The sequence below is a fragment of the Mchenga conophoros genome, linkage group LG3, assembly GCF_057382185.1.
Source record: "Mchenga conophoros isolate Kocher_MC1m ecotype Shallow Benthic linkage group LG3, M_conophoros_male_GT1.1, whole genome shotgun sequence".
Lineage (NCBI taxonomy): Eukaryota > Metazoa > Chordata > Actinopteri > Cichliformes > Cichlidae > Mchenga > Mchenga conophoros.
In genome coordinates this window covers 83164505-83289427 of record NC_140528.1, presented here as the reverse complement: position 1 = coordinate 83289427, position 124923 = coordinate 83164505, and the positions used below count along the sequence as shown (strand labels likewise).

The 124923-nt window shown below is 44.0% G+C and overlaps 7 protein-coding genes across 14 annotated transcripts; 2 read left to right on the top strand and 5 right to left on the bottom strand.

Moving 5' to 3' along the window:
* Window positions 1-5642: 5642 nt before the first annotated feature.
* taf6l (TAF6-like RNA polymerase II, p300/CBP-associated factor (PCAF)-associated factor) lies at window positions 5643-14961 on the bottom strand. 3 transcript variants are annotated; one of them, XM_085267537.1, is made up of 12 exons: window positions 14659-14961; window positions 14013-14179; window positions 13836-13922; window positions 13602-13752; window positions 13437-13487; window positions 13176-13270; window positions 13033-13107; window positions 12539-12759; window positions 12128-12260; window positions 11756-11884; window positions 10524-11011; window positions 5643-10431 (listed from the first exon to the last, which is right to left on the bottom strand). In XM_085267537.1, exons 2-12 carry the CDS (start codon window positions 14157-14159, stop codon window positions 10098-10100), a joined length of 1911 nt encoding a protein of 636 aa, XP_085123663.1. In that variant the 5' UTR covers window positions 14160-14179; window positions 14659-14961; the 3' UTR covers window positions 5643-10097. The 3 variants fall into 3 exon arrangements, with proteins under 3 accessions (XP_085123663.1, XP_085123661.1, XP_085123664.1); XM_085267535.1 differs by having other exon boundaries at window positions 10515-11011; window positions 14659-14960; XM_085267538.1 differs by lacking the exon at window positions 13033-13107 and having other exon boundaries at window positions 10515-11011; window positions 14659-14960.
* A 416-nt stretch (window positions 14962-15377) lies between these two features.
* On the bottom strand, window positions 15378-17826 carry cth1 (cysteine three histidine 1). The gene is made up of 2 exons (XM_085269666.1): window positions 17649-17826; window positions 15378-16533 (listed from the first exon to the last, which is right to left on the bottom strand). The coding sequence occupies exons 1-2, from the start codon at window positions 17655-17657 to the stop codon at window positions 15655-15657; spliced, it is 888 nt and encodes a 295-aa protein (XP_085125792.1). The 5' UTR covers window positions 17658-17826; the 3' UTR covers window positions 15378-15654.
* A 3056-nt stretch (window positions 17827-20882) lies between these two features.
* Window positions 20883-53167, bottom strand: mta2 (metastasis associated 1 family, member 2). Its single transcript, XM_085267534.1, has 18 exons — window positions 52776-53167; window positions 42318-42385; window positions 39804-39897; window positions 33975-34092; window positions 33130-33193; window positions 32890-33007; window positions 32686-32788; window positions 31594-31693; window positions 29602-29790; window positions 29385-29459; window positions 29228-29286; window positions 28164-28264; window positions 27779-27918; window positions 26533-26761; window positions 26301-26390; window positions 24014-24132; window positions 23572-23714; window positions 20883-23325 (listed from the first exon to the last, which is right to left on the bottom strand). Exons 1-18 carry the CDS (start codon window positions 52801-52803, stop codon window positions 23172-23174), a joined length of 1992 nt encoding a protein of 663 aa, XP_085123660.1. The 5' UTR covers window positions 52804-53167; the 3' UTR covers window positions 20883-23171.
* A 296-nt stretch (window positions 53168-53463) lies between these two features.
* eml3 (EMAP like 3) lies at window positions 53464-86020 on the bottom strand. 2 transcript variants are annotated; one of them, XM_085267531.1, is made up of 24 exons: window positions 85817-86020; window positions 77298-77474; window positions 77055-77169; window positions 76377-76886; window positions 74555-74665; window positions 74338-74366; window positions 70877-70912; window positions 70346-70466; window positions 69985-70134; window positions 68623-68692; window positions 68327-68437; window positions 67883-67978; window positions 66526-66660; window positions 66137-66275; window positions 62874-63025; window positions 62615-62740; window positions 60993-61124; window positions 60810-60877; window positions 57192-57280; window positions 56893-56990; window positions 55295-55382; window positions 55106-55204; window positions 54873-55003; window positions 53464-54652 (listed from the first exon to the last, which is right to left on the bottom strand). In XM_085267531.1, the coding sequence occupies exons 1-24, from the start codon at window positions 85839-85841 to the stop codon at window positions 54446-54448; spliced, it is 3015 nt and encodes a 1004-aa protein (XP_085123657.1). In that variant the 5' UTR covers window positions 85842-86020; the 3' UTR covers window positions 53464-54445. The 2 variants fall into 2 exon arrangements, with proteins under 2 accessions (XP_085123657.1, XP_085123658.1); XM_085267532.1 differs by lacking the exon at window positions 76377-76886 and having other exon boundaries at window positions 53467-54652; window positions 85817-86014.
* On the top strand, window positions 84735-90327 carry ecsit (ECSIT signaling integrator). Its single transcript, XM_085267533.1, has 8 exons — window positions 84735-87164; window positions 87300-87536; window positions 87701-88100; window positions 88178-88401; window positions 88792-88849; window positions 88970-89118; window positions 89585-89690; window positions 89776-90327. Exons 2-8 carry the CDS (start codon window positions 87387-87389, stop codon window positions 90060-90062), a joined length of 1374 nt encoding a protein of 457 aa, XP_085123659.1. The 5' UTR covers window positions 84735-87164; window positions 87300-87386; the 3' UTR covers window positions 90063-90327.
* Window positions 90328-91009: 682 nt separating this feature from the next.
* Window positions 91010-102201, bottom strand: LOC146581142 (uncharacterized). Of its 4 annotated transcripts, XM_085267528.1 has the most exons (8): window positions 101248-101469; window positions 96652-99989; window positions 95697-95867; window positions 95220-95450; window positions 93715-93764; window positions 93578-93633; window positions 93197-93499; window positions 91010-92903 (listed from the first exon to the last, which is right to left on the bottom strand). In XM_085267528.1, the coding sequence occupies exons 2-8, from the start codon at window positions 99832-99834 to the stop codon at window positions 92887-92889; spliced, it is 4011 nt and encodes a 1336-aa protein (XP_085123654.1). In that variant the 5' UTR covers window positions 99835-99989; window positions 101248-101469; the 3' UTR covers window positions 91010-92886. The 4 variants fall into 4 exon arrangements, with proteins under 4 accessions (XP_085123654.1, XP_085123652.1, XP_085123651.1 ...); XM_085267526.1 differs by lacking the exon at window positions 101248-101469 and adding an exon at window positions 101501-102201 and having other exon boundaries at window positions 95220-95867; XM_085267525.1 differs by having other exon boundaries at window positions 95220-95867; window positions 100620-101468.
* Window positions 102202-102328: 127 nt separating this feature from the next.
* On the top strand, window positions 102329-118872 carry zfta (zinc finger translocation associated). 2 transcript variants are annotated; one of them, XM_085267530.1, is made up of 5 exons: window positions 102329-102805; window positions 105071-105580; window positions 106391-106747; window positions 110736-111194; window positions 112969-118872. In XM_085267530.1, the coding sequence occupies exons 1-5, from the start codon at window positions 102682-102684 to the stop codon at window positions 113454-113456; spliced, it is 1938 nt and encodes a 645-aa protein (XP_085123656.1). In that variant the 5' UTR covers window positions 102329-102681; the 3' UTR covers window positions 113457-118872. The 2 variants fall into 2 exon arrangements, with proteins under 2 accessions (XP_085123656.1, XP_085123655.1); XM_085267529.1 differs by having other exon boundaries at window positions 105068-105580.
* The last annotated feature ends 6051 nt before the right edge of the window (window positions 118873-124923 follow it).

Here is a 124923-nt window from a genome sequence, read left to right as displayed (position 1 = left end):
AGTTACTATGGACTTAATACATACATATTATTAAAATGTGGGATATAATGTTTGTATTTTTTTGCATAGCAAATTGAAATGCTCCCAAAATATGGCACTACAGCATGTAAAAATGTAAAGAGGGTTGTTTTTGTATTTCGTGTAAGGTACCGATCAATGTTAAAAAATAATAATAACGATAATAATAATTTTTTAAAAATGCAAAATTCTATAAGAAATAGATTGATTCATTTTTTAAAGAATGTTATATTTTTAGGGTTGGCAAGATTAGTAAAATTAAAGTAGAGGGCACTGCGGGCGGTCTTTCTCCTCAAGCTCGAGTCCCCTACCAGAGACGAGGAGCTTGAGGGTCCTGCGCAGTATCTTTGCTGTTCCTAGGACTGAGCTCTTCTGGACAGAGGTGTTGCTCCTGGGATCTCCTGGAGCCCTGTGCCCAGCTTGAAGGTCACTGCACCAACTGTTCTGATTGCCACTAGTACCACTGTTGCCTTCACCATCCAAAGAAAGAAAGAAAATTAATTTTTTCTCTTTTTTTTTTTAATGGAAATGTCCCTCACCTGATCTCAGAGCATGTTTTTCATTTTCTGAAAACATAACTGAACGCAGGGAGACCCAAGAGCAAGCACCAACTGATGAAGGCTGAAGCAAACATCTGGCAAAACATCAGAGGGGAGGAATTACAGCATTTGCTGATGTCCATGATATTTACAGTCTTTGACAGCGAGGAATTTTCATGCAAGTATTACATGAATAGTTTGCCCATTTACCTTTGATCCCCTGATGTGGCCTGCTTCAGAGGAACATTGCTGTAATTCCTGAACACTTAATGTAACAATGATGTAACAATTTAAATCTTTGTCATCAGAGCTAAACATTCTCTTCGAACACATCTTGATTGTTTAAAGTTAAAATAAAGGAAGTGTGTCATTGTGAACCTAACTGTAGCTGCTATTTTTCCAATGCTTTGGTGAACCTACAGAAACTGTCAGTGCTCTGGTACAACCACATACAGAATCATTCACCACAGCCTGGTGATTGTGATGGTTTCCATAAACCATTTCAGTATTATTTGTATTGTTTTGAAATTCTACTGTTCAATAAGAGCTCACTAAAAAACATCCAAGAATTCAAGCTCAAAATGATCATAACATATACTTGGAAACTTGTAGTAAGGTCAAAGCAATCAGATCCCTGCTGCACTCCTGCCTGTGACCTTTGTAACTGTAGCCTGGCTAAGCCAGACACCTGTGAGCTGTCTGTCAGAAGCACGCACTGAAATATTACCGTTACAAAACATCGAACTGTCCTCGCTGCCATGATGCAGCAGTTTACATTTCAGTCTCAGTTACATAGACTCTAGACAGCACAATATGTTACAGAAAGATAAAACTGAAAATCCTGCTCTTTAGCTCCTACATTCTCTACTGAGTACATCCTGGAAATGTGGGACAAGCAGAGGAAGGAATCCAAGCATTCAAGTTGGAAGCAGGAAACCAAAAAATATTAAAGATTTTAAAAACTATTAAGACTCTAAAGTGAATGGGAGCTGCAGGATTGTCTGTACTTGACATGCTGTCTCTGAGGATCCCAAATCGGGAACAACAGTTGGCTGTGGTATTTAATCCTGTGCTTGACCATCAGTCATCTGTGCGTCTCACAGCCGCAGCACAGCTCAACACTGATCTCATGACTGCAGGGAAATGACAAAGGAGGCTCTCAGCAGCGAGTCAGCTGAACTCAGTTTCACCTTCAAATGTTTCCATGAGTCTTTTTGTCTAGTAACAAAAACAACTCTAAGTGTATCATGTTAACATATTTATTCTACACTGTCTCATGCTGACAGATCCAGATTTTATATTAGTTTTCCAGTGACTGAGTGAGTGGCCTCTTCTTTATGTGGGCAGCAAAAAACACCTATTGTGTTTCAATGTTAGGGTAAAGAGATGTGTTGAGGTTCAGGATGTGTTAGGTATGGAAACGGTAAGCTGCAGTGCTGTTTAAGATGACAGTCTCCAGCAAATTAATGTAGAGTCATGGATGCACAGCTGGGTATGAGCGTGTGTTCCTGAGGGGAGGTGAGAGCAGACCAGCTTGGCACCAGCTCAATTTCAAGTCTACAAATACGTCCATAGCAGGAGGACACAACAGCCCTCTGTTCCAACTCCAAGAAAACCAGCCTGCACCTTTCAGCTGCTTCATTAAAGGCACACTCATCCAAAATGTAAACAAGTCTTCAAACTAAACAGTTATATGTTCTTTCACCAACAAAATGTATACACAACCAAACACTGGGGTTTGTGTCCTCTGTTTATGTTGAAGTTACCAATATGTTAACCTCCTCCTGAACAAACGGGGACAACGCCAGCATTCCCCTTACTGGTTATAGAAACTACCAGTGGGGTTATCAACATTCTGTTTCCCAAATGTTCCAAAGAAGAAAATCCACTGGATCACCATGTTGTTCCTCATTACAGTCATTTATGATAACATACTTGTCATAAAGATGTGGTAACACTACAAATTATCATGTATGAAAAGAATTTAGAAGGAAATGTCTATTTTAGAATAAAACACAAAACCCATGTGTCAGAGTGTGGTTTGTGGCACGAGTGCAGAGGAGGGATGGGGCAGCGGGTTGAGGGGGCAGGGCAAGGCTGGTAACCCTCATCCAATCATGTCTGTGAAGATTCTCAGTCATCCAGGTCATGGTAATCTAAGCAGCTTGGAAAGAAAAGTGTCTGGACTTTTCTTGAAGACGTTTCACCTGAGAACCTTCTTCAGTTCTCAGAGCAACTGGTGGACAGTCCCAGATTTTTAAGCCCTACTGGGAGTGTCCCTAAAGAGTTGACCCACTATTGATCATCTGCCTAATCACATGAGCCAAAGTGTGAAAACAGGTGTGGGTCACCATCAGCTGAGGTAAACCGTTGTAAGAACTTGCCCCAGCCTATCATGTGACTTACTGAGATCAAATGACCCAGGATGTGAGAGGGCGTTAACTGGGCGGTTGGTGGTTTTATCTCTGATGTGCGGTCTGCATGCCAAAATATCCTCGGGCAAGATGCAAAACCCCGAGTTTGTCACGGTGCCTCGGCCCTCTCAGGTTGATTTGCTGCTTTCTCTCTCTCCTCTTGTCGCTCCATCTCTCCTCTCTTTAGTGTGTGTGGGAGTAGTCTGCTTTTGGTACAGAAGTGGGACTTTTCTGAGTTTCCCACCTTCTGACAGTGCTCAAATACAGTAGAAAAATGTTATAGAAGAACTAGTCCACTTACATTAACACCTATTACAGTCGACAGTATCGAACACTGAGGTCTAGCAGGACAAGCACAGAGATGAGTCCACTGTCAGAGGCCATAAGAAGACCATTTGTAACCTTCACTAAAGCTGTTTCTGTGCTGTGATGAGCTCTGAAACCTGACTGAAACTCTTCAAATAAACCATTCCTCTGCAGATGATCTGTTAGCTGTTTAACTCTTTCAAGGATGGCTTTTTAAGTAATGGTTTGATTACTATGACCCTATTATCAACCTTGTCATATTTAAGATTGAAGCATTAATTAATTGTAGTACTACAAGGAAAGAAGAGAAATACACTTATTTGGGAAATTCCTTTCTAACAACATGATGAGTAACGATAAAGAAGCTACTTTTAGCTTCTCACTTAGTCATACATGTTTGATTTGACTGTTGTTTACATCAGAGGCTCTTCCCGACACAACCCCAAAGGGATTTGGCTCCTCTTCAGAGCAAGGCAGTGATCTTTCACTTCTTAGGCAAATGTGTAAACCACGTCTTGTACTACTACTAATGGCTATAGCGTCAATGGTTGTCTGTCTCTCTGTGATAGCCCCGTCATAGACTGGTGACAATGGACGGCTGTCAGAGGTCGACCCATAGCAGCTAGGATAGGCTCCCCCGTGATAGTGAAGGGGACAAGTGGAAGATGATGGACGGATAGATGGGTGGAAGGTGAAGCCTGTAATTTCCTGCACCCAGCAGTAATGAAATGCACCATACACACATTGTGGTGAGGTGACACACATTATATCACCTCACCACTTTGATTATGATGTAATTCATAATCAATTAATATTTGAAAGTTAGTGAGTATGGGCCATGAGATGGGAATTCGCAAAAGTCAACAGGCCATGAGGAATCAAGTAATAATCCTGGCTAATTTCTATCAACATGATTGGGGAGCACATTTGAAGCACTATGTGACAACCACCTCATAAGAGACAGCCTACAGAGTGTAGATGCTTAGGACTCTTCATTATTTGGTTTTGGAACTGAAAAAGCTTGGATGGTGAAATGTCTTCAAAAACTTAAAAATGCTTTCTTTTCAAGCTCTTAAGAAGAGGGAGGATCATTGAATCAGCATAACCTGTCTGCAGTGGGGGAAAATGCAAGCAGGTGGACTATATCTTATGGATATAAGATGCCATTTTAAGTAGAAGGGGGAGAATATAGCCTCTCCCTCTCAGGGGCCAGGCTGTCAGCAGCACCTCCCCAGGAAAGGGATGAAGCAGTGACCTGCTCCCCCGGGACAGAAGATCCCTCAAACAGGGGGTGCGGGATCACTGAGGGCATGAGGGGCCACCAGGACCAGCCTTGCCTCCTCGGTCTGGACCTGGTGGACGACCGAGGGGAGGAGGGAGAAAGGAGGGAAGGCAATACCTGGGGCATCCCACCCTAGGGGAGGGTCGTGTCCTTTAAGGAGAAAAACAGGAGGCAGTGTGTTGACTCCATGGAGGCAAAGAGGTTGACCTCTGCCCACCTGAAGCCGTGGCAGATTTGTTCGACCACATAGACCGCCGCAACCATGCTGTCCGTCCTGATAATCTGACCGAGGAGACGAATCACGTGGAACCCCTGCAGTCGAGGCAGAAAGTGCCAAAGCGCCAGGAAGACGGCGTGCAGTACATTGATATGGTGGGACGGTCTAGCAGCCGTTGACCCCACAGTCCTCGTGGACTGCACCCTTCCCCCCTTCACTCCAGAGTTTTGTCATATCCTATATGACCTGGCACGGGGTTCAAATGAGCCACCTGGATAATCATCTCAGCTTTTTTTTTTTTTTTGCAGCTTCTGGCATCAACAGCTGGGTGTGGTCTTCCCGTATGTGGGTGTCAAGCTGAGCGCAACACAAACATTGCATGTCCCTGCCAGTTGTGAACACACCCGCACACACAGCCCCATTAACCTACTGAACCCGGGCCAATCAGCTCCCAGACTCAGGGATGCGCCGGAGCTAACGCAGCCTTCAGTGTAAATGCTTTATCCACGTATTTCATTTCCACCGTCCCATAATCACACCTGTACCCCTTTGGCAGACTTTTAAACCCTGACCCTTTGCTGATAGTGTGTGTCACTATCAGCCCCCGGTTCTAATATGGTTGTAAGCCACAGAGGGGGTTTCCTACAATACCAACTGTCTGCCAGCTATAACCCAGTTTTGAGATCCATCCTCAGACGCCTTAACAGACAAGTTCAACAATTGTGCTGCAGTGATTTCAATGGACTCCAGTTTGTTCATGGAAATGGGAGTTTTCTAATTATGGAGTTACAAATCTGTAGTTTTATTAAATAATACTGCTTCAACAAAGTATTCAGCTAACTCTGTAAATACATATGCACGTTATATTTTTGTTTTTTATTTTTTATTTGTTCATCAAGAGATTATGCAAACTTACATACATTGTATTGTATGCATCTTACATGACATATTTTCTCAAACATTTCTTCCCCAATCATTTTAACTTTTTCTTGTTAAACAAAAGACAAATTAAAATACAAAAAAAACATCATACCAACACAAGAACAGAAAACTGAGAAAAGAAAGAAAAAAAGAAGAAAAAGTGAGTAAAAAAAATAAAGTAAAACTCAAATAATAATAGTAATAAATTAAAAATTAAACACTATATAAATAAAATAAATTAAAAAAAGAAAAAAAAGGGGGGGGGGGTGCTTAAATCCTATGCCTACCTTTAAAAAAAGTAAATTTCAAATTCTTTTCAGTCCAGTCGGTGGGTAAATTGCATTGTTCTAAGGAAAAGATTTGAGATATTCCACTTGCAGATAATTTTTACAGAACTACCTTTCACTTTGAGTGAGATCTTCTCCACCCTCAGAAATGCCCGGACAGTATTAAGCCATTGCGATGCAGATGGAGGCGTGGGAGATTTCCAAAGGAGTAAAATACAGCGTCTAGCAAGAAGGGAACAAAAAGCCAAGATCTGTTTGCAGCGGAGTCATATTTGGAACTCCAAATATGGCAATTAGAGGATCTTCAAGGATCTGAATTCCAAAAAACCCTGAAAGTACAGAAAATAATTCACTTCAAAATTTGTTCAGACTTGGACAGAAGAACAACACATGGCTTAGATTGCAAGGAGAGGTCACATTTATAACTAAAGGAAAAAGTTTAGATAAACGGACTCTGTCTATTACTTTAAAGTACAAGCTGTAGCACATGGTGTACTTGAGCGCATGATGACATTCACCTTATCCCAGCATGATTCAAACAGTTCAACACCTAATTCACGCTCCCAGGCGGTTCTGATTTTACCTGAAGTCAGATTCGGTCACCATAAGCGTTTGATGTATATTTGATATAGCTGATTTTTGATTGGGCCTAACAAGCAGAAGGTCAACCCATGGAGGATCAGCAGGGAGAACTGGGAAATTTGGAAACAGTGATGAGACACAGTGTCTAATTTGCAAATAGAGAAACCAGTGAGAAGGAGGTAGGTCACATTTTGAGCTCTGAGAAACTCAGAAGGACATCATCTTTGTAAAGGGCTCTCATGGTCTTTGTGCCTCTTTCGTGCCAAATCAAATAGGCAGCGTTAGTAGTGCCAGGGGAAAATAGAGGATTCCTTAACAATGGTAACCTGGTAGACGGCGATATGAATTTAAAATGCGACCTGAACTGAAACCAGATCTAAAGTGTAGAGAGCACCGCAGGATTTGAAGCAACAGAAGATGTTTTAATGATGAAGAGATAAGGGAGGCAGGAGAAAAGTATGGAGAAATTGATTGAATCTCAAGTTTACACCAAATCAGGTTGGGTGAATTTAGCCAGGAGGCCAGCTTATGAATATGTGAAGACCAGTAGTACATTAAAACATTTGGTAGGGAAAGACCCCCATCAGAGGTAAACTGTTGCAATAAAGAGAGCCTCAGTCTAGGGGCCCTTACAGTCCACAAAAAAGGTTTTTATTTTTAATCACTCTACAAGAGCTTTAAACTGTCTTCACTTTGTCACTGTGGGATATTGTTTGTGGAATTTTGAGGTGAAAAATTAATTTATTCCATTTTGGAACAAGGATGTAACATGTGGAACAAGTGACACGAGTTCACTGTAATAACTATTTGATCCCTGCTGAATTTGCAATTTTCCTCAAACAGGAGCTCTAAAAAAAGAAATAAATAGTATTTAGTTATTGTGGTAGTTTCATTTTAATGGTAAGAAAATTAATTTTAACCAAAAATCTGGAAAATAAAAAACACATTGTATAAAGGTTGATTTGTATGTGTGGCGGGGTGTAGGGGAGTGGAGCAGGGAGCTCGGGGGCAATGCTAAGGAAGGTCAGCTGACACAGCTGATACTGACTGCAGGGTGAAGATGATGATGGTGCTGGATCAGCCCAAAACTACACAGCAGGGGTTTGTTAGTGATTCTGTTAAAGGCAGTCAGAACCATAGTCACCACCACTGCTAACACACTATGTCCTGTACATGCAGGCGCTGCTTCAGTTTGCCAGGAAACATCTAAATAATCCAGAGAAGCGAGAAAGTGATGCGGTCAGATGAAAGCAAAGTTTAGCGCTTTGGCATCGACTCAACAGAAATGCTGCACGTGACCCAAAGAACAGCATCCCAACAGTCAAGCATTCAGGGTGCTGTTTTCAAGGATACAAGATAAGTTCACCGAGAGACCAGTGGGTGGCGCTATTTATCGTGAAACCTTGGATGAGGATCAGAAACTTTATTATTCCCTAAGGAAATGATGTGGTTGCAGTTGCTCCAAGACAACAAGAACAGCAACAGACTGAAATAAAAGAAATAGTCAAATATATTACAAAGTTAAAATATAACAGAAACTCAAATATATGCTAATAGCTCAATTATAAATATCCAGAATATTACAGAGATTAAATGTGTATGATTGACATTTCCCTCTGAATGTGTAAAGCGTGTAACTCTTGCACTGCGTACCGTTGATTAGATGGAGGATTGATGTGAACTCCAACCTCCTTGCCTCAGCCACAACACTGAAGATGCGTCTCTCTTTTTTTTGCACAGTGGAGCGTATCAGGTCACATTTCACTGCATGTTATATCTGTATAACCATGCACGTGACAAATAAAGAATCCTGAGTCCAGCATGACCACCAAGCACATGAAGGTCAGTCAAGTGGCAGCCAGGAACCTACAGGACAGAGTCTCTGTGAAGAGGAGTGGGCCAGAAGCTCTCCTGAGACGTGTGCAGGCCTGCTGACCAACTAAGGAGAAGTTTGTATTCATTTATGTTTATTTGAAGATCAAAACCACATTTAACACTAGGACATGAAACTCAATACTTTCTTGTAATGTGTTTTTCTGGATGTGTGGTTCATATTCTGTCACTCAGAGGCTGTTCATTCATGAGTGAGCAGACTCACAAATTCAGCAGGGGGTCATTTATATACTTTCTATATAAACAGTAGAGTTACATCAGTTCTGGTGCATCACAGCTATAAAAACGGTGCTTGGTTATCCTTGGTTGGAATAATGACTCAATGGTCAGCACTGTTGCTTCGTAGCTTAAGCCTTGCATGTTCTTCCTGCGTCTGCACGGCTTCTCTCCGGGTACTTCGGCTTCTCCAAAAGTACAAAGCAAAATAAAATATAACCTAAATAATAATAAACAAACATTTAAAGTTAAATTCAAACAGATTGCACTTAATGAATGATTAAATAACAAAATGCCTTCTATATCGTTCTGATGTTGTGCCAAAGTCGGCCAAACGAGTCTGTTTGAAAATGTGAGTACAAAGTACAGATATTACAGATTTTTAACTCCTCCTACCCCGAGCGGGCGCCCACGGGGAAAACAACATATCAGACACACCTGCTCTCCTTCATTCTACTTGATGCTGTTTCTTCATAGAAAAGCAAAAAGAAAAAGTAGTATCTGTTCAGAGGGTAGCATGTAGCATCATAGCTAATACACCAGTAGTGATCTACTGTGGGAGGCAGCACAGATGTGACCTCTGACCTGTCTCCTAACATCAGCAACAAGTAAATATTTATTCAGTCTATGAAAAACAGTCATTAACAACATATCCCATCTTGCTCCAACATTGTCCTCAGCAGGTATTCACTGATATTATGAGTTTAATCGACACTAGCACAAGCTAAACAAGAGTTTCAGGAAAACATCAAACAGTGGAAAAAACTAAATGATGGAAAAACGTGTCAACTTGAAAGATTTATTTAGGGAAGATCACAGCTCCCTCTCTGCTCCACACACATCGCAGGATTTTGTCCATTCTCCGATGAAAGTGCAGCAGACACGTCGGCGCTGTGATCCAAACGTGCTGGTCCTGACATGCATGCAGCACATCCAGCTGTTGCTTTTTACAGGGACCAAAACTGACTTTGAGTAAACAAATAGATTTGTTACAAGAATAACAGATTAATTAAAAAATGAAGCAGTAATGAAATATTGGCAGAATGATCATTTGGCGACTGCAGTAAAGATTTCCCACCAGCATGAGTGAGCTGAGGCTAAACAGGCCCGGCAGTAACTGTGGAGACGTGCAAGGCAGCAGAGGCCCAACAAGCTGTCACGTGTTACATTTCATGCTCTTATTCCCAGATGCTGACAGTCAGATATTGACTAGCTGTTTAATTAGCATGTTTAGAATCTCTTTGGGCCTCATCTGTATGTTCATACATGTGAGTGGCAGCTTAGCCCTGTGTTGCCTCTTTACTGGCAACATCCCCTAAAAACTCCAGCAGCTTAATCAGAGCAACGTGTGCCTGGAAGAGTCTGCAGCAGTCAGACTAATGTTAGCTCATACAGTCTGTGACACACACACACACACACACACTATAGAGGCAGGTGAAGGGAGTAATGTGAACATGTCCAGCGACGTACAGGTTTGCCCACCCTGCCGATGACGGGCAGTTTGTGTGCATAGGTACGTGGTGGAACAGCAGAAACAGGCGGAGTTGTTGCAAACATTGTCTGGAAAGGGCGGCGGCCTTGACAACGCTGGCCCATTTGCCGCCCACCAATAAGAAAGGAAAATGCAGGAGGTGTGGTCTGAGGTGAGGTGAAGCGAGCTTTGGGGAACACTTCACGAGACAGACCAGCTGAACGTTGGCGTGAACATGATGAGGAGGATTTGGAGCGCTGCATAGACGAGGCACGAGGCACAGCCCTGGGTAGACACACAAAAATAAATCAGCACAAACACACACACAGACACACAAAGATAGATAGGTGCTCCTCTGGTTGCTTTACCTAACTGACCCTGTGCCTGAAAGACTCGGCGGAGGTGGATCGGTGCGCGGACTCCCGTCCTGCCTGGGGCTGATGTTGAGGTTGGCGGTGAGCTGTGGCATCTTCCGGGTGGTGTCGAGGTTGGAGGCGGGGCCGGGAGGTTCCTTCCTGGAGTTACTAAGCTGGGATGGAGTGCAGGGCGAGTGGGTGCCAAATCCTGGTCCTGTGCTAAAGCGGACAGCCAGGCTGTCGCCGAAGAAGGAGTAAAGCTCACAGTACATGGCGGGGAGAGGGACGGGGGTCCACTCCTCCCAGTGACAGCCGGCCCCACCCACCTGGAGGTGGCTGGCAATTCCAAGGGCAGCTTCTGACAGAGGCTCTGGAGGTGGGCTGAGTCCCGGAGAGTTCACCCTGTAGCTCGCAGCTCCCACCACAGAACCCGGATGAGCACCGGAGTGTCCCTCTGCTGACTGCGACAGAGACAGCGCCTTCATCTTTAGCAGGCGCTCCACTGCCACCTGCAGGACAAAGAGAGGAAGTGGCGACGTAGGTGGGACAAGATGAACTCAAATTATGATTTAATTCGTTTTTAATCACAAGCATCATTAGGCACAAGATTGAGCTCATCTGTTAGTTATCCTCAGCACAAATTTGGGGCTCAACATCTTCATTAAATCAGCATTAACCACACACTGCTTTGAAGTTCTTGAAGCATATAGAACAATCCCTGATCCAGGGCCAGTTAACCTGACCTGCATGTGTGTGGACTGTGGGAGGAAGCTGCAGAGAAGACTCAGCTACAGAGGAAACTGCACGCACAACGAGCCAAGCTGAGGTTTAAACCAGGAAGCTTCCTGCTGTGAGGCAACATTGCTAACCACTCAATTTATATTTGACAATAATTCGTTATTTTATGGCTCCCAGAACTAAGTTTGTATATTGTCACAAGCCGTTTTATTAGGTACACCTTGCTAGCACCAGGTTGGCCCCACTTTTGCCTTAATTCTCCATAACAGAGATTCAAAAGGGTGCTGGAGATGTGGCACATGTGGCAACTGCAGCTCACAGCAACATCAGAACGAGCACAAAGAGGAACAGCTGGAGCAGATGTGGAAGTTGACTCCAGTGGACCTTCAGACCAACCAATCAAGCTTAACCTCATTCTGTTTTTAAAGTAATTTTCTACACTTAAATACTTCATTAAGTTGACTAATGACAGTCTATCAGTGTCTGAAATCACCCAAAGCAGCAGCAGTACTGACCAGGATGGCTCCGTAGACCTTGTGTCCGTCAGCTTTCACCTGGGCGTTGGACACAGAGTAATCATCTAACACAGCCTGGAGGTTGGCCCAGTACGCAGGAAGGTGTGGAAAGAGGACGCGCTCGACAGCCTGCCAGCAGAAACCGGTGAACACAGAGAGAGGAGCATTCAGGACACAGGAGGGTAGCAGTGGAGCACTCAACAGCAATAAAAACAGTAATGACATGCAGGTTTGCAAATATTTCACAGCTAAATAATCAAGATGTGAGACTTTTCATTTAGGGAATGATTTGTTTGAAAATATCGACTGAATATGGGCCCAATCTAATCTATAACTGTCAAATATTTACTAATGTAGAAGCTGTGGCCATACCTTCCATCCCAAAGCATGAAGGCCCACAACAGCTCCATAGTGGGAGCACAGTGGTCTCACTGGGTCAGACAGAACCTTCTGGAGCGACAGCACGATCTGGTGGTAGAGACCACTTACCAGATCACCATGAGTCCTGCAGAAGAAACACCAGAAAGAAGAGCGACTGTTGGATTTCCATTTTTAACGCAAACGCCGAGTGAATGTTAATGTTGCCCTTAGCAACAGCCTGCTAACATTAGTCAGACTGGTAACATTGTAGCAACACAGGTTCTTTGTGAAATGATGCTGCATATTTACTGTAAAACAGGCTAACACTACAGTAGTTTTGTATTCTCAACACTGATGTTAAATCCTGACTGGCTAACAATTTTAGTCCAAGCTTGCCTAAGCATCCACGGAAAATCTGCTCACCAAAAGATGTGGCTGAGGAGCAGGGCAGCGTAGTCCCTGAGAGTCCAGTGGTCGTTGAGTGGGTTGATGGAGGCTGCCAGTGGCTCTAGGATGCAGTACATGACACTGGAGACCAGGCTGCGTACATACGAGCCCAGGTACAGGTAGGGATTCTGGACCAGGCTCTTCACCATGTGCATTAGTCTGTTAAGCTGCTCCAGGTCGTGGCTTACCGACTTTACCTGGACGACAAACCGAATCCATGATCAGCTGAAACACCGGTCAACAGGTTCAGGAAATCTACATCCTAACTGACGACATAATCAGAACCTTCGACGCCGTTCAAGCCGAGGACACGTAGGTTACCGTGTAGAGTTAAAAGCGCTTCCAGTTATGAGATAGGTCTGATTCATGTGTCATGCTACGATATTTTCTCTTACTAAACACACCAAGCATTCCTAACAAAACTGGTGATGAGAATCATAAATGCTGATTTGTGTAACCCTAAAACTTACTCCACTGATGACATAAACAAAGTACGGAAGCAGGGCTGCAATCTTGGAGTTAGACTGGAGGTCCAGCAGAGCCACCTGAAACACACACGAGCGTCGTTTAGCCTGTTCACAACAAAAAGTCTGCTCTGTCTGTAGCAGCTCACCTTCATGAGATGCGGGTCCTCTCCTAAGATGGCCCTTGTGATCTGCTGGTAGTACTTCAGTAAGTCATCTGACAGAGACTGTACTGCTGTAGGAACTGGGACAGTTTAACACAGACAAACACTGAGATTTTCTAACAGGATAACAATGATGCTCTCAGTGAAAGGTGGAGCTCAGTTTTTAGAGTATTAGCTACTTTATTCTATCTACAGGTCCAAGTACAACAACTGTGGGTTAGGTTATGCCTGCTGTGTGCGTCTCACCTGTACCCTGAGGCTCCAGGTTACCTTTACCATCCAGGTATGACACATTGACTGCAGGCAAACATGAAACATCATTAGTAAACTCATCACGTGAATATGGATATGACAGAGCATAGAGAACACTACAGGATGAGCCTGCGTGTGGAACGTAGCAGCGTAGCGTACCTCGCACCATGGTCTCAGCACAGCCTTTGGGGATGTTGGTAGCCAGCGCCAGCTCGACCAGATTGACGTCCCGATCCTCAACAAAGAAGAGCTCGCCTTCTTTCACTGAACGGAAAGGCAGCGCATCCTGGGCTCCATAGCCGCAGATGGCCTGGTAAAGAACAGAGACAGAAACATGAAGGAGTTACCTCACATCAGACCTGAGGGAGATCGGATATGGAAATTACAAGCTACCTCCACGTTGCTCCAGCGCAGAGCTCTGTTGAAGTCCTCCACCGTCAGCTTCCTCCTCTTGGCGTGTCTCATAAACTGAGAGCTGCTCTGTTGGGGACAGCAAAACATTACCACGTACACCTAACACGAACTTCTCCCAAAGTCAGAACATTATCTATGCATCCAGGCATCACTGACCTGCGTGGCCTCCCTGAGTCGGTAACACACGTCCTCGGCCAGCAGAGCCGCCACATCATCACCGAGCTCCACACCTGCGCCCTCCGCCATCAGTCTGACAGACTCCCGGGAAACCTCGGCGAACCGGCGCTCCTCCCGGTCCGCCATGTTCACCGAAATCACTCAAACTAGCAAGAAAGATCACGTTACGCTCATGCCTTCTCTGCATCTCACAGCAAAACATCGCGTTTGGCGGTAAAGCTTAACGGAACTTCATGCGTCCTCGGGTACACACTACAGGGTTAGCTAAAACATACGTGTGTCTATAAACGTCTTCACTGTGGACCGTCACGTATTGGGGACCTTTTTCAGCTGTGGCCCGTGGTTTCTCCGAACCACCGCACTCATTCAGCATGCTAACAAAGTCAACTCTGGTTTTATTCAGTTAGCTGGAAGAAACCACCGCACTTTGAAAGAAACCACGATAACAAACCTATTACAATACAGTAACGAATGAAATGACCGTTGTGTCTTTATAAAACTGTCGCATCAAATACAGCTAAATACAGCTACAGTTAGCTAAAATACATGATGCTAAAAGCTAGCATCAGAAGGACAGAAAATACAACACCAGGCCTTCCCAGTATCATGCAACGTTAGACTTTACCTTCTAAACTGGAACAAAGGGGGACTGGAGGTCTTTAGCGCCTGAAATAAAGTTCACACCAGGGTAGCTGTCCGATACACTAGCAGCTCCATAACATCAAGCTAGCAATCATGACCAAGACATCCGCTGTACCCTTCAAAATAAGGCAGCGAGGTCCAGTTTATTTTCTCACAATATCGTCCTGACGAAACACCTCAGAGGTGCAATTTAACTAAAGCCTAAAAAGATTTAGCTCTATGCTTACAGCCTCGAGCTACCTTTACCCTCCCAGGTCTACCTGTTGACGCTCTGTAGCAGGAGGTTAAGGCCAGTGATTGGCTGCCGAGTATCAGTAGACGGGATTGGTTGGTTGAAGGTCGTGTCTCTTTAAAATACTTTTTAGACGTCCTATACGGAGGTCTAGTATAAACATTTCACCATCGCCTCCACATTAACTAACCCGGACGTACACCAGCCAGAGCTGATCATAGGCCAACTTTCAGTTTGAGCCCAAGACTCTTGTCTTTGGTCCCATGAGCATGGTCCCAGCCAACCATCCCATTCTTTATTGGAAGGAAGCTTCAGAGTTTTAAGACAGTTTCAGGAGCCTCTTGTTTCAGCAGCAGCTGATTAAGACTGACAAATGCCAGCCTCGCTTGTGCTTGAAAAGGCAGCTACTGGACTTCTGTCAGTCACCCCACAACTTTAATCCAGCCCAGCCAAACACACAAACACAGCAGTTAGTAAAAAAAGCAACATGGTTTATTTACAGTGCTTTGGGCAGACATATAGCCATGTACAATTAAAAATATTACACATATAGCTGCACCTGTAAGATTCTCTTTCCAGAGCTACTCCAGACTGATCCATGACTGAATAGTCATGTTTGCCAAGGCCTGCTTGGGCCTTCTGAAACAAGCTCAAGTCAACTGGAACATATATACAAAAAAAACCCTTGGGGTAAAGTGGGGGGAATTACATATTAAAAAAAGAAAAAAGAAAGTGTTCAGCAGCACTTTAGAGCCTCCTGTTGGCCCAGATATCCTGGGCCTTCGTGCTCTCCAGCTTCTGCAGGTGGAGGGCCAGTGGCAGGAGCAGATCATTTAAGTGCTGACTGGAGAAGGTGAAAGCATTGTGCGCTGGTGCTTCTGGGGTGGTGGGTGGAGGAGATGACGAGGCTGAAGAGTCTGATGCAGAAGGCAAACGTGACGCGCATGTGGACAGCAACCCATTGTGTTGACTGGAGGTTTTTATCCTGTTAGGGAGGCCGTGCTGGAAGTGACAGCGGGTTCCGTACAGGCAGAAGCCAAAGGTGCTGAAGGTGTGGCACAGAGCTCCCCGAGGTTTCCACCCCTTGGGCTTTTGCACAAATGCGGTCTTTTCACCAACACTGGCCAAATCGTGACGGCCGTCTTCATCTTTACCCTCCACATGCAGGAAGTTACAGCGGGTTCCAAAGGGACAAATCCCAAAGGCACGGAAGGTGCGGCACGGGACGTTCCTGCGACGACGGAGGGTGGGGCGTTGCTCTGTGGGACTGTGGACAAACAGGCAACGGTTGCCATAGTAGCAGTAGCCATCTGTGTGGTAGCTGCGACACAACTCGGTCTTGTACTTTGGATGGTGTGAGGGAACGTGGAGTTCGTGGAGGCCGTGGGCAAACTGGCAGCGCTCGGCATACTTGCAGAAACCATCATCTGAGTAAGTGGTGCAGAGCTCCGTCTTGTAGCGGGTTGAGCAGACCCAGGGGATTGGAGGTGGTGAGGACTCCGTCACAGGGAGCAGGGCTTCGGCCAACGATACGGCGCTTCCACCACAGTCACCGTCAGATTCCTCCACAGACTGCATGCTGTCCAGTAGCTCAGGTGAAGGCAGAAACAAGTCTTTGCTACTGGTCTGTAAAGAAAGAAGTCAGCGTTTTAAACATGTATCGAGTTCTGCCTGGTCTTTCTGATATTTTTCAATGTATAGCACCAAATCACAAGAGTCACCTCAAGGTGCTTGATATTGGAAAGCAATTTCAACGTCTGCTTAAAATGATGGCATTTAATGTCTAAAAACAGATTGTATAGATATAAATATAGACTATACACAATGTACCGGGTTCTCCACTGAAATGACAGCAGTTTAAGTACAAATGACAAATCTCATCAGGACATGGTCAGCATACATGAAGTCTTTCAAAAGTGACCGCAGGACACAGACCAGAGGAACTGAATAACTAGCTTTGATAGGGAGCCAGTCAGCTCTTCAACTTTGCTATTCCACTTTAAAAAAGAAAAAACACACTTCCACTCACATAATTACAACCAGATGGACAGTAAAGTCAAACGTAGCAGATACAAACCAGAGAACTTTTCTTTAGGACAGCCAACTGAGCGTAACTCACATTTGTTTTGCAATCTAAGCAGAGTCATGCTTTAAAACTGGCTGCACACGCTGGACCCCATGTGTCAAAGAGACGAGGGGTACTTCCTAAAGTCTGACCTGCATAGACTGATCCTCACCGTCCTCAGCCAGGCTGGTTACCGCGATTGCTGCAAAAGCACACTGAGCTAAATAAGCTCACAGTAACTTTGTGGCAGTGTGGAATTGTCTGAATTCATGTAACTTACAGTTTAAGTCTATCAGCAGGATTCAGCTAAGGAGGCACAATTGTTGTTACTTTTATATATTAAAAAAACTAACTCAGATCTGTGGCTAAGTTAGTCCTACCAGCAGGACCCCAGTACAAGAAAAGCAACCAGGGTCATGGACCAGCACGCACTGCAACCACTTGTTTGAAAAATCAAACTAGTTTCACAGAACCAACTATTCTCACCATGGGATAAAAAGCGCACTCTGATATAAAAGCTCTGCTGGTTCACAGGCCTTCAGGAATAACCGTAGACCCCCGATCCTGATAACTACACACATGCTTCAATTACCCACTTCTTGAAGTGGGTAATTGAAGCATGTGTGTAGGACAAGGAGCAGCTACATGTGGAGGCGCTAAAAGGTGCTGCGGTTACCTTAAACATGGCTGCAAATGCAGAGCTGCGTGTAAGGCTGTGGGGGGTGAGAAACTGCGTCTGACGAACAGAAACCAATGAAACCTGCACCGTCAACAAGGCCACGAGCCTCCACGCGCCTGCTGTCCCTGGGTCACGAGCACCGGAGCACGCGCTGCGCGGCTGTCATTTAAACCTCCGCTCAGCGTCCCGCCTCTCAGCACAAACGCTGCTCAGGTGCGCTCGGCTCTACGTCACAATGACGTCTGCAGGGAGCGCTTTGCTGTGGGCCGGTTGGTAACCGTGGATTAAGTAGGGGTGACACCCCTGATTTACATCATACAACATTTTGCGTTCATGCAGCAACAACGAAACAGGAAGTAGTTTTTATTCCACCAGTGTGATGTTCAGACTTCAGCTGTGCATTTGATGCTAAAAACTTTAATTACATCAGCAGGTTATTGCAGGAAATGAAAATGCAGTTACAGTTAAGCTTTCTGCTCCACTTTGTTATGTTGCTGTTTTCAGCTATGGTCCATTACTGTGGATTAATGATGGTCCTCTGTATCTTTGCTAAAGGAGCAATAAAGGAAGCATTAAAGCGCCTTTCCTTAATATTTGGAGTATTGGAACACTCTTATTATAGACGCCACACAAGTCCTTCTGGGTCACGTCTCTCAGTTAGGAACCTTTCTACAGGTTATTGGAACACAGCCCTGCTCCTAAAGACCAGAGCCTGATCTCTGCTACAGGTCTGAACATTAAAGCCATCTGAAGGTCAGTGTACAAAGTCTTTCCACTCAGAGTCTAAGCACCTTTGGACATTTCCTTGGGCACTGACAAATTCTCTCATGTTTCTGGTGAAACTAGTGAAATATTTCATGCGGCTGAGCTGATCTGAGTGAAAACACTGCAGAAAATCTAAAACTCTGGTTTATGTGATGGTTCTGGTGTCTGCTGCAGGTTTTCCTGCTCCGTGCCCTCCAACCAAGGCTCTCATTATTTCCCTGTGATGCTGAAATCCAATACTTGAAAACAGTCAAAGTTGTGCAGGCTTCTAGTACGTCACAGAAACCTGTCTCCTCCAGGAATCCTCTAATGACACGCCCATTACTGGAAGTATGGAGATGGGAAGAGAAAAGGAGTACAGAGGACTGATTGATCACTGAGGTGGTGTGAGGTGAACCACCTGCAGCTGACTGTGGCCAAAACAAAGGAGCTGGTGGTGGACTTTGGCAGAAACAGATCCCTGTCTGCATTGGTGGGATTGATGTCGAAATAGTCACGTCCAGAAGTATCTGGGAGTTCATCTGGATCACAAGCTGGAGTGGTCTGCCAACAAAAAGGGCCTGAGCCAGCTTTACTCTCGATGAAGGCTCAGATCCTTCAGTGTCTGCAGCAGGCTGCTTCTAGCAAGTTGTTGCAAGCAACATCGTCTTTACTGTGGCGTTCTGAGGTGCAGGCATCAAAAATATTTCCACACGTCCAGTCCGATATACTATTTGTAGTTTAATGTCGAAATTTCGACTTTAATCTCAAAATTGACACAATTCTTTTTCTTAATTTGGCCCCAAGTGCTCTCCCAAAAGCCACCAGTTTTTTGGGAAAAGCTGGAACGTGTGGAAAGTAAATGATCAGAGTGATTTAGTGGTCATTAAAATGTCCATAATATGCAAATTGATGATGATTCATCTCATAAATCATGACATACTGCTTCATATCACCAGTTTCCCGCCCTCTCAGATCCTCATCTGCTATTCATCTTACTGTTCCTGACGTCTTCTCCCTGTGGGGAACAGAGCCTTCAGTGCCTCTGCTCCTGGGCTCTGGAACTCTTCCTCCAGCCATAAGAAAGCTGATTTTATCTGTTGTCAAGTTCTGTTCTGCAATTTTAACTTATTTTATGACTATTGCTCATTTTATTAATTTTGTTCTTTGTAAGGTGACCTTGGGTTCTTGAAAAGCACCCTCAAAAAATGTATTATAATTATTTATAGGTTAAATGAATGTGTTTTGCAGTATTGCATTGTTTAGCAGAAATAACCCATCTCTGCTATCAGTGCTGAATCTTTGCTTCAGCTCACATGTACAGAACTCTGTCTTCTACTCTGCATTGGCCTGTTTAAAGGTCCCACTGAAGTTCAGCTTTCGCGCTTTCTTATATCAACTTCAGGCTTGTTTGTAACAATGGTGGGGAAATCATAGCAGAACAGAAGAGACTGCAACCTTCCCAGCCCCCGAGGCAGTGAGAACACCTGAGTCGCATCGTTTCTACCATCAGGTTCCAGGCAATCTGCTTTTTCCTTAACCAAAGAAAAAAATTCTGTGATCACCACTTCAGTTTTCTTTCAGGGTGTTTGGGATGTTGCTAAGCTGGCCCGTGGCTTCGTTCTCTGTAAGAGCAAAAAGACTTTAACTACCAAAGCTGTCGGCCTTTCTCGGAGAGGTTGGCGCTGGCTATCGCATTAACATCTCTTTAATCTGTTGCATTTATTATTAAAGAGCAAAGGAACATGCCTCACCTGGCCATGAAGCTGCTTGTCAGTGAGCGAATTACTTTTGAGCCAGTGCTGCCGATCAAGGGGTCACTGTGGAAACCCTCGTTCTCAACTGATCACATTCACAAGGTTTCGAGAAAACCTACTGAGCGAGCGCAGAACCCCATCAGCGATTAAAGCTGAAAGTCTGCACTTCAGTCACAAGCTGTTTCATTTAAACCCGTCTGTGGTGATATACAGAAGGGAAATTACAAAAATGTGCAATGATCAGAAATCTATGGTCCTGATGAAGAAATGACTGAAGTCATTGCTAAAACTGACACTTTATATTCAAGTGGCACCTTTGAGGTTTTTATTTACAGTGGTGTGAAAATGTGTTTGCCCTGATTTCCTATTTTTCGTATGTTTGTCACATTTTTGCTTGGACCAGTTTGCAGTCAGTCATGACCTCCAGGACGTCACAGAGAAGCAGAAGCAAGAACACACAGCGGGGTCCTGTCAGACTAAACTGGATAAAAAGAAACGTGACAACAGTGTAGGTCAGAATGTGGTCGGCCGCTGTGTCTGTAAGCTCCCAATGTGGCGTGTGGGACAGGACTCGATGCTCTTTACATGTCGATGTATAAAAATGGAGAAATGCTTGAAACATTTCCAAGAGGAGGCCTTTGCTGTGTACCAAGAGGATGAAACCATAATCAGGCCGACAGTGTGAAAAGCTCCAGCTGTTTGATGTGAGGCAGCAGATGTGAAAGATGTCTGACCACGAAGAAAAAAAAAATCTTTATTTTTTTTCTTATCAAGATACATTAAAGGATACAGAGACATCGGAATAAAAAACACTTGAGAAAAAGTTTCACTTGTGGCATGTTTGTCTCTCCATCATTAAAAAAATCCACACCCTGTCCCTTTTGAAGGTCAGTCCTGGTTAAAAGAAGCAGTCCACCCACCCGATGAAGAAGAGATGCTTCACACGTACAGTAGCCTGTTAGCGCAGTCTCCTCATTAACAGAGTTACACACCTCAGATGTACAAAATTAAAAACAAACAAACCAAAACTAAAAGTTTTCAATATTCCACTTCTGCAGTTTTCTTTACACACATTAGCATTTGCTACAAACTTGACAATTCAATTTCTTTTTTGAGAGGAAATATTACAAAGCTCACATCGGGACCAAATCTGCTTAAAAAAGTCATCACTGCCGCGGACGCAGAGGAATCGTAAGGATCCAACAGCTCGGTTTCAGCACTCTCCCTCCGATAAAGGTACAAAGAGAGGGAGGAAAAGAAAAACCACAAACAGCAGAAGAGTCCTCCGCACAGTCCTCACATCCCGTCAGAACCAAAACATCAGCACATGTACAGAACAGGATGAAGGCTGCATGAAGACAAAGGGGTCAAAGGTCAAGGTGTGTTTCCCATTTGACTCCACTCCTAGAGCCCCGTGTTTTTGCATACATTTTCTGCTTGATTCGACCCACATTTATGAACTGACCACTAACATCAGGAACACTGTCCTGTTCCTTCAGACTGTCTCGCTGCCTGTTCTCCTGCACATTATGGCTTCGTTTTGGACTTCTGCAGAAATCCCACACATGATCTCAAAGCCAAATTCATGATAACTGAGTTGTGAGTAAGCAGCCTCTGTTGTCGGCTGCACCTCTCCTACTGTATGTACTAACAATTTACAGTAAGCAAAGCACAGAGTGGCTGTTGGAATAAAAACCTATTTCAAAGAAACCTGATTGGCTGCTGCCCAGAGTAGTGATTTACCATTTCCTCTGTACAGACGCACTGAGTGAGGGGAACAAACTAAACCAAAAACAACTGCAGACAAAGTCTTCAGTGTTTTCAGTTAGTGCTTTCAATCAGCTCAAACTCTTATTTTGATACAGAGGGTTCAATAATGGATGGAGCTCCAGAAGAAGGAAACAGGTTTGTATGAGGCTCCGATTCTGCGTCTTTGTAAAGTCTAGGTCAGACCCTGTGACATTTACACACCGTTCCAGTGGGTGGACAGGTGTGCACACCTGCATCTCTGAGGTTTGTTCCTAAAATGAGAGAACTGAACGTAAAGTCAAGTGTGTTGAACGTTTCCAGGCCTGAATGACAGACTGCAGCCATGGAAAGAGTTACAACACGCAGCAGACTAACACCACATTTCCCTCCATCACCACAGCCCACCCGATGATTCTGCTCTGCTAGGATGGAGGAAAGGAGGCTCGAGAGGAATCCTGAAACCGAGGCAAACTCTGGGCCTGCTCAAGCTGTCCTACAGTCCTGTAAGGGTGTCGCCCCTTCAGTGATGCATATATTTACACAAAGATAAGAGACGGGAAAGTCAAACAATGTCTGCTTTATCACCATTGCTTCAGGAAGAAAAATATATGAATTTAAATGACACATTTAAAAGCAGGGCAAGTGTGAGTGTGAGGGCTCCATCACGCTGGCTGCTGCTCTACAACAAACTGATGTGACATCTGCTGGTACGAGATGCTGCTCTGCTGTCACTTCAGCCAGTCGTGCCTCTCAGCATTTGTGCCATTGCTGCTGTGTGTTGGATTTTAACACTATTTTAATGACCAGAGCACAGCAGCTCAGAACCTCCGAGTGCACAGAACAGACTGGAAACTTTAAAAAAGGATCTGCTTCTGGTTTTGAGTTCTCCTCCGATAGTGGCGACGCCTACCACTCAGGACAACACTGCACTCTAAGTTCTGGTATAAATGGTACGGAGCCGAGGCAGGGTTACCATTGGCGACCAATTCAGCATGTATACTGGAGCCCTGAGGGTTTAATGTGTGCTTACTGAATAGGTGTGTGTGTGTGTGTGTGTGAGAGAGAGAGACAGAGAGAGAAACACATTAACTTATGGGAAGTAAAAGAGGACTAAAAGGAACATGACACTGAAAATGGGGGAGGAAAAAAAAAATAAAAAGACTACTGTATGCTGTACTGTGCTGCCTATAAGTGATGGCTTAAACACAGCCCCTCCCACTGCCCACCCCACCCCCATGTCCTGTTAAAAGACCACCCTCAGCCCTCATTTTCAGTCCTCCAGGACGATGGGCTCGCTGGTGTTGGAGGGGACGAGGGGCATGGCTAGGGAGCGTGGCGGCGGCGGCAGTTTGATCCGGACCAGGAGGTGAGGTTTCCTTGCTGCCCGGCGCATCTCAGACTGGGTGAGATGTTTCCTCAGAGCCCTGGTTCACAGAGACCAGTGATAAGAACACACATCCACTCTGACACAATAATGCTTCAATTAGCAAAAAGGTTGCTAACACTGTGTGTAGCAAGGTGTGTGTGTACCCAAGTCACTCTGATGACACCCGTCTGTGTGTGATCCTGCTGACTGTGCATGTCTGTGTGCTAAAGACTGCTGGCTTTAGTTAAGTTGGGGCATTGATGATCTACTGTGGTAAATCAGGAAGTGCTGTGCTGCCATGTACCTGGTGTCCTTTGTGGCAACAAACACCACAGGGTTGGGAGCTTCTCCCTGGCTCACTTTCTGCCGCTTGATGACAGACTGAGAGGTGGTTCTCATACCTGAAGTATATGGCCTCCCATTGGCTGGGTATGGCACTCCTGCAGCCTGTGAACCAATGAAGAAAACAACAATTGATCAGACTGCAGTGCAAAAAGGAAACACGAGAGTAAAACATGCTGGCTTTCCACCACTTTTTGGATTTAATGATGCACTACTATACTACAAGCTGCCCAGCAGGCCCCAACATAACATGCAAGAAATTAGCAGCCATTAGTTCTGTGAGGAGTGAAATTACATGCACACTCTGAGGAAAAGAATGAAAACAGGCAGCAGATGAGTGTGTTGTAGCAGTTACAAAAGGAGCATATTTTCTTAAATATAAGCTATGTGAGAAGAACACTGACGCTTTCAAAGCTTCTCTTCCCCAGCAGGCTCTGGCCCACTCGAGGCTGGTTGGCCTGGTTCCTGTTGATGGGTGTCGGGGGTCCTCTGGTTGCCTTCAGTTTCAGAGGAGCAGAGATGGCTGCGAAGACAATTCAGAGAAGACAAAAGCAGCAGGGCAAGTTTATCTCTTTAGCATCTTTCAAAAACAAGGCCAACAAACAGTGTTTCTAAGACACTCAAGGCTTGACGAGAGAAAAAAGGCTGATAAGATTTAGTGACTTACTCTGTCAATAAATATCCTGAAACACACAGTCTCATAATCACCATTTAACAATATAAACCTCAGGCTACAGTCCCACACAGCAACACAAATCCATATCCTTAAGAAGACACACGTGATGCTTGTCTTAGCAGTAAGGTATGGACAACGCCGACAACGCACAAATGAAGACACTTTAAAGCGATCGTCATGGTGATTCTACTGCTGCAGCCAGACGGCTCATCAGTTTGGTACCTGCTGAAGTTCAGGGTCTGACTGCTGACCTGGGGTCTGCATTCACTCAGCTTTAGCGTTACTCTGGGTTGTTGGCTAGCCTAGTGTTAGCATGGTGTCGGTGCAGGTGCTTGCAAAGAGCTGAAGGTGTTAGCAGCATAATAGAGCTGTTTCTACTAGAGCAGGGCGATATGGCCAAAAATATTTATCACGATATATATTTGAAAATTTGCGATAACGATATAACCGACGATATAACTGATGCGAGACAAAATACAACTCCACAACATTACTAGTGCAAAAAGACAACCTTCCATTTATTTTCACTTAAACAAGAAGCTGGTTTTTATGTACATTAAAGCTTTATAAAAATGTAACAGTGCAAATGCAAATTCCTTGCTGAAAGTTTAACCAAAAGGCATTTCCAGTAGAAATGGGCTGACATATCCTGAGCATAACCATGTATAGTATCCACTGAAGTTAAAAAGAGGTGCTTTGCGACATTAAACTGCAGTGTGCAGTATGTATTTTTCGGACCATAAGGTGCAAGGGATTATAAGGCACATTAAGCGAAACAAAGCAGTCAGATAAATCAAACTTTATTAAACTCATTCTTCTTGCTTCCTCCACTTCTGTACCTTTGATTCATTAATGTTGAATTCTCTGGCAGCTGCTCTATTCCCATGTTGTTGCAGTGTTAATGACTAACCTCGTATTGTGGATGGAGTTTGGTCCGTTTACAGTATCCTGCCATGCGATTGCATTTGTCTCTAACCATGAAGAACCTTAACGTTAACTTTTATAAGTGGAAAAGTGTTAGTGTTCGTCCTCCAGCTTCACTGTTTATGTCATGCTAACATAGCTGTGTCGCTAGCGATCACGTAGCACATCATTATATACCAGCTAGCCCAACTTCAGTAACCCTACAAACGTCACTGCTGTTTAGTTTCCTGTCTTCATTTATGTTGGAAGTGATAGCAGAGCTGTACGTTTGATTTTTTTCAGAAATCTCTCAGTCAGAACATGCAATATCATGCTTAGGTAACTAGCGAAACTAGCGAGCTAACTTCCGCTAGCTTCCTGCTAACTTCTAACTCCGTTAAATGTAATACATTTTGTTTTCATGGATGCCTGGAAATTAAACTTTATAGTTACACCTGGTAAAGCAGCAATGCTGATCGTTTTATTAAAGATGAAAGAATTTAGACAGTTTTTAACTCTAAGTGATGCTGCAGTGTTGTTTGACCTGAAGCATACGGAGTTTAGGACCCAGATTACTCCCAGATTTAAGAGCATCTTAGTCCGACAAATATGACAATAACGACGGCCGCTTGCATGTTCTGCAAAAAAATGTGCTTTGTTGTGTATCTGACAGACAAACACCAAACCAGTTCCACATCACGGAAGTTGCACCATTTTTACAAACCAATTCTGGTTCATCTGTTTCACTCAACAATCGGCCATGTGCGTATGAAAACAAAGGCACTGCGCATGCGCGTTTTACTCCCATTCTATCACGATATTTCATTTTCCTATCGTTGCCTAACATTATACCGGTATTACCGTGAACGGTATAATATGGCCCAGCCCTAGTTTCTACTTTACTACTGTGCTCTCGTCCTTTTGTGCTATAAAAATTAAAGTAGTCCAAATCACACAAACTGAACTCAGCTGATTGGCTGAAGGCACACTAACCTACATGTGGCATCACAGGCAGTAGAGGACTTTAATAATTACATGTGGTATAATCTAAAGGAAGCATTAACTTGGAACAGCTTCATATTCAGTGCGCTGGTCACATTCTGTGTTCTTACCCAAATCCTTCACTATGGTGGCCAGTGACTGTCGAGGCACCAGCTTGCTCTTCACTGGAGTTTTTGTGGCTTTGGGCAGCCTGATCATACCTGAGGAAATAAAAAAATAAACTCTGTTGAACTCATTTAAGGAGGTTTGAAAACATCACTGAAGGACAAAGCTGTCAAACTTGCTGCTTTGTTAGTAGGTTCAAATGAGCTTAGAAGAAAGAGGGGGTGAGTGTGCACATACACTCAGCCTTGACAGCGTTGGCGTTGATGGAGGCGTAGGGGCGTCGAGCAGCACGTCGAGGCTGCAGAATGTCTTCGCACACCCGCCGAGCAATGCGGGTGAGCTTGGTGGTCTGCAGGATGAATGTCTGGCGGTTCTTGGCCAGCAGCTTGGCTCGACCCTCGTTGCGGGTGAACGGTGACATTCCCTGTACCTCCTGGCGTGTCATGTGACCACGAGGGCCTGACTCCTGGACGGACAGAAAGAACAGATTTAGTCTTAAGGAGGTGCAAGACAGCCCGAAACATTCCAAGTCTGCTGATTAGCTCATGTGGATTTCTTTACTGCTTTTCATTCAAACTAGGGCTGCCACAAACGATTATTTTGATAGTCGACTAGTCACCGATTATTTTTGCGATTAGTCGACTAATCAGATCATCATCCATTGGACGTAAAAGTACAGCTTATTGCACCAGCAGCATCTGCTCTTATATAACTATCATTAGCTTACAGCTTTAAGTGTTTAAGGTCTGTGCTAACTAAAAATAAAGACAAGATGATAGTTAATTGAATTCTAATTAAATGTGCAGATTGTTTCGGTGGAGTTTAATAAACTCAGCCGATTTACTCAGGAACAAATAAAATACTGAAAAAAGCCAAACAATAACATTTTTAAGTTATCTAAGTGACTTGTATATGTTTAACCTGAGTAGGGCGGTGGGTTTGAAAACGATCTGCCGGGAGTCCGGTGCTCTCATGGCCCCCGGCTAGCTATCGAGCTAGTGGGTAACAGACGCCTCCGAAAACGTCGGAGCGCTTTTGAAAATATGTGGTGTCTTGATAAACTGAGCAGATATTTGAGGTTTACACAGCTACATTCTTACCTGAAAATATGTTAAACGTTTATTTTGTGACCCAGAAAGAATAATAAGAGTAATATTAAAACTAACTAGCTGCCGCCATTGTTGACAACTGCGCTGGGCCGCGCTATGAATTCTGGGACACAGTTTCTTCTTCTTCGGGGTTTAACGGCAGCTGGCATCCTTGTACATGCAGTGCTGCCATCTTCTGTTTCAGTCCATTATTACACTCTTAAATCCTGCTACTTATTCCTGCTTTTGGGATCTTACAAAGCTTCAAATGACGCGTCGACTATTAAATCAGTCGTCGACGATTTTGATAGTCGACGTAATCGTGACTAGTCGACTAATCGTGGCAGCCCTAATTCAAACACATTTCTAAAGAAAGAGCCGATGGGGAGACTTACAGAGCCAGCTCTAGCAGCACCCTCAAGCTGTGTGGGAGTCTTCAGACCTCCGTACTTCTTCCAGTAAATCCAACAGGAGGCGCACAGTCTGCACTGCATATTTGGGGGACCCCAGGCGTACCACTGAGGAGACTGAGCCGCTGGGTTGGAGACAAACGATTTAGTGAGTTAGCACCTGTATCTGTCAGGTCCAGGTGCCTCGATGAACACCTGCCAGTAATACATGGGTCTTCTGTGATCGCCGGTAATCAGAACAAGTTGGTGGCATAAGAAAGAAAGACTGTATTTACATCTATTTTAATGTGTCCGTGTGGACAGTCAACACTCCCACTGCAAACGAGTGTGGTTCAGACTTTATCTAAACCCAGCCTGTGTGCACACTTACTGTGGCAGCTCTCACAGCTGAGTCCCTTCTGAAAGCCTGCCGCTCCGTTCATCCCAGGCTTGCTGCTGGGCACCATGATCTGGTTGGGGTTGGGTTTGGTACTGGTGAAGGAGGACAGAGTTATTCAACAATTAGTGAAGCATGTTCCATCATGTGGTTCAGTTCTCCTACATACAGAAAGGTGCTGGTTTACTGCCTCACATCATAATACCTCATGGCTTATTTGTTAGAATGCTTCTGCGTTAAACACAGTTTTTAGATGTTTGGCTTTTGTTACATTTGTAACTTGTATTTATTTTAAGCTGTGCTACTATAATATCTTTATTCATTAATCCAAAAGTGACATTTTAATCTAATTAAATCTATGGTAAGACTTTAATGACTGTGGCTTAAATAGCTAATGACAATCACAAATCCAGCATCATATTTCCCAACATCTACCAGAAAGGACAATGATAAAGTCTTTACTGTTTGAACAGTGTTTTCATTCCTTTATTCAATCAACACTTTGCTGGGGCTCCTTAAACATCTGCCCAACTGATTGTAGCATAAATGGACCGATTAGCGTGATCCGTGGCCAGCAGACTGACGGACCACTGTTCTCTACATGAGCTCTCTATTCCCACGCCTAGCTGCAGCCACTTTGCTGAGCATGTCTGTGGTAGCTCTTGATACTCTGACAACAGTCCCAGTCCTCCCCTTGTGAAGCTTGCAGACTCAGCCGGGGTTCAAAGCGATCCAAGGCGGTCTGAAGGTGTAACGCCAACAGACTGCATGCCATTGGCTGCTGAGTGGCATCAATGACTCCTGAGAGCATCTTTTTCACAAAAATAAATCAACGCCATGGTTGAAACCCGGCGACACAAAAACAGAACGCTGCGGTCACAGAGTCTGACAACAATCACCTCGACGTCCTCCTTTGTTGTGACGCTGGTGTTGTATACAAATGGTGTCATGTGACCTCTGGCTGCGTTGCGATAACAACCCAAAGCACATTAGGTGGTCCCCAATAGTAATGGTAAACTTGTAAACTAGTAAACTTGATAGCTGTCATCAATACTTACTAGGTAGGGATGTACACCTGCTTCAGCTTGCTGTCTGCTTCTGCTGCTTTCAGTCGTTTCTGAGAGAAGACGTGGAGAGAGCGGGAGATTTTTGTTGAAAACAAAACGTCTGAAAGTGTTTGCTGATGCCGTTAAACACAACATGCTGTCGACAAACCTGCTGGATGTAACGGTCAGTAGTCTTCCACATGTAGTAGAACTGGACCACACTAGCTAGGGATTTCCAGGGCAGCTGAGGGAGAGAAGGGAAACATCTGCTGATCCCAGGACTCAGAGTGCAGCTTAAACTTCCTCTTCAGCACTGAATATCTGTATCACTACTGTTCAAATGCCCACGTGAATAATGTGAGAGAAAAACACTGAGGAGAGCTTACAAAGTCCTGGCGGATGTCATTGAAGTCTTTGCCGTATTTCTCCAGCGCCTCCTCAAACAGCATGGCCTCAGAGGCGCTCCACTCCTCCATCTCATCGCGGCAGAGCACCGGACCTCCCTGAGGAACCAAGGTGGACATGGCTTTGGCCAGGTCATAGTTGTTCTTCTGCAGTGTGTCCATAGCATGGAACTAAAGGCAGAGACAGGGAGTAAGACGACTGACCAAAGTTTTCCATCGCACACAAACAATACAGAACCCTGCAAGTCAGCTGTTGTGCACTAGGGCTGCCACAAACGATTATTTTGATAGTCGACTAGTCACCGATTATTTATGCGATTAGTCGACTAATCAGATCATCATCCATTGGACGTAAAACTACAGCTTATTGCACCAGCAGCATCTGCTCTTATATAACTATCATTAGCTTACAGCTTTAAGTGTTTAAGGTATGTGCTAACTAAAAATAAAGACAGGATGATAGTTTATTAAATTTTAATGAAATTTGCAGATTGTTTCGGTGAAGTTTAATAAACTCCTTGCTATCTAAAATATAACAGGACACTGGAGTATATTCTGGAGCATCTCACACTTCTGATAATCAGCTGTCTGCTTGACGTTTATTCAGCTGTGTAAAAACTATAACTTTAATCTCAGACAAACTGATTTACTCAGGAACAAATAAAATACTAAAAAAAAAAAGTCAAACAATAACATTTTAAGTTATCTAAGTGACTCATATATATTTAACCTGAGTAGCGAAAGACGGCGGTGGGTTTGAAAACGATTTGCGGGGAGTCCGGTGTTCTCACGGCGCTAGTGAGCCTAGCCCCCGGCTCGCTAACGAGCTAGTGGGTAACAGATGTCTCCGAAAACGTCGGAGCGCTTTTGAAAATATGTGGTGTCCTGATAAACTGAGCAGATATTTGAGGTTTACACAGCTACACTCTCGCCTGAAAACATGTTAAACGTTTATTTTGTGACCCAGAAAGAATAATAAGAGTAACATTAAAACTAACTAGCTGCCGCCATTGTTGGAAACTGAGCTGGGCCGCGCTATGAATTCTGGGACACAGCTGCTTCTTCTTCTTCAGGGTTTAACGGTAGCTGACATCCTTGTACATGCAATGCTGCCATCTTCTGTTTCAGTCCGTTATTACACTCTTAAATCCTGCTACTTATTCCTGCGTCTTTTGTGATCTTACAAAGCTTCAAACGACGGGTCGACTATTAAATCAGTCGTCGACGATTTTGATAGTCGACGTAATCGTGACTAGTCGACAAATCGTGGCAGCCCTATTGTGCACAAATCCCCTTTGTGACACACAAAGTAGGGCTGGGCGTCATAAAACCATTATCACCCAAAGTATGACCCAATGCAGACTAAAAAGCTCGTTACACGAGTCTCAACAGATAATCGTGGAAACAACACGTACACAGAGTGTCATATTTAAACGTCTCAAATCAAGAAAATGGATTTTTAAAAGCGCTATCCGCTGTCCGCTTGTCAGTTTTTCCACGTAACACTTCACAATCAAGCTCAAGGTCCTGTTGAGACTTTTCAAAATAAACTGAATCACATGAAAGAGTTTATTGAGCAGAAGCAAAACAAGAGACGTCAGGTGCTAAAAAACAAACCTTAGACTCAAACTTTGAAAGATGGTGTCCGTTACAACTTATGTCTAAAATGTCTCGTTTCATGCATCGGTTAAAACACTCGACTCCAGCTACGTGACGCCCAGGTGGAAACACTTCACGCAAGTTGAGCTGCCTGAGATTCACAGAATTTACAGAAAATGTTACATTTTTGTGATTTATATCGTTGTCAGGACGACAGATGTCTTATATATGAGATTTTGGTCATATCGCACAGCCCTGCTATGAACTAAAAATTCACCCATAGCACTGCCCCGTCATTGCTCATTATTTCCTGTGTTAGTGCAGGTGGAGTATGATAGCAACCTTTAAAGGCTTTGGTTAGTGTTCATGTCTCACCAGTGTGATGTCTCTGGATGCTGCAGCTGCACTCATGTGGAGGCTGGGCTGGCGGATGGAGCTGCTGCAGTCCAGGGCCCGAGCAAACGTACCCACAGCCCTGAAACAAACACACCACTGACTGCTCAGTAAAAACCAGGAAACATTCAGTGTTAACCATTTGAGGCCCTGTGTGACCTGACTGGTAGCTTCAGTTAGATTTGCCTTTAAAGGCAAGCTTTACATACTCCACTGTAGCATGACACTATGTACCGTGACAACACGCATCATATTTACACTGTTTGATAAAAACTAATGTGATGTCAAAGTGGGCATGAAATACTGCATGTATAAAGGCTAATTTACAGCACTGAGCGTAACTCTGTCTGTGCAGCTGGATTTAAGAAATCAGTGCTTAAAGTTTAATGTTTTAGTACAGTTTAGAGCGTGACATCACCAGGTTGGTTATTTGTTGCTCACAGACTTGGACTATGTTAGCTAACTAATAACAGAACCACTAACTCGGTGAAATGTAAGGAAACATAACTGTTTCTTACCCAAGCACGATTGGAAATCCTAGCATCCTAATATAAAAGAGATTATTTTATTATATAAAATACCGCTGATCGTATCAGCTGATCGTATCAGCTGATCGCACCACTCGGTACATCCAGCCACACGAGGAAAAATCTCTTTCTGACTCCACCTGTCACCTGACTCACAGCCTCGCCTCCACACTGTTCTCATTTACAACGTGCAGCTAGCCAAACAACAAAGAATCACTCAGACAGTGAAAGTGGACAGTATCTGCTCTGTTTCTTAACATAAAACTCACTGTTACATCCAGCGACAGCACAAACGTGAAGTCCCCTCGTTTCCCTGAGTTTGGCGGTCGGTTCTGTCACTGGCGAGCTAATATAAACTAATTCAGTCTAATAATAATGATAAAGTCTATTGGCCACAACCAGCCAACCAACCTGAAGATGCCACGTTCTGTACTGACACAAGATGGTGCTAAACATGATCTAAAAACTGGCGAATTTAGAAGTTGCCATGGAAACAAGCTGTAGCAACGACAATGTAGTCGGGTGGCAGATGGCAGGCGAGCGTTACCTCGCTACCACCAGGAACTGGTCGATCTGAGGATCTTTGAGCTGGTTGTTGGGATCCCACACCTTGGTCTCCAGCTTCTCTTGGACCCGGGTGTCTGATTCACCTGAGACGGGGACAAATGGCTTGAACTACTAATACACCAACACCTCCTCAAAATAAATAATGTAAATGTATTAAAACAACTTGAACACGCTTGCTGCTCACCCTCAGCTAGCTTATCAGGGATCTCTGCCTGGTATTTGGAGCCCACCCGAATCTCGCCTTGATCTGCTAGCAGGGTCTTCTGGACAGGGTCGAATACGAGTGAGTAGAAGAAACAGTCCTGGACAGAACAGAGCAAAGGTTAGAGCCACTTCACAGTGCCACTCTCTTTGCAATATGAAATATCGAAGCGAACAATTAAGTATCAAAGTAATGTGACAAATAAACAGATGGCATGTTTACCTCTTTCTCCAGGTACCCGGCTAAGACATCTGTTTCGTTGAGAAGGGTCACGTTACATTTTCCCCTGAGGAGAGCACAGAGAGGATGTCAAAGACACAAATGCATCTTCTCAGTAAGTAAAACAAGAAGGAAAAATCTGGTTTGATGACATCCCTGCCGCATTCAGTCCCCAAAAAAGGGGATTAAAAAAAAAAAAAAAAGTAGTGTCAAGCCTTTTTTGTGCTCATTTTTTTTGCTGCTTGAAATCATTTTTGACTTTAACAAGGTGCAACATATGAATAACACGCATCCATTCATTGCCTGTCTGGATCAAGGTTTCAGGGCAGAAGTCTAAGCAGAGACACAGAGGTGTTCCCAAACCAGCCAAGAGGTGTGATCCTGGTGTCCTGGGCCCAGTCCAGGGCCTCCTCTCAGTAGCACATGGCTGAAACACCTCAGGGGTCACAGTAAGCGGATAGCTCAACTGTCTGTTTTGATGTAAGAGAGTACAGCATTGCTCTGGAGTCCTTGACACCAATAACCACGCTCAAACTGTCTTTCTCTACGATCACTGTAATCTTTAGCAAACTAGGTAACAATACAAACTAGAACTGATGGGCAAATGTTTAGAAGCAAATTCAGTCGTCAAGTTTAGGACTTCATTGACTACAGAGGAAAGAATAAGTGATGGCAGGAGCGGTGATGTATGGTGCTGTGCAGGGACAGATTTGATCACCCCTTCAATGGGTGAGAATGGTTACAGCCAGGACCATTTCTCAGCAGATCAGTCCCAAATGCACATGGCTGTTGTCAGAGCTGTAACTAAACTGCAGGTGTGTGATAAGGCTCTGCTGGTAGTCACTTACCGTATGTGAGTGGCAGGTAGAGATTCAAACTGTCGAGACAGGAAGAGTTCTCTGTGTTTGAGCTGGTGTTTCTGCTGTTCAGACAGTTGTGGCTGCTTTGACTCCTCCTCAAACTCTCCTAGACACAGAAAGAACTCAGAATTAGCAAGAGTCACTGTTAGGAACTGAAGACGCGAACCTCTGAGTTTACAGCTATAACATAACTTGTAACGTTTGAATGTGGACACAGCAGGCAGAGAAAAATGGGTGAAACTTCATGCAGTGACTGAGATCACAAGACAAATCAAGTAAACCCTCCAGCAGAGACTGGTTTTACTGCAGCAAACACTGGAGATGCTTTGCTACACAATCCTGTGACTGAAGACACCTTTGGTATATCCAAAAATGACCTCCCATCTCCTTTGCTACTCACTCGTCCTGACCTTGATGGAAAACATCATGAGGTCAAGGAAAGCTGTGTAGGAGGATTGATAAGGACGCAGGGAAAGCGAAGCACTAACCTGGGAATCTGACCACAGTCACACTTGCAGATTCACTCCTCTCAGAGCTCCTCCACAAAGCTGCCATTTTCTCATCTATCCCCATGTGGCTTCAAGTGTACGTGTGTCATGTATTCATGCTGAAAATAAGTCGATTATATAGCTTAGAGTTGATAACTCAGATGAGTTTCTGTGAGATTTGTACTCATGTTCAAACCTTAAGGTTCATTAAAACCTGGCAAATAACATCTCCAAACTCCAAAAGCTGTATTGTTGTGTTCAGAAAAAGTTAGCGTTTAAAAAAAGAAAAGAAACACTTTTAGTGTCTTGAAATCAGTGAAGGTGGGTAATAGCCAAGGATTTATTCCTGCACCCATTTAAGTGGAAAAAGAAGAAAGAAATGAAACTAAGCCTTGTAGGAAAAAATCTAATAGTTTTGAAAAGTGAGTCCTCAAGTTAACTTTAATGGTCCAAATGGCAGAAAAATGTTACTACTATTAACATGTGAGTAACTGCAGTACCATTAAGAGCAGTTAGCAGGCCCACAGCTGTTAGAAAATAGGCAAAGCAGTCCAAAGATGGTTGCAGTGACATAAAAGCAAACAGATAACAGCAGCTATTTATTTCAGTCTGTGTACATTGAACTGCTGCACAGAGGGAGAGAAACTGCACATGCAACCACTGGACTGGTTCTTGTGTTTTTACTACATGCCTCATTCACTCATTCATACAAACACTCCCGAGGTATCGAGGCCTGTAGTGTGAGCGAAGCCAAGTCTGAATGAAGTGCAGAGCAACAGTCCAACCACAGTAACTGAATAACAAAGACTGCGAGATGCTGATTTAGATATTCAAAGAAAAAAAATTGCACACTGATTTTTTAATGACAAAAAAATCAAGAATTAGATTTTCCAGTGATTAAAACTAAAGCAGCAGTCAGCACAGAGCAGTGCAGGTTGACACTGGTTAGTATTGTTGTAAATATTATTAGTGGACTTGCTGATTATCTGACACTAGCAGAGCCATGAGACACTTTTCAGACACAGAGAGATGTGAAAAAACGAAGCCACACGTGTGAGTGTGTTTCGCCACTAGATTGCGCATTCTGAATTTCAGGCGGTCAAGTGATTTGCTGTAAGAAGGAGGGGAGGGACTACTTCACTCCCATCTCTGTGGACCCCGCCCCTGCACTGAACCACAGGAAACCCTGCCAGTGAGGGCACAGGAGAGAAAGAGAGGGATGGTACCTTAAGCCACACCCCTTTTCTGTTAACCTCTCAACCCCCCCCCCCTTCACCGGTCCGGCTAGTCCCTGCCAGACAAAGTAGGAAACCCTGTGTGCCAAACCGAAAGCGCCCATCCCCCTCCACAACATGTATCCCCAACTCCACACACACACACAAAAGAAGACACAGCACACACAGAAGGAGCGACGGGCACATTTCTAGAGAAAAACACATACTTTGTTAGAAACGCACTGTCCCCGATCTGACAAAGACTCCAGATGCATCACAATTAACTCACTGGTTGCTGTGGCCCTGTGGACAGATCAAGGGCCTTTTGTTCTGCATAAAGAACTTGAGTATAAAGAAGGAGGAAGAGGAGGGAGCAGCAATGAAACAAGCGAGTCCAATAAACAAGGTTTGGTCCTAACGAGCAGCAGTACAGAACGTGCACTTCTTCAGCACTAAGAGGCCTAGAAGCGACCAACCCAGACCTAAACAGAGTAGAACAGGACTACTTATACCCACAAAGGTCAACGATGGATCACTGTGTGCCTCCGTCATACTTCAGTGCACCAACAATCTTGATAAGTCAGTTAAGCAGTGACATTAGGAACACTGTAACTACCCTGTAACGAGACGTATTTGAACTCCAAATGCTAGTTAGTTTCACCTGCCGAGCAAAACTGGATACATTTGGAAATTAAGCTATTTTATGACATGAGTAAAAAAAAAAAAAAAACAACAAACAAACAAAGACTGGCCTGAAAACATTTTCCCTATTAGACGCACTGTTTAATGTTCAATGACAAAACAACAACGTGTTTGTTAGAATCCTGCAGTAGCCACTTTATCCTTTTGCACGAGGCAGTCAAAGCAAGTAAGAATACAGCGCTTTATAATTTTACACGATCCACAGCTGGTGTGGAGCACCCACAATATGGTTGCATACGTACAGCGACAATAAAAGGCTATTATATTCTATTTAAAGACTGTGCAGCTTATCATGGCCCAGGCTGAGAGTTCGAGGGCTGGGGACAGTCTGGATTTGACTTGGCCAAACTTGTGTGTAATGGGTCTATTGTGCTCTTGCATTACTTTACTGATCCATGTAGCTATTTGCATTGAAGCATTACAAATACACACGATTTGATCCACAAGTGTGATACACCACAGTCAATTCATGTTCTAATTTTTTTCCAACTAAAAGCATTCACTTTTTTGTGGCACACTGGGAAAAATTCCCTTCTCACAGCAAACCTGCCAGACACACTCATTCATTATCACTGAAGAAGTCAGGCTGTTGTTACAGTGTGAAGCTCTGAGTGCTCCAGAATTCATTCTTAATTTTATTATTATCGTCTTCTCTTGCAAATATTTTCCCCCCTTCTGCCAATTATACATGAGCAATGACCTGATCCATCCAGCATCAGCTCATTGCTTCTTTACTACCTCACACATCATGGCTGCAGTGTACTGGTGGCTAACTAGAGAGCTAACATAGCACAGTGGAAGCTAACAGCCATTAAAAAGCTCAACAATGACTCATTTTCTCTGTAATTATGTTCAGTGCAAGACTTGTTGGGAAGTCTTTATTATATTACAGTAACATAATATGTTGTGGTCAAATCTTTGTGTATGTGTGTGACACTTACATGCTTTGCTGACGAAGACTAATGCAATTAGGTGAAAACATCGTGGTTCTTATCATGTACTACTTACTAATGAACAAAGTTTAACATTAGCAGCGACTTGGAATCTATAGAATCTGCAAATTATCCTATAAAAAGCTCTCTCTTAATTCATGCAAAAATCAGTCTGGATTTAAACCGCATTCTCTGAACGTCATGAATGTGTCCTTAGAACCGTTACCACAGCAGGCCGTCGTTTAGTCAGTCACCTTCAACTGTTTTCTGGCACACTAGAAATTAAATTCATCACATTTCAGATGCCAAACATGAGCTTTTAGTACTACATAATTCAAATCAAAAGAGCATGTTTCGGGAGCCGTTTTAGCTCAGCGGTTTCAACCTTTTTTGCGCCACGGATCGGTTTATGTCCGACAGTATTTTCACGGACTGGCCTTTAAGTTGTCACGGATAAATACAACAAAATAAAACCGGTATCAAGATTTATTTATAACACATGGGAAAAGACCCAGAGAAACAGAGTTAGCGATAAAAAAACAAAAAAAAAACAAACGCTAAAAGCCCTACACACACACACACACACACACACACACACACATATATATACATGTAGTTTTGGCATCTAGCACAATAATACATAAATGCAAATATTAAATATTATAGATAGATGTAGACCGGCATGGCTATTTAATAATGATCAGCTGGGGATGTTCAGCTCGTGTGCTACATCTCCTAAATCCACCACGTATGGGAAACAGACTGCTCAGCCTCCTTTAAAGAGCAGCCATACCTTTAAAGAGGACACATGAATGCTGCCAGCAGACACACTGATGGCACACATTATGGACAAATGTTACAAGTGCCAACATATGACCATTAAAAAGAAAAACCAAACAAACAAAAACAACCAAACAGCATGTGTGTGTGTGTGTGTGTGCGCGCGCGCTGATGGACAGAGAGGGGGAGAACTATCAATGCATCCGTGTGGGCGTGTCTTTGTCTGCAGAACTGCAGCCTGAGGAGTAAGGAGGTAGAGCTGGTGTTGGGGAGGGGCTAATGACTGAGTGATCAGTCTCCAGCAGTGTGCATGCCATTACCAACAACTCACTGCTTCAACCCTCTAATAACACACAGAACAGACACTGGGCTCATAGGGTGGAACCGGCTGGTTATGGCGCTCCATGTATGCCCTGCCTGCTCACATCTTAGACCGTGCTGTTATGTGCTGGATTGTTTCAGTCTTTGCACAGCCTGCACCCGGGGTCTTGCCTGGTGTGACAGACCCCAGCCTCTATGGATCTTGTGCTCAGAGCTTGTTCCTGTGCTGCCATGACTAGCGCCTCTGTGCTGTCTTTCAGTCCAGCCACTGGTAGGATTTCTCAATGTCAGCCACTAATAGCTTATCAGGTGTTATAGTGAATGATTGCAGTAACTGAATCAGTTACAGTGTCTGCAGTGTCTGCAAGCTCCTAGCTTGTGGAGTTAGAAGCATGTGATGGTGTGGAGCGGTATCTCCCTCACTGGAAAAAAAAACAAGGCTTGTTATCATTGGAGGCAATCAAGATATCAAGACTGTGGTAATCCCATTACACCACAGTCTGGGACTGAACTCCAAGATGATAACTTGCCATCAACGAAAGGAGTTTATCAGAGACCACATTCAGAATTTGGGAATAGAGTGGATGGAATTGGCAGCCTGCAGTTCTGACCCTCAATCCCACTGAACACTGTGGGAGCTGCTTGGGCCAAACTGACTCAAGAGAACGTGCACAGTGTGTTTGTGTGAGTCCCACCAGTTAGTTAAGTCCAGCGTGTAGCTGCCAGCAGTTTTTGGGCTAATTTCAGTACAAATGTAAGTGCATTTCATACATTTATTTTATAATAGTAATAATTATTATTTATATTTACATGTATATATATGTACACATTTACATTTATATAGAACTTTTTGAGACCCTCAAAGCACTTTACAGTTCCACTATTCATTCACTCTCACATTCACACACTGGTGGAGGCAGCTACGGTTGTAGCCACAGCTGTCCTGGGGCAGACTGACAGAAGCCAGGCTGCCATATCGCACCATCGGCCCCTCTGGCCATCACCAGTAGGCGGTAGGTGAAGTGTCTTGCCCAAGGACACACCGACCAAGACAGACAGAGCTGGGAATTGAACCGGCGACCTTCCGGCAACCATGGCCGACCGTGGTTCAGGGGGTTGGGAATCAAAGCCTTTACTGGTTCATTTTAAACTGTGTAAACATTTAATAAATAAATAATTAATTAATTAGAGTAAAAATTCTGAAACACCATTTTTCATTCATGAAAACTTGCCCCCTTTCATTTTTCAATGTCAGAGCTGAAGTAGTGCTTTGGGGTTGCAGTGTGAAGTTTATTAAAAGAGTGGAGCCACATCATAGCTGCTCTCAGACTGGAGAAGATGAGCACTGGGAGGAGCTCTGGCTCACTGGTTGCTACTCACTTGCGTTGCTGTCAGCTAGAGTGTTGAGGTTGCCCGAGATGTCTCGCCTCCTGAACAGACACACCACTTTTGCCTCCACATTTCCATTGGCTGTCTGCAAGTGAAGAATCAGTAATTACAAATTAGAACCAGAATGATGCACTAGAGTAATTCCCTCCTACTCATCAAAATCATCTAAAAACTGAAACTTTGTACCTTCCTCCTCCTTTGATTAAAGCCACTGGTGGCTTATTTAGCCTTGATAACGACCAGATTCTAAGTTATTATCTATAAATCATGACAAGTCTGTCGTGATTACACTGTACTCAAAGTAAATACTCGAAAAAAGGAAAACAACAACAACAACAACAAAAGCTGGTTCTGAAAGTCAGGAGATGAGTTGGAAACAAGCATACAGTTCATCACCAGTAGACAAATCACTGGCTTGTTTTCTTTGGACTTACAAACCAAAGTGTGTGTGTGGCCTCTGTTGTGTCATGTAGCTGTGTGCGCTTTTCCTCTGGTGGGTATGCTGGATTTCGTTATTGGTGCTACATATAAGGAAAGGACACCTATGGAACATCTCATTGCTAACTGCTGTGCAGCATGGTGGTGCTGCGTTCTCAAACATCTTTCACACAGCTCAGGTTTTTACTTTTTGGAACATCTTTGCAAAGCCAGTACTGGAGCTACATTGGCTTTCACAGATCCTTCTGATGCAAGAACATAATAAGTCTACAGATTACTGATTACTGTGTACTCAAGTTTTTTTGTGGTTTTGTGCGTCAAAGCAATGAGGTGACTACTGAATGTCAGATACTGGCCAAAAAGCCAAAGGCAGACTGCAAATGTGAAGCCGTCTCTAGGTAGAAAACAGGAGAAGGTATACAGCTCCTGCGTGATTCGCTCCTCTGGCTTGTGTGAGACAGGAAGCATTTTTGGGAGAGGCACAAATACACCGTGTTGCATCTTGTTGTTACTGCTGATTTTTAAATAGTTTGCATTGTTTATGTAAGTAGTGATAAAAAGTTGTGTATAAAACTTTGCTTTCAAAATTTGTACACAAGTTGTTGAAAGTCACAGTTTATGTTTGCATTTTAAGTTATGAAATGGATTCGTTAAATATGATTGTGGTCTTCACAGTACAAAAATGAAGGTTTCCAATCAGGTTTTATGTTTTTAAGACAAAATGTAAAAATTTCAGTCATTTAATAGGAGCCAGAGTAGAGTCGCTACTCCTCCACATCAAAAGGTGCCAGTTGAGGTGTTCGGGCATCTAATTAGGATGCATCCTGGCATCCTTGGGATTGTCATGCTGAAAAATGTGTCCGTTGCCAATCAGATGCTTTACAGATGGTAATGTATGATGGCTCAAAATCTGATGCTTGGTGTGGTTTTGGGGACCAGGCCGGGGTCATTTTGCTTACAAACCTTATGTTGCGTTCCAGTACCCCAAGACCGGGCCGTAACAGACATCTAGCAACATTAATCAACTCGAGATATTCTCCATGGATTAATCAATCACAGTGCTGCCCTCCACTTTGCAGCCTGTGCGTGGGCAAACCTGCCAGTGTTGCGAGCAGATTTTCACGTGACATCACATGTCACACGTTTGTAGCCTGTCAACCAGCCGTGCACTGCTCAGTTGGGATGAAACTGAGTGAACCATCGTGTCAGTTTTTACCACCATTGTAATGATACTGCAGTAAGTTTGTGGGGGAAAAAAACACAAACAAACACTAAAGTCTTGGTTTCCAGTTAACTTTTTCTACTCCCACAGTTAGGTCCATAAATATATGGACAGAGACAACTTTGCTTAATTTTGCTTCTGTACATCACCACAATGAATTTTGAATGAAACGACAGTTGAAGTGCAGACTGTCAGCTGTAATTCGATGGGTTGAACAAAAACACTAAAAACCTTTTTAGTCCCTTCATTTCAGTGGCTCAAAACTAACTGGACACATTAAATAAGTGAAAATAAAATGTTCATTTAAACACTTGGTTGAAAACCGTTTGCCGGCACCGACAGCCTGAAGTCTTGATCTCATGGACATCACCACATGCTGGGTTCTCCTCCTTTTTAATGCGCTGCCAGGCCTTTACAGCTGCTGTTTGTTTGTGGGCCTTTCTGTCTGCATTTTAGTCTTCAATAACAATACTCCAGCAGCTTCCTGTGCCTTAATGGCGGCTATAAATAAAACTACCGGTAAGTACAAGACGAGGTTATGGCACTGAGCAAAGCGACCATTGTGGTGGGTTACTGGGGGCTTAACCCGTCAGTCACTGTGTTCAACAATCAGCACTCGGGCTGATGCAGTCCTCCTGGTGCTCAGCACAACACTAACAATGCAATCAACTAGTCTCATTTTTCCCCCTCATTTAAATGAAATTAGTCACCAGAACATCCTGGTAACCACTTTGAATAGGAAGAATATTCTATAGTTTTGGTGCATTACAGAAGGTAAACAGGTTACAGTACACACAGCTGTTTGAGAGAAATATAAAACTGAAAAAAACAAAAAGCCAACCTACCTTATTGAGCTCTTCTATTCTCCGGATCAGGTAAGGGTTGCTGGAGGAGTTCTCAAAGTACACATAATCTGAAACAAAGAGTAGAGAATCAGCTTACAATGGATTACATGTCAGCCCACGTCCCTGTACTCATCAAGTAAAGAACTATAACAATATACTTTACAGCAGCGTAAACTTTTAAAAGTACTGACTGATTTTTATGTCACATGTTTATGCAGCAATACAAATGTTTTAATATTGAAGAACATTAAAACATTACTGTTGGCCACATGTCGGCAAAGTTATCTGACATTAGTGATGTTTGTACTTCATGTGCTTCAGGTTCTACTTGATGGCAAAGCCTTTACTTTAAAATATACGCCGTTCAACAGTTGACTTTAATCTTACAGATAATGTGACAATATTCTGAATAATCCACAAACACAACAAGCTGTGAAGGCAGCCTGCTTTGCAGTCCTGAACATCACGGCACAAGCAGGATCCACTGCACTGTTAATGTTAGCTATGTTGTATTGCTGCCTCTGTTCGGTGGTGTCGAGCCGAGCTGACGGTTCACTCGTCAAGCTGAAAGAAAGATGCTTTAAGCAAACGAGTCAAACATGTGTCCACTGCACCATCTGGAACTCTTCTTGTTTAGCACTCGTAATAACACAAACACTAAATCCTCCTTCTCTTGTGCTGTTTTGTAGCAGTGTGTACACCTGAGACTGTCACCTGTCTGTCCGTCTTGCACACCAGCACCAGCTGGCTGGCATTGCTATATTAATACTGCAAATGTCACTTTTATATCACATAAAAACACAGATATCACTGTGGGCCAAAGGGCAACTCTAGTGTAATTCCAAAACCTTCGACTTCACTTCACCCAAACTGTCCACCTATGATTTCTAGCTGCCCACCCCTAACACAGCAGGGCAACTCCTGCCAGTAAGTCACAACTGAATAAACTTGTGAGTTCATGCAACTAACAGTTGTGTGGATGTATTGAAATAGATTTAGTGGTAATGAATGGTGTCATCGGTAGACGTACGCAGGCCTTTAAGTACATATAACACTTCATGTAAACATATGTAGCTTGTGAAATAGAATAAAGAACTTCTAAGAATACATGTTGGTTATGACTTGCCCCACTGAAGAGTACACACAGGACATGGAGGTAGTTTCCTAAAGGGCGAAGCAGCGGCAAAAACACGTGTGGCTCAAGCTCCAGGAAATATGTGCAGCTTTGTTTGTGAACCATCTCATGAACAATCACCACTTTCTTTATTCAATGCAAAATTGTTGGGTTCCAGTATTGTTCTGCCATTAAAGATAAAATAATGACCTTTTTCCATTATAAATGCTCTCAGTGCTAATCTTGATTATTAGCTTGAGTGAATTTTAGGAGTGCCAATAAAACTCGCTTGGTTGAGCAGGGGGCCGTTATACTGAGCAGCAAATGCTCACAGCTTTTTGAGAAACAAGCTACAAACTGACATTTTACCCAACAACATTTTGTAATTGAGAAGCAATTTTACGTCCTGATAGTATAATGTTGTTTCCAATTAGAAGCAAATAATATTAATACTCCTCAAAATCTTAAGTTTCATTGGAGGGACCAAAACTACTTTGGTCTAACACAGCTCAAATATTTCACAAGCATGCTGCACACAGAAATGTGTGACAGTGTCAAGCCTCTGTGTTTCTAGTTCAGTCATAAGCTCTTCATAGTCTATTATGCAAACCACAAGTAACCCTTCTTACAGTGAGCGCTTCATTTTAGACTTCAGCTGGGTGGCTACAGCACTGAAATCAATGAGGCTCTGGCAGGAACAGATCAACTGAAATACAGTTTTATAAAGCAGGATTGTAGCTGCTGGTTTTATAATACTAGGTCAGACTCTGGCTCTGATGTTGGTCATGTCTATGTTTAAGAGGCATCTGGAAACCCCATCTAAAAAGGTCAAGTGGTCAGCCAGGACTAGCCAGCAGTCTGCAGTGTAACCAACATTCAAACCATATATCCTATTAACATTGCTTAAATCACTGACACCAATTCAGACAAGAAGGAAACCGAACAAAGTCAGGAGAAAGCAGCTCTGTCAGCAGCTCTTCAGTCCCTGCAGTTCAAACCAGCAGAGTCACAGATGAGTCTTCACTATACGACCAGGCTGATAACAACTACATTAACTTCTGCAGCAGAAAATAAAACCAGCATCAACACTTAAAACACCAAGTGAAGCCTGTGCCAGTGAAGTGGCACGACTGCACTACAGATAACGTATTACACAACTTGTTCCACAAGTCGACTGAGGAGTAACTGAAAGTAGGATGTCACCGTAACTGATACAATACAATACAGTTTAATGTCAAAATTCTCAGAATGCGAGATAACGATCCTGGCTTCTTTTTTTTACCACAGTGACTATAGGCAGTGGATGTACTGAGCACGCAAATGTTCTGGAACTGACAGTGGCAGCATACGTGTGCTACTCTATCCTTAAATGCTAAAGAAGGGCTGCTGCAGTAGGTCTGCACTGACTTAAATAAAGACAGTAATCCTGAAATACACGCTACATTTTCATGAGACAGCCGTCTTTGCTGCTGTTGTGACTGTAGCCTATGCTCCACAGGCTACAGTGTTTGGTGAAAGGTAGGTGAATGCTTACGTTAACATCATGTAATTAACATTATGGTATGGTAGTTAGTAGGGTACTTGGCAACCAGGCTGTCCTGTCAACAAAACATCCACATTTTAAATACTGCCATACCTCAGGGATTTAAAATGACTTTTTGATTAAAATGTCTTACGTTAGGGATGTTGCTACCAACTGATTCCCTAATTGACTAAACAAGTGGGAAAAAGAAGACGAACCAACTATTATAGCACTCAGAAACACTCAGAAATCAAGTTAAATTTGAGAACTGTTTAATAATCACATTCTTCAGTAATGAATCACACCGCTTAAATGTGCATCACTTCGCATCGTGCATTATGAACATTACACATTATCCTCCGAACAACCAAACAGAAAAACATTTTAAAAAAAACATGTTATATATGATATGAAAACATGTTACTACAAAAGATCTTAACATACTAATAAAATATCATAAACAGCATCTGAAAAACTAATAAACTGTTACTGAAAAGTGTGTGAACCACAGCTCACTCCTTTCGATGTGGAGAAGCAGCAACTGAACTCCTAGCCCCGACTGAATGACTGAACTCCTCACCCTAGCGCTAAGAAGAAGCCCAGTGAGATGATGTTCCCAGCTGCTGAGAACAATGCTAAATATTCTCTCTGTCATGACTCTGCCATCACGGAAAGAACAACAATAATGGGCAGAGAAATGTATTTATGCCATCTCTGTCATAAATTTTCATATTAATTTACTGAGGTCAGAAGAGTCCCAGATGGAGCTCTTTGATTTTTGCAGGGTTTCTCTGAACACTGGCGGTCTGACCCTGGGGTCATTGCACGAGTTTATTCACTAAATGTATGAGTCCCACAGTGTTAGATCCACTTCAGAGACAGTTTCAAGAGTTGTTTTACGGCCTTGACCAGAGTAAATGGACGTGGACAAATATTGACAGCTTAGGTAAACAGCAGACTGAGAGTCTACACTCACTACAGATGAACGATGGTGAGAGTTGTTAGTCCTACAGCGGCCAACGTTTCTAGGACTTTGCACTGGAGTTGAGAAGGCTAAGAAAACAGAATTTACAGACGTTGAGCGGTGACATTTTGTTTAACATAACACTGTTGCAAGGTTGAGTTTATGCACCAATTTACAAAAACAGGGGAATAAACTGACTACATATTAAGCAATATTGACTATGGGCTCAGAATAGCAGCACAACCTGAGCAACATGAGCTTTACAAATAACAGATTTTTAATCATTTAGCATTCATCATACCACTAACGACAGGCACAGTGTTTCACTGTATCTTTTGATGTGATTATTAACAGCAGTGTTGCTTTTCATCAAACTCCATCTGGTCCTCCCACAAGCAGGGACAGAGACCCCCGGGACGATATCAGTGGGTTTCTGATGAAACGTCAAAAGCAGAGATGGGGAAGAAAGGACTGCGACAGGGAGAGGATTTCTTGCTCTACTTAGCTCAATGGTGGGAAGCTCGAAAAGAGAGACATCATCTCCTTGTTCACAGCGAGGAAAAAAAAATACCACCAAATTACATAACACTGGGTCAGACAGCAAAAGGGGATAAGCGCTCATGTGCTCAACATGACGGATTCTAGATCTAGAGACAAAATGTCAGCAGGGGTTATTTTTTCATACTAAAGCCGTCCATCACTTCCTACTGCCCAGTTTGAGGGGAGACGATGCTCTTACACTGAGGCAGTGATCATCCAGGTAAGATATGCTCAAATTTAAAGTTCATTTCAGTCTCAGCTCAATGTACCATTTTACCTCAAACGCACTGCAGTCAAAGGAGAGCTGGTTCTGTGTTCGGGTAATATGTAAACGCGTGGGCAGAGGATCTAAATTAAAGTGATGTGTGTTGAGGCAGCCATGAGCGTATGCTGTGGACATTTGCAGCTGGAGTGGTGCTGACTGTCAGGTGCTTGAGGGTGAATAAGGAGGAGGAAGCCCTTTGACTAATCTCTGGGGAAGATAATGATCTTATGCAGGCTGAACACTGTGTGCTTCAGGAGGACTGGTGATGTAGGAACCAGCACCGGCCTGCTCTTACCAAAAAATGATTCAGAAATATGAACTTGATGGAAACAAAATTGTAACTGATGTACATATCATAAAATGCATTTGTTTCTGCGTTACATACCAAAGAGTTTAAAGTATGTCACAGTGCAGGATACTTGAAAAGGCCCCAGAATGAGTTTAAGCCAACTGTGAAGTCAGCATTACCCTGTTGCCTCAGCAAAATTTCTACTGATTACTGCAGAAAATAAGCTTCGTGCAAAACGACCTTTTTAGCAAGAAAAAAGAGATAATGCAACTTTTAGTGATGTGCTTCATTAAGCATTAAAGTAAATGCTGAAAGAGGCATACACAAAACACTTTAAAATTTACATAAAGAGGCTGATGTTTGCTGCACAGCAGCAGTGGCGCTAATGTTTGGGCTACTGCAGCTATACCAGTGTGAACGAGCTCAAAGACCAAATGACAACAGAAAATGTTGATGAAAACTTCTGCTGAAGAAACTGTGTGGATAGTTTGTCTGTTTCCAGTCTGACAGAGCAGAAGAGCATATGCTGCAAACTGCAGCCCACCCCCTGGCTACAAGGATTTTCTCTGAGCAAGCTCTTTCCCAGCTACAGAGTGTGCCGACACAGAACAGGTGTTTAACACTTCACTGCCACATCAGCTCCATATATGAACCTCACTGCCCTGTGTGCGTGTGCCGTACAGCTTTTGAGAATGTACTATTTGTATTAATGTCTACATTATTCATTTAAAGCTGACCAAATTATTTAATTTTCCATTTGGTTTGTTTTCTATTGTAACACTTGAACACACTTTATAATAACCTTAGTAAGATACTTCCATATTTGCTACCCTTTCCTGGTTTCCTGGTATGCCTAATAATTCCCTGACAACCTCCCTCTGTAGAAGCCACCGTTCTAATACCAATGAACTACTTTCCATTTAAGATAAACAATTTGGACTTCTTTTTTTTTTAATAAAAATTGCTGAATTTTAGCATTTACGTTCAAATACGGGGAAGAGACGCACGGTGAGGCAGGAGCAAGCTGAGCCTCACCTTGGATTTCCCAATCCCTCACAACCTGTTCCCTGTAACGCAATGAGAGCGAATCAATGTCTCTCTGTCGCCAATCAGATGCTTCAAACACTTTCAATATATGCAGGCTAAAATGAAAGAGAAGCTGCCCGAGGCCATGTTTACCCACAGGTACGCACACAAGCTGAACCTGGTGCTGTTGCAGAGTGCGTGCCCGTGTCACATGCACTTTATTAAACCAGCAGAGGGACGTTTCAGTAGCGGATGGTGGATGATCAAGTGCCGTTTACCCAGACCATAAATCTGCACCAAAACTGACCTGCACGCATCATTGCATTTTATTATGGAAAATCCTGACCGCTGGAATAATGACACGCTGATGATGGCAGCAGGATACGATCAGTTTCTCCTCCTGGGATGTGAGTGCGTTTTCAATGGAACTGACGCGTTTTTCAGAGTGATGCAAAACGAGGTGCTCTCACGCACGTGCACGACACCGCTGCTGCTCTCGAGCGCAGGAGGCTGGCGTCTGATAGTTTCTATGACTGATTTGAGTAGAAATGTGGTGCACTTGGCCTGACAGGAAGTGGAAACAGAGTCAGACAGGTGATCAGAGATGAACAGAGACAAGCGCTCCGTTTAATTTTGGACAACAGTGATCAAATGAAGGCCAGGTTTGATCATTTCCTTGGTTTGGTCGATTGCGCAAAATTGGGTGAAATATCATATCTTGATAAGGTGAACCTACAGAGCCTGTCAAAATGCGCCAAGCTGTTGGACTTTGTGAGACTTGAGGCGGATCTCATCGGACTGTATAGCTCACAAACAATGAGAAATGAATGTAAATCTCCTAGACGGCTTCTCAACTTTTTAGCCCACAAGGATCTCATTCAGCTGTTCCTGAGGCAACACAGTTGCTTCAGCTGGTCATTCTCAGCACTGAAAAGAAATAAGACGTACAGTTGGGGCAGGACTGTTCCTCCCTGGCAGTGATCTCCACTGAGGTGGACTTTTAAAGTTGAAACAAGACGAGGAGGACTTCTACAAAAGGAACGAACATTTTTGTCAGGAAGGATCAGCGCAGGGACTCCATTTATAAAAATATGACCACAATAACCTTGTTTTTTAATGTTTGTCACATGGGGTACAGTTAGTATGTGTAAAGAATGCTGATATGAGATATGAAACATAACCCATTAACTGCTGCCGATGAAATGGGAGAGAGGACTGGCTCAATTCAAGGCAGCAGCAGCAGCTGGTGGTGGTGGAAGAAAACTAAATGAATGTTAAAAAAAAAAAAGAAATTCATGTTACGAAATGCTACTGCCAACAAGTCTGAAGCAACACTGACAACCGTTTCATAAAATAAAAATAACATCAAATGGCCATAAGAGCAGCAGTTGCGTGGCAGGACAGTGGTAACTGCCTCAGACAACTGGAGTGGAAGCAGGAAGTTGCCCATACGAGCTGCCGGTGCCACGAATTGAGCCAGCCCTTGCTGTCAAATGATGAATAATCTATTCTGTTGGGTTCATATATTTCTAAATCTGATTCTGATGAAGGCAGTGCCTCACCAGCCCTGAACCTCACTGCACATCATCTCTCCTTCAAGCTCGGGTCCTCTTACAGAGCCCTGGGAGTTTGAGGGTCCTGCGCAGTGTCTACGCTGTTCCTAGGACTGCACTCTTCTGGACAGAGATCTCAGATGTTGTTCCTGGGATCTGCTGGAGCCACTCGCCTAGCTGCGGGGTCACTGCACTGAGTGCTACAATTACCACTGGGACCACTGTTTTCTTGTCTCATCCTGGACTGTGGTACTGACACTCATTAGTCCCCGACCTCCTTCCTTTTGCTTGGCAGTCTCAGAGTGCTGGACTTGGGGTGAAACCCTCCATGCATGGTCAGGAGATTCCTCATCTTGACGTCAGTGGCTTCTATCTCCTCCTTTCACCAGCTTATTATCCCAGCAGGGTACCTGATCACAGGCAGGGTGTAGGAGTTGATAGCACAGATCTTGTTTTTACCGTTTAGCTGACTCCTCAGGACTTTCCTGACCCTCTGCAGGTATTTGGTGGTTACAGCTTTCCTAGCGACCTCTTCATGGTTCCAATTGCCAGTGGGATCTCCAGGTACTTGTAGCTGTCCTCTATGTCTGCAATGTTGCCTTCTTATAGTTTGATTCCCTCAGGTCTGACTACCTTCCCTCTCTTTGCTATCATCCCACCTCACTTCTCCAGTCTGAATGACTGGAGACGCAACGACCTTATTCACTGTTCATGAATCCATGTCCTTCAGCCACATGCTGAGGAAAGCAAAGTTCTGACATACAAAAAGCTGAAGTGAAACAAAAACAATGAAAAGTGTCACTGCAACCACCGTTAGTGCTTTTATTACTCCATTCTCCCGTTTCCTGTAAACTTTGCTCCCTTCTCTATTCCACTTGTCAACATTCAGTAATGAACAGATACACGTGGGACCATAAAACGTGTATAAAACCAGCGTAATACAGAGACAGACAACCATTCACAGCTACGGCCAGTTTAGAATCACCGAGTGGGTAACTCGTGCCTGAAGAGAACCCACACACAAAGGCCCCAGCTGGCTCGATCAATTCACCAGATGCAAAATATTATAAAGCCTCAGTGACATGAAAAACTGAACTTTGTAGTTTTTAAATACAACTGTACAGGTGTTTATTTTTACCCTATAATTGATTTAAAATACACATAATGATGCATTTAATAGTCTTTGCTAATGAAAAATCCTGTTCCTGGGTTTATGGCTCATTGATGCAGCACTATGTGGCATCACACTATGGCCTTTATTTCCCTGCACAAACTTGATCTAGCAAGGTGGCTGGGACAGGTCCAGCAGCTCTTCCAACCCCTCTACAGTCCAACCACAAAGTGATGGAAGCACATTTCTCAATGTGTAAGATACTTAACTTAATCTTAATCTTGAACTTAAACTTAATCTTTGTTCACAATATTTACCACTGAATTTTCTGACAATTTTCAATATAACCCTTTATCAATAATTCTCTTTAGCTAATGCATGACTAGTGCCAAGCTTTGTCTTCTGATGCTTTATCTCTTCTATAAATTCCAATAATTAGCTCCAAACAATAGGTTTCTCTAGGAACCCACCTTACAAAATGACTACAATTTCCTAGCTGATGTTTCTAAATTGACTGTCCTTCCACATAGAGCTATGTTGCTCTCAACAAAAATGAAACCCTGCACACCTCTGCACAAATAGTAGCTACAATAGCAGGGATCCTAAAGCCGAAACGTCAAGTGTTTTAGCAGCAACATACGTGGATCCATGAAACTGCACTGCTGAGGTCAGTCATACACACAGAGCACGGAGTGCGGGTTAGTGATAAGAAGTTAATGGGGGGGGAAACAAAAAACACTTTAACTGTTCAAGCATTAAGCGCAGAAATATGCAGCATGTTTTGCAGAGCATAGTTTAATCGCTATGACCTAAATACCCCACACACTCGTGAGACTGCGATTAGCCTTCCCCCCCCACTCAAGATTTTCAGGGAACCCGTAGCTAGCACCGTCTCCGAGGCTTAGCACTGAAAAGGTTGCACAATCAATACTGAAGCCCAGAATCAACTGTCCTGATGATCCGACTGGAAAACTAACAGTAGAGAACAGCAGCTTGCTTTGTATGAACCATAGTTTAGTTTCTTTTCTGACGCCTGCAAAGCAACCTCCAATGAACTGCATCTTATAAATGCCTGCCTGCCACTGGTGTCGCGGGGGGCTGCGAAAGATGATATTAATGACTAATTACCTGATTAATACCACCGACATACCAGTTTCCTTTGCAGCCATGTAGCACTGATGAAACATTTTTAACAAACGAGAACTTAACGAGTTATTACCACTCAACTTGGTACAAATTCAGTCGTTCACTTGCAGGTGTTCCAATATAACTGTTCACAGTCTGTAAACTAAATTCTTAACACAATTTTAACTGAGCTCGGATAGCACCGCTACTACGCCAAGCTAACAGGACTTAGCAGCCAGAATTAGCACATCTAGTGATATGGCGGAGGCGATAATGAAATTAACCTACCAGCCTGACACAGCTAGCAGAGCGGTGTTAGCAAGCCATCACAGACGTCACCAAATTTAGCTAGATGCTTACTTCTCAACCGCCAGCAGCTAATGCTAACTAGCATTGTGTTCATTTTGAGGACGTTATCAAATCTATAGACTACACGTCAGAGAATTGGACAATTTACTGTTATTTCGCTTATCCATAACCAACACATATGTTTGGATCTCCTGGATCCAGCTGGCTGGATGGATTTGTATAAATACAAACTTTCAGAACCGGTTCATGCTGTGCGACGGCCGCCCTGTGGTACGGTACTATGATGGCGTGAACTAACTGGGATATAACACAGATCTGTTCTAAAAGTTGAACTTTAAAACAAATATACACTGATCAATGTATGGTATTATTACAGTCCGAACACAGAAGCAGCTATACTTGGCTACAGCTGTGTGGAAACCAAATCAATGTGAAGTTATTTACGTCTGTCTGTAAGCTAAGTCATACTACATTGTTTCGGCAGATCTGACTGTCTTGATGAAAGCCCGGAGTCGCGCAGCGTACGCTAGCGTTAGCTAGCTGCTAACAGCAGAGACAGCTAGCGGCTAGTTAGCCAGCTCCCAGTAGAAGCGAACAATCACGTTGAAGGGGTGTCTTAAAAATGTAAACCATTCCTTACCTCCCACTCGGTACATGTTGGCCGCCATTCTCTCGTAACCTTTATCAGAAGCAGTCCCAGGGTATTCCCCGCTTGGGTAGAAACAGGTCGATGGGAGTCTATTTTATTCCTTCATTTATCGTCAACACCCCCGCCGCGAAACAAAGCCGGCTCTGGGTACAACAAGAGAGCAGTGGCGGGTAAAAAGTTGAAAGTTTCCGTTGGCGACGCTCCGGCAATTATCTCCAAAAATAGAAGTTTTTATTTTCTCTCTCTGGCGACCTTCCTCTCCTCTTCTTCACTCACTTATTCACATACAGCTAGCCTGTCTCTTACTCCACTCTTCCTCCCATCCTCCGCTCCCAGCTTCATCCTCCTCTTCTTCACCTCCGCTCAGTTCAGCGCGCGCGCACACACACACACACACACACAGACACACACACACACAGCCCCCCCCTCCCTCCCTCGTGTACAAATCGTCAACTTCGGATTTTGTCGACAATCACCGACGTCTCACAGTCAACTTGTTCACCGGCGCTGGTTTAGTGACACGGACGGCCTGTTTATGAAAAGTACGACATGCTAAACCTACTTTACTGCTTGTAGCTTACAAAGTGTCTCAAGATGCTTACCGGAAACAAACGCTTATTTACAAGATGTACACACAAACACAGGCTTTAATATCGCAAATTCAGAGAATATACAGACGAGTCAGTGTAATGATGGCAGCAAATATGCCCCAAATAGGTCAAATTCTGAACGGACGGAAGCTGTTAAAAATGAGATACAAGTATAAAAAACAGTTTAAAAATAGAGTGAAAAAGCACTAATGTATGTGTTTTTCTTGTACGGGCTGCTGGTAGTGCAATAGATGGCAGTGTTGGAGAGCATATCAGTTTACTGAAGTATCACACCTAAAGGCAGTTAATGATTCAATTCATTTTATTCAATTAATTTTATATTTTCCACCTTAAACCATGTACCTTTAACTGCCTCCCAACAGGAGGGCACCGCAGACTTTACTGCCGTCTTCAGTGAAAACACATTTGCTGAGACTTCAGTCCTAGGTGTTCTCACCTGAGACCTGTTATTTAGGAAAGCACTCACAGGTTCTGGAGTGGCACTGCCCACTAGTGACACTTCACACACAACACACCTCGGAGTCTTCTCTCATTTATTTGGAGCTGAGCTGATACGACATCACAGTATTGCCGACGTACATTTAAATACATAAAAAACTGCACTAAAGTAATCATTTTCAAGTGTACTGATCTACTGTTAGACAAATGAATGAATACGAGATGCTGAGTTGATTTTAATGGGACAGGCCTGTCACAGTCTAAGCATATAAAAAGTTGAGATGTTAACCAAACCTTGTTTAAAACATGTATAAAATCACGTGCACGGGCAGTGCAGCACTGTTCTGCACCAGCAAACAAGAACGGTTCTCACCACATACACAACAGAATGACAAGGATTCTGTCTTATGGGAAACATCACACACACTGTCCAGTTTCACAAGGATTTAAAGCATAACATTAACATGGATGTTCCTCCCGAAGAGGATGTTCTGCCTGAAACTAGCAGCAGTGTCAGTCCAGAGGACAGAACGAGCCCATAACTCACTTCGATGCCTCTGCGGCTGTAAGAAAACAGCCCGCTTTCCCTCACTCTTACAAGCAGCCGTCTCCTTAGCTGGTTGCAGGTTCTGGAGAGCTGGTAGAGGTGGATGAGGCCGAGGCCAGTCTTTCACGGCTGTTACCCACCCCCCCTCCAATCACCTTCCACTGAAGGATGCAAGTGTCCTTCCCGCCAATGGAGAGCAGGTGAGAGTCACTGTGAGTGAAGCAGACGTTGGTGACGTGGCTGCCGTGGCCCTCGTACTTGTGGCTCGGTGCCTGAAGAGAAAAGAAGCAGGTCCACTTCGGATCAGAGCAGAGGAAGGCCCATCATATCCCACTTACTCCTCCCCCCTCATTGTCTTTCCAGAGTAGGATAAACACCTTTCTACAAGATTCCTACTGTTAATGCTGAATCTGAATGTCCCACAACTCTAGTGACTCTTAAAGCTGGCTGACTTTTACCATTTGATTCTTATTTAAATAAGAAAATAGTTACCTTGAGTTTAGGACAGGGGTACTGGAACAGATGAACCTTACAGAAATCATCAGCCACAGCCACCATCTTCTCGTTGTGAGAGCGACACAGCGCGTTGATGTCTGTGCCGTCAGAGCCTTCCAGCCACACACCTGAACACCACAGTACCACACTCATCAGTCTGATTGCATAAAAGAACCCCATGAAGTTAATGCAATACTAAAGGAGGATAACAGCATTTTGGAGTTTCTCACCCATCACATGGAAGCCTAGCACACAGGTATAAGAGGCCCATTCTCTGTCTTTGCTCTCAAAGCGGTTCCTAAGCAGCTTACATCCTGCTGCTATGTCCCCTGTTAAAACACAGAGTCACTAAGCTGAAGAATGTACTGCATGGCATTCCTATAACAGCACTGAAAGCACAGTGCTGGATGTTCACTTACAGTAAAGGATCTCATAGTCGCCTGAATTTGACATGATGTACTTCCCATCTTTGGACCAGTCCAGGTGAGTGATGAAGCTGGAGTGGCCCTGATCCAACAGATAAGCAGACAGAGTGTCACTCACATTAGCTAAAGAAAGCAAGCTTTTATTGTGCATTTCCTTCACCATCAGAAAACTCCATAATAATTAATCTCCGTGTTTGCAAGCTCCATACCACACATTGCATATGAAAGATTTCCAGGTCATTAAAAGTGAAGTTAATGTTCAAGTGCATTTAAACGGCATTCTTTCTAATAGCTAGCATGAGTATAATAATAACAAATTACAATAGTCCAGCCTAAAAGTAACAAATACATGAACTATTCTTAACAGATGTCAGATAGCATACTGCTAAGATTTTCAGGGCCGAGTACAATAACCTCAGTTTGATCTGAATTTACAAGCAGAAAGTTAAAGACAAAGACCTGCATGGCCTCTAAGACATTCCTGCAGTTTAATCATTGGTGTGTGTTATCTGGCTTCATGGACAGATAGAGCTGGGTGTCATCTGCATAGCAGTGAAAATGTATGCTATGTCTTCTAATGATGCTGCCTAAAGGAAGCATGTATAATGTAAACAGAATTGGTCCTAGCACTGAACCCTGTGGAACTCCATAATTAACCTCAGTGTGTGAAGAGGACTCTCCATTTACATGCACAAACTGGAGTCTATTAGATAGATATGATACAAACAATTACAAGAGGCGTGTAAGACTGCGACTCTGCTTCCTGGTCCCATCTCTGCATAGTCACATTTTGGGGGGTTTAATAAATTTGTCCAGATTTCTAGAAATGAGAGCTGCTCCATCCAAAGTGGACGTCGTCTCTCCTAACAAGACCAGGTTTTCCTGGAAAGCTTCCCAATTATCTATAAAGCCCACGTCGTTTTTTGGACAGCCACTAATTTAAGCATGGGGCTAAACACGTCACTCCTGGTCCGATTGGGGAGGGGACCAGAGAAAACTACAGCGTCCGACATTGCTTTGGCAAAGTTACACACCCATTTAATATTAATGTTAGTGACCTCTGACTGATGTAACCGGGGACCTTTACTGCCAACATGAACTATAATTTTATGGGATTTGCCCTTTCAGCCAGCAGTTTCACTACAGGGGCCGGTGCCTTTAGTTTCACATGTCTTATAAATGAATCGCTGATAACCAGACTCTGTTTCTCGGTGGGTGTATGGCCGAGTGGGGAAAAACCATTAGAGACATGGACAGGTTTGTAGTGTCATCAATAAAAGAACCTGAACAGGATCACATTCAGGGGTAGGTTAGCTAACAGGAAGTTAGCTGTTCTGACTGGAGAAGTACATCACTGCACCAACCCTCAGCAGCAAGATTAATGCTTGAGAGTTAACAAAGGTAACGGTCATTCTACGGACCAGTGTGATGTGTAATAATATGTGGACGACAATGAAACTCTGTACACAAAATTTATTGACAAGAAGGAAACTACAGCACCAGAGCAGGCTCATATTGGATGGAGATGTGCTGCGCTGTTAACCAAGAAGAAAAAACCCAAGTGAAATAAAATAATTTAAAGTTTAACTCACGTTACATTTTCCAAAGCGGGTGTAACGCCTGCCACTCTCTGTCACACTGTAGATGTAGATGAAGTTGTCATGTGATCCTACAGCTAGGAAGCTGCCATCTGAAAAACAGACTCACAGAGTCAAAGAGGATCCCCACTGTGAAACTTTGCTACATCCCACCCTGTGAACAACAGTTTTAAGCTTTAACTCAAAGTTTGCTGCATGTTTTTTGTGTGAAGAAGGTCCACATGGTTGGATGTGAGCACCACCCTAATCTGTCACATCTACAGTTAATATAGGAGGAGGAGTTACTGACTGACCTGGTGAATATCTCATGACAGACAGCTGCTCATTCCCATCAGTGGATTCAGAAACGACCTCCCTGGTCAGCAGGTCAAGGACCATCCACCTGTCGGTGTTACAGGGGGTGGAGGAGGAGACAGGTGGCGAGTCAGAGAAAAGAACAGACTGGAATGCTCATGGCTAAATTCTCCATCTTTTCTTCTTCTTTTGCTGTACAGGAAGCCACAGATCAATTCTTTCTTTTAGTTTGTAGCAAAAGTTTCGTTATGTGTTGTTTGTGCCTTTATATTTCTGCGGGTTTGTCGTATGATTAATAAAGAAGTGTATCCATACTGATGCAGTCCCGATCAAAGGTTTAAGATCACTTGAAAAATGGTTAAAAAAAACAAACATATTTTGCACAGTTGGATCTTAGCAAGTTCCCATGTCGAGCTTCAACATGCAACAAGAAGAAATGGGAGTGAGACAACACACTTTGGTGAGCATGTAGTTTATTAAAAACAACATTAAACTGAAACAGGCTGTTTTACAGTTTAGTTTAAGACCACACCTACAAAAATACCTGTAAAGCCCCCAAAACACAAATCAGAGTTCCAAACGTGAACTCAGGAACGTTTCTCTGAGTGGTGAAGACGGCCGCACGAAGCGATCTACTGTCTGGGACTGTCGTTCATTTTTGGAAACTTCCCTTACTATCCATCCCCAAAAGTTCTCAACTGGACTTAGATCAGAGCACATGCAGGACGGTCCAAAAGAGTGATGTTATTCTCCTGGAAGAGGTCCCTTGTCCTTCATGGCGTTGTGTACTGTAGCGCTGTCCTGTTCAAACACCCAGTTGTTACCACCCGTTACCACCCCACTAAGTAATGAGGACGCTCTCTGCAACATCTGGACAGAGCCAGGAGCTGTTTGACGCCCCTGCACCTCCTGAAGCTCCGTTGTTCCACTGAAGGAAAAAGCACCTTAGACCATTATGGCGCCCCCTCCACTGTGGCGCGTAGATAGCATCTCAGTCGGGATCTGCTTGTCATGCTGGTAACGTTGCAAACCATCAGGACCATCAAGGTTACATTTTTGTTCTCATCAGAGAATTCTTCCACCTTTCAATGTCCCATGCTTGGTGCTCTCCTGCAAAGTCCAAACAGTCGCTGTGGCGTCTGATGGTTACGGGCTGCAGTCGGCACCAGTAACGCCCTTAATTTGGGTCGAGGATCGTCCAGTGTTTTGGTGAACAGCCAACTGGATCCTCTGGCTCAGTGCTGGTGACGTTTCTTGGGGTCTTCCATTTGACTTTTTTCTTCCATTACCCTCAGGATCATTTAAGAAATTCCACCTATCTGTGTCCGGCCTCAGCAGTGATGGCGCTCTGCTTATGCAGTTCAACAACCCGACTACGTTCAAAACACGAACGTCTTTTTGCCTTTGCCATCAGAACATCCTGACAGTGTGACAGAAAATGAGAATGAATCCACACTTCTGCACAGATTTGGCCTTTTAAAGGCACGTGGTCCTAAACCTTTGATCAGCTGTAAAACAACCTGTCTCACTTTAAGCGCTGTTTTCAGTAAACTGCACGCTCAGCAAAATGATTACCTATTAATCCATATCCTCAATAACTTACTAACCATTTTCAACATTGCTGGGCACCACAACATTAAAGAGCCACAGAGTGTTGATGGGTCACAGTCCAGCTGTCCGGCTGTAGAGTCGATGAAGACCGGGCTTCTTTGACGGTGCTTTGAGGGGAGTCGTTGGATTGTCATGAAGCATAACGAGGAAATCAAGTTTATGGTTTATGAAATGTTGTTTCAAACTGATTTTCTCTGTCGAAGATGTGTTTTAGATCGACTGCAGTATTGGTGATAAACAAATGCTTTCAAGTCCAGTTTGGCATCCAGAATTGGGAAAAATGTATTCCATCTCTTTTTTTAAATGTTTTTCTTGATAACAAAGACAGATCCAGTCAACTAAAATGATCTGATGCTGATTTGTTTTCAGCAACTGGGTTCAGCCATGTGCAGCCTCCCCTCACTGCCATGTGTCATGATCAACAGTATGCAAAACAGCAATCACCCAGCTTTATACCAGCTGCTTTGGTAGTGACAATCAACAACTGTGCAGCTTCACGAAACTTTTAGCATGCTTTATGGTCATCATTCGCCAGTATACGCCTTGCTTTCACAGTCATAATCAATACAGGTGGTGGAACTCTTTATGTTAATAGAGGCTACCAACGACTTCTGCCCTGTACCAAACACAAAGACACCAAGCTTCTCTCCTTACTTTTGTTTTTTGGTCATTTTGCCTCTGTAGACCAATCATTGGATATTACATGAAACAATCAAGATGTGACTGAATTGCAAACTGCCAGGTGAGCTTGTTCCCATTATTTCAAATTAAATGGATAAAGATGTGGAGTTGGATCCAAGACTTAAACTGTGGTAGAGGCACTCTCAGTGTCAGGCCCCAAAACACAAATGGTAAATGGCCTGTATTTGTATAGCGCTTTTACTAGTCCCCCCTAGGGACCCCCAAGTGCTTTACACACCCAGTCATCCACCCATTCACACACACATTCACACACTAGTGGAGGCAAGCTACAGTAGCCACAGCTGCCCTGAGGCAGACTGACAGAAACGAGGCTGCCATATCGCACCATCGGCCAGGTGAAGTGTCTCGCCCAAGGACACAGCGACCGAGACTGTCCGAGCCGGGGCTCAAACCAGCAACCTTCCGATTACAAGACGAACACCCAACTCTTGAGCCACGATCGCCCCACACACAAGTTGATCAAAGAAAACCCCTTTATAACACTGAAGAATGCAGGTGTATTACTGTCAAAATCTACAATCAAGAGATGCTTTTATGATCTGAAATACAGAGTTTACAACAAGGTGCAACCCACTGGTTGAACCTAAGAACACCAAGACCAGAGTAGATTTTCCCAGACAACATCTAAAAGAGTCGACGCAGCTCTGGAACAAAACTGTTTGGACAGATGAATCCAAAATAAAGTTGTGACAGAATAAAAAATCATCCAGGCGAGTAAATCCCAAACGGTTGATTCTGTTCATCTGGATGTTTTCAGTGGGAGAAACGTTTCATCATCATCCAGGTGACTTCTTCAGTCTCAGCTGACTGCAGGTTTCCAATCTTATAAACAGGACATTTGCACAATGACTGAAACCAGCACCACTGAAGGAACAATGGGCTGGGAGGTCAATTGTCATGACCGTTGATCAGTGGCCGTGAGTCCCATTCACAGAGAGTTGGGGAATGGCTGCAATCACAGCATGTAAGATGGTGACAGACGTACCCTTAGAGTTAAAGACAAAGAAACTTGTTTCTTCAACAGTCAATCACCTGATGTAACCCAACAAAACAGGCTTTTTATTTAATGAAGAGCAACAAACGGCAGTAATACTTCTGTTAATAAACCCCCTAAATTAAAGCTGGAAGTCTGCATTTCAATCACATCTTCACTGTTTTGATTTTAAATCCATTGTGGTGAAAATTCTCCAAAAAGTTTCAATATCTAAAGCTTGTGGGTGTAAGAGTACACTGAAATGTTTGCTGAGTTTATTTGATTTTTCAGCGTTTAGCTCAGATATACAACTGCTGCTGCTTTGACTTACCGTCCTGTACTGAGGCCGACTGACACCACCGATCCATTGGGGCAAAAACCAGCACACAGGCCGTACTCCTGCCAGAGACACAGGAAAGAATTCAGAATTATGGAGTAAACTTCCCTGTAAAAGATCTCGAATAGAAATGAACAAAGCACTCAAAGAATGAAGGTTGGAACTCAGGAATCTCACCTCGAGGGTGATGCACCAGTCCAGCTTGTGTTCCTCGGTGTTCCACAAACACACCTGCCTGTCATGGCCACAGGTGAGGAAGATGTTCTGGGAGGGGTGAGTGGCCAGCCCCCACATCTCATCTACATGGCCCTGTGAAACACACACAGACACACAAAGGAATACAAATGAAAGCAACAAGTGGTGTTGCAGTTTAACAGCATATTTGAGAGTAATTTTAAAATTCCATTATTTATCTAATAATGAATTTTAATCCATTATTAGAGGCCAGAAGAGGACTCGAATAATGGATTAGAGGCCTACTAGGTACAATACTACTAACACAGTAAAACTGTTTCTCAGCATTATTGACGGGTCTTTGCCCTACCTTACAATATAAAGTGCCTTGAGGTAACTGTTGTTGTGATTTGGCGCACTATATTAAAAATACATAAATATAAATGCCCTAAAACATTTAAATGTCTGACCTCTGAGAGCAGTTTCTAGGTACAGACCTGATATCTGATGCACAGCTTCTCATATACACGACAATAGCTGAACGTGCACACACATTAATGCTTGAACATGGTTTCACATATATACACATATATCTTCTGAAAGGACACAGACATGTCTTTAATTTTTTCAGTGCGTTTAAAATTGTGAAACTTCCGTCATCTGAATGCTCGACACGTGTGAGGTGAAGCAGAAGCAGTAACAGATGTTGGGTTAGCTTCAACATTGATCAGCTGTCATACATGCCCTGGCTATGGGGAGAGGTGAGGGCTGGTTAAATGCAGGGAGAAGTAGATGAACCACGATGTCCCAGGAGCCTGACATCAAGAGCCAGAGAGGTAGAAGAGCACCAGCTGCTAGCGTTATGGGCAATTGTGGCCAATGCCCCAAAATAAGCCAATTCAATAACCCAGAAGGCGCTCGTCTCTCCACTTCACCCTTCACATGGAAAGCAGCAGCAAAGGCCTGGGCCAACAGCCACTTCAGCTCAGGGACTGTCATAAAACTGCATTTGCTGCAGTGAAGTGGTGTCTGTGACACCATTACAGAGCTGCAGCAGTTTTCAGTTAACCAGCTTTTCACAACAATTCAGCCCAGGCAGTCAGTAACTGATGCTCATCAGCACTGCTGAGAATACAAACAAAGAAGAAGAAGAGTTATCTGTGCTTCCATCCAAGCAAAGCTGAAGTAAAAAGACATCAAACAATATCAGTTTGATATTAGACACCGCAGCTCCTTGGTTAAAACTAACCAACTAGTAACCAAGGTCGCTTTTCAGAATAAAACGATACTAAAGTGAGATTACATGTGACCCAACACCTGACCAATCTATGTGTCGTATGTCTGCTGCTGTGTTACAGTGCTGCAGACAGGCTGCTCTGCAGGACAAACCTCTAATGACGTCATTTTCCTAACTATTCCGATTGCTTAACTGTGCATCAGGTGATAGTAGCAAATACATCCAGTCTGTGAAAGACTTGGAAGATGCTTATATTAAATGTTTAAGCTGTCTATAAATCATATATCAGACAAAAGTATAAAATGCACGTTTTATCTTTTGGTACTAAAATTCTCAGCAAGCATCTACAGACCTGACAGCACTGATGCCTGTGAGGTCGTTAGCTTACCTGCACTATGGCCACAAAGCCGTCTGAGAAGGTTCCTCTGAGGATGGCATTTCGAGTCGTACCAACTAACAGTTCCTCTTCGTCCATGGCTGCGATAGTGCGGACCGCCCCGAACTTTTCTGGAATCTGAACAAATGCCTTAATGAGTCTCTCCACCAGCTGTGACACACACACACACACACACACACACACACACACACACACACACACACACACACACACACACACACACACACACACACACACAGCTGTAGTTCACCTCACACTCTCTTTCAGGTGCCAAATCAGCGCTCCAGCGGATTATTTTACGGTCCTTCCCTCCTCCACTGAGCAGGCCTCCGCCCTGTAGAGTGCACAGGGTGAACACGCTGCCTTCGTGTGCTTTGGTCTGTCGCATGATCTGGTAGGTTTCTGTGGGAAGTCACGACACCAAAAATTCATTTAACCTGTAAAATCTGGTGTGAAAGGTGTTTGCCCCCTTCCTGATCTCCCATTTTTTGTATGTTTGTCACACTTAAAAGTTTCAGATCATCAAACACACTTAAATATTAGACAAACGTAACAGAAGTTTCATTGTCGTGATGTTTGGGAGCCATCGTATGAAAAAAATGAGGTTCTTCATAGAGCATGGCAGAGGGAGGTGGTGTTTTATGAAGAGTTTCGTGGACCACGACTGTCCTTCTGTGGTCCTCAGGAGACGCAACGAATACAGGGAGGCAAAGATACTTTGAGAAACCGCATCAAGTTTCAAACCCCCGATCCTGCGGGTTTTTTCTGACTACGGCACTCGCCTATACAAGGCGAAGCAACAAGAGATGTGGTGACTGCCTGTCACTGTGCTCAAACCTACAGCACCCCAGAACATGAAGTGATCCAGTTGCTGTCCGCTTGGCGCACGGCACGCAGACACCGAGAGAGGGGCTCGTCACGCCGGAGCGGCATCCGCTTCAGGTGTTCAGGAGAGACAGTGACGCCTGAAGATCTGGGATTGTTTTACAAATCTGATATTTGGGTAAGAGTGGCTATATTCTTCTCATGGTTATGGAGAGTAATTAACGTGGTTTCTTCCTTTTCTCTTCATAATAATCATTTTTTACAACTCTGAGTTGAGACGTCAGACAGAAACATGTTAGTGTGGGGACATTTATTGAGGCTCTCCCTCAGCAAGGAGGGGGGATGTGCCCCTGTTGGGACCTGGTCAACACAAGGTCATGCTTCAGAGGTATCGCCACAGATTAACCTGTGACCTGTCCGATCACACTCCTGTTTTTGTACAATACATATAAGAGACGATCCCTGAAACCATCTCCACTCTGGAGACTTAATACGGCGCCTTAAACAACCCTCAGTTTATGGTTCTGATGAAAAACATTATGAAGCTAGCCCAAAGCAGAGAAAGCAGAAGAGCAGATAGAGTATACAAAATTAACAAGGACCCAGATGTGGAACTGTTGTGTATAAAGAAGGAATTACAAAAATCATTCCAGAAGTTTTATAAAAACTTGTACACACTCCCAAAAGCCCATTCATGATCAACTGAAGGCTTTTCAGTGAGTTTTTTGGACTTCCTGATAATAATGAATTACAGTCGTCCAGCCTGGAAGTAATAAATGCATGAACTAGTTTTTCAGCGTCACTCTGAGACAGGATATTTCTAACTTTAGAGATGTTGCACAAATGGAAGAACGCAGTCTTACATATTTGTTTAATATGTGCGTTGAAGGACATGTCCTGGTCAAAAATGACTCCAAGGTTCCTCACCGCGTTACTGGAGGCCAAGGTAATGCCATCCAGAGTAAGAATCTGCTTAGATACCATATTTCTAAGCTTTTCAGGGCCGAGTACAATAACCTCAGTTTGATCTGAATTAAGAAGCAGAAAGTTAGCGGCCATCCAGGTCTTTATGTCTTTAAGAAATTCCTGCAGTTTAACTAATTGGTGTGTGTTATCTGGCTTCATGGACAGATAGAGCTGGGTGTCATCTGCATAGCAGTGAAAATGTATGCTATGTCTTCTAATGATGCTGCCTAAGGGAAGCATGTATAATGTAAACAGAATTGGTCCTAGCACTGAACCCTGTGGAACTCCATAATTAACCTCAGTGTGTGAAGAGGACTCTCCATTTACATGCACAAACTGGAGTCTATTAGATAGATATGATACAAACCACTGCAGCACAGTACCTGTAATACCTACAGCATGTTCTAATCGCTCTAATAGGATATTATGGTCGACAGTATTTATAACTTTTTCCAGACAGAGATCTCAATTCCTTTGTTTTTCATTTGTTCCTGAATGTGGATCGCAGCGTGATGTCTGGATTTTGTTTGGCAGGTCCTATTTAACTGATTTCTTGGTTGTGAACAGCTGGAATCAGGCTGATGTGTGGCTAGAGAGACTGAACTTTGCTTTCCAAACATTAAGTTATAAAAGGAGGGGTGCAATCTCTGTTCACACAGGGTCAATTAGGTTTTTTTCTACCTGATAAAAACAGCTTCATTTATAAACTCCACTTTGTGTTGACTTGTGTTATCTTTGCCTAATATTTACATTCGTTTGATTATCTGAAACATTTAAGTGGCACAATCATACAAAAATATAGGAAATCAGGAAGGAGGCACTTTTCACACCACTATACTTTATCATTTAAATCTCTGAGTTCTTAAAGCTTCTGATTAGCTAACAAATCATTTCAGTCACACGATTCCAGATGTAAGCCAACATCTCAACTTGTCACCCCTTACTCGCCAAAACTAGGAACAATTTCCAAACACCACATTTACATGTTCAAACAAAACTCCAACTATCGCCTAATCTTTAAACCCTTTTTATTTCAGAGATTTAGTATAAGGGGTTTTTCTTCAGCACCAAGTGTTCCAGTCTGGTTTCAAAGCATTTCACAGAACAGAATCTTTAGGGAGTTTTAAATAATATTTTATTATCTACTGACTCTGGGGATTCTATTATTTTAATGCTTTTTGATCTTACAGCAGCCTTTGACACAGTCGACCAAAGTATTCTTATTTGTCACCCCGAGCACTGTGTGGGGATGAGAGGCGCGGCGCTTCAGATCACACGTGTCCGAGGATATTTTCAGTTTTCAGGCCCCTCTTCTGTGGAACCAGCTTCCAGTTTGGATTCAGCAGACAGACACTATCTCTACTTTCAAGATTAGGCTTCAAACTTTCCTTTTCGCTGAAGCATATAGACCCTACGTTTGATGTGCAGCACTTTGGTGAACTTTGTAGTTTTAAATGTGCAGTATAAATAAAAGCTTCACCTGTGACTAATTTGGCTTGGGAGACCAAACCAATTATCCCTGACAATACAGCTCCTGGAGTCACTCAGGTGTGTAAAACCGCCCACTGGATCATCACTTCTTCATCTTTCTGCCAAGTTTCTATTTATTTTATTTGAAATCTCGTTTGTTGCCAGCACATGTGAGAGCAACGTGTCTCCACAGAGATGATATTTATACTGACATTTTATTCTCTAGGCTTTGAACTGACACACAGCACCAACCTTTGGCTCCTTTCCCGAGAGTTTTGATATCTGCAGCAGATTTTCCCCAAGTCATGATGTTCCCCTCAGAGTCTCCGGTGAGAACATCTCCAGTCAGGCTGAACACAAAGCACTGGATGAACTTGGGCTTCTTGTATTTCTGAAAATAATAAACAATTATTTGATCTTTTATATTAACTGTGCTAATAACTGATCGTTTACATGTTTCCATCCATTTTTTTGAGATGTTGAATTTTCAGTTCTCTTTGCTGAGCTTCTTCCTCTTTTGGCCTCTACAGAAAGATGCTGCTAACTCCATTTTCCACTGCTTCCTTGCACTAGCGCACATTAACTGAGTTTAAAAAGACAGAAATGTCAGTCAGGTCGAACACGACTGAAGTTAATCTTACTCCAAAGATGCCTTGCTTTTTCGTGAGCTGTCCTCCACTCAGCGTCCAAAAGTAGACGTGGGATTTTCCACAGGTGATGATGTTGGTGCTGTCCCGAGGGTTAAACTCTACAGCAAACACGGCCTCGTTGGTAGTCTGAACACACAACAGCATCAGAAGGGTTAGTGCTGTTACATCAGTCGTACTTCAGCTCCACTCAAAGTAATTTAAGGCTCTTGAATCAGATACATAAACAACAACTTTGAGCTGTGAAAGAAAAGAAAGATTTATTTTGCTTGAATCTTTTTTCTCTTAATCTTGAAAGTGAGCAGGTGACCAGCGCGACACACTTGAAGTCCCATTAACAAATGCTCATGAGCTGCTACTGGAGCCCTGCTGTCAGACTGATGGACGTGGAACAACAAGCTGGCAGTCCTCTACTTTCCCAAGATGCTTTGTTGCCCAGTCTATGAAAGCAGATAAGTGAGAAGTTCTGAATCAACTCAGGATCCAGCTCAGAGCTATACTGTAGCACTGTAAACACTGGTAATGTCGCCAGCAAAATGTTGCACGTTGTTGTGAAACTGTCACACGGTTGTGTGGTACTGCCTTCACTTGTGTTTCATGCATAGAGCAAACTACCACATTAAGTATTTTAAAGAATATAAACAGAGTTTTGCATTTTGGGCCACATAAACCGACTTTCTGACCACTTGTGAATCCTATGTTGACACGGTGTTTTCAGCCCATGCATGCAGCCTGCTACGTGCCACAGAAGATCCTGGGAGCTCTTAAACGAGCCCATTCAATTCTTCTCCTGAGGTGACAAACAAGTTCAAACACCATCCTATGCAGTATTTGCACTGAGCCCACGTATGAAACATTTACACTGCTGCCATGACAGACGTGCTGAAACTGGTCCCGGGGAAGATGAGGCATTTTGGGATTAAAGCCCATAACAGCAGAGGGGAGACGTGGCTGCCAACGCCCCGCCCCCCACAATCTCCAGAGAAAAAGGACCTACAGTACCCGAGTACCTGTCACTGCGTTACAGGATGAAGCGCTGATGATTTCAAGAGACACTTTCATGCCATCAAACACATATTTATAAATATTACACAAGAGAACAAAATCTGTCTACACCTACATAAATAATTGCCCCCTTCACTTAATAACTACAATCAAGTGTTTGCAACAACTGCCAGTGAGTCTTTTCATCAATTTGTCTTTAATGTACGACACTCAAACGAAATAACCTGCTGTTATTCTAACATCTGAGTGCCGTCAAAGATTAACATCAGTATGTCTACTGAATAGATTCGGTGGTTAAAGCAATAACAAACTCATTAGGACCTGACGTTGACCGTCTTCCCGTTACCTTGATCTCTGCATGCTTGGTGCCCTTCGTGCAATCCCACAGTGACAGCATGTGGTCATTAGAGTCATCAATGACACACAGAAATGATCCAGCGTCCTAAAACACACCACCAGAAAAAAGAAAGCAGAATTACATAATGTCTTTACGTCAGTTTTATTTACACAGCAACAAATAACAACAGTCGCCTCAAGGTGCTTTATACTGTAAAGTAGAACCTACAAAAATGCATACAGAGAAAAACCCAACAATCATATGACCCCCTGTGAGCAGCACTTTGGCGACAGTGGGAAGGAAAAACTCCCTTTTAACAGGAAGAAACCTCTGACAGACCCAGGCTCAGGGAGGGGCGGGGCCAAAATCATGCTGAATCTAAGGCAAATAAATCTACTTGCTCTTGTTAAAGTGAATGGAAACACATGAAGTTCCAGGATGCAATCAACTCACAGCAAATGAAAATGCCACTGATCCCACTCCCCTCTGGAAGGTCCCCGGTCCGATCTGCTGCAGGGTGACCAGCGTGGTGGAGTCCCAAATATAAACACACAGCTGCAGAGGCTGCCGCAGACACAGAAACATCACTTACTCGTTTGTTGCCACTCGCTGCAAAGTTAACCAAGCTGTACTGAATGTTTCCGCACATCTCAATTCCTGATATCATTTAAAAAGTTCGATCATCTTTTAACTTGTGACGCTCAAACTATGGATGCAAGCTGTGTTATTTTAAGGGCAGCAATAGTCACCTTGCCATCTTTATCCACCCCTGCTGTCTGGCCAGATGCCACTCGCACTTTGTCAGGATGGAGTGTGAGACTGCAGAGAAAGACATTTTCTGTGTAAAGCTTTTGCAAGTTTGCTGCACAGAAACATGAGGGTGGTGGGTTGCATCCATCATGGCAAAATGACAAACATGTGCTTACGGTCAAATAAACAGTGCCGTCTGTGTTTGGTCACAGAGGTTTATTTGGCTGCAGCACGATGAGAATGACTCAAAGGTTAAATGCTGTCTTTTTGGCACAAATAGCATCCAGTGAACAACTTTAGCCTGTCTATACTCTGTTTTTGAAGAGAAGCTCTCCTGATATTTAGACTGTAGTATTGATATTTTAACCTTGTCAAGAAACAGACATTTGCAGCTGTGTAGAGTTGTAATGGTAAATAGCTGATACAATCTTCAAATATGATGCATGGATGCACAATTTGAACATGGACTTTGTGGCAAAAGACAAATGAAACATTTTTGTCACATGGACCTACATGATACCCTTCAGCTACTGTTTCTGCCAGCTGGTCTCTGCTTCACATGCTACCATACTTGTTTCCCATTTTAACTTGGCTCTTAAAAGAAATCTCAAAATCACATATTTTGGTGCAGTGGTGCAGTGCCATGCAGTAGCACGCCAGCACGCTTATCCCCTCCAAAATCTGCAGTGCAAATACTTTGACTCAAGTGATAATCCAAGGAATGGAGTTGAGTTCAGAAGCAGGTTAAAGCAGACAGTAGCTTCCCTCTTGTTCCCGATACACACAAGTGTTTTTCTGTTACCAGGTCACACAGACCTCTGTCCACAAATATCTGCAATCAGTCTAGTCTCACACTAATCAAAACAGTTCCTTCCTTGCACCGCTTTCGATAGATACTGACCACCGTAGACCAGGAGTACTTCATAAAAGCTGAGCTCAGTTTCACTAGTTGCACCCAGGCTGATAACAACAGACCTGCTGAATTAAGAAACCATCTGTCTAACAGAGTGAAACAGGTCTTAAAAATCTATTTTTGTTAACACTGTTTATTTTACTTCTTTTAAAGGTGAAAGAATGAGATCACGGATGCAAACAGCTGGATTTAGCTTCCTCCGGGCCTCAGACTAGAGCTGCTGAATAGGTTTTTAATTAGTTAAATACTCATTTAAAAACTACATTTTGGACTTACTTTGACTAATAGTAAAATTTCTTTCCCATTTTAAGATATTTAAGCGTGACAAATATACAAAACACAGAAATCAGGAAGGGGGCAAATACTTTATGTAGCTAATCAGTCAGCTGAACTGCCAAGTTCGATTTCAACATGTGGATGATTTATTCATTAGCTTCATTCCACTAACCAGCGGACGCAGTCTGTGTGTTTACGATAGTGCCGTTGTGTGCGGTTGTTGATGTGATAAAGCACAATCACACAGGCAATGAAGTACACTGCCTCGCCCGTCGGGAGGAAATACAGATTAGCTCGACCGTCCCGTCCACGGTAACCATAGCTAGCAGAACAGCGTTAAGGTAACAACAAGATACAAGAAAGAAACAAATCACACACAAAACTGTGTTGCTGAACCTTGCTTTAGTTCGAGCAGGCCAGCTATAACCATTGCACCCAGACCAGTATAGGCCATACGAGGCATTAGTCCTGGTAAAACCAGCAGCGTCTGAATGTAACAACCCTCGCAAATACGTGGCATTGTGGAAGGATACACCCAGTCCAGCTCCAGTCTCTCAGAGGGAGGTTCCATCTTCAGCTCGTCGTAGTTCTGGATGTTGGAGGGGATGTACATGGTAATGGGTCGGCCTCGGATAAACATTTTGATTGACTGTCCTGAAAAACAAACAATGGGTTTGTGTCACAGATTCATCACCAAACTGTTCTTAATCACAGAAAACTCACGTGGGACCCGTAGTGGGCTCGCCCATAAAGAAATGTGATGTTTGCACAACCAAGTGGGGCCTGTGTGAGATATCTGTGGGCTTCCTCTGTCTACACAGCCCTGCAGAGAAAATTCACCCAAAAGTCGTCAACGGTCTGCTTCCTCAAGTGAGCGAGAGTGAGTCACAGTTCCAAACTTCTTGGGTTACTTTTTTAGAATAATTTGATTTTTAAAAATCTAGCTCTCAGTTGCCAACTGGCAGCAGCAGCAAGAATGGGAGTGAGACACTCCTGGAAAAGCAGCCTGTCCACCTCCCCATGAAAGACGATGAAGACATAAAGCTGCATAAGAGCAGGTTTACCTTGGCTGTAGGTTCCTCTTCTGGAGCCAGGGGATCCTGTGTGTAAATGAGAAAAAATAAAGGTTAGCCAGACGAACAAATAGATCCCCTGTGCATTAAATCACAGCTGACCTATAGCTTTATAGCCTACTATAGCTTTAGACATTTCAGAGGGTTAAATCTTCCGTTAACATCAGTTACACCCACAAACTTTAGAATCCACGCTGAATCATGTTTTCTTGGCCGGTTTCTATGGGACTCAAAGTAAAGTAAAACATTAAGGATGAGCTTAACGACATGTGAATGTTGAGACCGACTAACTTTCTGTCTGACTGACCAGAAAACGCTAGAACAGTTTGGAGTGCCGGCAGCTATACAACAGTTCCTGTGTAAGTGCATGACGGTGGAGCCACAGTTTTGTTTGGTAACATCACACTGTAGCAAGGTTTTTATTGAAAATATCTACAGCTTTCATCTTCTCTCAAATAAATCCAGTTTCCTTGGCTGTGTGGGGCTTGGTTGCGGTCATTGTCTTGCTGAAATGACCACCCTGGTCTCATCTTCATCATCCTGGTAGCTGGCAGCAGCTTGGTTTTCTTTTTAAATCAAGAATGTCTCTGTACATTTTTCCATTGATCCTTCCTTCAATGAAGCGTGCCAGTGTTGTATGCTGAAAAACAGACCCACACCATGATGTTCCCGCCTCCAAACTTTACTGTTGGTATGGTGATTCTGGAGTCATCTCACTGCAGTCGTCTTCCTCTGCTTGCCCAAAACTACTATCTCCAGTTCCACATAATCTTAGCTCAGTAATTCTCGGATCCCATTTTGACCTCGGGAATTCCAGGCCATACTCGGCATGAAATACATTCCTGTATTCTTGTATAATACTATGGCGTTCCAGTATGCGCTGCCTGCTCGCATCTTACACCCTGCTGTTAGGTGCTGGATTGTCTCATCTTTGCACAGCCTGCACCCGGGGTCTTACCTGCTGTGACAGACCCCAGCCTCTATGGATCTTGTGCTTGGAGCTTGTTCCTGTGCTGCCATGATTAGTGCCTCTGTGCTGTCTTTCAGTCCAGCTTTGTCCAGCCACTGGCAGGCTTCTCAGTAACAGACACTTTTTCTATCTGCAATGTAATTTCTGATTTTCTTTCTCAGATTTCTGCTGCCAGTTGTATTCACCAAACACAGCATCCGTTGTGTTCCTGATGTGCGGATCTTTCCATCAGTTTCATCCTGGATAATGGTTTTCACATTCAGTAGTCCTCGACCTCCAACCTTGTGCTTAGTGTACAGTCTCATGATGCTGGACTGAAACTCTACATGCACGGTAAGGAATTTCCTCATCTTTATTATCCAATCAGAGTATCCGATGACAGGCAGGGCGTAGGCATTTATTGCCTAAATCTTGTTCTTCCAATTCAGTTGAGGACTTGGGTTACTCTGTATGTATTTGGTGGATGCGGCTTTCCTAGCGGCCTCTTCATGGTTCCCACTTGCCCGTGGGATTCACAGGTACTTGAGGCTGTCCTTGATGTTTACACCGTTTCCTTCTGGTAGTGTAATCGCCTCAGTTCTCACTACCTTCCCTCGCTTTCTTACCATCCAGCTACACTTCTCCAGTTTGCATGAGATTCCACTGCTGTAGAATAAAGTGGTGTGGATCAGTGAGCCGATGTCTTGCTCACTCATGGCATTCATGTAGAGGAAGTGGATAATGTCATAGTCGGTATCTGAAACCAGTCTTGTTAATGACCTCACTGAGGCGGTTCAGACCTGTGCAGAACAACAGTGGGACACAGCATCTCCTTGACGATTCCTTCCCTTGATGGGGACTCAGGCTTAAAGTTGGCCTCTAGTATTTTTCGCCATATTCCCATCAAATTTTAGATGAAAGCACGTGTTGATCTTGTGGAGTTCTAGTTATTCCAGGATCCATGTGTAAGGTATAGTATGCACAACTAGCCGTCGCTGTTGTCAGTAGTGAGTAATATAAGTTCTAGTCATTTAACCTAACTGTTAAAATTTTAATTGTTGCCCAGTGCCGGTAAATTATCGTGTCATAGATGTTATGCACCCATCTGCCACCAGATGGAGCATTGTTGGTGAGAAATGGCATCAATTTGTTAATGTAAACCTTTTCGTTAAAAAAGGGTCGATGTGCGCGATAGAAAAAAAACAAAAATAAAAAACACCAATGAGGCAGAGGCTCTGAGGAAGCGATGCCACACTATTTGGAGACAGTTTTTTATGTCATCTCACTGATTGGATTACTTTATCTTGCTTTCTTAACATAAAAGTCATTGTTTTATGTTTTATGTTGGACGGCACAAAAGTGACCCGCTTTGAATTTTAGTTTAGGTCCCCTTGTTTACTCCTGAGTTATTGGTTCTAGTTAGCTAACGTAACCTTGACTGCAACCAACCAACCAAACAAGCCGATGACATCATATCCTGTACTGGCACAAGAAGACACCTGGCATGTATTGAAAAAAATTGAAATTGTAACATAAAAGCCATAAAGGGTAAGAGAACTATAAAATGATAAACCCAAAAACAAACAAACTCTGACGGATATAGTGCTGTGGAAACGATCCTGAGAGTTTGAGAAAGCCCTACTCGAGACAGAACAAAGCACAACGTTTTTCATATCATCTAAAGCAGGAGTGTCCAACTCCAGGCCTGGAGGGCCGGTGTCCTGCAGGTTTTAGATGTGTCCTTGATCCAGCACAGTTGATTTAAACGGTAAATGACCTCCTCAACATGTCTTGAAGTTCTCCAGAGGCCTGGTAATGAACTAATCATGTGATTCAGATGTGTTGACTCAGGGTGAGGTCTAAAACCTGCAGGACAGCGGCCCTCGAGGCCTGGAGTTGGACGCCCTGATCTAAAGTCTCAAATTTATGAAATGCATTCTTGCATTTGACTACGTCAAGAACTGTCAGAGTTTTATATTAACAAGTATGTGATGTGGTCCAAGTAAATTACACAGGTTTAAAAGTGGTCCATCCTTCAAAAGCCCCCCCTCCCCCAACGCAGCTATTCATGTAAGGGGCTATAATAGATATAAACTAGTGGCTGAGCCTGATTGGTGAAGGGAATGAAGCCTAAACCACCAGAACCAGACTGAAGGCCAATGCTCATAAAAGCTATGCAAAACAAAAGTGTGGTTGGTTGGGAAATCCACTCATTTTTACACAAATGACTACATGTGTGAACCAACGGGGTTTCTGTGTCACAAGTACAGAAGCACAGCACAGCTCAGGCCTGCCAACACTGGAGCCAGGCCAGACCATCATGTTGGAAAAGTACCTAAATTAAACACAACAACATGCAATGATGATCGTAGAAGCTGTTTTTGAATTCAGCAAAGTGCGTTTCAGTGAAACGGTGGTGGGCTGACTCCTGATTGAACCCTGGGGCCTGTATGGAGTTTGGCTCAGAGGCCTCTGTTGATGAAGATGCTGTCAATGACCTCACCTGCACTGGCGATAAGCTCTTTAGCTCGGCTGCGGAGAGAAAAATCAAGACATTAGAAGCCATTTCACAGACTGTTGCTTCACAATCGCATTATGTGTATTTATGAGTGTTTCACAGGGTGACTTCCAACAAGTGTCCCTTTAATGCGAGGCTGCTGCAGCCGTGGGACAAAGCGAGCGGTGTGGTGACATAAGTGAGTGATGGCAGGATGGCTCACTTCTCCAGGCTTGGGGAGCGGGCGAGGAGGTTTGCTGAAGATGCTGCCTTCTTGTCTAGACGTTTCCTCTGCCTTTCAGGGTTCCCTAGTTTCTCGCTGTTTCTACGAACCCTAAAGCGTCACAGAAACACCGAGTCAGCTTTAACAGACTCAAGACAGTTTAATGCACCTATCCCTCTGCATGCGAAGCACCCACAAATCCCCGCTGCACCTACATTCTCCATCAAAGGATAAATAACTTTTGCCAAGCCCCGCCTACTACACCTGTCACTGTGCCAATTGTGTGAAAGACCTCCTTATAGGTGTAAAAACAGTGCTACTGAAAATTTATGCTAACTTCAGAGACAAACGTGCTTTTTGCCATTGATCTGCAAATTATTTGAACTCTGATTCTGGACATTCTGGAAACAATCAGTCAGAACTAGTAGAAGCTCTGTAGCTTCACAAAAACAATATTTGTGTGTGGATTTAAAAATTTTTAAACCTACAAGGAACAATTTGTTGCCTAAACAGACACTTTGAAAACAGGTCGGCTTGTGTTTGCTTTGAGCTCTACAACACAAACACATCATAAAATACAAACTGAAAGTATCCAGTGTTACGTTTAAATAGTTTTGTAAGCACAATAGTAACATTTAATATTGAGATTAAAACACACACACACACACACACACACAATGTTAAGGCCATGCAAACAATCACACAAGAGGAAGAAGCTGACCTGATGAAACAGTTTGACTAATTTATTCGATTAGATGAAATTTATTTGTAGTAATGTCATCTGAGTTTGAAATCTCAGCAACATACCAAATTTCTCAAAATGTAACCAGAAACAAAATCATTTAAAATTTGAAATTTGAAAATATAATTACTCTTTATTCTGTATTCTAAAGGTTTAATGCCGTTTGGACAGCTTGCAGGGGATTGCAATGGTGAAAATAGCTTCTGAGTTCATATTGAAAGTCTTAATGTGTCTAAAGCAGTGAATACTAATTTGTGCTAGTTTGATCCTGGAGGCCCACATGAGCTTTTGTCAGAGGCAAAAGTCAAACTGATGTTCTGGGAAACCCTTTCAAAGGAATAACAAGGAGGGAGGGCAAAACACAGAGCACATGCACAAGTAAACAAAGTAAACCAAAGCAGTAAACAAAAGCAGAGCCCTGCCCTGTGGTCCCCACCTATTAGTAAGGTAGTCCTTTATGGAAGACATGCTTTGCTGTAAGAGAATATGTTTTAATCACAAAGATATTAGGAGCGATTACAAGCTTAATTATAGTGAAATATTGTTGAAACAGTTTGGGCAAATCTGCAAAACCCAGTTGAAAAAAACAGATCCTTACTGGCGCCGTGTCACATACAGAATCATGACACTGAGTCATTTTGAGGCGCTCTGCAGCTACGCAGCAGGAGTATACACCGTGCAGCTTGCAGACATGCCTTTTGTTTACTTCTCATTCTATTTTCCAGTGGATTCAAATCTCTGGGTGCTTTGAAGCTTAATATGGATATATGAGTTAGACTTTAGCTTTGTGTTTCTCCAGTTCAAACACACTGAAAAGAAAGCACGTGTGGACTTTAGTGACCGAGACAGCAGAACAGGACACCCGGGTGGTGACATATTCTAACGCAGCATGACACACCCTGCAAACCTGAGGATGTCTGGTTCATAAAGCGGGCTGCAGCACAACTGGGGTTTGCAGAGCCAGAATCTGGAAAGTCAGTGTTAGTGTTGATTCGTTCTTAAAAGTCATGCAATCAATCAACGATTAAGGAAAGATGATTGAGGTTGTAAAGAACGCGGCAATGAGGCAGGACCACGCACAGAGCCTTCTCTCTTTCGTGGATGGGAGACAGCGGTCCAGAGCGGCAGCTGAGGTTCTGGTCTGAAGATTTGAATGAGGCCGAGGCTGAGCCTGGATCCTCCGGAGAGCAGCTGCCATCCAGGAGGTCCTCCCTCTGGAGGCCTCTGATGGTGGTGGGCTGAATGGGCTCTTCAACTGATGATGCCCATGTTAGGTCCTTTTCCTGCTCCCCTCTTCCTCCTCCTTCATCTTCTTCTGGCTCCTCATCCTCCTCTTCCATACCAGGGACACGGTGGAGTTTGGCCCGGTTTCCCTCAGATACAGAAGGACCTTCCACGAGTGCATCTTCCAATTGCAGGCTCTGGACTCGTCCGTGGAGAGGGACCCTGTCCTGGGCCGAGTCCTGGCCTGACGGGGTCGACTCTGTCTGGGTCGACTTGTCCACTGTTGCTGGAACGGTTTGGATGTCCGTGGATGCCGAGCTTCCTCTTTGGCTGTTTGCATTGGTCACAGTGGTGTCTGACAGTTGGCTGGAGAGTTCAAAGGTTGAGAACAACACAAAGCAGTCATACAGGCAGTTCACACAGACATATGAGCACAACGACAGTTTGAATAGACAAGCGTGTTGTCTAATACAACACAACGACCCCTCGTCGTTCGTCCTGAGCGTTTAAGCCCTTGGCTGGAAGGTGTAGTACCTCGTAGCAGGGTGCCGGATCCCATCGCTGGCTGAGCTGGAGGACAACTTTCTGCTGCTGCTGGAACAATCTGAGCAGCATGCTTGGCTTAGCAGCCGTGCAGCACTCGGGTTCACTGAGTAGATCAAAGTGGATTATTAGTTTCTTCTGCGTGTGCAGCTGCACTCTGCAAGTCTAATCACTTTTATATGAACGGAGACGGACGAGCCACACTAGTTTCAGTTTTCAGTTAACATCACCCACCTGCTATGACCTGCTGCTTCAGTAACTGTAGGACCTGATCGTGGATGCGGAGCCTGCGCAGGGCGTCAGCCAGAGAGGATTTCAGGAGTGTGATCTCGTCCTCCTGTGCCTGCAGACGCACCTCCATCATGGATGCCCGGTCTGGAAATTCAGCACTGCTGTCAGCAGACACATCATCTACAAAGGAAGCAGCAGGACGAGGGTTAGAGAAGAGCTGCACTACCAAATAATCTCAGCCTGTCGCTTGTTCTTCCATGGCTTCAACATCAGGTAACACTTAGCGCTACAATGTAGTTATTTTCTTTACAACAGGTTTATCTCATCAGAGGTGGGGCTTTGCACCAATCTGGACCCACGTCTGAATCCAGGAATCTTTGGAAAAATTCGTTATGATTGTGAGACAGAGCAGAATGTAACATTTAGTATCACATGTTCCTGAATGTCAAAAGAAATAAAAGCTCTTTGCCTGCAGAGCCTGTTGCTGCGATGCTGGGATTGAGCCCATGTGACACTCAAGTTTAGCATATTCTTCAGAAATGCTTTTCTCAGTTTATGCTCTCAGCCGATAGTCTGCCTTTACTTTTAGGTGAGAGACTCCGGTGACAGGCTTTCTACATACTTTCCACCGTTAACATCTTTCACTCTCAGATGAACACACCGGGAGTAATTCAGGGTTCAGGATACTGCTCGAGGATAATCTGGCATACAAACTGGAGCTGTCAGGGATCCAACCACCTGCCTTCCTTTTGGCAACTTATCTTTGTGAAGATTACAACATCGCTGTGAGGACATTTTTCTGGTACTGCTGTCTGAAGGTAAAGATGTGGTTTTAAGGTTTCGGTGGTTGGGTTTAAAGGCCCGTGAATGTGCAATGGCAAGCATAGCTTGTCCAGTGAAATTAAAAAATAGACATCAGTTAAACCTCTCATAAAACATCTCTCATCACAGGAAGCATCCTGTCATAAACAGGAGGTCCTCCCTCTCTAATAAGAGGCAAACTCTTTCTGGACAATGTTTTTAAAGTATTGTGAAGTGATTTTAGCAGAGGGTAGCAGTCAAGCTCTAAACCATGAACGTGGCTACGAAGAGTAGAAGAGTCACAGCTGACATAGAAAAATGCTCGCTCTCAGTAGGCTGCACAGCACTGAGGCTTTTCTCTTTTCACTGTATGAGAAAGCTGAGATGTAAAAATATAGCCTGATCGCTCCAGAGGTTTCAGTAAGTAACATGTGTTTATACAGCACTTTTCACAGACAACAAATCACAATGCAGTTCTAAATAAATCAACCCTGGTCTAAATACAAGCTTTTTGAAATAAAAAGGTCTTTAGCTGCTTTTTGAAGGGCTTCACTGAGTCCAGACACCGTAAAATAGTAAGTGGACTGGTTCTTATATAACGCTTTTCTACTCTTCTGACCACTCAAAGCGCTTCACCCATTTCGTTTGCTGTCACTCTTACTCAGTCTCGACCACGCTCGGGGGCGTCTCCCATTTTGACCTCAGGTCTTCCAGGCCATACTCGGCACAGAGGATGCCGGCCCCTTGGTTATAGCGGTCCATGCATGCCCTGCCTGGTCTAGATTAAACTAACTAGTCTAGTTTTTAGATTCAGCGGATGTAGATTAAAAGCAAGCGCTCGGTCACAGCAGAGCGCCGGTGCCACTCTGAATGATGAATTTCAGCTCTGCGTGACCGCCGGTCTGATGAAATGTTGTATTTCAAAACAAGAAGGTGCTGGGTTCAAATCAATGAGCCCGATGGGTCCTTTCTTTTCTTTCTGTGTGGCTCCCACCGTCCAAAGACAAGCATGAAACCAACCTTAAACCAGTCTGTACAAACAAATTCTTCACCGCTGAAAAATCGAAAGCACACACGGTGTTTTTATACCAGTGCTTCCTTAAAGCGATTGCAAATGAGACACTAGTGCTGCCTATAATGCTAGACATGTCGATCCTATCTGGGGGGAAATTGCTAGTTGGATTTCTGGTGAGACCATGACTTGCAGTTTGGTGGTGCCACACCCACTGTGGCTTCTTCCCAGGATCTGTTTTTGGCAGTGGGATCCTGTACTCAGTAGGCTGGTTTTATAGATGGGGTGTTTTATTGAGTGGTTTTACTGGTTGCGGAAGTAAAGTGTGGAGGTTAAAAGAATTTCTGAAAAGCTAAACTAAACAAAACTAAAAGTGAAAACATTCTAAACTCTTTAAACTTTGTGCTATTTCTGTGCATGTTTGGACGGCCACAGAGTGTGACAGCCATTAATATACAGTCTCTATATATGACTCACCATCCACAGTCGTTTCACTGTCTGCCATCTTTTTTTGTTATAAATGTAAGAAGTTATAGGCAGATTTTTGATGTCATTACTACAGATTTAAATTATTGGTGAGAGCACATGAGACCACACGTCCTTGTGAGAGGCAAACATCAGCACTGCTTTACTCAAAGCAAAGCCCCCAAAACAAAACACGACAATCGAAGGGACAATCGTGATCTGAACCAGTCAGGAGGCTGGACTGACAGGATAAAACAGAATAATCAGTGCTCCTATTGGTCATCACAGAAAATCTCACAACGTACAACTGCATCAGAAAACAGATACAAGCCTTGCTACTGTAGAGGTCTCACCACAACATAATTACACATCTGCATAAATGATTGTACTCCACTTCCACTCTGGTTTTCTTCTTTTCATTTTTCCCATGGAAGCCAAGACGGGATGACTCATAGCTGTTTGGCAGCAGCTCAGGGGAAGCTGGAATTTGATCCACATTAGATTCGTGTAGCTATACTGGAATTCTGGTTACTATTCACAGTCCGTCTGTCGTAGCGTGGAAGTGCAAAAGCAGGTTATGTCACCACTTTTGGAATTTCTTTTATCTCTGCGTGAACTTCTCAGTTTCTGAGTTATAGCTGGAGATGTCCACTGAGTAATCTGAATGTGCGTTATGTGAACAAAAACTTTTTTCCACATGCCACACATTTCAGGGCTGAATATCATTATTATATCAAGGTGAGGATATTTGCTGACATCTCGTTACTGCTCAACATGTGCCAGCAGACAGAACGACTGACAGGAAATGACACGGCAATGCTGGACAAAAGCCTTTTTCACGTGTCTCTTCATACACGTCACAGGATTTCCCAACATGGGAACGTTTGGGAACAGAGCCCAGTGACACAGTAGTTACTGGACGTGATAGCAGCTCTAGTCCAGCAGCAGCGTTCAGTAGGAGCAAAAGAGGAGGATGTGAACCCTGCTTGGCAGGTTCTAATTAACCTATGATTCAGGTTTTGAGAGAAAAAGAAGGGAATCAATTTAAGAAAAGAAAAATAGTTGGTGAAACACACCACGAGCCTCTTTCAGCCGTATCCACCACTGTTAGAAAAGAGAGAATTTGCTCCACTGATGACGTCTTTCGTAAAAGGCTCAGGGTCATTTAAGGACCCAGCAACTATAATTAGCCACTAAAGCTCTGGTTTTACTTTTATCTACATGAAACATGTTACTATAAATCTAGATTACTGCTCTTCTCCAGACGTTGCTTTAGTCCTTAATAAGCCCATAAACATCTTAGCTGCTTATCTGCATGCATGTGCTTAAAGTTAAAAAGAGTACGTGCGTCCTGCATCCGTTTGACTAACACATATTCTCACAGCGCCCGCCCACTCTTTCTACCTGTCATCCAAGGATGCTGCATCATGACCTCAGCCACCTACAGACACACAGCGCTCAGTCTGTAGTTCTCTACTTTGATTTAGATGCTTTGCCGCTGCTCAACATCCTGTACGCCCCTGCACAAGTGCCGAGGTCCCATCTGAGAAGTGAAACAGAGAGCTGCACCATCTGTGAGAAACACTCCCCCCACCCCACCACCAGCACGCTGCACACATGTGACTGACTGCACAGCTCGTGTGGCTGCAAACGGCTCACCAGGACTGCACATGAGACGAGCTGACCTCCTTTACAGTCCTTCACTTTGACTCTCACTCCTGTGTTTATCTCCAGGGAGCATCTCAAAAACACACCCGATGACGCCGTGATGCAGTGGTTAGCGCTGTCACGTCACAGAAACAAGGTTGTGGGTTTGATTCTGTAGGCTGGTGCCTTTGTGTGGCATTTGCATGTTCGCCCTGCACCTGAATGAGTACTCTCTACTCTGCTGCGGTTGTAGTAACAGAATTTATGAAAGGACTAGAATTAAAACTAACCGATTGTAGCCTTCACACAAAACTGTGCCTCGTGCACACAATGCACCGAAACGACAGGCGCTTCTACACTGCAGCTGGAAGCCAACAAGCTGGTGGAAAAAAAGGTGGCATACAAGGGGAAGTTGATGCTGCAGGCAGATACGTTCACAGGTGGGGGTGTGAGAACACGTTTTCAAGGAATAGTTTCCAGCACTGAGTGCACAGAAGACAAAGGAGGGCAAAAATATTTATATTTCACCTAAATATTTCTCCGAGCCTCCCGTCACTGAGACGGCGGCACTCCGTTTGGTTCAGGGACATGAAACAAGCGGTTGAGACGGCATTTAGATGATCCTGGAGCATGTCGGCGGGACTGACGTGTAGACGACTCTCAGTTCCCCATGTGGTCCTTAGTGAAACTGAGCCTGACACCCCCGTTTCATTTCATTTCATTTTTACTTTTTATTTGTCATGAACCACAAACGAGAGCGCGGATCTCAGCAGATACGAGACACCTCGTACCAAATTTAGCTCCTAGTAAAAGAAACTAATACAAACAATATCCAAGTTAAAAGTACAAAGCTCATATAAAATCGGGAAAGTCTCCCAGCCCACCCCACTAACAGCACATACACATTATACAGTCTTTATGCACGCCTGCACATCCAGTTCAGTAACACTGTGCCACCATTAAACGGTATAAGCACAGCATAAAGATCCAAAGGACGATGATTTAACAGGAGACAACTCATGGTGGTTTGATTACTGTTGCATGGGTGGATTCATTGGTTTACACTGTGCAGGGGCCCCAAAACCAGTTAAGCCAGCCTTGCTATCTTAAAGGATAAAACCATGGAAAAAGTAATTGTCAAAAAGCCAGAGGAGATGATGCAGCTCACAACACGCTGCCACAATCTTAACCGTCAGGCCTCAGACGCAAATACAGTGCAAGTCCGTGCTCGCTCTACATACAGATAACAACACTGTAAGCCACTGACGGCCATGGAGCATAAATCTCTGCCACATGATGATCTCACTGAGTGAGACTGACTGATTTATTATCAGCACTGCTTTAACTGCACAGACTGACGTTTGAGCCGCTTTGGTTTCCTTCTGATTTACAGGTGCGATCAAAACAAGGCGCCAGTGAAAACACTCTGATTCCCCCGACTTCAATCTTTAAACTGACCAGACAGGATTCAGCATTCACTCAATGCTACAGACACATTTCAGTGTCTGTTAGAAAGCAGTGAGCTTTAACTTCCAGCCCTGAGACAGAAGAAAGAGTGTTTACCTCCAGGCTCCAGCAGAACAGCACGTGTGTTCTTCTGAAAAGAAGCACTATTACGACATTCTGGGAAAAACACTGAAAAAGCTGCCATTTGCTGATGCAACTTCCTGCTGATCTCTGCACAACTGCAACACGTCCCAAATCCTCACAGTACTCCTAGACAGCTGTTCGAGCCAAAACCACAACACGCTGAAATGATGAATCCACTCTGGTTCCACTAATTGAACCCTTACCAAATATAACTCCTGTTCTCAGGGTGTTTACAGCAGCAAGCTGACTAAGTGCTAAGTGCTGTATGAATAGACTCGATTCTGCGGCTCTAATTCTAAACCTCTCTATTAAAGCACGTGTCTAAGTGCTGCAGTATAAACAGTATTTGGGTTTAACAGTAACAGTAACTGGTGTTAGTCCTCTGACGGCTCTTATAATGCTTGTTTGAGTGTGAAGGTGTGTATTTCTTGTCTTATGCACTACAGCAATGTGACCACATTCACATCTTCCAGCTGTTTAACTTCCAGCTGTGTAAGTGGGGTATGCACACATTTTTACAGTAATCCGTAAGCAGTAATTCAATTTCTCTTCTCAAGTTATACAAATACAAATCAGACAGAAGAAGGCATGCCTCTTCAGACGCTTGAAACACTGAGTGATGTCACTTCCTGTAGGAAAAGTTGCTATTCCAGCATTAGCAGCAGCTGCTTTTACACCAAAGCAAACCATGACAAAGAAACACAGCTCATCACAGATGGAGTCTGTAAAAGAGAGGCTGACAATTACCACAACAGAGCACGAAGCGTTTCACTGATACTGTCCTCATCTATAGTGAAGAGCTTAGCACTTTATGCACTTTAGCTCCTTTAAGTGTGCGACTGTACATGGTCTGTGTGGGTCAGAAAGAAGTGTTAGTCAGTCGGGGTTAATGGTACGACGCCGCACCTTTACTAGGATAACTGCAAATGTAAGCAAGGTAACGCTGCGTTACGTCCGGACATAAATCCCACATTCACTGAATTTCTATACAGTTCTTCTGATCTGGTCTATTTGACCCTGTTAGCATAAGCTGTGACCTTTTATGGAAGTTCAGACTAGTCAGGAGAATGTGAAAACTAGTAAACTTTACCTCCTGAGCCGTAAACTACAGACTTCAGCACATCTGTCCTTTGAAACAAAGGTCTTCCATTCCTTACTCTGAGCTGGGGAGTTTCTTGTAACGTCTAAAGTTATGCAGTTACTTAAGAGAGCGTGATACTTCACTGGTTGCATTGTGCTCACACACACAGCATGCATGTGTCTAAGTTCATTCAGTGACTCAGTAAACGCAGTTTGAAAATCTGAGGAGTTTTTCATGCTTTTCCACATTTCTGCACAGATTGAACTTGTGCAGTTATCATTACTGATACAAGTCATGGACACAACAATTACAAAACACAAGACTGGTGTTATGAACCAGCAGAAAGGCAGTAAGATAGCAGGCTTACTTTGTATTTTCAATATGGATATATTATCTTACTTTATTTTTAACATCTAACAAATGGTATCAGTATTAAAACTGAGGGCAGTATCTTTAAAGTCTTGTTTTGCTAAGTCTCAAATAGCCATTAACAGAAGTAAACTGTTGGAAAAGCAGTAAAGCCTCTTTGTGTGGCACTGGAATCTGCACACACTGCACATTTGCTCGCTCTTCCCTAAAACATTACTATGACTAGTTTGCAAAGATATCAGCCAGTCCTTTAACCCGATGTCAGATGTGCTTCAACTTTAAGGCTGGCATACAGTCCACCACACTGGGCTGTATTCAGTGGAGGAAATATTGTGTATCAGTATCTGCATGTTACTGCTAAACACAGCAGTTATTTGATCCCTACAAACTCATATTACGTAAGCCGGCCAGCTGACACCGAGGCACAAGCAACTCTCCAGAGCTCCAGCACACCTCATGCAGCTTTCCGAGGCAGGTAACGTGTCACCATCTTCGTTTATGAAACATAATTACCAACGTAACGCAGGTCTTCATTAAGAGAAATGGCTGTGTGTTGAAGCTTCCTACAGCACTGAGTCACAGCTGCCTTGCTCAAGCTTCCCCATGTGATATTAATATATTTGCTGTTCCCCAGCGCTTTGGCGGCCCACCAGCTTTCAAGAAGCCAGAGTATGTAAGATAGGCTTGGGTGTGGATGTTTGTATACACATGTGAATCAAAAGCAGTACTGGGCAGCTATCAAAGTTCCAGTTTCAGCATAATAGTAAGTATTGTGGGGACAGACAGGGTGGAGCTTTTTCACCCAACCCACAGTGGAGAGAAGGATGTTCAGCTGGTGCTTCGTCTAATATATGGATGAACTGTTGTGCATGGACACAGGCTGCTGCGGTCTTCGCTCTGCCGGTGGTCTCAATGTTGATGCTCAAACTACCCACGCGTGACAACATGGAATCAGCAGCACACAACTCAGTTTGCGACACAAAGTGGTTGCAGGCACGCCTCCAGGGTGTCCTGATCACTCGGGCCAGACTTGAGGAAACTATTTGAATGCCACAGAAATAATGTAAACGACGTGCAGCCGTCCCACGCACCTACACGGTCACAGCGCTGCTGTAACGTCTGAGACTACTGTCTGTCTGCGCTAACGTGTGACTGAACAAAACATGGAGAAATGTTGAAAAGCCCAGAATTAAGCAGCAAAAATCCTTTGAAAGTCAGAGCGGATGTTCCGCCGACCATCCGCTTGCAATAAAAGACAGCAAAGAATGCGGCGACGAGCGCTGCCAAGAAAAACTGCATCTGAGTGTTCAGTTACGAAGTTTTGGTGTGACTGAAAGCCTCCGAACAAAGCTCGAGGTTTAACGCGTTTGTTAAACTGTGTAAAGCGTGTGTGGTGCGGTGTATGCTAGTTTTGTCCAAAGATTGCCATCTTTGAAGCTGTTTGACAGCGTTCCTTTGAGAGCGATGCGATTATCTGATCCGAGCACGGACAGTGAAGTTTCCACGGCTAATGCTGTCAGTAAAAACACAAAGGACCACTGTCGCTGCTGCACTCACCCAGACTGTTGGTAGAGGAATCCATAATCCCAGGTTTAGACGGCGGCTCCTGTTTTTAGAGGAGCAGCGTGCACTAAGGTGTGTTTTCCATGCTGACAGAGGAGAATCACAGCCCACACTCTGGAGACTTGAGTCGATGACAGGTCTAAGAATACCGGAAACGCGGAATTTTCCGCAACATAAAGCGCAATAGTTTATTAAACGCGCGGGTGCGTGGGTGAGTGTGTGTGTGTGTGAGGGGGGAGTACTTATAAGGAAATCAAGCTTAAATATAAAATATAGTTCGAAATTACTTTATATAAAATGAAAAACTAAAAACAATCACACCACAGACTGAAAACCGCTTCCGGAAGTGTAGCCCCTCGTTATAGCTAGCTTGACACTATTGGCGGGAAGGCACCGGGTACGGCTAAAAGTGCTGCCAGATATTCGCCTCAGTCAGACTGCGTCAGGAAGGAGGATTTCAGTGTCCGTAAACCAGAACATCTCACGGAACTCTTAAAGCAGCTTCTTACGGCTGCACCTCTGCAGCCTGGCAGCTACAGGACGAGCATTTGTTTCCATCTCGTGGCGGCGGTGCGCACTACAAGCCCTGAAACCTGTGCCAGAAAGTGACTGCCTGCATTCAAACTGCTATAAATAACTTGTTGGCCTATAAGAAATGAAACGTATATCAAATGCATCCCTCACGAACGATATCCAGTCATCCTGACCACGCACAATATTCCTGCTTATATTGCATTTGACCAGCGATTCTATAAATGCAACGTTATGTCACTGTGACTGTATTTGAATTTTAGTGTTGCATTATTGTCAGCCAACATAAGCTCGACGATGGCTGCAAAGTGGCGACCCTTGCCTTAAGAAGTGTCTCTTGTTGACTTGTAAAAGCCTCTACAACTTTTTTTATTTCACCATTCATTAACCGCACAGAGAAGGCATCGTTTAAATATGTTAAAGTTTACAGTTAAGAGAACAGTATTATTAAAGTTCTTCATGGCTGGCACAAGTGTCCTCTTTGTTGGAAATCAAAATATGGTCACCCTAAATTATACTGCACGACAAAGGATAAAAAAATAGTTAGCTTTCTCTTTTCTCAACTTTTGTTTAATAGTTTGAAGAATCATAGCTACAGCGCGAAGAATGGCATTGATTTAGAAATCATTTTCCTGCATTTTAATGGAGAATATTTACTGCGCTTATTTGCGGTTTTACGGAACTATCATTTCTGTCACTGTTTCTATTGTTTGGGGGAAGCAAACGCGTGTCGGACCGGAATGCTGTACTGGCCTTTGAACATGGTAGCGTCCATTGACAGCGCCTTCTTGTCCGATTGTCGGCATTAAAGGTCAGTATTAACATGGTTATACATGTTGGGGTAATAATAATAACTATCATTACTACAACGTTTGAGCAGTTGACGAACTAAACTTCACAAAAATGTGAAATGTAAAGTTTGATCGTTCTGTACAAATATTTACAGCTGGATGAGGTACACCGAAGAGTGAACGTGTGAGCTTCACGTCCGTGTGCACTTCTGTTCTCTGACACTCGCCGTGATGGCTCGACTATGAAGGGCAGCCGCTGCCTGCATCAGCTCAAGTCTCTGCGGCTGCTCAGCCACGCAGGGAGGCGGCTGCCTCCTGCTGCTGCTGCTGGAGACAACGGCGCTCTATTCCGGTTACACTCCTCGAGTCTGCTCGGCGGCCCACAGCGCGAGGTGAGCTTTAGCAGCGACCAGACTTAAGCTCATATACAGCACTGATATAATCGCAGCGAAAGGCAGCTGGCAGTCGACTCTTTGTTTGGTTTTAATCAATAAATAATCAGATCATATGAATGAATCTTTTATATGCGTTCATAACAAAAACATGTTGCTTTTAGGTGTTGAGGCATTTCCACAGCAGCCCAGCGCGCACCAAGAGTCAGCCTGCACGGTTCGTTCAGGAAGAGGACAAGACGAGGGACAAGTCTCTGGTCGCCCACGATGATCTGTTTGAGCAGGTCGCCAAAGAAACCAAAACCAAGGCCACGTTTAACAAAGTGATAGACGTCTACACCAAGAGAGACATAAGGCGTCGAGGTCATGTGGAGTTCATCTATGCTGCTCTGAAGAAGATGCCCGAATTCGGGGTGGAGAAAGACCTCACTGTCTACAACAAGCTGCTGGATGTTTTTCCTAAAGAGGTATTCGTGCCGCAAAACTTTATCCAGAGAATGTTCAACCACTATCCCCGTCAGCAGGAGTGTGGAGTGCAGCTCCTGGAGCAGATGGAGAATTATGGTGGGTGGTAGTTGTTGAGAATCTTGAGGTGTTCTGTACACTGTTTTTGTGTCTAAGTGTCAGTGTCTGTGCTTCAGGTATCATGCCCAACACTGAGACCAAAGTGCTGCTGGTCCAGATCTTTGGAGAAAAGACCCACCCTATGAGAAAGTACCAGCGTATCATGTACTGGTTCCCCAAGTTCATGCACGCAAACCCCTTTCCTATTCCCAAGCAACTCCCTGAAGACCCAGTAGACCTGGCACGCTTCAGCCTCACACGCATGGCAAACGACTGGGACGCAAAAGTGACCGTCTACCAGGTATATGCATGGATTAGCCTAGCTTAGCATGAAGACTGGAAACAGGGGGAACAGCTAGCCTGGCTTTGTTCTTTAAAAGAATAACAAAAGTAACTCTAAAATCTTTAAAGCTAATACGCTGAATGTTTCAGACCCGAGTCTGGAAACCCCTTTTCCAGAGCTGTCAACCACAGACTCGTGTTCCACATTTCTTAAGCTTTTAAACTGAGCTTATAGAAAGTGGAGAAAAAACTCCACATGATTGCGAGTACAAGTTTTTGTGTTACAGTCATTTAGTTTCTCAGGTCTAACTAAGACAAACTTGTGTGTAAAAATCGTTTGACTGACTTTGTCTTTTGTCATCAGATGTAAATCTTGTATTTACCAAACTGTGTGTGCTCTCCTCACAAGCTGCCCTGCACAGACATCACAGACAGCGGTGCTGAAGTCACACTTCCACATATAGTAGGTATGGATGACTTGAAACTACATTCTGTGTCTTAGTCAGAAATATATTGTTAAAAATACTAATAATGGCATCATTTCCATATTTGTTGTTTGTTTTCTTTCTTTCCTGTGTTTGCACCAGGCATCCAGAGCCCCAGCCAGATGGAAGCGCTCGCTAAGCACAACCCGTGCAGGCCCGTGTTCGTGGAGGGCCCGTTCCCTCTGTGGATGAGGAAGACGTGTGTTTACTACTACGTCCTCAGAGCCGACCCTGCCCCACCTGAAGAGAAGGTGGGCAAACATTACTGTTAACCATTACAAATAATAAGTGCTGTGTGATGATCATATAACAGAGTGTTTGAATTCTAATGATTGTGGCTTATAGCTCAGGAAAGTCACAAAACCACAATCTCAGATTATAGAATATTTCCTAAGATCCATTAAAAACAGGATTTCTAGTACAGAAATGTCCAGCTTGGTGTGTTCATTAATACACTCAGATGTTAGGAATGCAGCCGTTGCAGCTGCTTTCCTGTAGACATCTGTGCATGCTGGTGTTGGGGGAACTGACACCACCCTCACTCCACTCCCTGTGAAGCTCTCCCAGCTTCTTCAGCTGGCTGTCATCTGCAAACAGCCGGCATTTTCTGCAGTGACCGTCTGTGTGTTCCCCTCGTTGTAGACTCTGTATAATGAATGTAGAATATGTGAAACTTTGTGAATTAAATTACAAACAAATCCTCCTCCCTCCCCTCAGATAGAAGAGCCGTATGACCCAGAGAGGTGTCTCATGTATCCTCTGCAGCTAGACCTGGATTTGGACCGCGACCTGGGGGACGATGAGAGCTTCGATGTGGAAGACTGTAAGATATGGCTTCACTGCTGTTGACCACAACCCCTCACTTCCAGGGTGTAACATAGATGATGTGTGTCTGTGTGTCTATCCAGTGGATGACGGTCCAGTCTTTGCCATGTGCATGACCAGTCAGGGGGACCAGGCTACCCTCAATCAGTGGATCTCTGGCCTCCAACAGAGTAACCCCATCCTAGGTCAGATCCCCACGCTGTTCCGACTGGGCGCTGGACCCCGGGAGCTGCAAGGGGTGGGCGACACCGACTCGGCCAGTGGAACCTGGTTTTCTTCACACGCCCATAAAGAAGAAGCAGACCCTGGGGAAGACGCCGAGGCTGTAGTGGAAGAGGAGCCCAGGAGAAGTCAGGGTGTGAAGCAGTGAACAGGAAAAAAGTTTCCTCCTGACTCCCTCCGAACCAGCCGGGAGGCTTTTGTAAATTCTTTTTAGCATATTTAATAAAGCCGTACAAAATAATTACAAACGTATTTATTCAGTCACAAATGTCTCACACCTTTAAAATACAGCAGACTATCTACGGAAGTACTAAGTCTGTATGTGTTCAAATGAAGTCATTGTAGCTGTGGAAATAAACAACGATGAAGTCGAGTTGTTAAAGTAACACAATAAATGTTGACTTCCATTTACAGTTGGACTCTGTTTAACTGTTTTTCACTGCCATTGAAGCTCGACTTGATTTTGGTGAACTTGGTTTTTGCTCCAATGACAACAGCTCGCCGCGCAGACTTCAGTGAGCTCACGCTGTCAGGAGTGTTTGGCTTTACAGTTGTTGTGAAGTTGGAGTTGAGGTCAGACTGTGGAGAAAACAGACTGGCCTCATCGTCTGTGGTCTTTCAGCTGTGGAGTGTCTGGTAGAGTTTCACTAAAACAGTTTTTGGTTGTAGTTTTGTTAATTAGCAAAATGTGTTTGTGAAACTGTTATTGCATCTCTTAGTAAAACAAGCTCCTGATGAGGTGCATCATCATGCTCTACATCCAACTGACACTGTTTCTACTTTGTTTTAGAGCTCCATTGCCTTACTGCAGTGCATTGGCAACTTTGAGTTTGCACTGCACACACAAAATTCACCCACAGCTGCCCATCACAGACCCAGGCTGGAGCCACAGTGCACACTTCGGGTGTAAGCTGCCCTACTGGTGCAAGTGCAGCTTCAGTGGATTCAATAAAAATGATACGGTCAATGTGCAAAGCAGGAATTTCTGTGCTTATTAATGTGAAATTCTTAATATTTCTGATCATAATACCACACAAGTGACACAACTGCACTGGAGAAAACCGAGTTTAACAAAAAAGACAAAGGATTCGAATGAACAGTAGAAAAAGTTTATTACTGAAAAGGCATTTAAACATTCCCTTTTTAAACTGGCAGACAATCGCGTCTGATTTTCATGAGTGATCTGATCACCACAAGCTCTTTCCACTGCGTTGTGGCTGCACAGACAGTATTCACCTCAGCTTTGTGCTCAAATACAAGAATATTTCAGTGTTGTAGTCTTCATGAAAACCATAGAAAAATCATTGAAAAGCATTCCAGAGCACTTCATCCATTTACTACTTAAGTAGGAAAGCCTTGGATTGATAACATTCACAAATGAAATTCTTTTCTAACACGGAGCTTTCTACAGATATGAATAATGCATCATCAACGATCACTTGCGTAAGAGGAGATTCAATAAATAACAAGGCTGCTCCAAATATTGTGGAACGGCACAGAAAAAGTCACATTTGGCATGTCATATATTAGTCTATTTACAGTGCTGCAGGAGATTTTCGCAGAGGTGACAAACTGTCCCTAAGAAAGTTGTCTCGGTACAAAAAGTTGCCCCCGGAGGAACACATAAGGATGTGATGCAGTAGCAAATTGCAGCTCAGTTCCAGATGCCCCATTCAGTGCTTGAGAAACTATCAAGGCTCTAGAGCAGACTAACCTGAATACAAGCCTGCAGGAAAATCTGCACACTAGCAGATTCTGTCAGCTTCCAAATAGTAGAAAATGTTGTGCTGATGCTGTTTTTCTACAGCTGACTGATCCCAGGGTTAAATATTAACGTATTGTATAATTAACTATAAATGTCACATTGACAAAAGCCATGGATTGTATCCCACGGCTGCTATCAGTGAACAGGTAGTGTGTCTCTGCACAACTGCAGTGACCCAGTCCTCCAATACAAACGTATTCAGCAAGTGTTCCTCAGTCCGGTGCATTCAGCCCCAGTTTGTGCTCTCAGCAGCTCAGCCAGCAGGTTGCGCCTTTTACTTTCCAGGAGTTTTCAGGAACTTTAAACAATCAATAATATTCTTTAGATTTGGTGCTAAAACACTTCCCACTGTGGAATTCACAGCCTGGACACTGGTGCTAATTTCATGACTGAGCTGAGCTTCTTCTGAGCTACTCATTCTTTTACCCCCATACCACCTATTATCCCGTTTTTCCTTGGAATACCTAAAGTGTTTTCCCAGAATGCTGAAATGTTCACCCCTGCAGAAAATCCACCAAGGCAGAGCAGAGAGGAATGTACAAACTGGCCATGAGTATGCTCCAGCTGGAAAACACAGGTTATATTTTATTATGGCGCCCACAGAGGTCATGTGATCAAAGAAGATATTTGTGCAAGTCTGTGATTGGATCAATAAATTAAGACCAAAAAGCTCAGTGGCCTAATAAACTGATATGTCCAGAATGCCATTAGCTTAGCCTTCCCGGAGTGAAGATTTCCCAAATGTAGTAATGTTTCACTCCAACACTCATCTCAAGGTGCTGTGTTGTAAGAAGCAACAATATTATAGAGAAGTGCAATGATCCCCTCTGAGCAGCAAGAGTGGGGAGGAAGAGCTCCTTTTGAACAGGAGGAAACTTCTGGGAGAAGAAGGAGCAACCGTTTGCTGCAGCTGATTGGTGGATGAGAGAAAAAAGGAGCACAAAAAACAAACACAACAGGAGAAGGACTGACAGCAAATCTCGGATGAAGCAGCTTCAGTATAAAAATGTCCTCACTGCCTTTGATAAACATACACAACCCTGGTAGGAAATGAGGTAAAGCTGCTTTAGGGCCTTCTTTTCCAAGGTGTCTTCCTGCAGAGGTAAACACACTGATAAGAAATAAAATACACGAGAGAAAGGGGGTGGGGTTTGTTTCTCCTGGTCCATGGTCTTCAGCTGCCTCCTGCAGCCGTCTCTTCAGCTCTTCAGTTCTTGTGTGGTTCTGCAAAAGAAGTCAGACAGCGTTGTTATCTGCAGAGAAATGGCTTAGCCTTTGATTGAATTGTTTCACACTGATCGGTGCAGTCAGGCGAGTTTGCACCATCATTGTATATAACTGCTGAGCCAGTGTTGCTACCATTACATTATATGAATATATGAGCCGATTAAAGGATAAACCTCATTGGGGATCAGTCGTACAGATGAGGCTAACAGATGCTCTTCTGCAGCTACTTTTAACTCTGCTGTGTTGCAAAGTCAGGTGACTTAACTACGTGATCCGAGCTCATACTGTACCTGCCACAGGTCTGCTGTGCTGCTGCAGCTGGCTGCTGAAGAAGCGTTCCCGCCGCGACACCTGCTCATCCCAGGCCTCCCGTATTTGCTCTTTCTCGCCGGGCTCCAAGGTTAGGGTGTGCGGGTGGGCCTCGTCAATGTGGGCCTTCACTCCCTCTAGGCTGTGGGAATATTGCAGTTCCCCACACACCATGCACACCAGCAGCTGGTTGAGTGGGTCATAGTCCATGAGGTAGCGGCTCCTCCAGACAGCATCGGAAACAGAATCGTCCTCACTTTCAGCGAACAGCAGCTCTGACTCATCTGAGAAGGCAGAGTTTGTTTTTGGCTACTTTCACCATTTTATGTGCATTCGTTCAAGTTCACAGTGACATACTTTACCTTCGATTGGGGCTGTGTAATCCGAGTATGTGAAGGATGCCGAGTCCACTGAAGAGCTGTGAAGGGAGATTTTTGTGTGTTATCCTGAATGCTGATGATGCTGATATCAAAAGAAAGCGAGCAAAGAAATCTCTCACCTCATTAGATGTTCTGACTCCTCAGAAGAGTTCACCCACTGACCAGGTTCCTAAAGATATTAGACAAAGAGTGAAAAACTAAAGCACAGGCCACGTGCAGTGTTTTTACGTGCTTTCATGAGCTCCCTGAAACAAGGTGAACCTAGACACAAGTCAGACTGGAGAGATGCTTAAACAGAGGTCCTGTAGTTTTGTCACTTTGACATTATTTTGTGTATTTTGTAGTTTCTTTCTGGTGCTTTTGTGTCTTTTAGGTCACCTGATTTACTTACAAACAAAGGCTTTGGCAAAGAACAGGGGCACGAGTGCACCATTTAGTAATCTGTTCCTTTTCTACTGGAGTACTAAAGTACTCCTCTGTTTCTGTATCACTGAGAGATCAGTCCTGGGAATGAGGGTATCAGGGTTGTGACAGAAAACCTGCGTTAGTGTCTGACCGATTTTTTTAAGCCTTATTTATGTGGGGAACATACTTGTTGTTGCTGAAAGGACCCGCTTCAATTTTTAAATTAATTAATTATAAGTGTGAGAATTTTAAAATCTACTGGGAACCAACGTAAAGAGAAAGATACTGGTGGTGGACAGTGGTACCCCTCACTCTCCTGGTAGATACAACTATGATACGAATTTCAAAATCCAATGTGACTTCAGAAGATTTTCAGAAAACTTGACCTCTGATGTCTGACGGTGAGGTTGAGGTCATGAGATTTGAACTCATTGAAGGGTTTTAGCAGACACACCTATCAAATCAATTTGAAAGTTCTATGTCGTTTTGTTCTCGAGGCTGTGAGCTTGCTTGCTAGAGCCTGCTACGAGTCTGACTGCAGCATTTTGTAATTGTTTGGAGGCATGACAAAGATGATTTGTCTAAACTGGTAAAAGGGCATCACAACATGTGCAACGACACTAACACAAGAACAATTTGCTCTAGTTCAAAGAACGAGGCTCGCATTTTAGAAATGTTCCTTAAAAGAAAGTAAAAGGAACATGAGGTACACTTTATATGTGAGTCAAAGTTCAGCGAGGAATCAAATACTTCACCGAGATTACGAACGCTGGTCTTTGAAGACGAACAAAAGAAATCAATCACGTGACTGAATGTTAAATGTATTTCAAGTGGAGCTGTAATCATGGCCTCAGTCACTAATCCGGGATAAACAGCCAACCAGGGTGGGCAGCCTATTTGGCTGGTGAGGCTTAAAAGATGGCATAAAAAGGATAAGAAATGCCAAAAAAAGACAGAATGATAAAAGGGAAACATCAGTGGACCCAGGATTGAACCTTGTGGAACCCCTCGAGTTAATCAAGCAGTGTAAGAGGAGAACTAGCACACGCTAACCAAGAAAGTCCTTCCAGATAAATAAGAAGAAAACCAGAAATGCCAGCTAAACCTTGAGCCTATTAAGTATAATATAAATGTCAGTAGTATGTAATATGAATACAATAATCATTACATGCCAGTAAGCTAAAAAAACAAGCTGTTTATGTAACTGTGCAACTCTCACCTCTGTCTGTAGACCCAGGGGAGGCAGCCTAGTCTTCCAGCTGTTGAAGCTTTGGGTGATTCCCTTCTCCCGAACTGCCTTCCTGGCTCTCTGCTCCTTCTTTTTTATCCTCCAGTACTCCCGCTTCCTCCTCAGAAAGTCCTGCTCACTTTCCCCTGGGATGGGCTTTGGAGGAACCATGGTGCTCACTGGTGCCAGCTGGATGGAGGATTGTTTCTTGTGTGGGGGACTCTGAAGGTGAGCAGAGGGGATTTTTAACGGACTTTGACCAAGGGGTTCAATGAGGTGCATGTCAGTACTGGACAGTGGTTTGTCTGGTGGCTTCGCAGCGGTGAGGGCGGGAGCTGAGTCTACATCAGTGCTTCTAGATGCTTGTGAAAGCTGTAGAGATTCAGAAACTCCTGCACAGCTGGATACAGCATGTGAAGGCCCAAGTTTGACGCTGCTGTACTCATTGCTGGTGATAGGCAGTCTGACCTGGAGCGTGCACGCTGACTGTTGAGCATTAGATGTTGTTTGGCTAACAACCAGAACGGTGGGGATGCTGGTCACTGAGTCCAGAGGAGAGACAGGTGGTTTGGGCTGCAGGGCTCGTTTTGCTGGAGGACTCGCCCCTTTAAGACTGTTGATAATAACGAGCCCCGGGGTCTGAAAGAAGAAAATATGACATGAACAAACGGCTTTTCAGAAACTGAGGCAGAGTTTGCTCCTAGCTTTAATGGGCCCCCTTCAGATGAACTCCACTTTGTTTTTCCTGTTCAAATACCATATGCCTGAGAATTGCAGCGATTCAAGCTTCAGCTGGACTGAGTCAAGTCTGAACTGAGTCGACTGCAGAAACCACTTTTATATACATAGAGAAATTTAGGTATGTGAAAAATGCACTCTTTACATGGAGGGCCCCTCTTTTACATAGACACTATGTGCACATGCTGCTAAATACTCAATAGCTTTCATTCATTTAAGTGATGCTTGGGTTTTCTGCCCATTGCACGAGCTAAATACAAAGTTAGGCTGCACTAGTCGGAAATGGTTCATCTGGTAGCACGCGGCAGATTTCAGTGGCCTTAGTCAAGCTTGTCACCTTTGCAATCATCAAATGGAACTCTGTATGCAGATAAAAGGAGGAAGAAAATCAAATGCAGTCTTCTTTACTTTGAGTGTTGAATTTCTGCCACGCTCAGATCCTGAACACAACACGAAAATCTAGGCTTCAAAAGGTAGAAATGCTACATGGGTCAGAGCTAGCACTCATTTTTCAAAAACAGTCACATGTGAAGATGAATCTGATGATGATGCACAGCTGACATCAGGGGCAACCAGCGGGACACAACATACTATCAAATATGATCAATATTAGCTATTAGCTACACACCAAAGCACTGAAACTTCACCTCTTGCAGAAAAAGAGCTCGAGTGCTGCTCGTGTTACCTGAATGCTTCTGGGGAAGAGCCCGCTGCTGCACTCCCCCTCGCCGTCTTTCTGCCTGGCCTTTAACTTGGCCCTCTGCTGCCTCTTCATCAGCTTCCAGTACTCCCTCTTCCTCTGCAAGCTGGTCAAGCCGCTCTGCTCCGTCACCACGCTGTTGTACCTCCGCTTTGATTCGGGGCAGATGTTCTGCTCTTGTGCCTGATGCTGTTCCTGCTGTTCCTGCTGTGGTTGCAGGTTATCCAGCGTCACGGCTGTGATGTGATGCAGCTTTGGTGGCTCTGGAGAGCAGCAGGTTTTATAGCCGGCTTTTTTAGCGCAAAGTCTCTGGGTTCTGCGTGGTGCTTCCATGGAGGTGTTTACTATGTAGTTCAAAGGGGTCTGGGATGAGTGCTCACTGGTATGATGCACACCTAGCTCACTGGAAGCAGGAAGAGGTGGAACTGTCTCACTCACCTGCGATGGGTTCTTGAGTTGAGGGCTTTGTAAACTGGCCTTTGCAGAGACCTTGCTGTCTAGCTCCCAGCTTTTTATCTGCAGAGTGAGGTCAGCAGCAATAGGAGCCGTGTCATCCCTTTCAAAGGACAGCTGAGATAAATTTGGCTTCATGTCTTGCTGTGAAACCTCTTCTATCGTCTCCATTTTAATAGAGTTCTGCTCACTTTTACATTCTGTCACTGTGCTAAGAGATTCTTCCAGGAGCTTCTTCATGGAGGCCACAGCTAGCAGAGTGGCAGTTTGGCTGTCTGCGCTCAGACATGGGTCAGACTCCAGCTGGGGTGCTGGAGGTGGGGAAATAGGGGGTTTGATATCTGGACAGATGGCTTGTTCTGGTGGAGAATTGAGGTCAGCTGCTGGCATGGAGTCACTCTCCTGTTTCATTTCATTTGCACGAGGCAGAAAAAGCACGCTGTTGTTGGAAAGAGGAGGTGCAGTTGCTGTAGTGTCGGTGAGATTTCTAATCTGAGGCACAGTGATCAGCGTCCCCTGCTTCTGAGGCTTCCTCCTTTGTGAGGCTGCACCGGCCCTAGCATGTAAAACACCCTGTCTCAGTCGGACAGCTCGAGCTGCTCTCTGCTCACGCTTCTTTATCCTCCAGTACTCCCTCTTCTTTGCCATCCTCTCCTCCTCCGTCAGCCCCGCATCCAGAGACAGGGCTGACAGCGACGGCGCTCTGCTCGAGATGGTCATTTTCATAACACAACTGCTAACGTTTGAACCTGCTGAATTTTGAGGGCTCTGTGGATGAGTAAGTGTGAGCTGACCCACAGTTTGGATAGCTGATGAGTGCAAATTAGGAACGGTTGTGCTTTTGAGGTGAGTCTGGGGTCTAACTGCGAGCAGTCGCGGCAGTTTGTTGGCTAGCTGTCCAGGAGCAGAGACTTTCACCTGAGCTGAGCAAAGAGGAGGGGGAGCCGGGTTTATCCTGATGGGAGCAACACTTCTCAGTTTAGCGTCAGGCTGACGCTGTTGTTGTGCCAAAGGAGTGTTTGTAGAAACTACACAAAGCTCTACTTGGCTTTTGTCTTCTGCTATGCTGTGACATGCAGAACTGTGAGGGATGTTAGCAGTCAGCGTCCCGTCCTCTTTGATGAATCCTCCGATGGTCTCTGGGCTGTGAGTGAGGGCACTTCCGGTTGACTGCGCCAGTACTCTAGTCTTCCTCATCTCCTCGAGGATCTTCTGGTAACGTTTCACCCTCCTCATCAAAGAATCTCTCTCTTTCAACCGAACCTTTACCTCCATGGACAGCTTAGCTCGCTGTTCGCGCTTTTTGATCCGCCAGTACTCTCTCCGTTTAGCTATTATCTGCTCGGGCGTGTCGTCGGGGTTGATTTTGGGCATATTTCTGGTACCAAAAGCTGAGGGCAGCATTGGGGATTTACACCGTAGACTTCTGTGGTTCATTAAGTTTCTCTGTGCTTCGATGAACCTTTGTCTAGGTGTTTTATATCTCGCGATACCCCGGGTAACACCGCCAAGATGACCGTAACTTGGAACCTTTCCCTGAGAGTCTACTGGTTTTTTCACAGATGGAACATCAGATGTTTGCAGAGCAGTTACAACTACAGTTGCTGTCCCACTTTGCAGTTTATTGTTTTCACTTTTGGCTGATGTAAGTGATGTTTTGACCCGTGTATGACACTGCTTCTGGCTTGCTCCTCTCAAAAGTGACTCTGATGGAAGAACTATGCTTCCCACGTGTCTGGTTTTTGGCGCCGTTAGCCTCTGAAACGTCATCTCTGCACCCTGTGTCCTCTCTCTGGCTTTAGCTAACCTAGCTGCAAGCTTTGCTCGCTGCTCTCGCTTTTTGATCCGCCACTGTTCCCGACGCTTGGCTGCTCTTTCCTCGTCGGACTCCAGAGAAGCTCGTGCATTGCCAACACCTTTAGCCCTCTGTGTGGTGACCAAGGCACGCTTTGTTCCACTCTGAGGTGTTGAGATGGCTCTTTTGCTCTCTGCTTTAGTGGAAGTGGGGCCGCATGGAGAGGACACCAGAACGAGACCTGTGGGTAAGACTTTGGGCTGAGTGGGTAATACAACCGGTGCCTTATGTTGGTTTCTGGGGACTGATGCACCCTGCATAGACACACGTGGCTGAGGTGCTGTTTTACTGGAGCTGCCATTGGTTATTCTGGTCACTCTGACTGGAGGCACTGAGGATACGGTGTTCAGCTGAGTTCCACTGCACACGGGTGAGGACACGGGTGAGGAAACGGTTGCGTCCCTTGCTGTCTGACGTTTACCTGCGGCTGCGTTGCCGCTGGCTGATTTGGCAGAGATAGAACACGACGCTGGCAACTGAGGCAGACGCTTGTTGAGCTTTACTGTCTGGAGCCACTTCTCCTTTTGGCTGTCAGTGGTTTCACGTGACCCCTCCCCCAGAGCATTTCCGTGCTTTGACACAGAATTGTATGAATTATCATTACTCTGCAGAGGAGGTGACGAAGCACCTGATGACTGGGCCAGAGTGGAAGCCTCTTCTGCTGGGGCATTTAGCTGCTTCCCTCCCTGGCTGCTGCTGCTGTGTTTGTGCCTTTCCCTCTCCTCTGACACACGGGCCCGCTGCTCTCGCTTCTTGTTTCTCCAGTACTCTCGCTTTAGGGCGAGCGTGGCATCATCATACTCCGAGGCCGGCCGGTAACGGTGGGACGTTGAGCCACCTTTACCTTTTGCAGTTGGCATCCTGTTGCCAGGCTAGACAGCCCATCGGTTCTCATCCAACAGCAGTGATTGGCCTTGGTAGCCCCTCAGTCCAGGATCCTAACTGTCATTATCAGCATCATCGTGTTTCTGAGCACCTCTTATGCTCTCCGACATCACATTGGTGTGCAGATATCCTGAGGAACAGAAAACAGTCTTTGCATTAAAATGTGATGAAAATAAGCTAAAGACTAGTTAATACTTTGTAATAAACATTAAGCAACAGCAAAACGAACACAAGTTGAAGTCACTTGGATGAGTGACGAAACGTTTCCGATGAACAGAATGAAGACCTTTATGGGATTTCCTTACCTGGATGATCGAGCATGCATCAAGACAATATTTTTCCACTTTTTAAAACACAATGTGTAGCACCTACTGTTGCTCTACATTTCAAACTGAGGTTTGCAATTGCCGTTTTAAAGAGTATATAAGCAGGCAGGTGCGGTGGCCATAGTTAGGTTTGGAAATAAATCCCGGAAACAGCAGTGCTGCACACTGAGGTCCTGCTTCAGGATCTCTGCTCGTAGCAGTGATTGGAGCCATGGGAATTACAACATGCTCACTGATCAGTAATGCAACAACAAGCACAACAACATTAACAAGTGCTGTATATAAAACACAATAATCCCCTTCAATTGCACAAAGTAATGATAATATTAGCGAGGATTGAAGAGTCAAATAGTTATTTACAAAAATGTAACAATTTATACGTTTTATTTCCACCAAATAAGTTCAACCAAAGTCATTTTATCTGTTTAACTCACATGTGTGTGCCTCATGATGAAATGAAAGTACACGGAGTACACGGAGTAAGGTGGTCTCAGTGGAGCACTGACGTACTCTAAGATCTGTAGCACTCACTCCAGCAGGATTTCGTGCACCAGTCAGGAGACAATAAATACGTGCACGACGCCCACCTCATCTGTCACAACATCTGTGCAGAATCCCGCGTGAAACGCGAGTTTCAGTGTAAGATTGAGAGATAACTATGAAATAAATGAAATTGTCGTCGTGTGTGGGAGTGCTTCGGCTCCAGAAAGCAGGAAGAAAACAGCGAGTCGCTGTCCCTTTAAAGCTGTCTCTCTCTATCACAAAGTCTATCTGCCATTTTTCTTTATTCTCAGTGTGTTTCAGTCAAACGCCACCAGGCCACTCAGCCGAACAACCTACAACAAAACACGCAGGGCGGCCGTGGAAAAGCGGTCGCACTAGAGCGGAAATGGTGCCTGGATCGTTGTGTCTCTCAGCGGCACAATGGACAACATTTTCCTGCTCTGGTCCTCGCGGACTGGCGCCTGTCTGCGCGTGAAAGCCGCGAGGACAGGCGCAGATTCGAGCCGCAAAGCCGCGCGCCCGGAAGCACGAGCGACAGAAAACATGCACGTCCGTTACCTTTTAGCGGCACTTAACTTTCCGGGACACTTTGGGGGCGGTTTTGCACAGATATTCTGCCAGGACACTGCAGCTACTTTCCGCCAGTCGTGCTCAGGCTGCCTTGACAACGCTGAAAAGTACCAGGATGTGGGATGCTCGCTGTGTGTGTGTGTGTGTGTGTGTCTGTGTACATAGAGACAGTAGTGTGCAACGCCCCCTCCTTTCCACGCCACATCCATTCACTGGGTCGCATTAAAAGGATTTTACAAACCTGTCACGAGTCCCCCTGTCTGTCTGTCTGTCTCTTCCAAAGAGAGCCGAGTGGTGCCGGGACACGGAGGCCCCGCACAGCTGTTCCCTACTGGAATAGCTGCACAAAGGTCCATTGATTTATTGTCTTTTTCTACACATGACCCGAATTCATGTGCACACGCTTCAAGCAGGGATCCACTTTTCTACACAACGACCAAATGAGCATGAGGGAGGGGCTGACGGACAAACAACGTTAGGGCGCTGGGGGCCACGGCCCGGTTCCTTTAACGTGGATCCGGTTTGAAAAAACTACATTGACGTCACAGCAAGACTATAGCTAGGGACTGGATACATGAATTAAACGTGTGTAAATCTTTGCGATCCAAAGGTGTGAGTTCAGTAGCTGAAACATTCTTCATTTTAATAGCATTAACATGAGTTTAAGACTGTTTACGACTGAGGCCATCAAAGTTAGTGTATCAGAGGTTTCAGTCCGACTATGTCAACTCAGACAAGTTTACTAATCGAGAAGGAAGTCATGAACACATGTGCGTTTCGGTCTCTGCGCCGCTGAACATCTGCACAGATGTGTGTGACACATGAAAACAGCGCGTGCTGCCCCGGTACAAAGCAGGAGCTGCTGAGGGGCCCCGACTCACCGCCTCGTGGTTAACCGGCGCTCTGCCTTCATGTCGCGGCTGTGGGACAGCAGCAGCAGCAGCAGCTTACCGGTATTAGCGCCTGCTGCTCCCTCTGCCCCCCCGGGGTGGGTGTGCATCGTCGTAGCTGCTACTGTCTCTTTAAATTTACCCAGGAGCCCCTTAAGGAGCCCCAGGGGCCCCTAGTCCGGCTCCCCACCCTGAAGACAAGCAAGAGCCTAAAAATTCATGAGTAGAGGCCTGAGCCGAGGCGCCTCCACCGAGCACCGCGGAGCAGCGGCCCTTTTCGCCGGTGGATTTATGATTGTGTGCTTGCATGAAAAGTTAACTTGGCTCCCGTGCGGGGCGCGTGGGGGGACCGCGGAGAGCACGGGCTCCTCGGCGGTGGGCTCGTTATAGAGCGCCTGGCAGATGCGTGTCGAACGCTGCGGAGCGGCGAGAACGTGTTGTTGTTGTCAGGGTGACATGCCCCACGACGGCGACACGACCCACTGAACGAAGCACCGCCAACCACGACTAAAGCGAGAGCAGCGATCCAGTGATGGAAGAGAAAGGAGCGGGGCAGGGGCAGCCCGTGAAGCTCCGCTGTGCCTATCAGCCGGAGCTGCTCTCATTAATGACAAGCGGGCGGGAGGAAACCACGCAGGAGGAGAGCGAGTTAGTAGGTAAAGAGCAAAAAAACACATCTAGTGTTAATTTTCTTGTTTTTGTTCCAACGCTAAGTGGGTCTGCGTGGCTGTCAGATATACAGCCATTATCAGGCAGCCAGTTAATCCGTGTCAGGGACAAAGCCATGGAGCAGCATGGCCCCTCCGTCTCTGTGGCTCCTATAAACAAAGGCTCAACTGCACGCAGGCAGCCAGGCGAAGCGCACACTGCTGACACCTAGTGGACAGCGGAGGTACAGGCCGTCTCAGACCTGTCATCGAGCGGAATAAACGCTGATCAGATAAAAAGGCAGGGTTATCCTTTCACGTGAGGTGCGAGCTGACCGCAGGAATGTCCGTAAGCGAGTTGTGCTTGATTACCAAATGACAGCAGCGTGACTTTCTCTGGAAGTTTAAAGCTCAAGCTGTGAGGAATTGAAAGGCTAGCCTGAAAGACATGCCTACCAATGTTAGACCTAACATGATATCTCTGCTGCTTTCTCTCATGTACTCGTTTGGGTTTTTTTAAAAATTGGATAATTTAAACACACTATTTAAATGTTACCCATCCTCAGTGAGATAGAAATAGACCTGTGTGGACAGCCTTTACCTTCATAACTTCATATAACTGGGAACTAGAGTGTTTTGCTCCAAGCCTGCTGATGTTCAGGTGTATATAGTTTTTATTGGTCTCTGTCAGCTACAGGGATTTGTTTTTGAGTGAGCCAGTGCAACGCATGGAGTCAGACTACTGATTATTTGTTGGACGTGTGATTATTATTGAGTGTGCAGTCTGAAAGAGAGACTGCAAAGTCGTGCTATGGGAGAACGTAACTAGGCAGCATCATATGCTAGTCTATAGGGTGACTTTAAGGTTTATTTATTTATATAGCACATTTTAAAACAACAGGGTTGATCAAAGTGCTTAACAATCGGCAAAAATCCAGTGAGACACTAAAAGGCAATGCAAGGGAAAAAATGAAGAGGAGGAAGCCAGTGAACGTAGAGCCAAGGATTGAATGGTGGGAGGTGAAGAAGTCTAAAAGAAGATTTTTGACCAGATGATTTAACACAATCTTGGAGAATGAGAGGATGATGCCTGAGGACTGAGACGGCTGGTGTTGTGAGTTGGTGCTATATTAGTTGACTTGAGGAATAGAGAAGTGTGCTCCTCAATTTAATTTTGAATATAAATGAAAATTGAAATTAAATTTAGCAGCAGCTTCAACAATTTGATGGGGTATTCACTCTGACGGGCAGGCGGGCCATGTAGACACCCAAGTTTGTGCGTGCAGTAACTCAAGAACAAAGTGGTGTGGGAGCTTCAAATTGATGCCATGGGTATCAGATAGGTGGCCTCACGATGCTTTGGTACACAGGAGCTGTACACACTGTAAGATGCTCAGGTAGCTGCAGAACAAGCACAAGTGATCAGCCCCCCCCCCCGCACTGACAGCTGGTGTGAAGTCTTTTTGCTGCGCTGCTGTGTTTGGTTTGTTCTTCACATTATGGGGAAACATCTCCACTTTGATCTTATCTGACTAATCAACATTATTTCAGAAGTCTTGGTTTGTTCAGATGCAGCTTTACAAACCCAATGGCACCATGTTCTTTACGCAAGAAGAGCCTCTCTCCTGCTAACTGAGGCCCGAAGGGCTGCATGATCTGAACCTGAGCTGAATTTACTGGGACATCCTGCAAAGATTGTAGCATTGTGTTAACACACACCTGAATCAGCAGCCTGCCAAACACTTCTGCTTTTACAGATGATGCTCATCTGTAAACTGAACTGTATTTTTCATGCGTTAGCCACTTGCGGCCCACATCACCCCTACTTCTACATGGACGTGAAGAAATCGAAGGCAATTTGGCCCTCGAAGTGACTTTTTTGTTAGGGAGGATTTGTTTGTTGCTAAGTGCAAATACGTTCTTTAAAAAGCAAAAACTGATTTAATATGAAGGCCACATGAGCAGAGAGCATGTCGGATTGGCTGATGTGTCACTTTGATTTTGTTAAATACGAACAAAATTGCGTTTATGTCAAGTTTTGTCTTCTTATACAATATTTTAAATTTCAAAAAACAAACAAAACACGACATTTTTTGAAATATTTGTGGGTGTTTTCTTGTTTTGTGCTTGTTTTGTGGCCTCACATGAGATGACAGTGGCAGCAGTGGCCCACAGCTTAAGTCTGAGATCTCTGCTTTAGCAACATGAAGATACTGCTTCAGTTTGAAACCTGCTGCTCTGATCTGTACTCTGTCTTGTTCTTGTCTGAAGAAGACGGTCTTGCCAATGGCCATGGAGAGGTGGAATCAGAGAGCGGTGTGGTCACGCCTGTCAGGTCACCAAGCACCAGCTACTGGAGCATCACAGAGAGCCCAGATCACCCCCTCCTCCTCTCCCTGGCCCCGGGGCCCTCTGGAGCCAAACCCAGGGTGCAGAGAGCCTCGCGTCCAGGCCTGAGCCGGATTCCAGGCCGTGACCACCGCCGGTACTACCACGAGTACTGGCGCAGCGAGTACCTGATGGACTTTGACCCCCAGAGGCACGGCATGATCTGCATGGTGTGCGGTAGTTCATTGGCCACTCTGAAGCTCAGCACTATCAAGAGGCACATCAGACAGAAGCACCCAGACTCCCTGCTGTGGAGCGCTGCTGACAAAGAGGTGATCCGCTCGGGGTGGGAGAGCCACCTGAGTTTGGGGGGAGGGCAGAAGTTATACAGCCCTGCTTCGGCACCCTCACTCCAGGGCGAAGAGGACACTAGGCACTCAGGTCACCAGACTGGAGGTGGGTTGGTTTAAGTAGACGATTTTCTCACACTCAGTATGAACTCATACTGTGAGGAGGAACCGATGATGTAATGTTTGATTGGATTGGACTGTTTGAAGGTAGTCCATGTTGCTTATTTAATATTACAGAGAGGTAGCACTCTTTCTTGCCTGACAAAAATAACATGAATAATCACTCACACACACCAGTGAAAATGGAGCTGCTATCCCATAATGCTTGGAAAAGCAAACAGGAGAAGCTGAAGCACTGAGCCTGTGACGTGCATGGTGGACAAAGTGAAAGCTGGGATCAAGCACTTCATACAGCATGCAGTTTTCACCCACTCGCTCAAGCACTTTTTCTACATTAGTGCCTTTTATCTCACACTCACACACATTCACACACAACTCTGGGTTAGTGCCAAAGCATATTTGGCATGGAGACCAGGGATGGAACGACCGACCTTCTGATTAGCAGATGACCTCCTCCACCTCCTGAGCTGCAGCCGCCCCGTGTGCTCACAGTAGGTGGCAGAAAAGTGCAGATTGTGGCAGATATTACTTTATGTAAAAACAATGGATTTAACATTGTGATGATAGGGAAGTTTCCCAAATGTAAAACTCTCCCAGATTCAGAAAAAGAGTTTAAAAAACAAACAAACAAAAAGGCAATTTGAAGACATCTATAATAACCATGGTGTAATCACATAAATTGGAATGAAGATGTAAACACCTGACGTTACCTGTCTGCTGGAAGCAAAGCTAGTACAGAGCCATAAAGCTAAAAAGTTGATTTGTCGTCATGCTGTTTTGTCTCTACTATAAGCAGAAACTGCAGACCCTGTGACAGCCCAGGAGCAAACGCAGCAGCCCATCAGCCTGACTCCCTGCTCTGTGGAGGGTGAAGCCCCGCAGCCTAAAGAAGAGGAGCAGTACCTGCCCGAGCCGTCAGCGCAGATCTTGGAACGCTATCTGAACGACTCGCTGCATGCCTGGTTCCGTCAGGAGTTCTTGATGGAGTACGAGTCTCATGCCGGTCGGCTGCTGTGCATGGTGTGTGGAGCGGTGCTGCCCTCGCTTCACCTGGACCACATAAAGAGCCACCTGCTGGACACCCACCCTAACTCACTGGTGTACAGCTCTGAGGAGAAACACTGCATCCTTCAGGCCTGGACTCAGACTCACGGTAAGAAGTGCGACACCTCACACGCCCACCAGCAAAACGCAGTGTTGGTATTAAGGAAATGGTTTGTGCAAGTGAAACCAGTAGGAGGTACTGTAGCCACAGATTAACATAAGATCGTAATGTCACCCTGTGGTCCTTTTACACGTTCATCATCTTCTCTTTTCCGTCTCTGTGCTGTGATGTGTTCATGGTTCACATCCATAAAGCTGCAGTTTGGATCCAGTGTGTCTGTTAGCTAAGTGTACAGTGTTCACTGTATTTAGCAGTGGATAAACCCTGTAATGTGTTTGGCTCTCAGAGCGTGTGAATCAGCAATACCCCAGCTCAGTTCATCTTCAGACTCCACAGCACTGACATTAGAAAGACAGGTCGGGAGGGTAAGATGACTCATTCTTTAGTGTTGGTGGAGAGAGATGGACACAAACTGGAAATTTGAAATTTTATATGTAATTTTCAGATTCAAGCCTAACTTGTTTGAGTCAGATGGTTGCGCTGGTGCAGAGCAGGCTGGGATCGTCATGGTCAGTAAAAGGTTACCAGAGATTATCATGGTGGTTGGATTCAAACACCAGGTTCCACCTTTCATAAGGTCCTATACTGTCTAAGACAGGGGTGTCCAACTCCTGGCCTCGGGGGCCGGTGTCCTGCAGGTTTTATGTGTGTCCTTGATTAAACACAGATGATTTAAATGGCTAAATGACCTCCTCAACATGTCTTGAAGTTCTCCAGAGGCCTGATAATGAACCAATCATGTGATTCAGGTGTGTTTGACCCAGGGTGAGATCTAAAAGCTGCAGGACACTCGAGGCCTGGAGTTGGACACCCCTGATCTAGGAGCTCAAAATCAGTCATGATAGCTTTGGTGACATCCACAGAGACCACGAATGTCCGAGTCAGCCTGAACACAACTGGGATCAGCAACAGAAACGATTGTTTGATGAATATTCTCAAACCAGATCTTCCTTCCAAATTCACCTTTGACCCCTGTCAGTAGTCTGCGGTGATCATTGAACAGAAGTTCGATGAGACAGTGACAAAGACAAAAGGCCAACATGTTAGACATGATTTAGTCTGGCACCATCTACACTTTTATGTAGACATTTATGTAACTTAACCTGACACACCTGTTACCTGCTGAACTCTTTACTGTGATGGAGGCTGTGCCAGGTCAGATTAACAACAGCTGCTGTCAGAGTTTTGATGAGAGGTTAACAGGAACCGGAGTCTGTTTGTTGCTTCAGTCGTTCTCACAGAGCAGCTGGATGTGTGAGAGTGAATGGATGTTTCTCTACAGTGAGAGAGATGCATTTAAATGTGCAGGAGGAAGAGCAGCAGTGACTTCATCAGTTACTTCTCACAGCAGCATCAGTATGGACACTTTAACCTGTCACATGTCACACTACTATCAAGAAACTAAACAATTTAAACTGAAACAGGAATAACTCCCATCAAAACTAATGATAAAAGTGCAGCGATGGTGCTGATGGAGGCCAGAGTCAGAGACCCAGCTCTCCACCTTTTCTGGCCTTATATCTATCTCATGCACAACAACGACACATCGGACGTGACCTCTCTAAAGATGATGGCACGATATGTCACTTGATTTCTCACAGACCGTGACACTGTGTGGCTCTCTGTCCTTCCTCTCTGAATGAAGCTGTGGGGATGTGACCTACACTAATTTTTCCAGTTATTGCAATTCAAGTCATTCAGGTCCAGTGAACAGCTTGAAATGGTACAAAGTGTTGAACTGCCAGAGGTTAAAAAAGGTAACGTTACCAAAACCAGTAAAATAATGTACATTTCAGACTGGTACAAAAAGGCCTTTTTCAGGGACAACATGGGCTAACAGTTTAAAGCTGCTCTGCAGCAGTGCAGAAGCTGCTTTCAAGCATAACAGTGGTTATAGTGAGCAAGTCTCAGCTTGAACTGTGAAGAGAAGACTTCGAGCTGCAGGTAGAACGCCAGACGTCAGAATAAGACAAAGAGGTATTATGGACTAAATAATCAAAGCTTGAAATCTTCGGTTCGTCACGCAGGAGCTTTGTACACTGTCGAGTGGGTGAAATCTCCACAGTGTGTGGCATCAACTGTCAAACATGCCAGAACTACCTTAGGAACAAAGAACAAGAAAAAAAAAAAAGAAAGAGTAGTTGTCAAACAGCTAACAGATCAGCTGCAGAGGAATGGTTTATTTGAAGAGTTTCAGTCAGGTTTCAGAGCTCATCACAGCACAGAAACAGCTTTAGTGAAGGTTACAAATTATCTTCTTATGGCCTCTGACAGTGGACTCATCTCTGTGCTTGTCCTGCTAGACCTCAGTGCAGCGTTCGATACTGTCGACCATAATATCCTATTAGAGCGATTAGAACATGCTGTAGGTATTACAGGTACTGCACTGCAGTGGTTTGTATCATATCTATCTAAATATATCTATCTGTGCATGTAAATGGAGAGTCCTCTTCACACACTGAGGTTAATTATGGAGTTCCACAGGGTTCAGTGCTAGGACCAATTCTGTTTACATTATACATGCTTCCCTTAGGCAGCATCATTAGAAGACATAGCATACATTTTCACTGCTATGCAGATGACACCCAGCTCTATCTGTCCATGAAGCCAGATAACACACACCAATTAGTTAAACTGCAGGAATGTCTTAAAGACATAAAGACCTGGATGGCCGCTAACTTTCTGCTTCTTAATTCAGATCAAACTGAGGTTATTGTACTCGGCCCTGAAAAGCTTAGAAATATGGTATCTAACCAGATTCTTACTCTGGATGGCATTACCTTGGCCTCCAGTTACACTGTGAGGAACCTTGGAGTCATTTTTGACCAGGACATGTCCTTCAACGCACATATTAAACAAATATGTAAGACTGCTTTCTTCCATTTGCGCAACATCTCTAAAATTAGAAATATCCTGTCTCAGAGTGACGCTGAAAAACTAGTTCATGCATTTATTACTTCCAGGCTGGACGACTGTAATTCATTATTATCAGGAAGTCCAAAAAAACTCACTGAAAAGCCTTCAGCTAATCCAAAATGCTGCAGCAAGAGTGCTGACAGGGACTAGAAAGAGAGAGCAGATTTCTCCTGTTTTGGCTTCCCTTCATTGGCTTCCTGTTAAATCCAGAATTCAAAATCCTGCTCCTCACATACAAGGTCTTAAAATCAGGCCCCATCTTATCTTAATGACCTTGTAGTACCATATCACCCTATTAGAGCACTTCGCTCTCGCTCTGCAGGCTTACTTGTTGTTCCTAGAGTATTTAAAAGTAGAATGGGAGGCAGAGCCTTCAGTTTTCAGGCCCCTCTTCTGTGGAACCAGCTTCCAGTTTGGATTCAGGAGACAGACACTATCTCTACTTTCAAGATTAGGCTTCAAACTTTCCTTTTTGCTAAAGCATATAGTTAGGGCTGGACCAGGTGACCCTGAATCCTCCCTTAGTTATGCTGCAATAGACGTAGGCTAGTAAAAAAAAAAAAAAAAAGGAACAATGAACAAGATGGTGAGCTTGAAAACACAGCACAGCCTCCAGACTTAAACCCCATCGAGCTGGTTTGGGATGAACTGGACAGAAGAGTGAAAGCAAAGCAGCCTACATGGTCCACATTTATGGGAACTTCTGCTACAGATATGGGAGAAGATTTGATTTCTGTTGTAGACAGAAGCCACGACTGTGTTCAGCTGTTTTACCGGCAAAAGGAGGGAACTTTGATGAGTCAAAGGTTTAGAAAACATTTTGGTCTGTAAGATGATTCAATGATTTCTTTTTTAACTCCAATTACTTATTTGTGCTATGCTTTGATTTCAGTGCAATGAGACATTAAACTGCACAATTTGCTATTAAAAAAACTGGAAAATTGGGTTGTTCTGAATGTCTGAATGACTCACAGCTATCATTTGAACACTGATGTAGCCACAGTGGGACTGAAACAAACGGATTAATATTAGAAATGTTGTATGTTTCTGTGCCCTGTAGCAGAAGAAGCGGAGCACTCAAACAAATCAGAGACCAACACCAAAGATGGCGCTGTGGGACTCTTCTCTGAGGACGTGGAAACCATCCAGATCAACACTGACGTGTACACGGAGGGCGACGGCACTTTCACTCAGGACACTTGTCTTATTGGTGAGGACGGCGGTGTCGGAGTTCCCCAGCAGGGTCTGCAGCCCTTCCGGCAGCCTAAGAAGAGGAGGCTACACGGGGGCGACCCGTGGCGGCTGCGTCTGGACTATCTGGTGGCCTACGGGCCTCAAGGCCACGGCATGTTCTGTATGGTGTGTTCTCAGGTCCTGCATGAAACCAAGGTTAGCAGCTTCCGCCGCCACATCCAGGAATGTCACCCGGAGACCACAACCCTGAGCCGACAGGAAAGGGAAGCCATGGCTGCAGCCTGGACCAAAGATTACCCCAGTGAAGGCATGCAGATCCAAGATGGTGAGAAGCTTTCAGCACTGATACACATCTCTGTAAAGCTGTAAACTTGTTAGTAGTAGTTTTCAACAATATTAGGCCTTTTTAGAAAGTTTGGTGGTTTTGTACTTTTCATGTTTTATAAGTCAGCTTTGTCAGCTGCTGCTGACATCCACAGTCAGTGGAACACAACACATTCCCACTCACAGAGGCTCTAAAGCACCTGACTGCTGTGTTAAGAGTTGTTTGTGTTTGGCTGGTCTTTTTAGCATCCTCACTTAGCCTGAGAAAACAGACATTTGTACATATACCGTATTTTCCGCACTATAAGGCGCACTTTAAGCGCACTCCTTTAATTTTCTCAAATATCGACAGTGCGCCTTACGTATGAATTCTGGGTGTGCTTACTGACCTCGAACCGATTTTATGTGGTACACGGTGCTCAAAAATCTGTCAAAAATGTTTTAGTGCGACTTTGCTAGTCAGGAGCCTCTTGGAGTAATCTGGGTCCTAAACTCCGTCCGCTTCAGGTCCCAAAGTCAAACGAACACTGCAGCATCACTGAGAGTTAAAAACTGTCTAAATTTTTTCATCTTTAATAAAATGATCAGCGTTGCTGCTTTACCAGGTGTATCAATTAAGTTTAACATCCAGGCATCCATGAAAACACAATTTATTAAATGTAACGGAGTTCATTTAATAAATTCAGAAATCTCTCAGTTCTGACTGAGAGATTTCTGAAAGAATTAAAACGTACAGCTCTGCTATCACCTCCAACATAAATGAAGACAGAAAACTAAACAGCAGTGATGTTTGCAGGGTTACTGAAGTTGGGCTAGCTGGTATATAATGATGTGCTACGTGATCACCAGCGACACAGCTATGCTACCATAAGATAAACACAGTGAAGCTGGAGGATGAACGCTAACACTTTTCCACTCGATAAAAGTTAACGTGAGGTTAGGGACAAATGCAATCGCATGGCAGGATGCTGTAAACGCACCAAACTTCAGCAGGAGAACAACTGAGATAATCCATCCACAATACGAGGTTAGTCATTATTATACTGCAACAACATGGGAATAGAGCAGCTGCCAGAGAATTCAGCATTAATGAATCAATGATATGAAAGCAAGAAGAATGAGTTGAGTAAAGTTTGATTTATCTAACTGTTTTGTTTCGCTTAGTGTGCCTTATAATCTGGTGCGCTTTATAATCCGAAAAATACGTAAATCTCAGCATTTGCAATTCTCTATAGAGTCCAGCCGAAACTGACATTTCACAGCTGATACAGTCAGTAAAAGATTCCACAAGAATGGTAGTGTAGCGAGTAAGTTAGCTAATGTAGCAGATAAATCTGTTAAACAACGGAAGCTTTGTCAGGAACATTGTTCTGTTTGGGTTTTATTGAAAAATGAAGATGATAGTTTGCTTGCTTATTAACTATTTCTAACCTTACTGACCACTCAAAGCACTTTAGACTACAAGTCACAGTTTAACCATACATTCATTCAGTTTAAAGTGTACAAATTAATCTGATTCACATGCAGGCACAGGGAGAACTTATGGGGTCCTGGCTCGGTCAAACCAGGTGGGAGTGCTAATCGCATAGCGTGTATTAACATAGCTTGTTTGCAACTTACCGTGAAGACGCCACTTGAGTCAGCACTGTGGGTAGTTAGAAAGGCTGGAAAAGTGCTATCAGGTGCAACAAGCAAAGACACTAGCGTGTGACTTGATTTTGTGGTGGAACTAGGCAAGAATCTGGCATCCCCTCCCCCTTATTTTTTTCCCACAGAAATCAACCCCAGTGAAGTTGATGTCCTCAGTACCGCAGGAGAGACAAATGAAGACGCCTCCCCTGATGTCAAAATACCCAGCAAACTGGTGATAAAGGAGGAAGCTGTGGGCGAAGCCAAGGGCAAATCAAAGGATAGCAGCGCTGCAAACACACCCCGTCATGGTCATTACCCCGGCAAGGACCAGAGGAGGAACTACCAGGTGCGCTGGCGGACGGATTACTTGATGGATTACGACTGTAGGAGGCACGGGCTGATCTGCATGGTGTGTGGAGCCACTCTGGCCACACTGAAGGTCAGCACTATTAAAAGGCATGTTCAGCAGGTCCACCCTCACTCGCTGTATTTCAGCGCAGTGGAAAAGCAGCAGGCCCTGCAGAGCTACAACCAGACTGCCCTGCATTTCATCCATTCTGATGACTGCTTTTCACCCCGGGACCACGGACATACTGAGCTGGCCCCCACTTCAGCACACTTGGACACTTAAGAAGGGCTTCTGTCTGTTGCTCCTTACATGACTTCAGAAACAGCCCTCCTTGTTCTCTTGAAGGGAAATTCAGGTATTTGTAATTTGTAAAAGACTGCAATTTCCCTTTAAGTCGGCATCTGGGAGTACTGCTGTGGCTAAAGGACAATAACGGGTGCCACATGGGAATTGACAACAATACAAATATCGCGCAGCCTAAAACAAAATCAAAGTGCAGCCTCTCATTTGAAACTAAAGCTTTTTTGCACATCGCCTGTTTTACCTGAGGACCTCACAAGATTTGGGGAAATTATTGCTTTAGATGTACAAAATGTATGTTTTGCTTATGTATTTATTTCCTAGCTTTGTATCTGTTGGTACTTTAAATATAAATCAACATGAACCCAAGTGGGTGGTCCTCTGGCGCAATCGGATAATATCTCTGAATCTGCGGACACAAACTGTAGAGTAACGCTAAGATACTTTTAAAAAGTAATTTATAGAAAAATGAGATGGGGCTCATGCTATCGGTCCAGTAGGGTTGCCAACCGTCCCTTAAAATACGGAATCGTCCCGTATTTAGAAACAAAAGTACACGTCCCGTATTGAGCTAATAAGGGACGCACTTTGTCCCGTAATACAGTGAGAATCAAAAGTAGTCTATAAATGTTAATGGAATTAACGCTTTGTTTGAAAACATAATTCCCAGCCCCTCTCCTGCTTTGTGACCAATGAGCTGACAGCACACTTATGACAATTCGAGTATGACAATTCAGATTATCTCATTGGTCGAGGAAAGGTCGCTTACGGAGAAAATACCGGAAGACAACAGATGACCACAACAAGAAGCATGGTCAACAGGGAAACAAACGCCGACACTGCGGTGCAAGTCTCGGACGACAGTACACCTAAAGCTGGGCAGACACTGTGCGATTTTTTCAGTCACGTTATTCAGCTCCTGCTCAAACTGCACGATTGACTCGCAGTTGGTAGGTCACGATGCAGGTCTCACACTATACCGCCCGATGCTCTGATGCGACCTGAGTGCTCACACTGTGCCTCCATAACACGAAGGTTATAACAGAAAATCTGTCGCTCGCTCTGTCTTTCACTCACACAGACACACCACCACCATCAACTTTGCTAAATTGCTAATGAAAAACATGATCAGGCAGCTGTGATTGAGCAGCAGTGTAAATCCAACTGTTTTCACGGTTGTTGTGGTCGTGATAATTTTGTGATGCCACATCGAAAAGGCTCGGATGAGCTTTCCAAAGTTCTACAAGTTGTGCCTCCATCGCTTGTGTCCAGATCACACGCTGCACTGCCGTGCTGCGCCGTCTTTTTCACCAACGTTTACGCGTTTGCGCGCGAGCAGTGTGAGCGGCTGTGATGAGACCCTCACGAGCGATTGATGATCGGGAGCTGGTCGTGAGGTGTTAATCACTTCTCGTTACCCCACGTATACTACACGATGCACGATGAAGGCCAAAATCGGTCAAAAATCGGCTCAAAATGGGCCTAAAACCGCACAGTGTGAGCCCAGCATTAGAGCAGCAATGTTTGTTCCCCTCAGAGAAAGGGAAGAATGGGAAAAGGAAAACACCTGGCTGGAAAAAGTTAATATGGGCATGTGCAGTGAATATCAGCGCTATGTGGCCAGAAGTGTGATAATATAATTTATTTTGTGTAATAAACAACTGCAAGGATAGATGATTACAACAAATAGATGACTAATACATAAAAGTAATACATAGATGAATAATGATGATGAGTTAAGATGCGTAATCATGGGAACAAGCGGGTTTACAAACAGGAGCAGCTGATTAGCATTAGAAAAGCTGAAATAATATCTCAGCTGAAGCCGATTGTACTAAATGCACTAAATGTGCACTGTTACAAGAATATTTTTCTTTCTATTGTTTTCTATTATTTTAAGTTAAGCAGGACAGAGTTCTTTTAAAGAAAGATTTACTTATATTCTCAAAAGTTAAGCATGACAGGCTTCTGTTTAAGAAGGAGACCTGTTTTATGTGTTAATGTTGTCATTTTGAGCTAAAAATAAATGGCTAAATGATCATTTGTTTCACATGTGTTCATATCACAAAGAATACACATCTACTTAAATCAAATTCAAGTCAAAGGGTTAAAAAAATAATTTCACACACAAAAAAAGAGCTAGAAAATTCACCACACTGGGAAGGGTGAAGACAACTGGGTCGCCCGGCCCTGGCCACGAGGTGTCCCTTATTTATTTTTCAGGGAGTTGGCAACCCTACGGTCCAGTCACATTCACTGCTAATGTGGCTAACATTGAACATAGATGGATCTTCTTTTTGTTGGGGGGGACATTCGCTTTTCACATCCCAAGAATTGATGCAGTGTTCTCTTTGGCAGCCAACAACAAAACATTTCTGCTTTGCTTCTAGCTAGCAGCTAGCTGCATGTGAATTTATTCTGCTCCTTAGCCTTTTTGGGCGTACCAAACTAGCTGCTAATGTGCTAATAAGCCTGTTTTGTTCAAAGTAGATGGGGTCCCCAGGTACAGGCGCATACAGAGCAGCATTTATGATGGCGACATTTAACAGCCAAGCCTACTAGTTATGTTTATGTCAGAATCATATCAATGCATGGACTTAATATTTTGTGAAGTTTGACCAAGGCAAGATATTAGCCGTGTTGCACCTGCAGCTTTCAGCTGCAACTGCTCCTCTGGAGAATAAAGTGCCCCACAAAAGAACTGAAAGTAATGGGACAGTTATGTCTTTGATAACTTTTGCCTAATTATTTAGCTTGCTAACTGGCAGGTAGCAGTTTCCTACCAGCTAACGTAGCGGCACTGTTACGTTTGATGTTCTGATTCCTGTCCTCCAAAAAGGAAAGCTTTACTGAATGCTGAATGCTTTGATCTTAGTGTAAACACAACAAAGATTTCCAGTGTAAACATCCCAAAATGGCAACAAACTCCTCAAATTCCACTTTGAGGTCACCAGGGCCACCCTCTTCCTGGGCTAGCTAGCACGCAGACAGAATTAGCAGTTCATGTTGTGCGTCTCATGCGGGCTGGTTCAGGAAAAACAGAAGTAACTTTCTGGTCTGAATCAATGTAAATGTGGAAGATTTAAACACGGATACTCGTTCACAGCAGACATGTTTGGTTTGTCAGAGGAGGAAAAGGTCAGGCAAGCTCGGAGAGGACTTCTAGTACCGATGCCCTATTTTGCATTTCTAAAGAAAGGCATTCAGTTATGCAATAAAATATAATAACTTATCGATCCTACGCTTGATCTCGCCACAAAGTTTCATGATGCTCGGAAGTGCTCGCTAACAGACAAAAGGGGTGAGCAAGTTGCTGACTGAGTGAGTGGAAATGAGCCATTGGTTTCCCTGCTGCAAGTCAAAATGTTTGTTCCTTTGATACCCAACGAGTATCTGGACTTTAGCACTTATGGCACAGTGAACTCCTGGAAATGTGGCATTGTGGGGGCCTGAGTCTTCTCTCGGGAAGTAAGAAACAGAGTGCTCAGTGAGGCGAACAAGAAAACGGAGTCAAATTTAAGACAACTCAGCACTTTGTCCCCTAAAATGTACTAAACCCCAAATGTCCTTGTGTGCATCCAATAGAATTAAACTATGTTTGGTGTTATTGCTGAAGACAATGAATGGCAGCGTGCAGTCACTGGGTTCACATCACTCCAGTCTATTTAATCTCTTGTTTACAGAGGAGGAAGAGGAGGCCCTCTTCTCACTTATCCTCAGCATTTGGCATCAACATCAGCCTGAATCGTTTTGTTAGCTAAAAGCTGTACAAAAATATGTAAATATGAATGATTATTTCTTTATATGAGCACTTTGATGCAGCCTGGTTTCTACAGTCTCTGTTTGTAATTATATCCAGTTTTTCTACCTTATTCCAAACAGCGTCATTTTTCAACACTTGGAGCGAAGCTCGTTGAACTTCTGCCTTCACTTTGAATCCCTCGCTTCAGCTCTGGTACCGCTTCATATTTTTCGTTCACTGTACAAAGTTTATGCAACGAAGAAAACTGAAGATTAATTATTTGGAAAAGAAAAGTCTGCCATAACCAGTTCTTCACCTGGAAATTGTACCTCAGGGATTTTGTTTTCATCGACAGCCCTTTCACATAATCGTTCTCACCTTGTAGGCTGTCGATGTACTGATGGAAGAGTCAGGATTGGTTGTACAGGTGGGAGAAATATGAGAACCTGGGCCACTGAAAACAGAAGTCTAAAAATGTTACTTTTTTATTGTATTTTTAAGAAGTTGTGCTTTCACAAAAAGTTGGATTTTAAGGGGGAAAAGTCATGTTTTAAGAAAAAGTCACATTAGAATGTCATAGAATTTTACAATTGTGAGCAAAGAGCATATATGATCAGTTTATTAGGTACACTCTGCTAGTGCTGGGTTGCACTCTTACATCATCCAGCCGCTGCAAACAGTCTTCAGAGATTTGCACGGTTTGCAGATTCGACTGCTGCCCCACAGTGGACGCTGTGGAGTGAACTCAAGAAAGCAGTCTGAGGTGATTTGAGCTTTGTGGCACGGTGTGATAACCTGCACCATCAGAAGACGATTAAACCAGGTCAGCAGCAGTACCCAGGAAGGCTGTGGTGTGTAAACGATGCTCAGTTGGTACTTAGGGAAGAGAACACCCACACTTTAACACCGGCACACAGAGCCTGGACCACTGCTGCAGGCCACGGCGGGTCCATGTGTTGAAATTCGGACACTATCATCTGAATATTGTAGTAGAAATGACTCATCAGGGTGTTTTGGCAAACTTCTGTCGTCCGGTTTTGGTGAGTCCGAGTGAACTGTAGCCTGCTGTACTTGCTGAGCAGCCCCTGGTCTAGTCTGCTGCTGCTGCTGCTAACGTGTCCTGTGTTTTCTCCTTTTTCAGACCGTTCTCTGTAAACGTAGACACGGTCGTGGAGGAAAAAGTCTTATGATTGGCTGTAAATGAGCAGTCAAACAGGTGTACCAAATGAAGTGGTCAGCGAGTGTATGTTTATTCTGACATATTCTACACCTAAAGCAGAGAATATGACTTCATTCTCAAAAACAACTTGTGAAACCATGACGATATTCTGCGTTTCCCCTTTACACGCTGCAGCGTCTGTGGTCAGCGGCTCCATTCCTGACTCACTTTCTACAAATGATTTCATTCGTTTGCATTAGAGCAGGTCTAACCATGGCTCTAATAACGTTTTGACACAGCACTTATATTTTAAAATGAGGTGAGTTGCAGTGAAACTCATTTAAGTGAGACATGATGCACTTGATTGGATGTGTGTTTACTGTGTTTGTGGGGGGAGGAGCTCCTCCTCCTTTATGTTCTCATCACCTTTCATCTGTAAATGATCAACATATGCATTCTCTCCTCTGTGGTCTTTGAATAAATACTCATTACCACGAGTCTGTCTGTGGGGTGTCTGTACTACTCTATATCTGTGCACAGTTAAGCTCAAATAACGGACACTTGAAATGTGGTTTGAAACACCAGAAGCATCAAAAATGAGCTGAAAGAGTCCAGCTTTGGACCAGCACACAAGTTCCCTCACAATCAGCTCATTGTTTGTATAATAGTTTTAGATTTAATGAAGGCGTGAAGCATTTCACCATCATATTATTATTAATACTGTCCAACGTACAAGCATGCACGACATCTGGTGTTTTTTAATCAGATTACATTTTCCTCTGGGATGAATAAAGTATTCTGATTCTCAAATCATTGTTTCCAGTTTTTCTCGTAACGTTGGCCGTTCAACAGCTCAATTCAGGGCTGAAAAACACATTTAATCTCAACCAAATCAAATTTACACCTTGTACCTCTGTTTCTTTTCTTTATTAGGATGTGTTATGATTGAAACCTCTCCCACTAATTATAGTTTTGAATATTGAATCATACAAACAGGAGACACGGTCAGTCATTTGAAAGTTATCAGAGTTGTGAATATTAACGTTTAGTAAATAATCTCCTGGGTGGTCATGAAGAGTTCAATGAATGTATAAAGTAAAACATATTCAGTATAAGTACCGTGTTGTTCTTTTGGTCGCTGCTCAAAACCCGTGAGCACAGGTCAGGGTCGGGACGTCGCTCGAGAGCTTCCACTCAACTGCCCATCTCCAGTTCCGCTTTGTCATAAACCAAACCCAGATGTTTATGTCCTACAATAAATATAAATATACTGATATTTTAATGATTTTAATCATTTCAAACACAGTGGGAAGTAAGTATATCATTAGGATTGTCTAAATCAGGGCTCTCAAACTCGTGGCCCGGGGTCCACTTGTGGCCCACGTCACCCCCTGCTTGCACATTGACCTGAAGAAATCGAATGCAATTTGTCTCTGAAGTAGAGCTGGGCGATAGAACGATAACGATATGTATCGCGATATAACTTTTACTCGATAGAGAAATTAAGCTATCGCGATAGACTTCGCCGCTCTTGTCCTCAAAAAAAAAAAAAAAAAAAAAGGTCAGCCAATCCAAATTAAGTAGCGCAGAGCCGAACCAATCACAGCCGCAGCGTCACGTCGCGTGACTTGTTACGTACAGCACAAGTGCCAAGCCGCACGTGTGTTTGTTTGGGAAGCAGCCAGCGGGTAATGGAGGAAATGAGTGTGCCGACTAGAAAAATCAACCGAGCGTGACCGAAGAGAAAACAGATGATGGTTGCAATGCCGGAGAGATTGTCGAACGGAAGAGCCATAGGAGTTCCGTAGTGTGAAGGTATTTCGGCTATTTCGGCTATTTCAAGTCTGACAAAAACAGAGTAGCGTGCACTGTAAATTGTGCCAAAAGTCTGGAAATACAATAAACTGGTGCATGCGTCACACTGTGCGCCACGTTATTGTTTCGGTGAAATGAATTTCTACAATACTGTTACTGTTAATTCTACTCTCTGCAGTGTTTAAATGCTTACATATACACACAGTTACTGTCCCTCCACACATACGACTCGGTTCTGCTTCTATGCCCCAGCTTTGTTTACTTTTTCCCACCCAGGCTTCTAGACTTCTGATTGGCCAACATTTCTGCACGGTTAGGAATCTAGCGCCTCCTGCTGCTTTGGCATGTTCATAGCAGCGTTTTCCTTCATTTCTGCCTTTATGTGTGGACGGGATTATTTTTTAAAACGAAAACGGAAAATCTCCGTTTTCACAAATACCCGTGTACGTGTGGACGTAGCCTCAGTCTCTGACTGGAAGCGCTAATTCGTCATTCGGCTTTTGTCAGACTAAAGTAACTGTTAAAACTGTTTGAAAAGCTCAGCTATACAACAAGGAGAGATTGAGAATTTCCTTTTAGTTCTCAGTTTATTTGATATTGACAAAAGTTAGTCAGTTTTGTCTGTTCTTCTGTAAAACAAACTAAGATTTATTTTTAGAATTAATATTTTGTTTCTAAGTGGAATTGACAATTTAGTAGTCTGTTTCGTTTGTTCTATTTTGAAACTTAAACGCTTTAGCGGCTGCCTTTTGTGTAGTTTGCAATATTTGCCTTTATTTATCTGAAAAGGTCTCATGTTCCTTAAGTACATCTACCCTGTTGAACTTATTATGGGAAATAAATATTTAAAAACAAGCTGCTGATTATTTCACATTTTACTTGTGAGCAACGGCACATTTAAATCTTACAAATATAGTTATTTGGCTTATATCGTGATAGATATCGTTATCGCCTGAAATGAAAAAAACATATCGTGATATGAAAAAATCTCATATCGCCCAGCTCTACTCTGAAGTGACTTTTTTGTTTGAGGATTTGTTTGTTGTTGAGCGCAATGTTCAAATAAGTTCTTTAAAAAGTGGTTTAATATGAAGGTGACAGAGATATGCTGAGGGATCGGCTGTGTTAGTTCAGTGACAGAGTCACAAACTAATGTCAACACTTATGTCTGTGGTTTGATTTGGTTAAATATGAACACAATGGCAGCAGCAGTGCTGCCACGTCTGACCAGAGACGGCCAATATGTTTATTTGGTGGTTCAAAGGCTTCAGTTAGTTAACAGGGAGGAAAAAGATCGCGTTCACTTTTGCAGCTTTGTCTTCTTATACAATATTTGGAAACAAAACAAAACATTTTTGGAAATATTTGTGGGTGTTTTCTTGTTAGTTTTTGTTTTGTACTACATGAACACTAAAGTGGCCGTCACATGAGTAGACCGGGCCAGCAGTGGCCCACAGCTCATTTAATGTGACACCCCCGGTCTAATGATTGGTAGAAACTGCTTCTTTCGCCTGTCATAGTGAAATACGGCTCTAAAGGCATCACTGCTCACGCTCAGTCAGTTGATGACGACGGCTAATCCTAAAGGGTGTCAACACGGTTTGTGACACGTGACGAGACCACCGACCTCGTCAAACACAAACAAAAGTAAATCATTACACAGATTATGATGATGAGGTGAACTGAGGAGGAGACGGTGGAGTCCTTTGGTGCCACAGACGCCGAAACGTGGAGCTGTTGGTGACGAGCAGCACTGCTGCTGTAGGTTTAGGTTTTCATGTCTGTGGTTAAACAAAGGGAATTCACTGCATGCTTAAAACCATTGCTGATGTCTTGGAATTCATTATGAAGGTGTAGTTGAAATACAACTACTTTTGATTTTCCAATAGATGGTTCTTAAGCTGGTCTTTGACCCCGAGTGAGCACTCTGCGCTTCTCTGGGGTTTAAAAAAAACAAAAAAATCAAATATCTTCACTTATCCTGATAAATAATCTGCTCTGTGTTATTATATAAACTGTGTATGCTACACTGTAACCACACCAGTCCTTTTGGATACTTTAAATGTCTTTATAGAATTATTGTGGTATTTGTTGCCTTCTCTGCTGCCCTCTGGGCACCATCGTTTTTAATGTCAGTGACAGTTTTGCCACAAACTGATTGCAGCTTCTACCTCATAAAATTGCCGGATATTATTCATAAGAGATGGTTGACAATATGTGTTGCACATTATAGCCCAACAGTTCATTTCTAGCTGTTTAAATACCAACAATCATTTTTTGGCAAATACTGGAAATCGTTTCTTGGCCTCAGACTTTCAGGTGCTGATTCTCATTCTGCAAATCACTCCAACGACCTGTTGTTGTGATTTGACTCTATGTAAATGCAAATCAGTCAAACGTGTCTGTGAACTCTGACAAAGCATTTCTGTCCTACAGGGGGAGTCTTTTTTTCCTGTATACTGATCTGGATCATAAGCTGTAGATTCAGATTGAACCCACCTGTACACCTGTGCTGTTCACTGAGTTTAAGGCACTGAAGCATGACACTAGAGCCAGACTGATGCCAGGATTGAATTTTACAGTAGTGGGTCTCGGACAAGTTCAAATCTCAGGTTGAGGTCAGAGTTCAAATTTTCTAAAAATCTTGCGAACACGATAACTTCAGAAGGAAATCAGAGTATTTTCAAATTCATCCCACAGGTGCATCTACCAGCTGCCAGTATTGTATTATATGCAAACGCAGCACATCGTTTCCTTTACGAAAAGCTGCTGACTTGCATTTCTTTGGGTCGTACGGTTACATTGTAACCTTGGTTCTCTGAGTGAGAACCATATGACAGAGAACGTCACTTTCCTTCGGAGAATATTTGTCTTCAATAAACTCCACTTGTTCCAACTGTTTGCCTCCACACAAGAGCTGATTTTCAAACGTTTCATTCAAGTTTTACAACTATGTGGCTGTTATTCGGTTATGCAATAGCTGGAAGGGGGATGTTCAATATGTGTGTAACTATCAACACTTCATGGTTGTAGCGTGGGGCCCGGTCTAAAATTAGAAATTATAATCCTCTCCTCACCCAAACACCATAACAGACAGCAGGCTCTCATGTCCAGTCTTATTACTTTAGGGCCTCACATTAAATGAGCTGTGGCCTCCTTTAGTGTTCAAGTCGTACAAAACAAACTCAAAATGCGACATAAGTGTCACTGAACTAACACAGCCGATCCCTCAGCATGTTTGTGCTCATGTTGCCTTCATATTAAATCAGTTTTTGTTTTTTAAAGAACTTATTTGAACATTGCATTCAAACAAATCCTCCGTAACAAAAAAGTCACTTCGAGGGTCAAACTGCATTAGATGATGCAAGTGGGGGTGACGTGGGCCGCGAGTTTGAGACCCCTGATTTAGACATTTTATCAGGTTACATTTGAGTCCTCCTCACTCCCACAGTGGGGGCTGCTGGGAAAATGGTTAGTTTCTTTAAAGCCAGACAAAAGTGAAGAGACCTCCAAAAAGCCACAGACCTTTCAGGTGTTTTTATTCATTTCACTTTGACATCAGTACAGAGACACATATGCTTTTTGTCCTTCCCTCCACACCAGCCTTCCCAAAGCTTCACAAACTGGAACCAAAGTCAGCCAATACAGAACAGCTGATGTTAGTGAACAACACCTACATATCAGTAAAGCAGAAAGCCATTGACAAAAAACCAAAAAAATCAAAGTCAGACACACTCTGGTCAGATCGTGAGTCGAACGTAACACTCAAAAGGTGTTGTGCATCTGGAAGCTAGTTCTCTTTGTTTCATAGCAATACTGGTGGGACGACTGACAGCCTGAGGTCAGCTGGGTGAATATTAAAGGGTCAGGATGAGCTTTCCAGAGAAGTTAAATAAAAACGGGGGAATCAAAGATGCTGACAAAATAAAAGTTACAAATGTTTCCTTAAAAAGTAGCAACGGCTTCATTTTCATTAATAAGCAGATGTGAAATAGAACTAAAACATTTCGTTTTAATGTAGAAATCTAACCTCTAATAAATCTAATCTGAATGACAAGACAACTTTAAAATAAGTTTCAATATGCAACATCTTCACATTCAAATGTAGAAAGAGGGTGCATAACAACAGTATCTATGTGAGATCTAAAGTGTGATTAGCTCAAACACATGCCGTGCCCTCTGCACCCGGAGCAGCTGGACACAGGCCGGCCGGCCCGGGTCAGCAGCACGAGGGCAGCTGACCCGGGCCGGCCGGCAGGCTAACAGGGAGCTACACCTGTGGATGTCTCACTCGCCCACAGTGCGAACAAGACACCGGCACATGCAGAAGGAGTCAACACACAGAGGACATGCATGGGGAGCGGTGAGCACACGAGGCAGGGGCGGCCTCTCGCCGCCGGCCGTTGGGTACGTTCAGGAGATGAGCAGACTTGCACGACGAAGCAACACTAACACACACTATGTCTCATTTCCATCCACATATTCATCCCTTAAATTAATACGGAGATTAAGCAGTAGTGCCGACACAGGAGATCAAAAACACCATAACAACAATCACGAGTATTCATATTAAACCAAAGTCAGGATCAAGAATATGATACAGCCTATAGAAAGACTCCAGCTTACACCTGCGCTTCACGGCAGTCAAAGAAAAACAAGATGACACACAGAGCTCTGTAGTAACCCGCCCCATCTCCTCCAGCAACACTACATTCAAAACGCACTCGCCTGTT

What these genes read in the sequence shown, in the direction of transcription:
- LOC146581142 (XM_085267526.1), bottom strand. Translation starts at nt 99,834, where the DNA reads ATGCCAACTGCAAAAGGTAAAGGTGGCTCAACGTCCCACCGTTACCGG. An exon ending in CCCTGGGTCTACAGACAGAG is followed by an intron (nt 93,765 to 95,219) that starts GTGAGAGTTGCA and finishes TAATATCTTTAG; the next exon opens with GAACCTGGTCAGTGGGTGAA. An exon ending in GAGTCAGAACATCTAATGAG is followed by an intron (nt 93,634 to 93,714) that starts GTGAGAGATTTC and finishes CTCCCTTCACAG; the next exon opens with CTCTTCAGTGGACTCGGCAT.
- zfta (XM_085267529.1), top strand. Translation starts at nt 102,682, where the DNA reads ATGGAAGAGAAAGGAGCGGGGCAGGGGCAGCCCGTGAAGCTCCGCTGT. An exon ending in GGAGGAGAGCGAGTTAGTAG is followed by an intron (nt 102,806 to 105,067) that starts GTAAAGAGCAAA and finishes TCTTGTCTGAAG; the next exon opens with AAGACGGTCTTGCCAATGGC. An exon ending in CTCAGGTCACCAGACTGGAG is followed by an intron (nt 105,581 to 106,390) that starts GTGGGTTGGTTT and finishes TACTATAAGCAG; the next exon opens with AAACTGCAGACCCTGTGACA.
- eml3 (XM_085267531.1), bottom strand. Translation starts at nt 85,841, where the DNA reads ATGGATTCCTCTACCAACAGTCTGG. An exon ending in ATCCGGCACCCTGCTACGAG is followed by an intron (nt 76,887 to 77,054) that starts GTACTACACCTT and finishes TGAACTCTCCAG; the next exon opens with CCAACTGTCAGACACCACTG. An exon ending in AAAAGCAAGGCATCTTTGGA is followed by an intron (nt 66,276 to 66,525) that starts GTAAGATTAACT and finishes TATTATTTTCAG; the next exon opens with AAATACAAGAAGCCCAAGTT.
- taf6l (XM_085267535.1), bottom strand. Translation starts at nt 14,159, where the DNA reads ATGGCGGACCGGGAGGAGCGCCGGTTCGCCGAGGTTTCCCGGGAGTCT. An exon ending in TTCATGCTTTGGGATGGAAG is followed by an intron (nt 11,885 to 12,127) that starts GTATGGCCACAG and finishes TTCTGCTGGCAG; the next exon opens with GCTGTCGAGCGCGTCCTCTT. An exon ending in TCAGGCACAGGGTCAGTTAG is followed by an intron (nt 10,432 to 10,514) that starts GTAAAGCAACCA and finishes GTGTCTACCCAG; the next exon opens with GGCTGTGCCTCGTGCCTCGT.
- mta2 (XM_085267534.1), bottom strand. Translation starts at nt 52,803, where the DNA reads ATGGCGGCCAACATGTACCGAGTGGGAG. An exon ending in CATCCAGAGACATCACACTG is followed by an intron (nt 29,791 to 31,593) that starts GTGAGACATGAA and finishes CTCTGCCTTTAG; the next exon opens with TTCCATGCTATGGACACACT. An exon ending in CAGCTGTGAGAGCTGCCACA is followed by an intron (nt 27,919 to 28,163) that starts GTAAGTGTGCAC and finishes TCTCCAACCCAG; the next exon opens with CGGCTCAGTCTCCTCAGTGG.
- ecsit (XM_085267533.1), top strand. Translation starts at nt 87,387, where the DNA reads ATGAAGGGCAGCCGCTGCCTGCATCAGCTCAAGTCTCTGCGGCTGCTC. An exon ending in TCGGCGGCCCACAGCGCGAG is followed by an intron (nt 87,537 to 87,700) that starts GTGAGCTTTAGC and finishes TGTTGCTTTTAG; the next exon opens with GTGTTGAGGCATTTCCACAG. An exon ending in GGAGCAGATGGAGAATTATG is followed by an intron (nt 88,101 to 88,177) that starts GTGGGTGGTAGT and finishes TCTGTGCTTCAG; the next exon opens with GTATCATGCCCAACACTGAG.